The 144,179-nt window shown below is 42.6% G+C and overlaps 1 protein-coding gene across 2 annotated transcripts; it reads left to right on the forward strand.

Annotated features, from left to right (window-relative positions):
• Positions 1 to 20,547: 20,547 nt before the first annotated feature.
• On the forward strand, positions 20,548 to 103,821 carry SFSWAP (splicing factor SWAP). 2 transcript variants are annotated; one of them, XM_069961009.1, is made up of 19 exons: positions 20,724 to 20,813; positions 26,889 to 27,025; positions 27,428 to 27,597; positions 28,109 to 28,249; positions 34,317 to 34,393; positions 35,796 to 36,021; positions 37,569 to 37,693; positions 37,919 to 38,051; positions 48,240 to 48,441; positions 51,445 to 51,576; positions 51,694 to 51,787; positions 61,600 to 61,753; positions 62,447 to 62,686; positions 71,753 to 71,940; positions 84,801 to 85,051; positions 86,445 to 86,573; positions 98,121 to 98,282; positions 100,050 to 100,122; positions 103,369 to 103,821. In XM_069961009.1, exons 2-19 carry the CDS (start codon positions 26,970 to 26,972, stop codon positions 103,432 to 103,434), a joined length of 2,619 nt encoding a protein of 872 aa, XP_069817110.1. In that variant the 5' UTR covers positions 20,724 to 20,813; positions 26,889 to 26,969; the 3' UTR covers positions 103,435 to 103,821. The 2 variants fall into 2 exon arrangements, with proteins under 2 accessions (XP_069817109.1, XP_069817110.1); XM_069961008.1 differs by lacking the exon at positions 26,889 to 27,025 and having other exon boundaries at positions 20,548 to 20,813.
• Positions 103,822 to 144,179: the final 40,358 nt, after the last annotated feature.

A 144,179-nucleotide genomic window follows, 5' to 3' on the forward strand; every position in this document is an offset into this window, starting at 1 on the left:
CCGCACAGCTCTGGGAGTCGGGTCGTGACATCACCATTTTATCCAGAAAGTGACATTACCATGTTATCCAGGAAGTGACATCACCATTTTATCCAGGAAGTGACATCACCATGCTATCCAGGAAGTGACATCACCATGCTTTCCAGGAAGTGACATCACCATGTTATCCAGGAAGTCACATCATCATGTTATCCAGGAAGTGAAGTCTCAATGCAGTGGTAAGTGCAGGGAAAAAAAGCAATGTGCAATTCCCGTAATAAGTGTATATTGGTAATTTGTATACCTTTTCTGGGGCAATACAATACTGTAATAACATTTTTTGCCAGACTTTTCCTTTAAGAGTCAAAATGATATCCACACGGATGTGTTCATGCATGTGACTTGCAGCTCCTTTTATTATCTATAGTGCTGCTGGAGAGAGTAGCACTCGGCAACCTCTGGTTGTTTATAGAGAATGTCAGGAGTTGGCTGTCACGTTCAGCAGCCAGCACTGCCAGAGTGACCGGCCTCCTGTAAGTGTTGGCGTGTCCACTGGCCCAGTGGGTTGCTAGGGGTGTGTCACCATTGTATGTTCCTGCGGCCAGGGCTTCACCACCCCCAGCCAGTCGGCTCAGGTGTTCCTCATTGTATAATGCTGTCAGCTGGCTCCCCCAGTCAGGTCTGTTAAACCGGGAGGGGGATGGCGTCTCTGCCCGTATCATGCCTGGGGCTGGGACTGCAGCCTCCATAAAACTACTCCCCTCATGATGCTCATTGCCTATGATACAGCCTCTTTAGAGTGTGACTAAGCTAGCGTTATTTCCTGATTGCTATCCCCTGGTTTTCTCAATTTTTGGCTTGACATTTGACTATTCTCCCGACTACTGATTTTGTACTGCATCAGCTGATTGTTACCAACCGGCTTGTTTACCCTGAGTTTATTATGTTTGTTTGTTCAGTCTTCGTCTCAGTGTGACCAATCCAGGTCAGGGACTGTCGCCCAGTTACCTGCTGCCGCCTAGGGCAGATTGCTATAAGTAGGCAGTGAGATCAGGGCAGGTGCCAGAGCAGGGCCTCACCTGTCCTGTGTCGTAGCATCCCAGCCTGACAGAGAATGAGTGGAGCTGCTCCACTGAAAACAAAAGAGCAGGGGCACCTCTCTAGAGATCAACAGAGGGCCTAGGGATCGGACTCCGCACAATCTATGTATAGGGGACAAGTAATAATAAATCTGAAAACCCCTTTAAGAAAATGTATCATATTAGAAATATTTTCCAATGAGATGGGTTTTTATAAGGAGGATTTAAACAGATTTACCTTGTTGTTTACCATGTGTTTAGCAATATTTTATATAACATATAAAATCATGCTCTGAGGGTTTAATGGAACTGAATACACCAGCTTGTTCTGTTTTCCCTAGCACTGACCTAACCCGACCTCTACATTGACAACCACAACTCACTTACTCTGATTAGGTTAGCTTTCCGGGGAGTATTCCCTGCGATGCTGTTATAATCCTGCACGCTCAGTAGATAGAACACAGGCAAGCACTTGCTGAATCAATGACCTTATTAGAGGGATGATCCACTTGTATTTGCTGATATTAATCTAATACTCAAAGAAAACACTGCTAAACATTTGACAAGATGATATGTATACAGAAGCAAGAAGCTGCAGAGGCTGACATGGATTATACTATGTTGCTGTTCACAAGATATGTGCTGGATAAAATACCCATTGTTCAAATATCCTGCTTTAAATACAATGTACAGATTACTGGAGTTCTGTGCTTCAATGTTATATGATAAGTCATGTTGTTACTGTATTTAGCATTTTCTATTTATTCTTTTAATAAACCAAAAAGGCATATAACATGGGTCTCATGGCCTCATTCACACGTTGTATATTTTCAGTAAATAACGACCGTTGTTGCAGATTGCAACACCTGTTGCTATTTATTGAAAGGGCAAATTCACATTGTTTGCTATGGAATCCCGACCGGAATCTGTATACACACTGTATACGCTCCAGGCGGGATTCCATGCGGCAGCACTGAAAACTGACATGTCAATTTCGTGCGGCGGCCATTCATTGTGCAGCCGCACTAAATTGTCTGTGCAGACAATGTAAAGTTCGGCTCCGGACGTATTTTACATTGTCTGCTATGGTTAATTCCAAAGAAGTTATGTTCATCCGGCTGGTACTGCAGTACCAGCCGGGGTGAACTTCACAGACAGCGGCCATTCTTTGACATGGCCGTGTCAAAGAACGGCTGCTGTCTTACAGCGTCTGAACATGAGTCTGGGCCTTATTGTTCTTTATCTTGAAAATGGCATTTGTGATGTACCGGTACGCCAAAAGGTCCAGAAAGCTGCAGGCTGGGAGCTGAGTTTGCTTTATAGAGAGTGAGGACTGGCTGTTACTAGCAGCCGAGTCCACACCGTAAATGAAGGGCTGCAAAGACCCTCTCAAATGCTGCTGATTGTGGCATTTAAGTGTCGGTGACAGGAGCTGTCATTGTCTAACCGGGACCCCTGTAATGTGACAATCATTTTCCCTGACTGCCGGAGAAGTAACACTTACCTCTGTGCAGTCAGCTTGATGATCTTCACATAAAGTCTTCCTCAGGCAGACTCTATGTGAAGGCTGATCAAGGCTATGCAATGTCATAGCATTGACTAGGTTATGCAGTCTAATGATCGCATGTAATAGTCCCTCCCCCAATAAAACTTTAAAGGGAACCTGTCACCCCCCGTGCCGGGGCTAGCCGCCCCCCGCTAGACACCCTTATACTTTCCCAGTGCGCGAAGTCCCGCTCCTGGAGATGCTCCCGTTGCCGAGATATCGCCGTCTAAAGCCTGGCGCGCGCATCAGAGATGAGTCCGACGCTCATAGAGAATGATGTATATAAAAGACATAAAATTAAATAAACATATTATATATTGTAATTGTCCGATCTATTAAAATACAACAATGTTGTTTCAGCACGGAAACAGAAAAAAGCAAAAAAGCTCCAGGATTTTAAAAAAATAAACACAGAACGATCAAAACGTCTACCCAAATATGGTACCAATAAAAAAAAAAACTAGAGAAAAAAGAGTGGTGGGAAAAAAAAATAACAAGCCAAACAGCCCTGTGGGTTGAAAAATAAAAGTGAAAAAAATAAAAAAATAAAAACTCTTTTGCGTTTATGTTTTTTCCTCCTTGTGCTTAAAAGGCCATAGCATTTGCATTTATTCACTTAGAGACCCGCATGAGCCCTTATTTTTTGCACCACTAATTGTACTTTGCAATGACAGGCTTAATTTTTGCATAAAGTACGCTGTGAAACCAAAAAAAATTTAAATGTGTGGTGAAATTGAAAAAAAAAAAAAGCAATTTTTTTATTTGGGGAGGTTTCGTGTTTACACTGTTTGCCCTGGGGTAAAACTGTCTTGTTATGCATGTTCCTGTTGCAGCCGAGAGCAATAGATTGCCCAGCCGAGATCAGCGTGGCCCCCTTCTCCCCTAACGATGCCAACGACACCATGTATTGTTAAGGTGTTAAAAGGTGAGAAGGAAAAAGAAAAAATGAAAATTTGCTCCTTGTCATTAAGGTAAAAATCCATTGTGTCCTTAAGGAGTTAAAATACAGATTACTGTGAAAACATTTTATTACATCTAGTTTATCTATTATCTAGTTTATACCTCAACATAGAAAACAATTCGGCATCCTCCTTTAATTTGTTGTAAGTGGTCTAATAGCATTAGGAAACAGTTGGAGAGGGAAGAGGTGGGCAGAGACAGAAATAAATCACATTAACATTTTTAATCAAATCTAAAGGATGTATCCCCTGCTTGCATTATACATATTGATGCTGAAAAAAGCAAAACTTTTTGGATCCATAGTCAACAAATGCTGGAGCTTATAGTGCTAAGTTACTTGTAATAATTTTATCTAAGACAAACAAAAACCAAAGACTAACATCCAATATAATAATATAATAAACTTTCGGGTTTTGCAACGGTTGTATGAACTTGAACACTTGGCATCTGACTCTTGGTGGACGGAGAAGTTGGATGCCACCCTAGTGCTACCAGGAAAACATGGATACAGCCTATCGCCTATGGCTGTATCCATGTTTTCCAGGACTCCCTAAGGCAGCTTCCAACTTCTCCAGCCAACGGGAGTCAAGAGCCAAATGCTGGGTTCACACAAACGTTGCCTAACCTGAGCGTTAGACAAGTTCTCTCATCTCTAGTGGTTTACCCTTAAAGGGAATCTGTCAGCACCTGGACCGGACTCAAGGCGCTGACAGTGTAGTGTAGACCTCTGTCTCCTCTTGAGCATACTTCCTGTATTAAATCCATTGGTGCTGTAGATTTGATACAGTAATGCCAAACACACTATAACCAAGTGTCACAGAGGAGTAGCGGCTTGGTGTTCGTGCCGCACTTCGGCACACCTCACCACTACTTCTTTCTCCCTAATTTTCTCTGTCTCCCCCTCCTCCCTCCTCCCTCCTCCCTTCTAAGACGGCTCATTAATACATTATCTCTGACCGGCTGTCTCTGCACTCTGTAATGCCGGGAGGGTTAATCTGAGGTCAAGTTGCTGGTGATTTCACTGTGATTAACCCATATGGGCATTCCAGAGTGCAGAGATGGCCAGGGACACTGTTTACATTAGCCAACTCAAAAAGCAAGGGGGAGGAGGGGGAGAACAAAGCAAAGACAAACAGCTCACACACAGTTTTCTGTGTCTTCAGCAGAAAGCAGCAGCTCAGAACTGGGGGAAGGAGACTGATAAGATAATAAGTATAGAAAAAATTGTTGGTCTACAGCAGAGAAGGGGGGGGGAGGGTGATTAAACATATACCCCTTTAAGTCTCCATCTCAAATAGTTCCCAATTAAAGCCACTGCTCATATTTCAATTCGCCAGCGTATTTTTAAAAGTGACTCCAAGGTGGAACTTCACTTTAAATTATGTAATGTGTCAAATATTGCAGTTAAGATTTTCTTAACAGAGCGGTTTTGTCAACCAGGCGATTGTAATTTCGTCTCATTTATAGAACATAGTTACGATGCTGGGGCCATAAAAGAAAGCAGGAGTGTTTTGTGTATGTTCTGAAAAAAATAATTTTAAACCTAACAGCAAAACAATAAAGTTGTTCTTGAGTAGTTAACACTAGGGGACACTGAGATCTCCATTAATTAGTCTGTGCATTAGTGACACGCTTTTTATGTTCCAGAACCTTCCCAGCTGTGTTGACAAGCAATTAATATTTCTGTATGCAGCATTTTAAAGCTAAAATGCAAATAACACTTGAGCCGAGCTCTCTGTAGTCTTTAACCATTCAGTGCCGGAAGGCGGCAACAAAACACCGGCAAGAAATAGCGGAGAAGCCATTTGCATGGTTGGGAAATTAGCCCAGTGGAAAGTTGTAATGCTAGTTTATTGATGTTGTACTTACTTTATGTTGACAGTTTATGAGAGTTACATGCATTAAAGTGGCATGGCACATTAGCCTCTATTCCGAACCCAGAGGATACATTTCCAAACTGCAAGGACGAGATTGACTGGATGGAGCAGGAAAGGCAATTAACAGGACAAATAATAACCATAGCGATGGAACAAGGTGCTTAGGCATCGGAGACAAGGGTTTAAAGCTACACTCTCTCCATCATTTCACACTTTAGTTGACAGCAAAAAAAAAATAGACCCAGATTTACTGGGCAGAGATGAATAAATATGGCAATGAAAAATCTTGATTGTATCTTACATCTACCTTAGCAAGAAAGAACCAGTTATAAAAAAAAAAAAATATATATATATATATATATATATATATATAATATATATTCAATCCAGTACACACATTAGTAAATTTTTATTTAGGGTTAAAGGGAATGATCTAACCTGGATAAAATAGTGATGTCACTTCCTGGATAACATGGTGATGTCACTTCCTGGATAACATGGTGATGTCACGACCCGACTCCCAGAGCTGTGCGGGCTGTGGCTGCTGGAGAGGATGATGACAGGGGGACACTGAGGGACACAGGGCACTGAAGGGACACTGACCATCCCTCTGCCATCATCCTCTCCAGCAGCCACAGCCCGCACAGCTCTGGGAGTCGGGTCGTGACATCACCATGTTATCCAGGAAGTGACATCACCATGTTATCCAGAAAGTGACCTCACCATGTTATCCAGGAAGTGACATCACCATGTTATCCAGGAAGTGACATCACCATGTTATCCAGAAAGTGACCTCACCATGTTATCCAGGAAGTGACATCACCATGTTATCCAGGAAGTGACATCACCATGTTATCCAGGAAGTGAAGCCTTGATGCAGTAGTAAGTGCAGGGAAAAATTCTTTAATAATAATTTTCACCGGACTTCTCCTATAAGGTTCTCAGTGCGATAAAACAGTTAATATCTTAACAGTTAACTTGAGGTAGAGAGAAAGTAGAAGTTGAGTACAGAAGTTGGAGGAATAGATAGGGGCCCTTGTCTAAATAATGCAGTACTCTGCTGGGATGTGAATTAAGTGTATGAAGAAATCCCCATACTCACCTTTGTTACCTGTGTTATCTGACCACCTTCTGCCTGCACAATCTTGGAGACCACCCTTTTAGGTAGTACGAGCTAACTAGTGAAAGTTTTCCCATGTAGTCGAATATTTTCAGTAGACAGCGCCAAACTTGCAATCTGAGCTCTACTGCGGATCAGTCCTTCTTCCTCTCTTCTTAGTTATCTGGTTACCCCAGGTCTAAGTCTAACAGTGCATAGCTGCTGTTGGTCTCTCTTGAAGAACAAATGTTGTCTCTTTCTTGGCTAACCACAACCACCTACAGACAGGACTAGAGCCAGGCTACAACTAACTACACAGGAGAGTGTAAAACAGGTTAAACCTTCCTACATGAAGAGCAGCTGGAGTGGCTGGAGTAGGGCACAACAACTAACTGCACTAGCTGTGGCACCTGAGTGAACTAGTTTTACCTGAGTGTATAAAGACAAGAAGAACCACCCATAGTGGTAAATTACACTAATATGTCCCTATAGTGCACATAGCACAAGGATGACAAGGATCCTCAGTAGAGTTGATCGAACCTGGGGAAATCCTACGTTCGATCGAACTCGAACATTCACGAACCTGCCGCATTTGATTCCCGATGCCTTCCCGGTCCATGGGGAAGGAGGACAGTGCCCGGGTACCGCTTGGAATTCCGACATTCAGCCTAAGTAATAGGCTGAATCCCGGAATTCCAGGCGGTACCTTGTAAATTTGCGCATCCCTACTGTCAGCATGATACATATAAGGCATATACATGGCAGCCCTGGGAGCCAGAGGACTTCTGCTGATGGATCCGATACATGCCGCTGTCATATCAAGTAATGGGTTACACTACCCGGAGCACAGATTCTCTGTTCCAGGTACTTACAGCAGGATCACGGCTGTCAAACCGACAGCTGATCTCCCAAGATGGCGGTGTATCGGAACAAGGCCCTTTAGTGACCACCCTAAAAAGGGATTAACAAAGTAAATGAAAAGCAGGCATTGTAAGGCTGGTCATAAGTAGTCATGATCATATATCAAAACCATTATTTTTAGAGTACACAGCTTTTTTTTTTTCTTTGCTTTTTTTTTACCGTTAATGGGGGTGAGAATTATTGCTTTTTCCTACCCAATATCATTTACAAACCATTTAATTGGCCACAGCTTTACAGAGAGAAAACAATGCTGACCTTGGCAGGGTTGGAACTTTGTCACTTGTAAAAGGTTCCCATCCTCAGGATGCATGCTGACGGCAATGCTTTTCATGTGTCTGATCTGTCACTTATCCAAATAATGAAAGCTCTGCCTGTGTCAGTTCTGGGCAATGAAAACGTCTTTCATGCAGCTTTTCCAATTTTAAAACACAACCTGTGTTAAAATTAACAAAGAATTCCACTGTGACTCAAACCGCTTCCTAAAAGACTTTTTCATGTGAAGGTTGAGTAGATAAGTGATATATTTTCTTTGACATGAATCTGCGAGTCATAATATTGTCATCCGGTATCACCAATGTTCAAAATGGTTAGACAAGCTCTTGTTATACATCCTAATAGCATATAAATTATGGATGTGTGATACAAGTCAGGGAGGCGTAATATATATCCATGTAGGAAAGCTGCTCATCACCTTCTGCGATGCAATAGAAATCGTATATAGTCATCATAATGTGCAGGAAAGAGAATAAAGGTCATACTCACCTCTCCAGTCGCTTCCATTCCAGCGATTTTCAGTCCTCTGCTCATCACTTCCAAGACTAGTCTTCTCAGCAGGATAGGCCCACTCCACCAATCACTGGCTTCAGTGGTGTCCTGCCTTAGTCAGTCATTGGCTTAGTAGGCAGGTCCAGCTGAGAAGTCACATCTAAGAAGTAGCAACAAGTGGTGATGAGCCGGGGCAGATTAAATATATCAGGAGCTCCAGGCCCCCCACCTCAGTGCGCAGATGCATTGACAAAGGACCCTAGAGCGCTCGAACCCCTCAATAGAAGTTAGCCCCCTATGTAGGTTTCCCTATAGTAGATAGCCCCCCTGTGTAATCCCCCTATGATAGATGGCCCCCTGTGTGGGTCCCCCTATAGTAGATAGCCCCCTGTGTAATCCCCTATAGTAGATGGCCCCCCTGTGTAGGTCCCCCTATAGTAGATAGCCCCCTGTGTAATCCCCCTTTAGAAGATGGCCCCAGTGTAGTCTTCCTACAATAGATGGCTCCAAGTCCAGTCCACCTTTAGCAGATGGCCCCCTGTGTAGTCCCCTTATAGAAGATTTCCTCCTGTGTAGGCCCCCTGACACAATGTAGAGTGCTGCTCCAGCCATACTTTACATTGTTGACTATGGGTAATTGGAATGCGGGCGTACACGGATGTGCCCGCATCCCAATTCTAAAGAAATTAAGTTCATCCGGCTGGTCCCGCAGTACCGGCCAATATAAATTTTACCGACACCAGCCATTCTGTGACTCTGAGCCGGGTCACAGAATGGCCGGTGTCATACTGTGTATGAACCCGACCTAATTTTGTAACTAACACAAACAAGAGACTGAAAGAACCGTCCACACTATGATTTAATGTTTCAAACATCTGCTCTTCACCTGAGGGGATTCATTAAAACCAGCATTTCCTGTGTCGGTGTTAAAAATTGGTAGCGCACAGTCTCACAGGATTTACGTAGAGGCGCAGTGCTCTTTCTGTGTGCACGCTCAATTTTTTTCCTTCAAAAGGATCATTTGCTATCATCTTGGCAGAGGACCAAGATGCGAATAACATATCAGCGATACAAGAGTTTGCGCATTGATTTATTCCCATCTTCGCCCTGTGTGCCAGGAAATGTTCCCTCTGCCCAATGACAAATATCCCCCATAGAGCATTGTAGAAAATTTGTTTTAGGCATATGTCAAATTTTTTCACATCTGTGCTGGGCAGTTTAGAGTGTTGGGGGTACCACATTGTTTAGGGTTCATTTGTAATGTTTGGCAGGAGGAAACAGAAAAGGAAGAGGGACAATGAGTTGCTGAGTATTATTGGCATTTAGGCCTGTGTTTGGCTATGTTCACACATTTTTCAGCTATGTTTAAAATGGCGTCCCTCCCCTGTATGACGCGTCTCCGTTAGAATCAAAGGAGCCGTGTCATAGAGGGGAGGGAATTCCCTCCCACTGGGGCCGGCCGGCCTACATCCAGTGCTTGAGCACCGGCCACTAACTGTGCAAAGAACGGCGCCATACAGGGGAACCGGGCCACGGTTTGAAAAACGGACCGCGGCACTGGCTTCCCTGTCACAGCGTCGCTCTATCCCTGTTTCAGGTTAAAGAGGACGTACCTGGTGGTACATCCTCTTTAAACTCAGTCTGTCGTCCGCCCAAGGATTTCACATGTCAATTCTTTGGGCGGACGGCGGAATAATCTTGAGAATATCATTGAATCAAGGGGACAGGCAGAAATTTCTGTGCGTGTTCAGTAGTGGGAAAAGACCCTAACAGTTGAGATACTGTGCAGCTGTATAAAACAATAAAGACTATGGGGGAGATTTATCAAACATGGTGTAAAGTGAAACTGGCTCAGTTGCGCCTAGCAACCAATCAGATTCCACTTTTCATTTTCCAAAGAGTCTGTGAGGAATGAAAGGTGGAATCTGATTGGTTGCTAGGGGCAACTGAGCCAGTTTCACTTTACACCATGTTTGATAAATCTCCCCCTAAGTTTACATCTCCATGCCCTCTGGTGCCATCTCCAGGTCCCCAGCTCAGTGACAGCCTGCTCAGCCAGTCACTGGCTGTGATGGAACTGTGCAGTGATTGGCTGAGTCGGCCGTTACTGAGCTGGTGACCCAGAGAAGCAAGTGGGAGGGTGCTGGAGCACAGACAGGTAAGCATGGTCTCTTTACGTTTTTTAACATCACAGCTTTTTAATAACATAAGTTTTACTAGGTTATGGCACTATATATTCTCACAGTGGAATTAAAATTCGCTGTGAGAGTGGAGTGCCATAGACTTTAATATGAATCAGTCTGACAGCGGATTTTACCACGAAAATCGCAGCATAAAATCTGCTCCGATACGTTACATGTAAATGGACACTTAGGCCAGGTTCACACAATTTATTTTTTTATTAAACAACGGCCATTGTTTAATTACAGCAGCCGATCGCATTAACCCCCATGGAATCACGGCCAAAGTGTATACACACTGTATACACTGCGGGCAGGATTCCATGTGGCGGCACAGAAAACTCACATTTCTATTTTGTGCGGCCGCTATTCAGTGGACAGCAGCAGCACAAAACAGACTGTGCACACAATGTAAAGTACGGCTCCCGGCCGTACTTTACATGCTGTGCTATGGCTAAATAGAGTGTGGGCACACCAAAATATGCCCACATTCCAATTAAGTTGAAGTGATGTTTTTGAACATCTCAGACAGCGGCCGTACTGTGAAACGGCCGTGTCACAGAACGGCTGCTGTTTTGCCATGTGTGAACATGGCCTAAAGGGGTATTCTAGAAGTAAAAAATAATTCAAATCAGCTAGTGGCAGATTTGTAAATTACTTTTTGTTCCAACACAGTGCACTCTGCTGCCACCTCTGTCCATGTCAGGAACTGTCCAGAGCAGTAGCAAATCCCCATAGAAAACATCTCCTTCTCTGGACAGTTCCTGACATGGACAGAGGTGGCAGCAGAGAGCAAAGAATATTCTTGCCAGAAGGGAAGCTTTTATGTAGAATATTAGTAACATTCTATGACACTTGCATACTTTAACTATTGTAAGGGGGAAAAGCATCACAAGTTTAACACATAAACCAGGGCTGCTGGCAAACATGTAATCTGTGTGGTAATTTAATATTTTTATTCAATGATACTGCAGAATATTGGAAAATAACTTACAACATCCAGTGATTACATTGGGTAATATAAGCCAGTAAGTACACACATGAGCGGGGATTTACACTGCAGAAAAATATTACTTGTCATACCCTATGGCATAACAAGAGCAATAGTCCTGGCCTAGGGCAGTAAATAACAAGATAGGCACAGCAACATAAAAAATCATACGAGATTTCTTTCTCTTTTATCAAGGCCTGAAGCATGGTAATTCTAAGAGAACTTCCAGCCTGTGCTATGAGAGCTGGAAAATGGTTATTGTTTCACTTAGGAATGGGGATTTAATACTTGTTATTGAGTTTTTCTTTCTGGTTTTCATATTAAGATCGGATATACAAAGACTTGGGAGAAAAAGAAGGATTAAAATGGTTTTATCTGACACTGGTAACATATCTGGACAGATTTCTCTGCTGCCCCCTCTGTCCATGTCAGGAACTGTTCAGAGCAGTAACAAATTATGATAGAAAACCTCTCCTGCTCTGGACAGTTCCTGACATGGACAGAGGTGGCAGCAGAGAGCAGTGTTTCAGACTGGAGAGAATACATCACTTCCTGCAGGACATATAGCAGCTGATAAATATTGGAACATGTCAGATTTTTAAATAGATTAAATTACAAATCTGTATAACTATCTGACACCAGTTGATTTGACAGAAAAAAAAGATTGTGCCGGAGAACCCCTTTTAGGCAATGTTCCCACACAGTAATTTTGCTAAGTATTTTGGTCAGTATTTTTCAACCAAAACCAGGAGTCGTCTGAAAACACTGAAAGGCTATGTTCACACACTGTTGAAATTGAGAGGATGGCCGCCATTTAACGGCAAATAGCGCCCGTTGTTTTAAAATTACGATACTTATTTGTCATTAAATGGCGACCATCCTTTCAATTTCAACAGTGTGTGAACATAGCCTTATGTAAAACGTAAAAATAAGGGCAAAATATGGCTGTATTTGGATAAATACAGCCAGAAATAAACAACGTGATCATTATATTTGGCTGTATTTATCCAAATACAGCTGTATTTTGCCCTGGCAACTTTTTGTCCTTGGTTTGTTCTGTTAAACCCTGTGAGAAGTGGGATTCTACTGGTTATTATGGTGTCCTGATGTAGTGGCAAATCCACAGCGACACCCGCTGCGGATCCCTGCCCAGTACACTCATGGCCATGTCCATCCCGCTGTGAGTATGTCCGCAGCCCGCCTCATTAACCCCCCGGCTGCTGGAGCGTATACTTCACCTGGTCGGCTCTGGCTTGCTTCGGGGCTCCCGGCAGGTCCCGCTTGGCCAATCAGTGCGCTGCCCTGCCGCAGTGCACTGATTGGCTGAGCAGGACGTGAAGACAGCAGGAGTTCCGAAGCAAGCCAGAGCCGGACCAGGTGATGTATACGCCCTGGTGGCCAGCGGGTTAATGAGGCGGGCTGCGGACATACTCACAGCGGGATGGACATGGCCATGAGTGTACTGGGCAGAGATCCGCAGCAGAAACTCGCAGGGAAACTTGCTGCGGATCCGCCCAGTGTGTTTGTACCTTTAACGTGTGTATTATAAATAACAGTGTATTAAAGGGGAAGTCCGGGCAAAATAATTTTAAGATATGTTATTGCCCAACAAAAGTTATGAAAATTACTGATATGGGAAACGCTCCTATAGTACATTTTCCCTGCACTTACCACAGCATGGTGTGTTCATTTGTCTGTAAAGTTGGTGATGTCACGTCACATAAACTGCCGACTCCTGCTGCTCCAGTCTGTCCCACCGATGCAGCAGGAGTCGGCAGTTTATGTGACGTGACATCACCAACTTTACAGAGAGCTGAACCCGCCATGCTGTAGTAAGTGCAGAAAATATGCATTATAAGTGCGTCTCCCATAATAAGTGTCTATAAGTAATTTTTATAACTTTTGTTGGGCAATAACATATCAAAAAAATAATTTTGCCCTGACTTCCCCTTTAAGGTTAATTCAGGGGGAAAAGTATGTATTATAATGGGTTTTAGGCAATGTCGGACTGGCCCACCAGAGGACCGGAGGAGCTTTAAAACCTGCACTAACACTGACTGACATGTCTTTTCTCACTGATTTTTTATTGGTGGGCCCCCAGGATAATTTACTTTGGAGGGCCCCAGATACCCCAGTCCGACACTGGTTTTAGGGCACACAGTACTGTTGTCTTCAGGGAAGGCAGTGTGTGGCAATAGTCAGGGGGCACACTGTGTATAGTTGTAGGGGGTACTCTATGTGGAAGCATAAGAAGGTTGTCTAAGAGATTTATCTGACATATTTTTTAAACCAAAGCCAGAGCAGACTATGAACAGAGAACAGATCATTAAGGAAAGACTGAGATTTCTCCTTTTTTCAAATTCATTACTGACTTTGGCTTCAAAAATCTGTCAGATAAATCTTTCTGTGTAAAGGCAGCTTAAGTGTAAAAAATGGGGATCTGCTCCAAAAGTGCAAACTGTATTGAGGAGATGTATGTGGAAGACGTGATGGAGGTCTGGACCAGATGGAGAAGAAAAAAATCCAGAATAAGGGGCCTATTCCACAGAGCGATAATTGACCAAATCGACCCGATTCGGCCAATTATTGCTCTGTGCAATAGAGACAAGGATCAGCCGATGATTGCGTCATCGGCTGATTGTTTATTTAGGTTCAAACCTAAAATCATCAGGCACCGACCATTCATCGCTGTGTGGAATAGCGATGGGCGGCAGGCGACCGACGATTTAACAAGCACCATACATTACCTAAGCATGTTACAGGGCTTCTCCTGCGCTCCTTCTTCCTCCCGGTCCCGCAGCCAATCACTAGCCAGGACCGCCGTGGCCAGTGATTGGCTGAGCGGTCTGTTAGCTCAGACAGGCCGCACCGAAGCTGCTGCTGCGCGCGGGACCAGGAGGTAGAAGGAGCGCAGGAGAAGACCTGCAACATGTTTAAGTAAAGTATGGTGTTTAAATAAGGGCTGCAAGGACATTGGTAACGATGTCCCTGCAGCCCTCCCTAAATGATTATCGGGCCGCGTAATAGGCCCAGTAAACGAGCACCGATCTAGCAGATCAGCACTAGTTTAAATTATTGATCAGGCGCCATCGGCCCATAGAATAGGACCTTAAGTCATTTAGTTATTGTAAGGGCCCTATTACAATAATAATAATAAGAGCGATAATCAGTGATATTCTTCCGTGTAATAGAGAGAACGATCAGCCGATGTTACGATCATCGGCTGATCATTTCTTTAGGTCCAGACCTAAAATCGTCGGACGCACATTGTTATGTGTAATATCCATGCGTGGCCGATGATTGTAGTATAAAATAATAAAGTATTTACTTTACCACATTCACAGGTGTCCTTGGGCCTTCCCTGGTCTCTGCAGCTGCAGCTCGGCCTTCTGCTCCCTTCTGGTTCAGTCTCTACACTGACAGGCCGCTCAATCGCTGGCCGAGACAGGACCACAGCAGATCGGTGCCTTTTACACTTTATGATCGGCCTGTGTAATAGGATCCTTGGTGTTGAGCGGATTAGTCAAAATGTTTGGGTTTGGCAACATTATGCGAACCCAATTCCCTGTGGGGGCTATATACTACTGGAGGAGCACACAGCAGGGGGCTATATACTACTGGAGGAGCACACAGCAGGGGGCTATATACTACTGGAGGAGCACACAGCAGGGGGCTATATACTACTGGAGGAGCGCAACACATTTACTAAAGATGTTTAGCTCGGACCTTCACCTGACAATAGACCCCAGTAAGTGGAGCTAAAAGTTGTTGAGTACCCTTGCTATAGAGAACTGGCTCAATTGCTTTCGAGTTGAATCCCAAAAAAGGAAATTTAGGCTTCACATAACACTTTCTTTCGGAATCCTTTTCTAATCCACAAATAATACATTTTTAATGGGATCTGATGAGTATGATCTGATCGATATCCTGTTTCCATACGTCTGTCTGCAATGACTTCGATGGGATGCTGTTAAAATGAAGAATCTGTTTATTCTACAAGAACAAAACACATGAGCTACTCAGACGTAATTTTTAAAATATCTATGGGCCATTAGATTTCTATCATTCAATCCATCATAATTTGCAGGATGGGATTTTATCTCCTCCAATTATCCATGTAATGGATGGTAATTATAAATCCATCAGACCGGTGGACTCCACTGTTTGCTTTCTAGAACTTCTCTGAATCCTGAATAATGTTTTACAAATCTCTTTGGTGATAGGTTTTTATTCTTTATAAATTGTGCAGTGTCTCAGGCTCCAATTAGTCTAGTGGAAGAGCCTGGGTTATACTGACATCCATTAAACTGTTCCATTCACAAGAACAGTAATAGAGATGTTATAAAGTTAAAAAGTTTGCTGTGTTAGGGCCAGTTCACACTGAGCAACAGGCGAGGGATTTCCTTGCCGAATCCACGCTTAAAATTCTGCCTGCAAAAATCGTTCTTCTTCAATTCCTCACCTATTGCTTAGTGTGAATGGGCCCTTAATGTTGTTGTCCAGGATCTTTCAATAAAAAGACAATAATAAATATGCTTACAAAAACAAACATTTTTTGTTGTTCGTAATGCTTTTCATAAAGGGTTTGTCCTGGGGTGTAAAAATATACTACCATACTAGAGTTCTTTTACATGGCCCAATATGGGGCCGTGCGAGGACACAAACAAGCGCCTATGAGCGAGATCAGCGCCTGCTTGCTGTGCCTTTACATGGTACAATTAATTGAATGATCCTTGTATTGTTCTTGCGGTCATGGAAACTGACAACAGATATGTATAAATAGATATGTATATAGCCAGGCTGTCAGTTTCCAGATCACAAGCGGTGCATACTTACATTCTGCTTGTGATCCGGCCTCCTGCTCTACCATCCCTCCCGTCCAGCTCAGCAGCAGCCGTAGGATAGGAAATTGGGATACCGAATCCCAGCAGCAGCGTGCTAGGTAAGTATGCACTGCTTAAGATCTGAAAAATGACAGCACAGATAGAACAGATATCTATCTATAGATAGATAGATAGATAGATAGATAGATATCTGTGCTGTCAACAGCATATCCTTTGCTTATACAGGAAGATGTGCGCCCAATAACAATACATTTTGAAGCCCAAAAGATGCAATTAGCTGAGAATAGAACATTTTTCATGCGACATGGCCGATTATTTGCTGAAGGAGTGTTTCTAGCAACGCTCTATGCCGATAATCTTCTCCTTTAATTCCCCGGTGCTTCACTGCTTGAGGCCACAACATAGTGTAGACACCAGATGCTGCATACTGTCCGTGCATGAGCCTGGGGACAGCTATTCGGATGGTGGAGAAAACCTTGTAGAAAGTATGTTTAAGGCTATGTTCCCATGTTCTTTTCGTGTTCTGATGCGGGTGCATCAGCGGGCACATCAGCGCGCGCCCGCATCAGAACTCCTCACAGCACAAAATGAAGCAAGCGGTTGGAGCCCCTCGGTCTATTGTGTGAACAGACAGGTGTTTCTGCGGCCGCAATTCACTGCAATTGCGGCCGCAGAAAACTGACATGTCAGTTCTTTGCGGCACCGTATGGGATCCCGGCCGTAGTGTATACTATGTGTATACGCTCCGGCTGGGATCCCATAGCAATAAAGGCAGTGTTCCACACCGTACAAAGTACGGCCGTTGTTGCCTTTACGTAGTGTGAACATAGCCTAAGGGTGCATTCACACCTACCGGATCCGCAGCGGAGATCTGATGCGGATCCAGTCCCATTCATTCCTATAGAGCACATACTTGCAGAGTATGCACGACAGCACTCATTGACCGAGCGGGACCGGAGCTGGGTGCCTGACATGCAGCCGCGTCGACAGAGCAGGTAATGTATGCTCTTGGTGGCGGGCTGCCGGGCTGCAGGCGACAGGGGGTTAAAGCACATACTCTATAGGAATGAATGGGACTGAATCAGCAGCGGAATGGTTCGGGTAAGACCTTCAGGATATATTGGATGGTAGCCAAATTGAAGGGACAACTCGATCGAGATGGATGCAACCAACACGAGACTAAATGAATCTGAGCAGAAGCATCCATCTCGAGTTGTCCCTTCAATTTGGCTACCATCCAATATATCCTGAAGGTCTTACCCACATTTGGCATCCCTGGGTCCCTGTTGAAATTGAGTGGATGGCCGTCATTTCACGGCAAATAACGGCCATTATTTAGAGACAATGGCCGTTGTTTTAAAATAATGGTAATTATTTGTTTTTAAATGACGGCCATCCACTTAGTTTCAACTATGTTAAACATCGTCCGTTGCATAGTGGAGCGCAGTTGCATAAGGGGGCAGTGTTTATATAACTGCACCGGGAAGAAAATTACGCTGCAAGTATGTTTCAGACAGACAGTACAGGAATGGCAGCTTTATAAAAACTCGTAGTGTTAAATCCGCTGCGATTCTGTTATGTGTGAACCCACCCTAAAAAAAAAAAAAAAAAAAAAAAAAAAATTAAAATGTTTTTTTTTTTTTTTAACGTACACAAAAATTTGATTGACCACATTTTTGTGTACGTTACATAAAAAGGATGTGTTTTGGTCCGTTTCCTTTTATAATGTAAGTCAATGAAAAAACGGATCAAAACGGACGCACACAACTGCATCTGTGGGCAAAAATGGATGAAAAAAAAATGTAGTGTGAACGCAGCCTAACATGGCCCACATTTATCAACATGTGCAAAATATACACTGCTGTAAAATGCTCACAGCAGCCAATCACAGCTCAGCTTTCATTTTACCACAGCTGAAAAGTGAGCTGTGATTGTTTGCTATAAGTGGCGGAACTACCGCCGTAGCAGCCGTAGCCGCTACTACGGGGCCCGGTGCCCGATCCTGTAATGGACCGAGCCCCCTGAGAAGACACTCGCAAGCACCCGCCCGCCCCCGTCCTCAGCGTCCCCAGCGGCACCCGCCCCCTCCTTCCCCTGTCCTGCGACTCCCGCCCCCGACCTCAGCGTCCCCTGCGTCTCCCACCCTGTCCTGTGTGCCCCTGCGGCCCCCGTCCCCATTCTGTGTCCCCCTGCGGCCTTCGTCTCCCTCTCGTATCCCCCTGCGGCTCCCGACCCCTTCCTGTGTGCCCCTGCAATCCCCCATCCCTATTAGCCCCCGTCCCCCAGTTTCCGGGGGCCAATCCCCCCACCCCCTCAGTGTGCCAGGGCCACCCTCCCCAATATCCAAGAGGACCCTGTGCAGCCCCCCCCGCAGGTCCCTGTCCCCTACCATCACCATCAGTGACTCCACAGACAAGAGAAAAGAGGAAGGCGGGCACAGAAGCCACACAGGACCGAGGACAGAGCAGAAACCAGGACAGATGAGATTACCCCCAGAGAACTACAACCCCCACTATGTCCTGCTAACAGTTCATGATGGGAGATGTAGTTTTACAGCCTGTGGACATTCAAGTTGCAGAACTACAACCCTCATGATTTCCTATTGACAGTTCATAGTGGGGATTGAAGTTCTGCAAGGGATTAGAGGTTGACATAGTATAGGAGGGGGGAGGCAGTGGCACAGTAGAACTACTTCTCCCAGCATGCTGTGTGGTAATATGCAGGACTACATCCCCCAGCTTGGTGTATAGGGTGGGCTGTAGAACTACATCTCCCATCATGGTGTGTGGTAACATACAGGACTACATCTCCCAGCATAGTGTGGGGAAATATACAGGACTACATCTCCCAGCATGGTGTGTGGTAACATACAGGACTACATCTCCCAGCATGCTGTGTGTGGTAATATACAGGACTACATCTCCCAGCATGCTGTGTGTGGTAACATACAGGACTACATCTCCCAGCATGCTGTGTGTGGTAATATACAGGACTACATCCCCCAGCATGCTGTGTGTGGTAATATACAGGACTACATCTCCCAGCATGCTGTGTGGTAACATACAGGACTACATCTCCCAGCATGCTGTGTGTGGTAATATACAGGACTACATCTCCCAGCATGCTGTGTGTGGTAACATACAGGACTACATCTCCCAGCATAGTGTGGGGAAATATACAGGACTACATCTCCCAGCATGGTGTGTGTGGTAATATACAGGACTACATCTCCCAGCATGGTGTGTGGTAACATACAGGACTACATCTCCCAGCATAGTGTGTGGTAATATACAGGACTACATCTCCCAGCATGCTGTGTGTGGTAATATACAGGACTACATCTCCCAGCATGCTGTGTGTGGTAATATACAGGACTACATCTCCCAGCATGCTGTGTGTGGTAATATACAGGACTACATCTCCCAGCATGCTGTGTGGTAATATACAGGACTACATCTCCCAGCATGCTGTGTGTGGTAATATACAGGACTACATCTCCCAGCATGCTGTGTGTGGTAATATACAGGACTACATCTCCCAGCATGCTGTGTGGTAATATGCAGGACTATTTCACATAATAGGAGTTGTAGTTTTGCAACAGATAAGACGATGACAGGGTACACGAGGGGGAGATGGTGGCACAGTAGACTAGCGGCTATGTGGGGGCATGTGTATATGTAGGGCTCGCAACACATTGCCAGAGGCAGCGTTCCTTCCAGGAGTATGCTGAGGAGGGGGGCCCCATACAGTCTTTTGCTATGGGGCCCCATGAATCCTAGTTACGCCCCTGGTTGCTATGGGCAGTTTATCCAAACACTAATATCTAGCTGAATAAGAGAAGAGATTTAAAACACAAATTTAAAAAAAAAAGGGGGGGGGGATTAATTGTTAAAAAAAACGCAGTGTGACCTTGGGCTAGAATCACACCTGCGGTTCCTGAGGCAGCTTTAGATTTTTGAAGCAAGTTCAGAACCAAATACTGAAGAAGGGAAAGTAAAAGTTAAGACTGATATCTAAAGATGTAAGAGAAGCCGCCGCTGAGACGCCCAGTGTGATCGCAGCCTATATACACAGCAGTAGGATCAGCCACCTGAGCCCCAGCAGCAGCCGAGACTCGAACTGTGGTTACGGTGAAGCACTTTCGCGCTTGCTTAAAAAAAAATAAAATAATAATAATAACAGATGCGTATTTACACTAGAGAAAGCCGCAGCAGATAATATATATTCTACACAAATGTATTTTTTTTTTAATAAAAGGGAAGGGAAAGCTGTGAGGAGAATGTCGAATCTGCGGGCAGTCAGAAGCGGAAGTGCTCGGCTCTCCATCTTGTGTGGGGCGCTGCAGTGACGGAGGCCTGAATCCCCTCTGTAGGCCGCGAGCCCGGACGGTCTGGTCATGTTCTCCGGTACCGTACGGAAGAAGAGCAGCGGGAAGAGCCCGGCGGCGGTGGCGGAGCTCCTGGTGTTCGGCTATGCCTGCAAGGTGTTCCGGGACGATGAGAAGGCCATGTACCACGAGCAGGGGAGGCACCTTATCCCGTGGATGGGAGATCCGCACCTCCTCATCGATAGGTCGGTTGGACGCTTATGACCATTGTCTAATGTAACCTAATCTGAATGGGGATTGTGTTTTCAGTGGCCGCTGTGACTCCTCCGCTGCTAGACTGGCCTGCAGAACCGCATGCTGTGTGAATGGCGCCCTGCGTCTCTGGCTGTCATACCGGACTGACACCGGAGTGTGCGGGTGCAGCCAGTCTGTATGTCCCCATGTTGTAGGCTGCCATAGTGATATGCCCGGGGCATGGAAATAGATGGGGAAATAGGGAGTCAGACAAGACAGCCATTCCCTTATACCATAGGGGAACCTATAGATACACAGGGGTGGAGGACCCCATAGCCTATCAATATACCATAGATACACAGGGGCGGAGGACCCCATAGCTTATCAATATACCATAGTTATATACAGGGGCGGAGGACCCCATAGCCTATCAATATACCATAGATACACAGGGGCGGAGGACCCCATAGCCTATCAATATACCATAGATACACAGGGGCGGAGGACCCCATAGCTTATCAATATACCATAGATATACAGGGGCGGAGAACCCCATAGCTTATCAATATACCATAGATATATACAGGGCTGAGGACCCCATAGCCTATCAATATACCATAGGGGAACCTATAGATACACAGGGGCGGAGGACCCCATAGCGTATCAATATACCATAGATACACAGGGGCGGAGGACCCCATAGCTTATCAATATACCATAGATACACAGGGGCGGAGGACCCCATAGCGTATCAATATACCATAGATACACAGGGGCGGAGGACCCCATAGCTTATCAATATGTCATAGATATACAGGGGCGGAGGACCCCATAGCTTATCAATATGTCATAGATATACAGGGGCGGAGGACCCCATAGCTTATCAATATGTCATAGATATACAGGGGCGGAGGACCCCATAGCTTATCAATATGTCATAGATATACAGGGGCGGAGGACCCCATAGCTTATCAATATGTCATAGATATACAGGGGCGGAGGACCCCATAGCTTATCAATATACCATAGATATACAGGGGATGAGGACCCCATAGCTTATCAATATACCATAAATATATACAGGGGCGGAGGACCCCATAGCCTATCAATATACCATAAATATATACAGGGGCGGAGGACCCTATAGCCTATCAATATACCATAAATATATACAGGGGCGGAGGACCCCATAGCCTATCAATATGTCATAGATATACAGGGCGGAGGACCCCATAGCCTATCAATATGTCATAGATATACAGTGGATGAGGACCACATAGCTTATCAATATGTCAAAGATATATACAGGGACGGAGGACCCCATAGCTTATCAATATACCATAGATATATACAGGGTCGGAGGACCCCATAGCTTATCAATATACCATAGATATATACAGGGGCGGAGGACCCCATAGCTTATCAATATGTCATAGATATACAGTGGATGAGGACCACATAGCTTATCAATATGTCAAAGATATATACAGGGGCGGAGGACCCCATAGCTTATCAATATGTCATAGATATACAGGGCGGAGGACCCCATAGCTTATCAATATGTCATAGATATACAGGGTGGAGGACCCCATAGCTTATCAATATACCATAGATATATACAGGGGCTGAGGACCCCATAGCTTATCAATATGTCATAGATATACAGGGTGGAGGACCCCATAGCTTATCGATATACCATAGATATACAGGGCTGAGGACCCCATGGCTTATCAATATACAGGGGATAATGACCCTATAACTTATCAATGTACCATAGATATCTATAGGCTGATGACCCTATAGTTAGAATACGGCTTGTGTACTTTCCAGGCATAGGACATTACATTGCTATCTGTAATGGTGCGTTTACACAGAGAGATTTATATGACAGATTTTTGAAGCCAAAGCCAGGAATGGATTTGGAAAGAGGATAGATCCCAGTCTTTCCTTTATGACATGTTCCCTGTTTATAGTCTGTTCCTGGCTTTGGCTTCAAAGATCTGTCAGATAAATCTCTGTGTAAACGCACCATAACTGTGTGTGGGAGAGGACCCTGTGCACACTGACAGATCCTTGAGATCTGTTACATAACCTCTATAAATAAGCTATAGGGGGCTCATCCTTTAAAGAGGCTTTCCAGGATAAAACAATTGATAGCCTATCCTCATGGTTACAGGTTCACTTTACACTGTGCTAGATCTTTGCTCCAGAATTCCGGTAGATTTCTGTGTAATGGTGTTGCATCCTAAGCCACACCCCTTTACCAGAAGCCACACCTTTTTGTCAGACATTGTGGAAAAGTGTTTGAACATCATAGTAAATGTGATGCAGCGTTGGGCACATTATTCCAGACTTCTGGCCTATTTGCAGTTGTAAATCTGGGCAGGTGTGTGACCCAATATCTCTTCCAGTTCGGCCAGGTGGTCGGCCTTGGCACAGCACACGTTATTGTGAATTTTTGGCCTTTCTATTGGTATGAGATCAGTGCATGTACTTATACTGTCTGGCGTTAGTGTACTGGCAGCTATGTGGGTGTCTTTTCCCCTTATTCTGTTGTCTTTAGAGCCCCTTGTAATGGTGTGCGTGTGTTTAAGATGGTGCAGGCCTTTCTACTAGTGAACTGGGTCAACAGCAGAGTCCAGTATAGGAGGAGTCTTGCTGTGAAACGGATACGGAACTTATAGTAAATGTTGGGTGCTACAGATGTACATGTTCCATTAGGTGTCATGCTAAGTATTTCTGAAGTTTTCCCAAAATTGGGCCTGAAGAAGGTATTGCTTGTGTACATTACATTAGTGACCATAGTATAACCTGACTATTGCAGGGTCGGGCCACCGCCTGATCTAATATTTTGGGGGTGACCAATAGGCTGAATAGGTGCACTGCATATAACCGTGTGACTAGCAACCCCTAGAATCCTTGTGTCTGATATATTGAGGTGCCACTTCCCCGAACTACTTATTATGTGCAATAACCCTGGTGCAGTATGGGTACAGGACACTATGGATGCAGTATTTCATTTTTAACCCAAAAATGTTGAAATCTGCTTGAAAGATCTGTATGATTTCAGATTTTATGTCTGATTTCTCATGTATTGATATCCGCCATCTCCGTAGGAGGCATGTACTGGCATCTGTTAGTGATGGGCTTTGCTAAACCACTCCCAGGAGCTATAACTATAGAATAACTACAAAGACTCCAGAAAAAAACAATTTTCTATATACTTTATTACTATACTGTACTTGTTATGTCAACACCTGGATTATGCTCTGTTCATATTATCTTAGAGCTAGAGCCTTCTGTCGCCAGTATACAGTGAGGGTCAGCGGGGCCCTATGGATACACTCTCCATATACACCTGGAGTTTTTCCAACACATACACGCAAAATAAATGTGAAGCCTGGTGGTGGTGGTGGTGCTATATGTTATCACTAGAGATGAGCACAACCCCAACATGCTCCAGTCTGATTGTATGGATACTGGAGGCTCTAGTCCAGTGCTTCTCAAACTTTTTCTATTGGAGCCTCACCCAACAGGCCAAGGCAATGCCTGGGCCTCACCAGACTGACCAAGAGGGTGCCTGGGCCTCACTATCTGTGGTGAAAGTCCATTTAAAAGCTGAAAACAATGCTAGGGCTATGTTTCACCCACCTCCCAAGCCCTATATACTAATAAAGCAAGTACAAAATAAATTAATAATGTTGTTAAAATGGAGATTTCTGCAAACAGAAAAAGGACTGTGAAGATTATAGTTACTGGCTCCCCAGCTGGGCCTCACCAACAACTAGGGCCCGCCTCACAGTTTGAGAAGCACTGCTCTAGAAGATGGATTCAGACCTAGGGATTCCTTAAAAACATGTTTTCCTACAATCCCCAGGGCGGCATCCAACAAGTTCAGTCACTGGTATCCCAATGCAGAATGATTGGACTCGAGCATCCGGGAGGTGCGCTCATCTCTAGTTATCACCTGCCGCCCTGAACTGTCTCTGGGATGCAGCAACCTCCCTTCTCATTCTAGATTAGCTGAGAGCGTATCCTGACACAGGACCCTTCGCCTCCTCCCACCCATTTTAGTTAAAGGGGTTCTCTGGGGAAAACCCTTCTCTTTTAAAAGGGTTATCCAGCGCTACAAAAACATGGCCACTTTTCCACCTCTCTTGTCTCCAGTTCAGGTGTGGTTTGCAATTAAGCTCCATTTACTTCAATGGAACTGAATTTGAAACCCCACCCAATCTGGAGACAAGAGAGGGGGAAAAGTGGCCATGTTTTTGTAGCGCTGGATAACCCCTTCAAATCAACTGGTTTCAGCAAGTTAAATAGATTTTAATTTACAAATCTCAAGTCCTCCCATACTTACCAGCTGCTGTATGTCTTGCAGAAAGTGGTGTATTCTCCTTAGTCTGACACAGTGCTCTCTGCTGCCACCTCTGTCCATTTTTGCTGGTGTACTACTTTAACGGCACCTGATGTCCTGCTGGAAGTGGTGTATTCTCTCCTGGCTGACACAGTGCTCTCTGCTGCCACCTCTGTCCATGTCAGGAACTGTCCAGAACAGTAGCAAATCCCCATAGAAAACTTCTCCTACTCTGGACAGTTCCTGACATGGACAGAAGTGGCAGCAGAGAGCACTGTGTCAGCCAGGAGAGAATACACCACTTCCTGCAGGACATAAGGTGCAGTTAAAGTGGTACTCCAGCAAAAATCAGCTGATGTCAGAAAGTTAGGTTTGTAATTTACTTTATTTAAAGGGGTTGTCAAGCAAAAATCTTTTTCTTTCAAACCAACTGAGGTCAGAAAGTTTATATAGATTTGTAATTTACTAAAAATCTCATGTCTGTGTTATTCCCTACTACTTTGGATTGGGCAGTATATTTCTTCCCATGGTGGATTAGCAGGGCAGTCTGAACAGTGGTTAAGTAGGAAAGGACTATGTGCAGCAGTCTGATGCTTAGAAATAGGCAGCCTCACTTGGCATGGGGGAATTTCCTGAGTTTTTGGATCTGCTGTAGGTTTTCTTTATCCTTTTCAATGTGGGACTCCTTACTATACTGAGCTCAGTGTTACACTTATAGACTGCCTTTACTTTCAGTACTTTGAAGGAGGAAGTTTTCCATCGATGGACTCTCCCATAGTGTCCCGGGAGCGACACCTGTTTCTGTCTTTACTTGGGTGGAGGGGTCACAATGACGAAATCTTTTTTCCTATGAAAATCTCTTTACACTTGAGAGATGCTTATTTCTTACAAAAATACATTTTTTTTAGAACTTTGTTTTTCATTTGGAAAAAGATTCGGGTGCTTAGTTAAAGGAGACCTGTATACTGCATATATACCTGAAGTGTGCTGCCTTTGTGTTCACTTTCCTCTTCAGGCAGATGTTTCCTGGCTTGGCAAGTCTAATATATATATATTATGTGTGTGTGTGTGAATCTCCAATAGCCGAGACACATGGAGTCCTAGATCAAGAGACTGCAGAAATCCTAAGAGCTGCTTCAGCGTCTCTGCGGAGTCGGCACTTGGCGTGCATCTTACTTTTATGGCGCCTCTTCAGGTTAACAGATGTCTGTGGCAGGCGGAGTATATAGGGAATACTTACTAGATGTGAGGATAGGGAAGAAGCTCTAAGGATTTCTCAAGTGCATCTCTGCCGCTTAATACACAGAGGTTAGCACTGACTGGAGTGTGTACGGAATAGTTATACGGGCTCACCTGCTTAGGTTACATCTACTGGAGCGAAAAGGTTAACATAAACGCTAAGTGCACTTTAAATGTGTTATTTACATGGTATAAGCACTATTAAGTGGTAAAGCCTACTTAATAGTTGTATGGCATGTTTTAGTGACCCCACTAAAGCAAGCCTCCAATTGAGCTAATCACTTTGTAAGTTAAGGAGGCTTTTTCTGAGCTTTTCTTGATCATTTTTATTGCGATCTGTGTCTATTATTGCTCCTGTAATACAGTGAAGCTCTTAGACTTACTTTTTTGGTGTATATCTATTTTTTTTAAGCCTCCTTAAACTACATCTGTATGTTCTGTTGCCATGTATGTGTGTGTCTCTCTACTACATAACAAGAACTTATTTCCTCAGCCATTTGGCTAAGGGTCGAGCCTAGCCATGATTTTACCACCAAGAGATCCACGCTTCTGCGGCGAAGATTTCTGCTGAGAGATGCGGACTAGCAGAAAGAAGCGAGAAAATGTCCAGCCTTTGGTTCTTACGGATAGGTATTTATGTGTTCGGGTTCGTGTGAATGTAAACTAGAAGTTTCCAGATTACCCCCCCAGAAAAATTTAAGTAAGAAGTATATATTATATTACAAAAAAACATACGGTAAGAGTTATTCATAGATTGCCAGCTGGCATTTTGGTATTCTGATCTGATTTATAAAGAAGCCAGACTTCTACAAGTTAGACGTGTTAAGTTTTACATTGAAAGAGCAATCTACACAATGTACAGCTGAATGTCCAGACTAAAGAGTTAAGCTGGAGAAACGTATCTCCAGAATAATTGTGAGACCCCCCCCTGTAGGGTGGACTTAATGACAGGGCAGATTAGACAGGTAAGTTCTTCTACTGAAGTATTAAAGTCTCAGGTACATCGTGGTGACCATCTCCTTCACGTTGCAGGTACGATGGACGCGGTCACCTGCATGACCTTTCTGAATATGACGCGGAGCACAACTCATGGAACAGAAACTATAATTTATCGGAGGAAGAAGCTCGAATAGAGGCTTTATGTGATGAAGAGAGGTATTTAGCGTTGCATACGGACTTGCTTGAAGTGGAAGCGAGGCAAGGTACATCCTCATTCACTAACCCACCCTGTAAATAACGCCAACCCTTTCTTTTGAGTTACATTAAACCGTGTATAAATTTGACTGGAATCTTGATGATTTTTATACTCACTCTTTCTGATATTATCTATTTGACAGTACCCATTGGAATGGAAAACAGCTCTCTGAATGTGGACCGCAGGATAGTTTTATTTGTAGAGACTGCCTTTTCCCTGTGCACTGGAATATTCTCACTTTTACTTAATTATTATAGAAACAAAAAGCAACAAGTCGCAGACAAATCTTCAGAAACCTGAACTTTGTCATGCATGTGTGCTACCACATACTCTTTGTCAGAGAAAGTAGTTTGCCTTTTTTTTTTTTCTTTTTCCCTCTTTCATTAATGTGAATATATTCATAAATGACAATTGACATAACTTGGCGGGATAATGGCTTTCACACAGGGCGGCTGAAGCATGGCTTTTTATTGTATTATTTCATGTCTATTAATATATTATTGGTATTTTCCTTCAAGAGGAAGAATATAAGCGGCTGAGTGAAGCCCTGGCAGAAGATGGGATGTACAACTCTGTGGGTTTCCAATACAAAAGTGATTATTATGATCCCTCACAACCCACAGAGGAAGAGGAGCCACAAAAAGACAAAGACGACAAAGGTATTTATAAGTGTAGCCATACAGTAATATCTGCTGAATCCATTAAAGGGGTATTCCCATTTCTAATCGTTATCCTCTATCAATAGAACGTTTTAATTTTTGAGGGGGGTCCAACCTCTGAAACCACCCAAACAGCATATTATCCCCATATTGTATTGAGATAACAGTTTAGGATAGGAATAACCCCTTAAATATACCCAAGCTCGTTTATTAACTTGGTTAAATTGGTACTCTGGTTTTTGTTTGTGCCTTTTTTTTCTAAATCAACTGGTTTCAGAAAGTCATGAGATTTGTAAACAGCAGTAAATTACAAATCTACAAGTCTTCCAGTACTTGTCAGATGCTGTGTGTCCTGCAAGAAGTGGTGTATTCTTTCCAGTCTGACACAGTGGATAGTTCCTGTCACGGACAGAGGTGGCAGCAGAGAGCATTGTGTCAGACAGGAAAGAATGCACCACTTCCTGTAGGACATACAGCGGTTGATAAGTATTGTAAGACTGGAGATTTTTACGTAGAAGTAAATTACAAATCTGTGTAACGTTCTGATACCAGTTGATTTGAATTTTTTTTCCCGCCAGAGTTCCCCTTTAAATAGAGGATTTTTGGTTATTGTTGGACACATGGTCTGTCACCTGTGGGTCCCCTTACTGATCACTAGTACAGTGAGCCAAAGTCTCCCATTGTTCCTCATAGACATTGTGTATACCTGCTGCTGCTTCATTGGTTGTACACAATGGCTGAGCACTTGTTGTGGGCCTCTGTTGCAGATTTTTCCTTTTTTTTTAATGAAAGGTTTATAGCCTGAAAACTTCACTGTAAAATTGAAGCTGAATAAAAGTTTGATATTTTAGTGTGTTATAAAGGAGGATGTATGTGTGTAGGAATAATATAATGCTCTGTAAATGAAATCTATCTGTCATTGAAGGTATCTTGGTGTCCCCCAGATTTGGAGCCTAGTTTTGGCACAGGATATCTTGAAAGCTGGCTAGGTACACGAGGAATGTTACAGCTAATATTAGAGTATTCCCATCTAATGAAGTAATAAAATATTCCTAGGATATGCTGTCATTTTATGATTGGTATGGGTCCTTCACCAATGGCCACAGTCACTGACGTTCAGTACGCGGCCAGATACAGTTCTGGTAATGCCGCTGTTTGGGAGCTGCAGTGGTTAGCCCACCACCGATCATATCCGTATCATATACACTTTTATTATTTATATTTTAGCTCCACTCCTCATGTGAGCATTCGCATGAGTCAGGTTCAGTATCTGTTTCCTGTTCCTTCCACTGAGCATGAGCACAGGTGGAGTCATCAGGTGGGTGGGGCAGGGGTCCTTCCCATTGGCTGGCTGAAATTCCACATTGATTTTAGCCCTGCCCCCCTGTGGGCGGAGCTAATAGACCTCAGTAGAAGCTGTAGCGGAAAGAAGCAGCATTACATGGGAGAGAGCAGGGGCTGATGGCTACCTTGTGGGTGGCACAGTGGTTAGCCATGTTATCTTGTAGTGTTAGACTCTGACAAGGAAGCTATTCCCCCCCCCCCCCCTCCGTGTCATGCTGCTCTTTCTTCTACAGCTTCAATAGGCTTTGAGTTCCGCCTACAGGGTTGTGGCTAAAATCAATGTGGATTTCCAGCCAGCCATTGGGAAGGACACTTGCCTCACCCACCGGATGACTCCACTTGTGATAATGTTCAGTGGAAGGAACAGGACACAGTTACTGAACGCAATATTACAGGAAGCAAAGAAATTACAGGCAGACTGGTCATGTGACTGAGCCTGAGAACCTAAGAAGAGCTGAGGGAAGTATAATAAAAGTGTAGAACATACAACACCCACAGAAGTCACTGCAATGCTAGTTTATTGAAAAGCCCCAGACAGCCCCTTTAAAAGGTGTCCATTTTTGAACACCATTTCACAAATTAAAGGAGAAGTCCTAGAAAAGCTTTTTTTTTTTTTAAACAAGTGCTGGGGAGGGGGAAGGTAAATAACATGCTCTTACCTCACCAGCTCCAGCACTGGTAGCCGCATAACGCGTCTCCGGACGTATCCTGGTCAGAACCGGACCTGAGTTGTGGCGTGTGCGGTCTGCTCAGCAAGTCAGCAGCCAGAGTGGGACCCTGCTATGGCAGCTGACAGGCTGAGCTGACCTCACATGTCACAACCCGGGTCCCCGCTCCACCTCCCCAGCACTTGCTAAAAAAAAAACAACTTTGCCTGGACTTCTCCTTTTAATGTAATTTGCATAAAAAGTATGTTTTGTCAATCCATTGTAATAATTATCTTGTAACAATCCTAAACTACAACCTGCATCTGTCTGTCTATCTATCTAAAAGCTGCAGTTATGATTCACCATTGGAAACAATCGGCTTGTTTAGCTTGGTTTGGCACTAATGCAGATGGATAATAGTTAGTTTTTTTGCATTGGAGCTCAGTGTCTGGTGTAAGGGAGATCCCTAGGGCGAGCTTTGTACAGGCCTCAGCTGTGAGACATGTCATTTTGTGCAGCTCCATGGTCATAGCTCTGGATCAGTATGAGGTAGGTAGTGTAATATACCATATTTATATAGAATAGTTGTAGATGGGACCTGTATAATGCTTTCCAAAGGTGAAAGTTCACTTTAAACAATTGATTTAGTCCAAATGAACATTAAACTGATCCTAAGAAGCTTTTGCGTTTTCTATCTTGCCTCTGAAATAATGGATGTCCTTTCGCTGTAAAATGCCGTTATAAATGGGCCGAACGATTTCTTTTTATCTTGTCTTATTAGTATTCATTGGGAACAATTGTTGTATTGACCCTGGGTAAATGTATTTTCCTCTGGTCTCGTACTTTTTTTTTTTTTTTTTTTTGCAAAGATTTTATATTGCAAATTGCCCAAATGTAAGCATTTTTGATAAGTAATAAGGCAGAAAGGGGAGAATAAATGAAATGATTGGCAATTTCTCATATGGTTGAATCAGTAGCGGCTCATTCTGCCTCTTCGAGCTGCATTATTCATGTTAATAAATACTTTTCCAAATTCGATTTTGACATTTACGGAGGATTGTAAACAAAGCGCACCCCCCCCCCCCCCCCCCCCCCCCCCAAAAAAAAAAAAAAAAAACTGCAACATTGCTTGATATGGGTTTTAAGGCCTGCAGTCTCTGTTGCCTCCTGTAAAGGCCCGCGTCTCCTATCACATCTCATTGTAAATGTCACGTCTTTGTACTGCAGTCACTTTCACTGTCCAATTAGTCATTGTTTAGAACAAAACAAATTTGGCCTCAGATGACATACAGAGACGTCTACCGTGTCGGGTGCGATAATGAGTGTCTCTGGTGCTCAGGATTTCATCTAGGTGGGACATAGGCAATACTGGGAAGTAGGATTAGTTCTCTTTCCTTCGTTCATGCATACAGCACAGTATTTATGCATATTCTCATTACTTTAATTAACAGTAATAAAGCTATTATTACCCATTATAATCATTTTGTGATTATATCGACCTGCCGTGAGTTCAGTCCTCATTGCCTCTTTATTATAGAACATTATTATATTGGATGTCCTCTAATGGTCATTAGGAATGGGCATTTTTGCTGAAAATGATTAAATGTTAATGTTTGCCTGTCATGATATAAAAAAAAAAATATTTAGTTAATGCTTGCCTAATGTATGCTGTTGGTTTTTGAAAGGAAGTTCAGCGAAATGTTTTATTAAAATAATGTATTGCCCTCCAAATATCACCGATATACACTTATCACAGGAAATGCTTATAAAGTGCATTTTTTTTCCCTGCACTTACTACTGCATCAAGGCTTCACTTCCTGAATAACAGTGATGTCACTTCCTGGATAACCTGGTGATGTCACGTCCTGACTCCCAGAGCTGTGCGGGCTGTGGCTGCTGAAGAGGATGATGGCAGAGGGATGCTCAGTGTCCCAGTGTCCCTCAGTGTCCCCCTGCCATCATCCTCTCCAGCAGCCACAGCCCGCACAGCTCTGGGAGTCAGGACGTGACATCACCAGGTTATCCAGGAAGTGACATCACTATGTTATCCAGGAAGGGACATCACAATGTTATTCAGGAAGTGAAGCCTTGATGCAGTAGTAAGTGCAGGGAAAAAAGCACTTTATGTGGATTTCCCGTAATAAGTGTATATTGGTGATTTGTATAACTTTTGGGCAACAATACAATAATATAATAAAGATTTCCGCCAGACTTCTCCTTAAATCTCACAGTTCCAGGGTCCAGTTAGTGCCCCAGTTCTCTTTTTTTTTTTTTTTTAAAACCTCTGAAAAAACTGCATCTAAAAATCTGATAACAGGAATACATCCTGAGGTGGTGTGGCCCAGTGCCAAGGGGGTTTACCTTGGCTAAGGCATTCTGTTTGCCAGCTGGGTCACCTTTCACGCCCCCACCCCTCCAGATGCTGTTGTGGTTGCTACATCTATTCGGGGGAATTGCCAAAAAACTATGACTACAAGTGGCCAATGTATGAAAATGTCTACTAAGAAACTCATGTTCACTTATATAAGTTCTGCTTGGCAGCAGTAACAGCAGTGTGTGATATGTGGCTGTGCAGTCATCTGGCACCTTCTGCAGTACCAGGACTGTGAACCCACACTGTGTCTAGCCTATGTCCTGTACTCTCTATTAAGTGGGTGGGAATTGAATGTCATTGTTGCATACAAGTAACCCTGTTTGGTGACAAGTGATGGGTGTGAAGCTGGGTTGTGTAAGTGACCTTGCAAACTGCATTGTAGTCCTTTATTTCTGTGGAGTAGTAGTGTGCTGGCAAATTGCGGCATGAACATCCCCAAAGTTCATCTGCCTACAGTGATGAATGTAAACCACTGCAGTCATTACAAGCATAGGGCAAGTTAGTGTCCTTTATTTATTTATTTGTGTGTGTGTGTTTTTTTTTTTTTTTTTTTTTTCAAATGCCAGAGGTAAATTTAGTACCAGAGGCAATTTTTTATTTTATACTTAAGGGTCAAGGGCCAAGATTCCATGCGGAACCCCCATAGTGTTAACGGACCTTTGGTCCATCCTTTAATAACTGCTTGAATCACTATTGACATTTGTAACGCAGCCAGCACCCCTTGTGTATGTATGTCAGGAGGGGGTTACCTGTTTTAGGATGTCACTCGGTGCTCTGTTAGACAATTTTTGAAGACCTAGCCCCTCTCGCTGACGATGTAAGGGGACCTCTCTACAATCAATGTTTTTTTGGTAATTGCTAACATGCCGGCTTCAGTTATTATTCAGGGGAAGGAATGAATACTTAGCCACTAGAGAACATGTCTGTGAATGGCATTTTTAGTGTGTGCTGCATGTATAAAAACTACACTAGTACTTGGCCCATTGACTTCTATGAGAAGCAGACTCAATCCTTTTACATGGAGTGCTTTTAAAATTTAACCTGCTTATACGTCCCTTTTGTGCATGGGGCACTAAGGATGACTGCAAGTCTTTTGCCTTTATCCTCTGCCCTGTTTCTGTGTGGTTTGCAGTTATGTCTTTAGGTTATTCAGATGGTTTGGAGCACTGGAGGGCAGAATTACCGCCCGCGGAGCACTGATCCGACCTGCTCTGTTGATATACATTGGAAGGAGTGTGCCAGGCAGGGGGGGGGCAGATTGGTGCTCTGGGAGTGGTAGTCCCGCCCTCAAGGCTCCAAACCGCGCGATTATCGTAAGGGCATAGCTACAAACTACATGGAAACAGCGCTAAGGATGAAGGTAAGAAACTTACCTTCATCCTCAGCTCCCTGTGTACTAAAGAGACATATCAGCAGCTTAGGTTTGTCTAATCTGCTGATAGTTTCCCTTTAAACGCATTGCTTAAAAAATTGCTTAGCTGTATGTTGCCAGTATACATGGAAATACTAGCAAAAATTTATAGTGGCGTATACTGCAGCGGATTAATTGTCCGTTTATTTTTTATTTCCTAAAATACATACAGTGCAATACAAGGTCTGCTAAGTTGTCCATAGCCTTTTTAATATTTCACAGATGGTTTTGTAGAGTTGTATGTACGTGTAAATGGCCCGAAGCTGTAACTTCACTTCTTTTCGCTTTCAGATTCAAGTGATGTTGAAGATAATGAAGAACCTTTTATTGCACCAGAAGGGTTAAATGTTCCACCTGATGTTGAGCTGGTAAGCAGAAAATCATGATATATATGCAGTGGTAGCTTGGTTCTTAAACTGCTCAGAACTCAACCAGTATTTTCAAGGAAAGTTTGGTTCTCAAACACTTTTTGGGCCCCCAGTCTTGAAGTACAGTAATACCGCAGTATTCGAATGAAAATTTACCTGGAAGCAACGTTCAGAATTCAAACTTTGCTCGGTATCTGAACGTTTTTGCTAGCGTGCATCGTGGGTTGTAAGTGGTGAGTTTAGCATTGGTGAGGCTTCACATACAGTACATTACTGTATAACACTGCTGGAGTGCATATACAGTACAGTAGTACAGTCAGTGCACCACTATCTCCCATCCTGTACCTTTATAAGACTGCTGGAGTGCATATACAGTACAGTCAGTGCACCACTATCTCCCATCCTGTACCTTTATAAGACTGCTGGAGTGCATATACAGCACAGTAGTAGTACAGTCAGTGCACCACTATCTCCAATCCTGTACAGTACTGTATAAGACTGCTGGAGTGCCTATACAGTACAGTAGTAGTACAGTCAGTGCACCACCATCTCCCATCCTGTACTGTATAAGATTGCTGGAGTGCATATATAGTACAGTCAGTGCACCACCATCTCCCATCCTGTACAGTACTGTATAAGATTGCTGGAGTGCATATACAGTACAGTAGTAGTACAGTCAGTGCACCACCATCTCCCATCCTGTACTGTATAAGATTGCTGGAGTGCATATACAGTACAGTAGTAGTACAGTCAGTGCACCACCATCTCCCATCCTGTACAGCACTGTATAAGACTGCAGTAACGATCGTAACTAACGACCATCGTTCTGTGTAATGTGGTGAATGATTTCAGGTTAACTATAAACAATCTCGTTTGCTGTCGTTAGTTGTTGATCGTTAAAAATGGTAATAGTACCCTAACAATATCCTCCTCCACTCCAAGGCGGGTAAAACAGGCGCAGGTCCAAGGGGTATCAGTGATATAAAATAAAACATTTATTAAAAGAATTATGCCAGTGAAACAACGTGTTTCGAGACCAGTCCATTCTCTTTATTAAGTGTCATTTTTTTTTATTTTATCTTCTCTCTGTAATATCGCTACAAAAAATGGCACTGTGTCTTTAAAATCTAAAACTTTGACACATGTGAATAGTGAACTTTTATCTTTTAGCCCTCGATGGTCAGTAAATTTATTTGGCAGCCCGATTGCTTTTTGTGGTCCATTAGCCTGGAGATCAGTGAGGTGAAGCAATTTATACTGCAATATTCAGCCATTTGGACCTGTAAATGCATGCCGCTTGTAACCATAAGATATTTTACAGTGAACTTTGTAAAATACTTTTGTTGGATCATGTGATTTAAGAAATAACCCTCTTCCTTTTTTTTCTTCTCATTTATATCAGCCACCCACTGCAAAAATGCACGCTATTATAGAACGCACAGCAAATTTTGTCTGCAAACAAGGTGCTCAGTTTGAGATCATGTTAAAAGCCAAGCAAGCCAGAAACTCGCAGTTTGACTTTTTACGTTTTGATCACTACCTCAACCCTTATTACAAGCACATCCAGAAAGCTATGAAGGAGGGACGATATATCACACACGCTGAGAAACAGAAGGAGGAGCAAAAAAGTATGACCACTTTTTTTTTTTTTTTTTTTTTTTTCTTTTTTCTATTTTGTGCTCTTCTCCTTTCCCTTTTTTAGTATTTGAGCATCCTATTTTGATCTAAAAAATTTAGAGGGGTCATCCAGCGCTACAAAAACATGCCCACTTTTGAAACTCCTTTCTATTAAAGTAAATGGAGCTTAATTGCAAACCACACCTGAACTGGAGACGAGAGGGGCAAAAGTGGCCATGTTTTTGTAGCGCTGGATAACCCCTTTAAGAAATCTTTCATGGGAGTAGTCAGAGACTGTGTAGCTTAGGTCTTTACTGCCATTTGCATAGTTCCACAGCAGGCAGGACGGGGAACATAATCATTGTTTATTTAGATGATGTCATGACTTGGGGGGGGATGCCTATCCTGGCTGATGGAATTCAGGCTCAGCTAATCATTGACTGCAGCGGCGTCCTGTCCCAGTCACTGACTGGCTGAGCGGGCTGTCCATCAACCGGGTTGGGACGTCTGCTCTGTAGGAGATCCTGGAACCCCGAAGGGGGGTCCCAATGCAGCAATCCAATGCTGGGGAGGCATGGGGGGAGCTGAGTTGAGATAGTTTGTGTCTTTCCCCCCCTTGAAAATATTTTTACATGACCGGACTTCTTCTTTAAAGTAAAGGAATATTGGGGTTTGGTGTAAGCATTGAGTCACCCATTTTAAAGTCACTGTCATTAATTTTTTTTTTTTTTTTTTTTTGCAGAAATCAATAGTACAGGTGATTTTAAGAACCTTTGTAATTGGGTTTATTTGCCGAAAAATGCATTTTTATAATAAAAAAGCGGTTCAAAGCTCTTCCCCGTCTTCATTGTTCTCTATGGAGAGGGATGGAGGGACATGAGGCACCAAAACAGGACAACAAAGAGTTAATTTACAGCTACATCACCGGGCTATCTCCTCTGAAGTCAGCACTGACCTCTCTGACCCCTGAATACCGGCTTTCACACAGCTCCCACTGTGTAATCCTTTGTTCTCTGACTAATCTCCATCCTCCCCCCTCCCCATAGGTTACATAGGGCTCGACTGATGTAAAATATTTGAGATTTCCTGATAATGAGCAGTGGGGGGGGACCTGGGGAAAGTATTTTTGAATGCAGATAATGGCATATTTGCCTAATAAACCCAATAACAAAGTTTCTTAAAATCGCCTGGACTATTGATTTCTGCAAAAAAAAAAAAAAAAAAAGACAGTGACACTCTAAGTGAAGCAGTCAGCTGCCGTTGATTATTTCAACTTCAATTTTGGCACACTTGCTGTGAATTGGCACCATTTATGCGGTATTTTTTTTTTCCTTATCTGTACAAGGTTCTGCATCTTTTCACAATGTTGATTAATTTTCTCCAGTTTCATTCCTTTATGTGACTACTACAGCATCAGTATAGGGCAGCCTAATTCTAGGCTAAATGCCACGTGTCCCGTTAATTTTACAACTAAGCTGTGCCTATGATATGATCCTGAATTGTGCGCATAGTTTGCATTTCCTTCCTCGAGTTTAATAGTTATTTTATTAACTTCTAGAATCTTTGGCCAACGCGAACCAAGACAGCGATGATGAAGATGACGACGATGATGAAGACGGTGATTACCTCCATCCCAGTCTTTTTGCTTCAAAGCGTTGTAGTAGACTGGAAGAGCTTACCAAGGTACACGGGCGCCATGCGTGCGCTCACTGATTATTTGTGAGAAATGCTTGTGTGAATTCTGGATGTTAGGACTTGTGCACATCGGCTTTGTGGCATCTGATTCTTGCATTAGTTTCCATTTCTTTTCTTTTGTTGTTTTCTTGTATTGCTACATTTAAGATTTTTCTTTTTTTTTTAAATGGTAAAATTTTTACTTTTATTTTTTTCTTTTTCTCGTTTTCACAGCCCCTAAAGGTGATCGATCCTGACCACCCCCTTGCAGCTCTTGTCAGAAAGGCGCAGAGTGAGAAGATGGCCTCTCAGCTGGCTGTGAATGCTGCACCTGCTCCCACTGTAGAGACAGAAAGCACAACAGACAGTAAGTGAGATATTTAGTCTATTTCCAGTCCTTGGAGACTTCTCTTGAAAGCTGCTCTCTTCTCATTTGTCTCCTTATCTGTCTGGCCCATACAGGGGTGTAATCTTTTATTTGCAACCTTATCTAAACGAAAGATTTCTTGGATTGTTAACCCCTTAAGGACCCATGATACTGGTACTTCATGGGAGCCTCTCTCTCATGGACCCATGATGTACCAGTACGCCAGTAGGTTCTATGAAGCAAACTGGGCAGCTGAGCTCTCCTCATGAGGACTGGCTGCTGTTAGCATCTGGGTCCTTACCGTTAATCACGGGCTGTCATTAACCTTTTCAATGCCGCAGGAAGGCTCTATGCAGGGATCGCAGATAACACCAATCAATGGTATGCTATGGTATAGCATTAATCAGTGTTTATAATATAATAAATGAATGTAATAGTTCCCTAGGAGAACTTAAAGTGAATCAGGTACCAGATACCCTGAAACAGCTGTCTGTGGATGGATGCCTGCCTTGGTACCCTTGTCATGTCGCAATACTCGCAACAGAGTTAGACTTTGACACAAAAAGGGGCCACCCTGATGTTTCCCTATTTATGTTCCAATACTCACAACCGAGTGGGACTTTAGGGGCTTCGTATCAGGGTGTGTGGTGCTCTACCCATCTGGAGGCATCTTTTTGGCAACTGTCTAGGGATATCTGGCACTTCCTCTGTTTTGAGACTCGCAACTGAGGCTCCACGGACACCTTTTTTGCATATCTGTATTTATAAGATCGAAAGATACACTGGGGTGCTGTCACATTTTTCTTTTCTTAGTAGGGTTAGAACACCCCTTTAAATCTTTCATCAGGTTAAAGGTTGAATACTTTTTTTAAAGTGAGTCTTGCTGTTCAGTCCTCTCTGCTCTCTGCTGCATCCTTGGATGTGTTGACCCTGCAGGAATTGGGCGCTCATGTAATAACTGGTCACAGCAGTGTTCCGTCTTATCCAGTTGACTGACTTTGCAGGGTTAACACTTCAGAGGAAGCAGTAGGGATTTGGTGAGGTGAGTGTGTATTTTTTAAGTTAGATTTATATTTAATGCACCATGGTTTGCTTTTGAGAAGTTCCCAGTGCTGGAAAACTGATTTTAGAAATTCTGCACTTCGATCACACTATATATTTTAACGCCTGTATGTAATGTCCTTAGACTGTCTTGTATGGGTAAGTCTGTGTTCTTAAGCAGAGTGTTGATGATGCATACTGTAGGTCTTTCTGCACCAGTTAAGAGGTTATCTGAGACAGACTCTCCAGCAATCCCTCCACGCCAGCATGCAGTGGCCGACAGGCCTCATTACTCTGAGCTCATTTTCTCTGCTACTTTCTCTTCAGTGATTTATTAAATGTGTTTCATTCAGAGTACTCCCAAAGAAATCGCACACTTTTTGTTTCTGGAGAAGTTTTACTCTGTAGATAGACAACTACTCAGTAAGGAACCGTTATTGGAGCAGAACCTGCACTTTATTACTTGGCAGCAAAAGTAGACTATCTTTAAAGGAATATTCCTGTGAAAATATCGTATTCCAGTACTTGTCAGCTGCTGTATGTAAATCAGGAAGTGGTGTATTCTTTACAGTCTGACACAGTGCTCTCTGCTGCCACCTCTGTCCATGTCAGGAATTGTCCAGAGCAGGAGCAAATTCCTGTAGAAGACCTCTCCTGCTCTGGGCAGTTCCTGTGACACAGTGCTCTCTGCTGCTACTTGTCTGACTGGAAAGAATACACCACTTTCTGCAGGACATACAACAGCTGATAAATACTGGAAGACTTGAGAATTTAAACAGACGTAAATTACAAAATCTATTTCTGTTGCCAGTTCATTTAAAGTGAATCTGTGCTGAGAGTGTGCTGTAGGTGCCAGTCCCTTAGTGAATAATGGTGCCTCTTGGTAATTTGTCCGTGGAGGGGATCATGTGCAATCTCTGGTCTCCTACTGTAATAAGGAGTCAAAGAAGAGTTGACTCTTTATGGCACACCTCACCACTCCTTCCTCCTGCCCCTTCTTCAATGCTGCCCGCCCTCCTCCTCACACTATCAGCCAGTATCTGCCAACAGAGGACTAATCTGCAATCAGCTAGCAGAATCTCTGAGCCTGTGTTGAAGCTGTGGTCTTGGGGGTTAAATTGCCTATCTAGACACTGACAGCAGGTTTTTCTTTGGTTCGATTCTCATGATGGAAATAAATAATTATATAAATAGTTTTTAAAAATGCAAAGAATTCCCAAACGGGTCCAAATTAGTTATACTTTTTTTAGTTTTTTTTACTAATGAGGAGAAAAAAAAAAATCTGGATTTAACTTTTATCATGGGATTTGTCTCTAGACAGGCGATTTTACTCCCCCCTAGACCACAGCTCCAACAGAGATATATTCAACTATATCTGATTGCAGATCAGTCCTCTGTTGGCAAATACTGACTGACAGCTGAGTGAGCAGGAGGCCAGGCAACATTGATTATTCAAAGGAAGTGAAAGAACTTGAAGGTGTTGTCCAAGAGGGTCCCAGCTGTGTTGTCTGGTCTTGACTGCAGCAGCTAATCACTGACTTATGGTCCTTTTACACGGAACGATTTATCGTTCGAATTTGCACGTTAACTATCGAATTTGAACGAGCGAGAAATCGTTCATTTTGATCTTTCAACATGTTCTCAAATCATCGTTGATCGTTCGCAAAAAAATTTGCAGATCGTTCGCAAAAAATTCGCAGATCGTTCAGTGTAAACAGTCTTTCAACGATTTCACCTATGTGTGAGAGGCTTAAGCGATCGCAAAACGATTTTTCCGTACGATGTATCGTTCCGTCTAAACGCTGATCGTTATAAAAAAGAAAATCGTTAATCGCGCGATTGGGCGAATTATCGCACCATGTAAAAGTACCATTAATCAGCAGTACTAGCGCTTCGGAATCTGTTGACTCTGTACAAATAAATAATAATAATTATTAATAATAATGATAATAATCATAAATATTAGTAGTAATATTATTTAATTATTTGATTTCTATTTATTAATAATGATAATCAATAATTTTTTAAATCATTATTTACGACTTGTCCACTCAGCTCAGAGTTTGGCTGCTGCAGCCATGTGAATGGTCTCTGCAGGAAAAATAAACCTAGAGCCCCAGTGACCCCCGGAGTGTTGGCACTGGAGCCATGATACATTTGGTTAATTATTTTATTCATTTCTTATACTCTTTTGCGGACTTGATATATCCTGATTTCAGAAACCCCAGAGCGTCCCTGCCTTTATATTCATTCTTGGGTAGTGGCGACATTTTAGCCTCCTCTCTTCACATTACTTTACTACGGCACTGCATAGGGGGTAATAATGATGGATTCTTTCAGGTATGCACAGAAATCCGCCCATTATGACCTGAAAGGGACAATTTCTTAACGTTTCTAGTGGTTAACTGTATGGTTTGTGCTGCTGACAAACAGAGGTAATGGTATAGAGGCCTGATTTCCCCTGCCTGCTGCGATGGCTTTTAGTCTTTGTTCTGAGCAGCGCCCACCCCTAATCCCTTTTATTTAGCCGGTAATGTCACACTGGCAGTCTCCCGCTCCCTCCTAATAGTCTTTCACCAGGCGAAAAAATAAATGGCCATTTCCCAGACATCTTATTTGTGTTTGTGGCATACAGACTGCCTTTGATTTTTATTACGCCTCAGGAGTGGTACAGATGTTTGTCTGTAATGAATAGTACAGATTTTATTGTGTTTTTTTACATGTTTTACGCTACATGCTTTAACTATACATCTGCATCATTGTAAAAGCTGGTTTGTTTTTTTTTCCTGTTAGACAATACCATTCATCCGAATGAATATCATGTAAATAGTCGGTGACATTTACAGCTGTACCGAGATGATTCTCCACTCCAGCTCTAAATGAAATGCCAATAGCAGATACATAGTTACATACTGGGTGAAAGCGGATTCCTGCGAAGGAAGGAGAATTAAGTGAAGCTCTTTGAAACGAAGAGTATACACTTTTAAAGGGGTACGCAGGCAAACAATCTTTTTCTTTCAAATTTAATGGCTTCAGAAAGTTATATAGATTTGTAATTTACTTTTATTAAAAAAAGGTCTTTCAGTACTTATCAGCTGCTGTATGTCCTGCAGGAAGTGGTGTATTCTTTCCAGTCTGACATAGTGCTCTCTCTGTCCAAGACGGGAACTGTCAAGAGCAAGGGGAGGTTTTCTATGGGGATTTGCTACTACCCTGGACAGTTCCTGACATGGACAGAGGTGGCAGCAGAGAGCACTGTGCCAGATTGGAAAAAATACACCACTTCCTGCCGGACATACAGCAGCTAATAAGTACTGTAAGACTTGAGATTTTTAAATAGAAGTAAATTACAAATCTGTGTAACTTTCTGAAACCAGTTGATTTGAATGAAAACTGAGTACCCCTTTAATAGTATGGCATGCCATGTATATCCAATTGGATGGAAGCCTGTCTTTGCTGCTCTTTAGTTCTTTAGTCATATACACGCGTGGAACTATGTTGTTTCTTTAAAACGCAGTCTGGGGTCATGTGGTGTTCTGCTGTGTGATGCTTCAGTGGAGAGCAGTAAGGATTGGATGCCCATTGGTGTTAGTAGGGGCAGTAATAGCACCTATAGCTCCAGATCCTTTTACTAGAGGAGTATGTGAAGTGTCTATAAGTATCTAAAGCCTGTGTATGACAAGGTGCCGTGACTGGTGTTAGTGTACAATATGGGTCTCCAAACTGCGGCCCTCCAGCTGTTGCAAAACCACAACTCCCATCATGCCTGGCCAGCTAAAGCATTGGATTTGGCTGTCCAGGCATGATGGGAAATGTAGTTTTACAACAGTTGGAGGGCTGCAGTTTGGAGACCAATGATGGAGCAATGATGCTTGCCATGGTTGCCACAATTCTTGTTTGTGGCCTTTAGCATCTGGCTGGCTTCTACATTGTAAATGACATATGCTGTTGGCATTATGTATTGTGCCTACACTGCACCGTACAGAACTTCCTGACCTTCCTGCATCTTGCCAGAATCCCTGGAAACTGCTTAGTCTGCGGACGTCCTCTTCTTCCCTGACGTTCTCTTGTGTAACTGTAACAATTAAAACTGAGAAGTATATAAAGAGATGTGTCCCAGGAGATGGGCCGTGTCACTCCTCCTCACCGTCCTGTCTGGCTGGGTTCACACACAGTGTTTTTTACTTGGAATAATCCGTTATGAAATCCAAAGCAGAAATATCGTAGCGGTGTGCAGCAAAACTCATAGTGTGGATATTGGTTATCATCTGTGAGCATAAACTGCTTCCGGGCTCCCTGATGCAGAACCACATGAGTTCAAAAGGCAGAATATGAATATTAAAGTCCCATTGTCGTTTTTTTTTTTTTTTTTTTTTTTTTGCAGAAATCAATTGTAGAGGTGATTTTAAGAAACTTTTTAAATGGGTTTTTTCCTTTCTTCATGGTTCTCTTTGGGGAGGGGTGGAGGGAGATGAGTCACCAAAAAAGGACAAAGAGTTAATTTACAGCTGCATCACTGGCTATCTCCTCTGAAGTCAGCACTGACCTCTCTGACCTCTGAATACGCTTTCACACAGGTCCCACTGTGTAATCCTTTAGTCACCAACAGAGAGCAGAGAACAATCTCCCTCCTCCCCCCTCCTCTCTTCATAGGTTAATGAGCAGTGGATGAGAGAGAGAAGGGGGAGGGGGACCTGGGGAAAGTCTTTTTGAATGCAGATAATGGCATTTTTGCCTAATAAACCCAATTACAAACCCAATCACCTGTACTATTGATTTCTGCAAAAAAAAACTGACAGTGACACTTTAAAAAAAAAAAAAAAGACTGTCTCTTTAAGAAATCAACAGGGGTTGTGATTGCAGGCAGTTTTGCAATATATTCTTATTTACTTATTTTTTTCAGTTTTCAATCAACATATTGCATGTGGCCACTAGGTGGTTTTCTTTCTGTCTGACTGTGGTCCATGCTCCCTCCGCTTTAGATATTTGCTCTTTTCTCTGGTCAAAAAAAGAGGCCAACCACAGGAAGCCCCAGTCCTTCTGCGCATTGACAGCCATTCCTGACTGAGAACAGAGTGGGACAAGTCTTCTCTGCGTATGTGTACAGCTCCTGTGTGTCCACAATCCGTAGCAGAAAATCTTGGTGTTGCTTGCATTGTATGGTCAGCTCTCCTGTCACATAGCACAAAATCTTCTGTAGCCACACAGAGACATTATACTGACTGATTTGTTACTTAAAAGAGCATTGTTTCTTGGTAAGTGTGTAGGGTGGATAATATGATTGGCAAAAGTTTATGATAAAGTTAAAAAACGAATATAAACTAAGTTAATTGCCCTTTGTTGATATACAACCTGTATGATAAACAGGTGCCTTTCCTTGTTAGACTCAATAGAGCTGCCTTACAGAGGTAAGGGGATATCGCCACACTGAGGGGTGATGGGCCTGCCCCCAGTGCCCCAGGAAGGAACGGTGTTTTGGAAAAGACTGGTGCCGAGCGCAGGAACCAGGCGGTGTCTCATTAAAAAAAAAAAAAAAAAAAAACCACACCAGGATACCCGTGCTGATGTACTGACGCTGTTGGGGCAAAGGAACACATGGGCCCCTTCATATATCTGTCTGTGGTTCCAGAATATAGGGAAATGTGTCATAGGCTTTCCCAAGCTTCTGAATTGCTGTAAGCAGGAACACCACCTTGCTCCCCCTACCATCTCTATTGCTTCTTAAAGGAGTGCTCTGGGTTGTTAGTTTTTGCATGTTGCATAGAAAATAGTAAGCACCTAAGAGTGCTCCCTGAGGATTCTCCTCTCACTTCTTCAGCCGCTACTTCCGACATGAACCTGTCTCGCCAGTGACAGCGCTGTCCCACCTCAGTCAGTACTTGGCAGAGTGGGCTATCACTGTCCCTCTCAGATGTAGCAGCCAGAGACCTGAAGACATGACGGTAGGACCCCAGAGAGCATCATAAGGTGAGAATAGTTTTTCTATGCAACACTAGTAATATCAAAAAATATAAATGCCCGTATGAGTACCCCTTTAAATGCCAGGGAGAAAAAAAATGAGCTCCAAGCAGGGCTAGGGATGGGAGGGTGAGAAATTGTCTATGCTCTAGACCGTGGATCTCCAAACGGCATGATGGGAAATGTAGTATTGCAACAGCTGGAGGGCCTCAGTTTGGAGACCCATGCTGTAGACCAATACTTCTTAATTCCAGTCCTCAGGCCTCATCAACAGGTCATGTTTTTGGATTTCCTTTGTATTTCACAGGTGATCTACTTATACCCAGTGCATCAGGTATAATCACAGCTGTTCTGTGTATGGGATATCCTCAAAATGTGACTGGTTTGTGGTCCATGAGGACTGGAATTGAGAAGCACTGCTATAGACGACACCCATGTGTCTCCTTGACCTAACAGTGCCTATGAATTGCAGCTGATATTCACTTTAAAGGGGTTGTCCCATCTGCTGACATTTTGTCATTGCTTCGTCCCGCTCACTTCCTGGTTTAGGGCTGCAGCGGGTTCAGCTCTGCTTTGCTGCATCTCTCCCATTAAGTGGTCTGGAAAAGCAATTTTGCACATGCAATGCAAATTTAACAATTTCTATCCTCTAGCAAAAGGTTTGACAGTGGGATTACCCCTTTAAATATTACAGTGGTCCCTCAATATACGATATTAATTGGTTCTGGGACGACCATTGTATGTTGAGTCCATACCTCTATGGAAAACTGGTAATTGGTCCTGAAGCTGCAAAATATCACCCCAATAGATAAAGCAAGTCCTTACATACAACAGTCACAAAGAACTACTGGAAGCAGTAATTACTAATTCCCATGTAGAACACTGGACTGTTTTCATGGTCCTGTACAGATCCATCAGGGTCCCTGAAAAATAAAATGAAGTCACCCTTAACTGGTGTTTAAAGGAGAAACTCATCCTGGCACAGGTAAAAAGCAGCACAGGACATGTAGTATCACACTGTACTGTAGAGAGGAGTAGACACACACAGCAGTACAGGACATGTAGTATCACACTGTACTGTAGAGAGGAGTAGACACACACAGCAGTACAGGACATGTAGTATCGCACTGTACTGTAGAGAGGAGTAGACACACACAGCAGTACAGGACATGTAGTATCACACTGTACTATAGAGAGAATATACTAGACACACACGGCAGTACAGGACATGTAGTATCACACTGTACTGTAGAGAGGAGTAGACACACACAGCAGTACAGGACATGTAGTATCACACTGTACTGTAGAGAGGAGTAGACACACAGCAGTACAGGACATGTAGTATCACACTGTACTGTAGAGAGGAGTAGACACACACAGCAGTACAGGACATGTAGTATCACACTATACTATAGAGAGAAGATACTAGACACACACAGCAGTACAGGACATGTAGTATCACACTATACTATAGAGAGAAGATACTAGACACACACAGCAGTACAGGACATGTAGTATCACACTATACTATAGAGAGAAGATACTAGACACACACAGCAGTACAGGACATGTAGTATCACACTATACTATAGAGAGGAGATACTAGACACACACAGCAGTACAGGACATGTAGTATTACACTATACTATAGAGAGGAGATACTAGACCGCCAATCACTGCCTGTACTTCTCTAACACTGTGGTTTTATCTGTAAAATGGCAACTTTTATTGATGAGTCATATACTTATTCACATGTCCTGCAGCTCCTGACGTTAGCATTTTATGTTGAGTTTGCTCTCAAGTTACGATGGTCCAAAAAGGAACATTGTATGTTGAAAGTATTGTATCCTGAGGCCATTGTAAGTTGAGGGACCACTGTACTTTCAAGTCAGTCAGCTGGTTGTGTCTTTCCAGAGAGGCATTAGGTGTCTGTATCAGATGGGTTTCTCCAGCCTTTTCTCATCCAGAGCCTCAGATCTGTTAAATTCAGCTGAAATCTGCAAAGACATATTGGATACTTTTCTTCTGTGTTTCTAGTCTGGCGCACTTTGCAGAACTTGTGTTTGTATCGTATTTTATTTGCACTTTGCAGCCCTTCTTTTTTTTTTTTTTTTTTTTTACCAGAAGTACTTTTAGCTGAAAAGCTTCAGATGTAATCGCTCGGCTAAAGTAACCACCTCCTCATGTTGGTGGTAAAGATTAAACTATCCCAGTAAGGGGAAAATTACAACGTGTGTATATGTGAGTGTAATTTTGACTTGGAGTGCCACAGCATTTATTTTTTTTTTTAACTATATTTTCTATACCCTGGACACAGGTTTTTTTTGAGTGCTGCAAGAACTTTTTGATTGTGTGATATATATATAATTTATATTTATAGATGGCTGGTTACAGTATTTGGTATTTATACACAGTGTTTGCAGTGCCCATTTATCCTGTGGACTGAGATGCTCTCGGTGTATACAGATGATGCATCCATGAACTCCTGTTACCCAGTGGGGGATGGGAATAGTGTCCCTGCACTTCAACCTTCATTAAATATTCTTTAACATCTCATTTTACATCAATGAATCGCTATATAATGAAAATGAATGCCGCTTTCTGATATTCTTTATCTCCGTTCTGCTGTTTCCTCGCCAAATACTTCCCACAGCTGATAGCTTGCTAAAGTTTGCCCTCCAGCTGTCGCAAAACTACAATTACCATCATACCTGGACCGCCTTCGGGTGCCCGGCATGATGGGAATTGTAGTTTTGCAACAGCTGGAAGGCCAAAGGTTCCCCATCTCTGCTTAAAATCTTGTATCCTCAATATTGGAACTTTTTTTTTTTTTTTTTTTTTTTTGCTTTCATGTTGGATCAATGAAGCTGGTGTGTGGTAGAAGTTACAAGCTGCACCTAAGCATACCATTAGGAATTGGCGTCAGACAGATCAAGGAAATCTTTGTGCTTCAAATAATAAAAAATGTTAAATTAATCCAAAAACTTAGGATTGGCTGGGGATATAGTGACTCCAGTGATTGGTTACATTAATTCCGCACCAGTCCTGTCCCACCTATGCCGCATACCAAATCTGCCTCTGTATACTTCATTTGGATTCAGATCTCAAAATTTTTAATGAATTTCTCTCAGTAATGTTTATAAATCAGATTATTACATAACCCTTTTCCCTTTCTTTTTTATTTAATAGCTTCTGTGACTTCTACGTATTACAACTATTACATGTTGCCGGATGGAACCTACTGTCTGGCACCTCCACCACCAGGAGTGGATGCTAACGCTTACAACTCAGTGTCGGCAGGAGACATTGCCACAACTTCACAATCCAACGTTCCCCCGCCTCTAAACAGTGGGGAACCCCACAGGATCACCCAGGAAATGTCTGCACCGAGGTAATGTTAGGACACCGCCAAATAGATTTTGCTTGAATGTATTTCTTAGTTTGTGCTGTCCTGTGCACTTGTGCAGTCAGCACATTTACTGGTAACTCGGATGTGTCTTGCAAAACATCATTTTCGTACAGCTATACCTATTTGAGTATTAAAGGAGAACTTCCTGGTCCCCTATATAAAAGCTCTATTCAGGTACCCCATAAGCATTTCAGGCTAATTTGGTTGGGCGAATAATGCTGCATGCAGTGACAAAACCTGACAGTCTCCATTAAAGGGGTTGTCCAGCGAAAATCTTTTTCTTTCAGATCACCTGGTGTCAGAAAGTTTTATATAGATTTGTAATTTACTTCTATAAAAAAATCTCAAGTCTTCCCATACTTATCAGCTGCTTTATGTCCTGCAGGAAGTGGTGTATTCTTTCCAGTCTGACACAATGCTCTCTGCTGACATCTCTGGCCGAGACAGGAACTGTCCAGAGAAAGAGAGGCTTTCCATTGGAAACCGCATAGAAAACCTCTCCTGCTCTGCACAGTTCCTGTCTCGACCAGAGATGTCAGCAGAGAGCACTGTGTCAGACTGAAAATAAAACATCATTTCCTCATGATATACAGCAGCTGATAAGTACGGGAAGACTTGAGATTTTTTAGTAGAAGTAAATTACAAATCTATATAACTTTCTGACACCAGTTGATTTGAAAGAAAAAGGTTTTCACTGGACAACCCCTTTAAGGTTCCTATTACTTGGGCCAATCAATAACATAAACGAACACTGGCCTTCTAGTTTACTGAACCTATTACATGGCTCGATAATCCTTTAACAAGAGCTGCACGGACATTGTTAGTGATGTCTGTGTAGCCCTTACCCTAAACTGTTCATACATTACCTTTTCACGCTCCCGGTCTTCTCCTACCCTCTGTTTGTTTCCCGGAACCGCTCTCTGCTGCTTCTCTGAGCTGACAGGCCACTCAGCCAATCACTGGCCGTGGTGGTCCCGGGCAGTGATTGGCAAAGTGGCCTATCAGCTCAGAGCCGTGTTGCCGGGAGTGAAAGCAGAGGGCAGGAGAAACCTGGGATTGTGGAGAACAGTTGATTCAATCGTAAACAGTCAGCCGCGGAATCGGAATTGTCCGCCGCGGAATGCCGTTAGCCTCCCGCTCATAATGGGAGTCTATGGGAGGCGCGCGCTGCTGCTCTGTACACGCTGAAGAATGAACATGTTCATTCTTCAGCGCGTACAGAGCAGGAGCGCGCGCCTCTCATAGACTCCCATTATGAGCGGGAGGCTAACGGCATTCTGCGGCGGACAATTCCGTTGCGGAATTCCGCTAGCTTTGTTCAGTGGGAACGGGGCCTTACATGTAGTGATGCGCGCTCTGCGACTGATGATTTTGGTAAGGGACCTAAAGAAACGATCAGGCGATGACCGCTGTTGGCTGATCGATGTCTCTATTACACAGAACAAAAATTGGCCGACTAGGCCGCATTCGGCTAATTATTGCTCTGTATCATAGGGCCCTAAGGGTCATTGGGGGACTGTTAGATGTTGGTGATATGCATTGAGTAATGCTAGCAATACATAACAGAAGTGTGAACACAGGCCACAACATCTGCAAGTATTACATTGGGAGACCGTAATATAACTTTGGTGCCATCTTTCATGTAGGGCATAAAGAGGTTAAAATGAACAACCGTGCTACTTTGAAGGCAACCAATGTCTATATGTCCTATATCCTCCTCTCTATGGTTTAAATATCCAAAAAATCCAATCACACCTTCAGTTTTTGCAGCCACTGTTTTTCTTGCAGGCTGAAAAGCTTGCTATTCAGGGTTTTTTAATTAAATTTTCAATTTTTTCCTCAAGTTTTCCCTTGTCAGTAGCGCATCAAGTAGGTTACTATGACTTAATGCTGCTTTTTCTGCTGACCTGCCTGGTACAGATAGTGTGCTGACACTCAGAAGTTTTATTCAGTAGTGTATATACACAGAGGATCCTCCTTTTGCCATTGTGCGCTGCACATAAAACACAGTAACGTTTTTATTAGTTTTCAAAGTGAACGCAGACATTTTATTAAGTGAACGCAGACATTTTATTAAAGTACAGTCTGTTATGTCTTCTAACCTGGATAAATTAAATTCTGTTTTAAAGGTGTTTTCTGACTTAAGCTTACTTGTATGAGATTGCAGGGGAGAAGGGGGTTCCAACCTCCACCGTGGATCTCTAGATCAGTGCTCCTTTGTTTTGATAAAGCTGTGGGTCAGAGAGTGACCTGCAGCTCCATTCATTCTCTATGAACCAAGAACACATTGCCTGAGAACCAAGAACACATTACCTGCGGTTCCTTTCAAAACAAAATAGCCGGGTAACTGATGCGGCAATCCCCAGGAGGCATAGAGGTCAGACCCCCACGATCTCATAGTTGTCCCCTATCCTGTGGATTATGGACAACTACATTGAAATCAGGAAAACCCCTTTAAGCAAATCCAGTAGGTAGAACAGCATGTAAGATACAGCTGAATTAAATATTTGCTATTAAACACCTATAGAATAAATGTAAAATTATATGCACTAAATCCTTGTCATGATCTTTTAGCAGACAGTCATCACTATTTATTCCACATTTTAAGAAAGACAAAAGGAACATGACTAGTAATATCCGCATCCCCATGAGAATATAGTTAAAGCAAAGACCTAAAAATCTGAGGTCTGGATCAAGAGAGATGCCCCAGATTCCAAATATGCTAAGGATGAGGTCAAGGGGACCACTGCTTTCCCAGTTTAGAACAGATTGATGGTAACAACCCAGGCGCTAGTCTATTCACTCAGCACGTTGGGCGTTGAGTGTATAGACTATATATTTATAGACTAAATATATATATATATATATACACTAAATATTTATATATACTAAATATTTATATTAAATTAAATTATGACAATGAGCCTGTGTGAAAATGATGAGTTATTTATGGTGTTCTAATTTGCCATTTATATTCTGTTTCAGCACGTTAGCCCCGGTGGTTGCCATTATTCCTCCACCACCTGATATTCAGCCGGTCATTGATAAACTAGCTCAGTATGTGGCTCGCAATGGGCTTAAATTTGAGACCAGTGTCCGGGCAAAGAATGATTCCAGGTTAGTAATACCGTCTCTAAGGTGTTTGTGACAAGGCATTGTCCATATTGTGGAGCTTTGATGAACCTTATTTTGTTGTAGCAATTTGCACTAATTTGTTTTTTGTTTTTTCTTTAGGTTTGACTTTCTCCAGCCTTGGCATCAGTATAATCCTTACTATGAATTTAAGAAGAACTTTTTCATGCAAAAAGAAGGCACTTTTATGCCTCAGGTATGGATAGAACTAAATTTTATTGTCTAATTATATTACTTTCTGTTCAAAGTTGTAAAAAAAAAATAATACAGAAAAAGCAAATGCTGCATATATGTACAGGGGCTATTTGATTGAAAAATCCATTAATAGCTGAATAGTCTCATAACAAGCACCTCTGAACTCGTCTTTTTGAAGCCCCTTGTGAAGACTTGTCCTTTATGTGGAAGGCAGACTACTTTTCATCTCTGAATTTTGGAATTAGCAATCATCCTACAATGCAATTTGATAAATGAAAATTGCCGTCATTGAGGTTATGCGAAATCAGCATCTTTCACTTTTACATTGGCTATGCTTGAAGTAATTTTATGCAACAGATCATTTAGTTTAATTTCCAGAATTGATATTTATTTAAATTGGCCATTGAAATCGAGACCTTTCCCAACCCTTCCACTCTTAGCTGAGTGCATAGCATGCCGTACAGATATATACTCGTGTGCAGATTTCTCAGATACCACGGTTAACCCACTCATGTCAACATGAGCAGATGGTAAGGTACATTTTATTTATTTCCCTGCTGTTAAAAGATACCGTATTTTTCAGAGTATAAGACAACCCTCAACTTTTCCAGTTGAAATATAGAGTTTGGGATATACTCGCAGTATAAGACTTCCCCTGTTCCAATGCACCCCAAATAAAAATTAATAAAAAACATCAGACAGCAGCGCGATCTGAGAGGCAAAGAAGGAGGTACATTAATACCGGTAGGATACAAGGACGGCCAGACGGGTGAAAGAGGGTGTGTTTTTCTGGGCACAGTGTCGCTCTACCATATCTCGTTTTTCCATTCCCTGGACGCCTGCAGCTTGCTCTGCCCTTCATACCGTTGCCGAACACAGAGGTGATGCAGCCGTTTTTGAGCTCCCCCCCCCCCCCCACTGTATGTGGTGAACGCAGATTCTCCAGTCCAGTTTAGAAATTTTTCAACATCCGGCGTATTGGATGACCCCACTTTTGAGAAGATATTCCTAGGTTAAAAAGTCTTATATGCAGGAAAGTACAGTATATATTTCTTTGACATGTGATTGTTTCACAAAGCATAAGGAAAGCAAGAAAGAGTGTGCGTGTGTTTGTTTCTCTAGCCTCCCAAGGAGACCATAGGGGGTTTGCGTTCCCTGATTTTAGGCTATACTATCTTGCCTCATAGTTGTCCCTCATGATGTGTTGGGAACAGGTAGAGCTGTATAGCTACTTGGTTAGAGCAATAGAAGGAACATATAATAACATAATGGAAGTATTAGAAACAGGTCAACTAGAGAAGGGCAATAAGAATCATGGCAATGGTAAAAAGTTGGAGGAAAGGGGAAGAGTTGCATTTAGATGCATCCCTTGAATTTACTTATTTATAGAATAACAGCGACCTAATAAAGACAATCAATGTATTAAAAAAATAAAAAGATAAATGTGGGTCTAAACCGTGTACACGATGTATTTTTGGACGGGGAACATACAATGTAGCAGAACTTTAAAATGGAATTTGGTCTCTTGGCTGAAGAATGGTATGAATATAGAAGACTACATCATGCATACTGTAAAACCGAAGATAAGAGGGCGTTTAGAATTAGGCCAACACCAGGCTTGATTCATCTAATTGGTACAGAAAAGGCACTTCAAAAATGTACAACAAATTGGCAGAGAGAGAGCAAGGAGAACAGTAAGGCTGCGTTCACACGGAGCAAAACTGGCAGAATCATAATGAGTCTATGGGAGGCTCGCGCACCTCCTCTCTCTGCACTGAACAATGGATATGTTCATTCTTCAGCGCGGAGACAGGAGACGGGCGAGCCTCCCATAGACTCATTATGACTTGGAGGCTGGCGGGATTCCGCCAGTTTTTCTCTGTGTTAACGGAGCCTTAGGAGTCAGGGAAAGTGGGAAAAGGACTTCTGCCCAATAACGGATAACCAATAGGAGAGGATATTGGGTAACACAAAATGGGTATCTATTGGTCAAAACTATTGTGTAGTCCAGTTTAATATTGTGCATAGAATCTTCTGTACCCCCTTGTTTCCTACAAAAGATAAGGAAAAGGGATACAGCAGCGTGTATAAGATGTGGGAGGAAGAAGCAGATTGGGGGCAGATGTCCTGGGATTGCTCAGTGTTGTAAGTATTTTGGAGAGGAGTGTTGGAGGAGAGCAATAAAGAGCTGGAGATGTGGTGGGGCGGTGTTATAGAAAACCATAGAATATCACATTGTAAGATAGGTATTTGTGGAAGTAATGCAAAATAGACCTGTCATCATATAATAGGACATTATATTTTATGTTTTAATTAATTGTTGATTTAAGAAAATCTCCTTTTGTCTCTGAGGCCTCAGTTACCCAGGCATGAGGTAATCTGTAAATGGGGAAACTATAGTAAACACAAAACATTAAAAGGCTGTGTTCCCATAACCTTATTTTTATTTTTAAGGGGGAAAAAAACTAAAAAAAAAGGCACAGTTAATAATGCTAATGGCCATTAGTTTACCCCCCCCCCCCAGAAATACCTGCGACTTTGAACACATTAAAATTGACGTATATAAAAAGTAGACCATTAGCACTTGGCAGGAAAAGAAACCAGTTCCAGTTCACTATGGTAAATAAATGTGACCCTCTATCTGCTAAAATAGAAGCATGCAAGATATAAAAAAATAGATATAATAGATATAAAAGAAGCAAGTAAGATATAGCACACTGCATATGACACGTGTGGATGTGCTTGTCCAGACAGTCACAGCAGGGAGTACATAACATCCATGTATATTCTAGGAGCCAATAGAAAAAAGTATCTAGCTATTGGACCACTTGCACAAACAAACGGCACTCCTCACCAGATCATATACTAAAAACAATCAATAAAGAACAATTGCTATCAAAAACGTAGAAAAGTAAATGAACAATGAGTCCCATTACCTGGCGTATGTTTCACTGCTAATAGCTTCTTCCTGACTTAGCTTATGGACATGTTATAAACTACAAGGATATCAACAAATAGACATAGTGGGGGAGATTTATCAAACATGGTGTAAAGTAGAATTGGCTTAGCAGGAATTTCTGTGACTTAAGCAGTTCCATCCACCCAAATGAGACCATTTCTGCAGAATGCACATGAATTCTCACAAACCTAATTTATGATTTTAACTGCATGTACAGTGCCACCCAGTAGAGGTAGGTTCTCTAAGTTAGAAATTGACTCAATGAATATCTACCTATAGGTGGCACTAGAGACAAGTAATTTGCATAAGTATTCCCATGGGCCATTGCCTTTAAGACCCCATACACAGCCAGATCTCTTCATTAAATTGGTTATCCAGCGTCGGAAACTTTTTATATGTTGTTGCAAGCATGTAAAAAATACTATAGAGCCTATACTTACTCTTCACGCTCCCCCTGTGTCCTCCTGCATTATCTCCAGTGTCCCCCACTGACCGCAGCCGACCCCAGTTGAGAGACAAACTCATCTCAGCAGTAACGGCCCACTCAACCAATCACTTTTTCTGTCCTGTCTCAGTCAGTCATTGGCTGAAGTTGAGGCAGCTGTGGTCAGCGGGGGACACTGGAGACACGGGGATCATGGAGAGTTAAGCATACAACTTATTATCTGTATACTTGCAACAACATATGAAAAATTTTTGAACAAAAATTCAGCATTCACCGCATCAACCAAAAATGATATGCTATGAGATAATTCACATGCAAACCTGTTCTGGTCGTTTTCCACTGGTATCCTGGGAGGTGCACTCTACACCTAGGAGCTTGCTAGGTCAGCATCAGCAATCCAAACAAAGTCCATGTGAGGCACTCCGTCCCATTAAAATCATATACCTTTATTTACTGCACACAAGTATAAAAATCCACATAAATTGTGTATAAAGCAATGCGGTTTCGACGCAACAAGTCTTTATCACAGCATAAAAATATGAAAATTTTTCCCATGCCGAATAACCCTTTTAAAGTGACACTATCCCCCCTTTTTGCATTCTGACTTCTCTACACAGGTGTAAAAGGTCAATTCAGCAGTTTTCATACCTTATTTTATATCATACGTCATGGTGCTTGTTCAAGTAAAAAGTGATCTTTTGTCAACTGCAGATTGCACTAAGTGGGTGGGGCTTCACGGCAACAGCGCTACTTAGTCCTGCCCACAGTGCCACTGTTGGCCCCACCCCTCCATGATGTTATAGGCACATCAGCCCTGCCCCCTCGCCAACCATTGGAACAGGCTGGCCTAAAGGTCTAGGCCCCACCCCCTTTAGGTCTGCCCATACCAATGGTTGTTGAGGGGACGGGGCCTATGTGCCGATGACGTTATGGAGGACGCCCACTTAGCACAATCTGCAGTTGATAAAAGATCACTTTTCACTTGAACAAGCACCATGACGTATGGTATAAAATAAGGTATGAAAACGTCAAAATTTACCCATTACACCTGTGTAGAGAAGTTAGAATGCAAAAAGGAGGGGGGGGGGCAGTGTCCCTTTAAGTACCAGTCAAATAGAGGTTAGCTTCCTCCAATAGGTGGCACTAGAGTGTTTTCCTTCTCCTAATAGAGTTAATTTGCATACCCTTTTCCCGTTGAGCTAGTTATAATTAGATACATAGTTAATGGGCTGAAGAGAATCGTGCATCTTTTGAGTTCAAGACCTGAATCTATTTAGTTCAATCTTTTTTACATTTACAATTCACAGTTGACCCAGGAAGGCAAAAACAACCTTGAATGGCATGGACTGATTTACCATAAAGGGGGAAATTCCTTCTCAGCCCAGTGCTGTCAGTCATACAGATCCCTGAATTACCATATTAAATTGTTAGTACTAATAGACATAGGAATATGTCTGTCCACTTTTTAATGAGTTCATGCCAATATTCAGTACCGGCGTCTGGAAATTGCTGAACTTTTAACAAGACGTGTACATGGTTATAATAATAAATCCTATCCCGTAAATAAAGTTTGGATTATTAACCTTTCCCCATTTCTTGCATGCACCTTATCAATATTCAAAAAAATTTATAATTTCATAGCACCAACACATTCCGCAGGGGCCCAAAGGTCTCCCTATACTTTAGTTGGACATACCTGCTGGTTGCGGCAGGTTTGGTTGTCAGTATAAGGTGTATGGGGCTCTCTTGACAGTCTGGCAGACGATGATGATTGAGAAAGTCGCCAGGCATGAATGGAAAATCACTGCCCTGCCCCTTTGTTCTTGAAGAGAGCAGTCTGACTGCCATTTTAACCCCATCCCCCAATCCCCCAAGTGTATATTGGGGATTTGTATAACTCTTGGGGGACAATACAATACTGTAATAAATAGTTTCACCGGACTTCTCCTTTAACAGTGGGACATGAGAATATGGTGGCTATCTACTGTATAGAGTGGGGCTACAATGTAGGGGCATAAGACCTACACTGAAAATAAGCCCTAGTCCTTTTTTTCAGTGAAAAAACAAAAGACCCTTCTGAAAAACACTGTCACTTTAGGACCTGAGAACGGTTCTGATGCAAGTGCTGGTATATTCTAGCATGGCTTTCACCCTCTTGGTGCCATCACTCCCCATCACCAGCCTCCGGATGCTATGTGACGTTTGTTTTTGTACTTTTAGAGGAACAGTTTTAGCAATGTGCTGTTGTCCTCTGCTCAACCTCCATAGACCGAATCTGCTAAGCATTGGGCCATCACTGTAATGGCAGATGCGGGAGCACATCTGTGGTTTTTCAGACTGATTGAACATTTGTGCAGTAAACCTTTCTGCCGTTACACTTCCAGGTTATATGTTGGCTTCCTATATGGGTCAGTAAGCTTCACCGTCTTATCTGGAGCTGATAAAACCTTTGTATGTAGGGCTCGGGAGCTTTAGTTACTTGTCCGGTCTATTCACATCTGGAGGAGGGGCGTCCATCAACAGTGATACGAGATGTCCAAAAATCAGTGGTGAAATGACTACATCCCATCATGTGTAAGCCGGTTTCCTTTTGCTTAGTTTCGCGTGCCTCGGAGCGCGTCTCTGCCGCCTTGTCATCCCTCCGCAATCGTAAACATTCCTGGCTGCCGATTCTAAAATCTACTGTCAGCAAATTTATGCAACCCTTTAAAAATGTCAGCTGTACTTTGTTTACTCTTTTAATCTTCCAGTCAGCTGTCTAGTAAAGTCTTTATTATGTCGCCGTCCTGGCATGATCGGATATACAGAAATCCTGTTAATGAGGAGAGTGTAATTGGATGTGAAGCCGACTAGTTAAAATGTCCTGGACTTTATCTGTGTTTGTCTTGTGCTGAATAATTTATTTCACTGATATATGAACCCAGTCGCCTTGTTTAGACAACAGTCAGATTTCATGATACAGTTTTAGAAAGTATTGAAAAACAGGCAGATTTAGTATCCCTCTGACAGTCTAATTTTTTTTTTTTTAAAGGGGTACTCCAGCGAAAATCTTTTTCTTTCAAATCAACTAATTTCAGAAAGTTTATATAGATTTGTAATTTACTTCTATTTGAAAATCTCAAGTCTTCCCATACTTATCAGCTGCTGTATGTCCTGCTAAAAATGTTGTGTTTTTTTTCAGTCTGACACAGTGCTCTCTGCTACCACCTCTATCCGAGACAGGAACTGTCTGTAGAAGGAGAGGTTTTCCATGGAGATTTGCTCCTGCTCTGGACAGTTCCTGTCTCGGACAGAGGTGTCAGCAGAAAGCACTGTGTCAGACTGAAAAAAAAACAACAAAATTTCTTGCAGGACATACAGCAGTTGATAAGCGTAGGATATTTAAATAGAAGTAAATTACAACTCTATATATCTTTCTGAAACCAGTTGATAAATGAAAAAAAGTCGCTGAATAATCCCGTTTAAAGGGGTAGTGTGGTCTAAAAAAAAATTTCACTAAATAACACACAAAGTTATACAACATTGTAATGTGTGTTATTTAAGTCAATGGCCCCCTTCCCTGTGAGCACTGTTATGCTCAGCCAATCGCGGCTGAGCAGCTGATGACGTGCCAGAGGAAGGCCGGCGAAGTATACTGCGTCACACTTCTGGGTCCGCGACCGGGGGGAGGGGGGGGGGGGGGGACATGGGAAAGGGGGCCATTCACTTAAGTAACACACACTACAATGTTGTATAACTTTTTGTAATTTGTGTTCAGTGAAAAAAAAAAAAGTTTTAGACCGCACTTACCGCTTTATTTTTTTTTTTATTTTGTGTACAGCTTAATATACTTTTGGTGAAACCAGTCACACGTGGGACATCAAACTTGACTGTCTTAGTTAAAACAAAGTCTGAGGTGGTATGAAATACCAAGCCCCAAAACTAGCATTGAAATTCAGTGTGTTCACCTACTTATCGGCTTAACTTCTTCTCCCAGTATACATTATGGGCCATAGTCAATGTCCAAGTCAAGCCTCCTAAGTGCTATAACTTATGTTTTTCTATTAATATCACCATATGAGGACTTTTGTTGTTGTTGTGTTTTTTTTTGTTTTTTTGTTTTTTTTTTGCAGGTTTGACTTTTTGATAAAATGTTATTATTCAAGTAGTTACAGACATGGTGATACCTAATATGTCTTCTTGCACGCAATACATATATTGTCTATAGGGATTTATCTGCGCATTGCTCAGTATGTAACCATGCACTAACATGATACCCCAGTAGTTAGGCCCAAAGACCAGACTTCTCGCTGGCCCCCATCGGTGGCAGAGACAGATTTGGTTGACGTCCATCCATGTAGAGCATTGTGGAACATTGTAGCACTACCTAAATGAACGCAATAAAGGAAACCTGTAACCGTAGCTATCATCGCTATTTGTCTGCACCTGCACTAGGTAAATTGCAGTTTAGCCGTCTCATGGGTGGTAATAAAAACAAAAATCACTTCATTCATAATGCATTGCCTAGAAGATCACCACATTTGTTAAAATATCTCAGTGAAGCTTGGTTACAAAAACATGGCTGTACATTACGCAGTATAAATGATCTGTGCTGAGGATAAAGGACAGATATTTGGTAGTCTGGCGCACCTGACTCCGTTTAGCTTGCTGGCGAGCAGGAGACATTTTTCACAGGATAACCTCCTTTTTTCCAGTGCAGTAGCTTTTGAACATATGCATTTGTTCTGTTCTCAGATGTTGGGTTATACTGCTGAGTCCTTTGTCTGAAACTGGTCAAGAGGAAGCTCATTTTACGCTATGGCTAGTCAAAAGTTAAGGCTGTGCAATAAACTATTTTGAAAAGTTTAAAGGTTGTTACCTTTCTGGTAAAGAATAAAAAAATTACAATGTAATCGTTCATCGTGCTTCTCCAGGGTTGTTCATTCTGTTACCAAATTTCCAACGTCTGGGGTTATTCACATGTCCATAGAATTCAGTTCATACAGGCATGCGGCTGTGTCAGTACACTAGTGCAAACTTTTAAACTGTTTAGGAGCTCCTGACATTATAATCATGATGCTGGGACCTCCCAGGTCCAGTCCACAGAACACCGCCTGTGTATGGATGGAATTCTACAGATGTGTGAATGACCCCTCTAAGATATTCAATTATTGCAGAGTTATTTTTTATTAAAGGAGAAGTCCACAAAAATTTTTTATTGAAGTATTGCCCCCCAAAAAGTATACAAATTACCAATATACACTTATTAAAAGTGCTATTTTCCCTGCACTAACTACTGCATCAAGGCTGCACTTCCTGGATAACATGGTGATGTCACTTCCTGGATAACATGGTGATGTCACTTCCTGGATAACATGGTGATGTCACGACCCGACTCCCAGAGCTGTGCAGGCTGTGGCTGCCGGAGAGGATGATGGCAAAGGGATGCTCAGTGTCCCTCCAGTGCCCTGTGTCCCTCAGTGTACCCCTTCTATCATCCTCTCCAGCAGCCATAGCCTGCACAGCTTTGGGAGGCGGGTCGTGATATCACCATGTTATCCAGGAAGTGACATCACCATTAGAGATGAGCGAATCAGCCGGATTTCTGGTTCGTATGAATCGGAAATCTTGGCGGCTGACTCCCGCTGTCTGTTCCCTCCGTGCAGCGGGTGGATACATCGTAAGGAACGCCTGGAAAACTGGGATACAGCCAAACCGGAAATCCGGCTGATTCGCTCATCTCTAATCACCATGTTATCCAGGAAGTGACATCACCATGTTATCCAGGAAGTGACATCACCATGTTATCCAGGAAGTGACATCGCCATGTTATCCAGGAAGTGACATCGCCATGTTATCCAGGAAGTGAAGCCTTGATGCAGTAGTAAGTGCAGGGATAAAAGCACTTTATAAGCATTTCCTTTAATAAGTGTATATTGGTGATTTGTATAACTTTTAGGGGGCAATACAATACTATAATAAACTTTTTCGCCGTACTTTTTCTTTTACCTATCTTTGTGTTTGTCATGCTGCAGTCCTTTTACATTTTGGCTGGTAGGCTGCACACTATACAGAATTTATCATGTGATCCAAAGGATCTAAAATATTTGAAATTGGGCTAACTACCATTTATTTAACAGGTTTTGTAAGCCTCATTAAACTATTATAAGGTCATTCAGGCTAAAGAGAATTTTTAAAGCAGTTAAATAAAATTTAAAAAAATTGATAGTTGAATTGGCATTTGTTCAGTTTTACATTTCCGTCATTGCATATGTATCTTTTTCTGGTTGGTTTTAGAACATTGGCGTTCAACTCCTTCAGCTGGAAGATTTTGATCTATTGCATGAAAAAGGGGAGTTAAAGCACATTAGATACACTGCATAGTTTAACTTTTATATGTTTTTTTTTTTTTTTGGTGTTTTTAAACCAGCCTTCTACAACATCAGACGCCAACTATGTATCCCCAAATGACGATGTGATGTCTAATAATACAGCTACAAATGATGGAAGCAGCATTGGTGCCACTGATGCCAAAACGGACGATGCTGGCAGTAAGCCTGCCAATGATGGGAAGCTCATGAAAGGTATGCTTACAGGCTGCGTCATATAGACAGCAGCTGCTGGGGTTCTCCCTTTTTATATGTGAATAGATAAAGCTTTGTAATCTGTTAGAGAAAAGGGACTTAATACTAATATTTCAGTAAGATACAGCTTTGTCTGAAAACCAATAACATGATTAATAATAAGAATTAATAATAGTAGTAAAAATTATTTATTTTATTATATATTTTATTTGGGCGGTGGAGGGGAAACAAAGTATTTCTAGTTATTTCTAAGTTGCCAAATTTAAAGGAGAAGTCAAGCGAAAATTTTTATTAAAGTATTGTATTTCCTCCCTAAAGTTATACAAATCCCCAATATACACTTATCATGGGAAATACTTATGAAGTGCTTTGTTTCCCTGCACTTACTGCTGCATCAAAGCTTCACTTCCTGGGTAAAATGGTGATGTCACGACCCGACTCCCAGACCTGTGCGAGCTGAGGATGATGGCAGAGGGATGCTCAGTGTCCCTTCAGTGCCCTGTGTCCCTCATTGTCCCCCTGCCATCATCCTCTCCAGCAGTCACAGCCCGCACAGACCCCCATCAATTGCTAAGACAAAATGACAGAAGGGCTCAGCTGAACGTTGTGCCTTTTTTTTTTTTTTTTTGCTGCGTTTAGGTAGCCATATCTGTTATCTTAATTAGTATTTTTTTTTTTTCATTGTATATTTAGTTTCCTTTGCTCCTATAAGCTTCGCGATAAAGGTTAAAGAAACGGACCTTTTGCCTCTTGAGAAAAACCGAGTAAAATTGTATGATGACAGCGAGGAGGAGGAGGATGGGGAAAGCAAAGATGGCCAGCAAAGCAAGACCAGTAGCTGCTCTAATAATAGCCAATTAGTTAATGCTGGGAACACTACCGTGGAGGAGAAGAGGCCGCAGTTAACTCCAGAGGAACTGGAAGCTAAACAAGGTATCTATAGATTTTCATCTCTGTAGAGAAGATGTTTGTGGTGTTTTGTATGTTTTCTTACCCCATGTTTCCTCATACAAACTTTTCTTGCACATTTCTAGAGGGAATAAATACTGTAGGTTACCCCTTCAGCTCAGTTGTCTGTTCTGTTTTTGGGTCCTGGATAAGGAAGCGTTTTCCAGTAATAAGCTTACAGATTTTTATGCATTCACTTGGACTATTGATTTACTCTCATTTGTAATCACAGTTACTTTGAAGGTGTTATCCACTTACATTAGTTTGATAAATTTTCCCTGAATAAATGTACTTACTATATATACTAAGCCTGGCTTCACACTGCCTTAAAGGAGAAGTCCCGTTAAAACAATTTTTTAATATGTTATTACTTACGGAAAGTTAGACAAATTTCTAATGTACATTAATTATGGGAAATGCACATATAGGGCTATTTCCCTTAATTTAGTAGATCAGGGAGACTTCAGATTCTCTAAAAAAAAAAATGTCACAAACGGGGGGTGTAATTACAATGGATCGCCAGCAGGGGCACACTATATATAGGTCAATGAGTACCATTGACTTCTATATATAGTGCGCCCCTGCTGAACACTCCATTATAATTACAATGGATGTGTATGTAAATGTAATACAGTATACAGTGTTTTTGATTGAATACATTTATGGAATACTTTGGGGAGCAAGTATGGGGAGCCGCTCATCACTGTGCTGCAGCTATCATCCCCCTCCGCTCCCCCCTCTTCCTCCGGCCAAACTTTACACTGACTATGTGATGGCTGACTCCCCGGCCGGCCACCACTGTCCTATAACACATGACGGCTCCTGGTGCTTCCTGGTGTCCCCGGCCGGCATGTGTTATCGGAGAGCGGTGGCCGGCGGGGGAGTCAGCCATCACATAGTCAGTGTAGAGTTTGGCCGGAGGAGGAGGGGGGAGCGGAGGGGGATGATAGCTGCTGCACAGTGATGAGCGACTCCCCCTGCGCCCATCAGCAGCAGCGGCGGCGGCAATATAACCCAGCTACTACTCTCCCATCACCATGAGAGTAGTAGTTGAGTCTAGTCCAGAGCGGCGCGCATTCGGTAATGGTGGCGGTTCGGCGGGCAGCGGTTCGGCGGGTTACTGTACTGATTGTACTGATTGATTACATTTATGGAATACTTTGGGAAGCAAGGACACTTGCTCCCCAAAGTATTACATAAATGTATTCAATCAAAAACACTGTATACTGTATTACATTTACATACACATCCATTGTAATTACAATGGAGTGTCCAGCAGGGACACACTATATATAGAAGTCAATAGTACTCATTGACTTCTATATATATATATATATATATATATATATATATATATATATATATATATATATATAGTGCGCCCCTGCTGGACACTCCATTGTATTTACACCCCCTGTTCGTGACATCATCTCTTTTTAGAGAATCTGAAGTCTCCCTGATCTACTAAATTAAGGGAAATGGCCCTATATGTGCATTTCCCATAATTAATGTACATTAGAAATTTGTCTAACTTTCCGTAAGTAATAACATATTAAAAAATAGTTTAGGCCGGAGTTGTCCTTTAAAGTCTACCTGTCATTTATTTTTATTTTTTTGCAGAAATCAATAGTACAGGCGATTTTAAGAAACTTTGTAATTAGGTTTATTAGCCGAAAAATGCATTTTTATCATGAAAAAGCAGTTTTATTTCTCGCCCCTGTCTTCATTGTTCTCTATGAAAAGGGGAGGGGTGGAGGGAGATGAGACACCAAAACAGGACAACAAAGAGTTAATTTACAGCTACATCACTGGGCTATCTCCTCTGAAGTCAGCACTGACCTTTCTGACCTCTGAATAGAGGCTTTCACACAGTTCAGCCGTGTAATCCTTTGTTCTCTGCTGCCGCCTCATTTCCCTCTTCCCCCCCCCCTCCCCTCTCCATAGAACAGACAGGGGCATGTCTGATGCAACAAGACCTGATAATTTCCTGATAATTAGTGAAGAAGAGAGGGGGGGGGCAGGGGGAAGTCTTTTTGAATGCAGATAATGGCATATTTGCCCAATGTTTTCTGGTGTTTTTAAAGCTCTGTGGCAATTTTTCCAAAATGCAGCATGCTGAGGGTGTGCGTTTTTTTCAGCAAACATTGCTGTTTTTTCAACCATAGACTTCAATGGGATTGTTCTGGTTGTCTCAAAAATGCTGTTGCTGTGCAGATAGTGTTTTTTTTTTTTTTTTTTTTTTGTTCTTTCTGGCATTTTTGTCATCTTTTGTGGTCCAGTAATTAGGTCCTGTGGTAGCAGAGGAAAAAAAAAAAAAAGTTCAGCACATAAAAACGCCTAAATCACAAACAAGATCATTTTCACATAACTCGGTCAGAACTGCTGCCGCAAAAAATGCAAACGCTTGAATAAAACGTCTAGTGCTGCATTGGCGTTTTCTGGATCCTCTAATTTTTATCCGCAAAAAATTGTCCATGTTACATCTGTAGTGTCCTCCGTATTGTAATGTTTTTTTGTGGAACCACCAAAAAGGTGTAGTGAAGGGGAATGGCAAAAATTATATCATTAGCTGTCCCAATGCCCTGAAAAAAGGTCACATGGTCATCTGGGGGCCATTTTACAGTCATTTCTATCCAGTTAGCAGGAGGAGCTTGATGATGTCACAAAAAACGGACCCCTCATACGGATTGTTTTGCGGATTGCAATGTACTCTCTCTAAAAAAAAAAAATTGCACCCTCTGTAGACTTCTGTTGGGGTGTCCTTTCCACAATTACGGACCTATTACTAGAAGTCCTATTTTTTTTTCATTGCGGATCTGCAAATTACTGGATGGATGAATAACACAATTGAAAATAATAGGTTGTAATGAACTTTGTATTTCCTAGTCCCTACAAACGGATGAAAAATACTGATGTGTGAATAAGGCTTAAATACTCAATTTTCTTATAGAGCGTAAACATACAATTGTATCCTGGCAGCGAAGAGACTGATATGTCATAGAGGTGTGGCCAGGGCACTTCAGCTCCATGGTCACGCTTCTGACTCTCCAGAGGAGCAATAAAAAACCTTTTCTTAACTGATTGTAGTCTTGCTGACAGTTTAACACATTGGGGTTGTCTTGTTCTTTTAATCAGCCATAGCACAAACAGCATGAAACTCATTATAAAGTATAGTGGAGAGCTGTAGGCTGAGCCACCGATAAAACAATGTGTTTTGTTACAGGCTTTCTTTATAGGCTCGATTTACACCCATCATTTTAGTGCATATTTTTATATTGTTTTTCATTTTTATTTCAGATATTCTCTGCCAGACATTGTTTTAATGTCTATGGTAAAAAGTTAAGCCTGTTTTTTTGGGTCTTTTTTTTAATATAATATATCTGCTCTATAGAACTTTACAAATGCTGGGGGGGGGAATGCTTGTTCAAAATATTCTAAACTAAAAAGGCATCAAAATGGTTGAAATGCAGGGCTTATTTTACGAGCTTTTCAAAATGCAGAAAATGCCCTAACAGCTTAAAATACCATGCAGTTAAGCTGAAGTTACTGATCATAGCTGTATCACAATGGAGCAGAGCCAAAAAGAAGGCAACAGCAGGAAATCATCAGCCCTGAGCTGCTGGGGGAAAGATCTTTTTTACACATCAACCGAAATACATCGAGTCGCATAAACCCACTTGCTTTGCCATTTACCATTAAAATTGCAGAAGTCCCCACCTGTTCAGGTATTTTTTAAAGCGACTCTGCACCCACAATTTGACCTCCCCCCCCAAACCGCTTGTACCTTCGGATAGCTGCTTTTAATCCAAGATCTGTCCTGGGGTCCGTTCGGAAGGTGATGCAGTTATTGTCCCGGGACTTAGATTGTGTATGCATTAGGCTGGCACACCCTCTCTGTCCCTCCTCCCCGCCCTCCTCATCATTAGGAATGCTCCAGGCAGATTGTCTCCTATTCCCCACCTGTGTGGGGGGCACATGGGCTGGATTGTTAAGGCACCTGTGCAATGTTCAGACAGGAGAAAATGTTCCAGTGACATTCCTAATGATGAAGAGGGTGGGAAGGAGGGACGGAGAGGTGGGGCAAAGTTAGGGCACAGATACTCCAAGCCACGCCCATTGGCCATGGGGCTACAACTTTAAAAGTTGTCTCTTAGGACAATAACCGCATCACCTGCCGAACGGACCCCAGGACAGATATTGGATTAAAATCGGCTATCCGAAGGTACAAGTGGTTTGGGGGGTCAGATTGTGGGGACAGAGTCGGTTTAAGGGTTCTGTTCTTTATCCATTTTTGCCAACCTACCTATTTTTTCCCTTCGAAAAATTTTAGAGGCTATAGCTAATTTAACAGCTTGGAGTTTATAACCATCTACTTAAAGGAGGATTTGTTGTTTTGATTTTTATTTTTTTCCCAAATCAACTGATACCAGAAATTTATATAGATCTTTTACTTAAAAATATCCAGTCTTTCAGTACTTACCAGCTGCTGTATGTCCTGCAGGAAGTGGTGTACTCTTTCCGGTCTGACACAGTGCTCTCTGCTGCCACCTTTGTCCATGTCAGGAACTGTCATGAGAAGTAGCAAATACCAATAGAAAGCCTCTACTGCTCTGGACAGTTCCTGACATGGACAGAGGTGACAGCAGAGAGCACTGTGTCTGACTGGAAAGAATACATTACTTCCTGCTGGACATACAGCAGCTGATAAGTACCGGAAGAATGGAGATTTTTAAATAGAATAAATTACAAATCTCTGGCACTTGCTGGGACCAGTTGATCTGAAAGAAAAAAAAATGGTGAACTACCTCTTTAACCCCTTAGCGACCCATGACGTATCTGATACGTCATGGTGCCGCTCGGGGTGATCAGAGCGGGGTCCCGGCTGACACGTGCAGCCGGGCAGTGCCTCTATTAGCCGGCGTGGGTCCCGTTGCCGCGCCGGCTAATTAAGCCTCTAAGTGCAGCTGTCAAACCTGACAGCTGCACTTAGAGGCACTGCGCCGCACGTCCCTGGTGTCTAGTGGGTCGGATCTCCCCCCCACGATGTGATCGCGGGGGGGAGATCCGTTCTTCTGCCCGTGCCGGGCCTCAGCGTCAGAATGACGCTGATCCCGGCTCGGCAATAGATTGCTATGGCCTGCAGCAGGCCATAGTAATCTATGACCGATCTAATCGATCTTTGCTGTGTATATACACAGCATTGATCTCTATGAGAGATCAGTGCTGTCTATATACAAGTCCCCCAGGGGGGCTTCTAGTTACAGTAAAAAAAAAAAGTAAAAAAGTGTTTTTATTAATAAAAAATCCCCTCCCCTAATAAAAGTCCAAATCACCCCCCTTTTCCCATTTTATAAATATAAATTAATAAATAAATAAACATATTTAGTATCGCCGCGCGCGTAATCGCCCGAACTATTAATTAATCACATTCCTGATCTCGCACGGTAAACGGCGTCAGCGTAAAAAAATTCCAAAGTGCAAAATTGCGCATTTTTGGTCGCATCAAATCCAGAAAAAATGTAATAAAAAACGATCAAAAAGTCGCATATGCGCAATCAAGGTACCGATAGAACGCATCATGGCGCAAAAAATGACACCTCACACAGCCCCATAGACCAAAGGATAAAAGCGCTATAAGCCTGGGAATGGAGCGATTTTAAGGAACGTATATTTGTTAACAATGGTTTGAATTTTTTACAGGCCATCAGATACAATATAAGTTATACATGTTATACATCATAGTAATCGTAACGACTTGAGGAACATGCATAACAAGTCAGTTTTACCATAGGACGGACGGCGTAAATGCAAAACTCCCCGAAATCAAAACAAATTCGTTTTTTTTTTCAATTTGACAGCGCAAATGATTTTTTTTCCAGTTTCGCAGCATATGTTATGGAAAAATAATGCCCGTCATTGCAAAGTACAATTGATTTCGCAAAAAATAAGCGCTCATATACGTCTCTAGGTGAAAAAATGCAAGCGCTATGGACTTTTAAACTTAAAATGGAATAAGCAAAAGCGCAAAAACGAAAATAGGCTTTGACCTTAAGGGGTTAAGCAAACATTTTTTTTGCATGTATAGTAGTAAAAAAAAGCTATTTGAACCTAAAATTGTTCATTTGGACATCATACATGGGTCCCCCATATGTGTGCGCTGTACAAGTAGCTCCCATTCTTCCTGTAGCCATTTACCACGATGTAACACTACACTGTGAGGGAGATTTATCCAGACTCTTTGGAAAATGAAAGGTGGAATCTGGTTGGTTGCTATGTTGCCATGTTGGATAAATCTCCACCTACATTTCTCCTGCTTGGCTGTCCAGCTCTCCCTGGCAGAATCAGCGGCTCACAGAGATACACCTCGGCTTGATTGTTACTTCCCTGGCCCCCTTAGTTTCCCTTCACACGATACATGTTGGCCGTGATTCTCTAGTACAACACTAATACACAAGGGCAGGATTAGACTAGACATAGGGATTGCTTGATAGAGACGGCACTAAGTAGGGTCATGGCTCCACATGACATACAAGACTCCCTTGTTGGTAAACATCTCTCTCTCTCCTCATATAAAAAAACATGATGAGTTGCAATTTCCGATCATTTCAGAACACATCAAGGGAATCAAATCATGTATTCTAAATTCACTTAGTGTTGTCTGTCCAGGACTATTCCCGCATGCCATCATAAAGAATGACTTACCACTACGTAGAAGGTTTAGAAGATATTCTTTTCCAGTGACAAGCAGTGAGTGTATTCAGTGTATGCAGTGTACAGAAATATATATATATATATATATATATATATATATATATATATATATATATATATATATATATAAAAAAAAAAATTTTTGTCTTGTCTTTACAAGCCCGTTCAGATTGGGCTTCCTGATTGGAGAAACTGCGCCGACTGAATGTCAGGCTTGAATTAGCATGTAGCATGTCAGGACTTGTTGTCCCAGATGTTGGGGAAGGTTGATTTGTATGCAAATGTGACGAGCTCTCAAGTACGCAGCCAGATATTAGTCGTATTAAATTTCTCTCACGTAGCTTAGATGAACATTGTCTGTCTTTAACACGATTAGTGTAATAACCAAATTAACATGGCTCATCTTTCTGCACAAAAAGTAAGATCGAAAATATCATTTAGTGAGTGCAAATAAGCCCATATGTCCAGACTGACTGCACGACATAGTATATATCACCCTACACATTGCAATCCAGCTCCTGGCTTTAAGCATTTTTATTTTTCTGTATAGCAAATCCACAAGTTTTGCAGGCCACTAGCTTTTATATTTAGATCGCCTCTAAGAAACTTTTTAGATCGCCTCTAAGAAACCCCCCCCCCCCCCCCCCAAAAAAAAAAAAAAAACACAGATGCGTTTGTGTGCATCCAGTTCGAAAAGGATAAAACTGATCCTTTTTTTTTCTGTACACAACACGAACTTGACCTCCATTTTTGTCTGTTAAAAAAAACTGATTCGTTTTGATCCTTTTTTTTTTTTTTTTTTTTTTTTTTTTATTATTATTATTATAATTGAAGTTAATGGAAAAACTGCTCAAAACAGATGCACACAAATAAATGCATCCATTTTTTTTTTACTTTTTTTTTTTTTTTTTTTTTTTTTTTTTTTTTTTGCAAAATAGCAGTATTAACCCAGCCTAACTCTGTATAGTGCACACTCATTAGCAGAAGCTGCATTAATGAACATTATAGAGCAATACTGAGCAATGTAAGCTGTGAACGAAACTTTGGGGTGTGATACAACACTTATTGCAGACTACTACACTACAGCAAATTCCTCTCCTCCTCCTCTCTCCTCTCTCTCTCTCCCCTCTCTCGCTCTTTCTCCTTTCTCTCTCTTTCTCACTTTCTCTTCATTCCCTCCCTCCCTGCATAGCCTCACTCCCTCCATACCCTTCCTCCCACCTCCCCTCCCCCTAGTCATTTGTAGGCAGCATTTAACCTGGTCTTTCAATGAGAAAACAAATTCAAGTTTAAAGGAAAAGTCTATCCAAAATAAAAATAAAAAATATGTAAGAGGCAGCAGTGTGTGAGAACATAATAGAGTTAATACCTACCTCTTCCTCGTACCCTGGCACCGCTACATTACCACTCCTGGGCCCCCGCTGGCTGCCTACAACTCCTTGATTCGTCATGACTCAACTCAGGAATAACCGCTCAGCCAGTCAGTGACTGGGACAGGACACCACTGAAGTCACAGGCTGAGGGGGCCCTTCCTGCCTGGTCGTGACGACACCAGAACATGAGAGGAACTGGAGGGTGACGGCGGTCAGACACCTAGTAATACCGTGCCCCGGGGGAAGGGTATTGATTCTTAGGTTTCTGCACCCCTGTATGTATTTTGTGTTTTAGCCGGACTTCTCCTTTGAGATGAATAATTAAGGAGCGAAGGAACCCATTTTTCTAGAATGAGATGCAGTAAAGTTTCTTCTTCTCTCTTCTCCCGAGTTCTCCCTTGTTCTACATGAATAGCCTTTCATCTTGACTTGACTTGTAAGACTACATTTTCCTTGCAACACTACTTTGCCGGCTGCAGCTTTCCCTGGCAAAAAGCCTGCCCAATGGGTATTCCAATGGGGTGGCAGATAGAAAAGAATATGACTGCAGGATCAGGCTACGGAGCTTATTTGTGATTTTTTTTTTTATTTTATCCATGAGAGACATAAATTTGCATTGAGAAATGATATATATATTTTTTTTAATGACCATTGGCAGAGATGGTTTGTTATGATTTGTAAAGATGTATTTTTGTTACTCTTTGTAGCAATAAAAATGAATGTGGTTGCAATGACACACGTAGCCTTTAGTGTATACGCCTTTCATCTCCTGCAGCTGTTTACAGAGAAAATGATGGATACAAACTGCAAATTTATAAAAGATTCTATGTAGCAATTATTACTTGGGATTATTTGTCAGTGGGGAAAATGACTCCTCGCCCTCGTGTACACAGGAAATAACACAAGTTTTGTTTCATTTTCCAAACTGTCGTAAGTGAATCATGTTGTTTTTTTTTTTTTCTTTAAGCAAAGCAAAAGCTTGAGGATAGACTGGCAGCAGCTGCAAGGGAGAAACTGGCACAGGCGGCCAAGGAATCCAAAGAGAAACAACTGCAAGCAGAACGCAAACGCAAGGCTGCTCTCTTCCTGCAGACACTAAAGAACCCACTGGAAATGGAGATGGGAAGGATGGAGGAGAGCACCTTTAATTCCGAGGTTAGTTTCACCTGATTGTTTTACTTGCAGATTTTGCTGCAGCTCTGCATGCCGCCTGCAGCAGATTTCATAATAAGATTTACTTGCAGATTGCATTTTCCATGACTGAAACTGACATACTATTGAGTTCTAGGTTCATTTTCATGTCATAATTGAGTAAATGTGATACTTGTTCACACATGCAGTAACGCAAATCGAATGTATCATTTAATTGCAATAATTGATCACTTTAGTGCAGTAATTAATCCTTTTAATCCCGTCAAGCTGCCCTTGCGTTCTGGCAGTAAAACTTCCAAAAGTGTGCGAGTATACCCTCAAAGAGTAGACAAAGTAAGCGGAGGGTGTGAGTTTTCATATTCTGATTATATATTATAATATACAGTGGCGCCTTGGATTAAGAGCATAATTCATTCCGGGGCCATGCTTGTAATCCAAATCCACTCTTAAAGCAAGATATAATTGAAATGCAGACAATTGGTTCCACACCCCAAAAATGTTGTTTTTTTTATTCTGAATAACATGTAAAACAAATGAAACAAACATTTAGAAACAGCAGAATGTGATATTATAAGTTACTGTACAGTAATGGAGAGGATGGGAAACACAAGGACTGACAGACTGCAGGGAGCATGAAGGTATGAGCAGGGCAGATGTGGGCACATACATGCAGCACTCTGTCCGGGGAGAGAGGGGTTACAGCTATGAAGAGATTACCTCCAAAGTCCTGTCCCCTGATGTAAGCCCCAGCCTGAAGTGGATCTGCAATGATGTGTAAGGTGAGGGAGACTTCCTCAGTCAGAGTACAGTGCTGTAGACCCCGCTATGCAGAACATGCCCCCCCCCTACATTCCCCCTCCCACCCAGTACAGGGAGCTCTTAAACCAAAGCAATGCTCTTAAACCAAGTCACAGTTTTGAAAAACTGTGAGCTATTCTTGGAAAAAGGCTCTCAATCCAAGTTACTCTTAAACCAAGGTACCAGTGTGTATATGTATGTATGTGTATATATATATATATATATATATATGTGTGTGCGTATGTATATTTGTGTGTGTGTATATATATATATATATATATATATATATATATATATATAATATATATTTTTTTTTTTTTTTTTTTATTATATATATATATATATATATATATATATATATATATATATATATATATATATATATATATATAAATAAAAAAAAAATAAAAAAAAATAAAAAAATATATATATATATATATATATATAAATAAAAAAAAAATAAAAAAAAAATATATATATATATATATATATATATATATATATATATTTTTTTTTTTTTTTTTTTTCCCCTCACGTCTTCCAGTACCAAGTGGTGTATTCTTTCCAGTCTGGAGAGCAGGAGAGGTTTTCTATGGGGATTTGCTCCTGCTCTGACAGTTCCTGACATGGACAGAGGTGGCAGCAGAGAGCACTGTGTCAGACTGGAGAGAATATACCACTTCCTACAGGGCATACAGCAGCTGATAAGTACTGGAAGACTAGACATTTTTTAATAGACGTAAGTTAGAAACCTCTGGCACTCCCTGACAGTTGATTTTGAAAGAAAAAAATTTGTTGAACAACCACCCATCCATAAGGTGAATGGTAACACCCAGATGTCAATATATTCATACTTTCTAGAAGAAATAACACAAGAATGGCACAATGTAGAGATCTGTGAAAATAGTAGAATTTAGGTATTTACAGAAAAGAGATCCTCGTCGAGAGGAGACGTTCTTCAATGGATGACCTTTTCATTGACGTACCCATTACATGTTATTTTTTCCCCTAATACCCAGATGTTTGATTTTTTTTTTTCTCCTCGTTTTAAGTGATAGAACTGTCACCGGTGTTGATGTGAGAGTCTTTGTACTGCTTCACTGTGCACACAGCAGAGACCTTTCTGCTAATATGGCTATCATGGTTTATTATGAAATGTCAAGCATATGCGGTAAATAGATTATGCACATGCTCATTTATGGAAATCAGAGTGCATGCTCATTCCGCTTAATTAATCTCTGCTAATAATGTTCCTGATTTCATTAGCACCAATCAAAGAGGGAACCCAAACACCTCTAGAACCAGCAGCCTGAGAGGGGATAATGGGGTTTTTCTAATTGCACAATGAAATTCTCATTTTCACTGGCCGTACGTGGCGGCAGCAAGGTCCGGAGTCTTCAGGAACGGGGCAGGTGTAATGTATTGCACAATCTTGTAGAAAACAAACAAATGTGTTCTTTTCAGTTCGGTGTGTAAGGGGTACTATTACACCAAGCGATTTTTTGACAACTAACGGTAAACGATCTTAAACGACCGATACGGCAAACAATCCGAAATCGTTCACCCAATTACACGGAACGAGGATAGTTATTTATGATCGTTCTTGGGATTGTTTAGACAGATTAAAACAGCTTAAACTCTAGTAGCTACAATACGAAGACTATTACAGAAGGAGGAATTTGGTAAAGCATGTTGTTGTAAAAGTGTCAAAAAATGAAAAATCACTATTTACAAAAACTGTCAATAATCCAATTTCCGCCATTCCTCTCCTCTATCGCCTCTCCTATATCGCTCTGTTAGTCTCTCCCTGCTCTGCTCTAACTGCCTGCTGCCATCCTGCTCTCTCCTCCACACACAGCCGACTGGCCGCCTCCGTTGCTGACATCACAGAGGGTCCTGCAGCTGATTTGACGGGCGCTAGGGATTATGGTTAATCTTTCTTCCGTCCAGTGACATTCGTGACAGCATGTGCAGCCGCCATTTTGTTGTTTTGCAGATTTCCCTAACGAATTGTCGGGAATTCGCTTTGCAGACCCAAGCGAACTGACCGCGTGATTCACAGCAAATCTCGATTCGCCTCATCCGCTCTAATTGTAATCTCTCTTATACAAATGTATGTTACAGTTTACATCAGTATCTGTTTTTACACTTTTATAGTTTTGGCTTCAGAGTCAGGATGTGCTGCAGAGAAATGGACCAATTCATGTAATAGAAACCTATTACAAACAAATGATTTTTCATTTGTTGCCTGCAATCACACTGAACGATTATTGTTTGAATTCGAACGATTTAACGATTTTTCGCAAGATAATCGTCCCGTGTAATAGGGCCCATAGTGTAGAGAGGTTGTTCTTTTTGCTCTCAAAATAATTCGATCAGATTTAAGAGCACTCTTGAAGGAGGCAATGTTTTATTCTGCCGACTACCAGGGGTTCCAGACTATAATCGTTTTGTATAATAGGCTCATGCAGAAAGGCAACAATCAACCAATACCCACAATGTCAGCTGAGCGTTCCCTTTCTACACGAACCATTTTCCAGATAACGATAACAAGGGTCTTCTTTTAGTCACTCGGTGCAATAGGAGCAGTGGCAGCAGGCCGCCACTATCTTCTATGGGCCATCCGGACAATCTAAATATCATCTGGGCAGCCCCTCCCGGCGCTTGCTTGCTCCTAAATATTGGGCTGTGTAAAACTTATAATGGCGCCACCTAATTGGAGATTGCTGCTGTGAGTGACATGCGCTACGACATGCGTCCACTGCTTCTCCGATCTTGTTTCCCTGGTTTGTGTAAGTCTCAGTGTTTAAAAGTTTGTCCCGATTTAAATGCATCTGTTAGCGCTGATGACTTGTCGGTTTTCTCTTTCATTTTTCTGTCGTTTCCAGAATGATCTTTTCTTCCTAATTACTTTATCTCTCTGAATTCAAGCTATTCAGCTGAGAGGAGGATTCATGCTGTTTGTGTTGTGCGATTTGCTCATCAATTAGCTCCTGGCAATGAAAAGCACTCCGCACAATTGTAGCATATTTTCTTCAGTAATTTTGTGGATGAGGGCGTCCTAACTTGGGAGAAGTAATGTTTATTTTATTTTTATAATTTTTTTTTTTTTTTTTCATAGAAGCCTGATGTAGGGTCATTTATAATTTTTTTTTACTTTCTTTGAACACCCTTGCTAGTAAGTAAATTGTGTACCTATAATAGCTAGACACGAATTCCAAAGGACCTTTCCATTGAGTAGTTTGTTTTCTAAGAAGAAACTTTTTACATCTACCTTTTGTTATGTTTGTAACTGCAAAGAGACAATAGCATTGGTAACATCTGTGCATTAAATTTAAAGCGGTACTCCGGTAAAAAAAAAAAATTTTTTAATCAATTAGTGTCAGTCATACAGATTTCTATTTAAAGTGACACTGTTTCCCTTTTTGCATTCTGACTCCTCGACACAGATGTAATTGGTACATTTAGCAGTTTTCATACCCTATTTTACATCATACGTCATGATGCTTGTTCACGTAAAAAGTGATCTTTTGTGCTAAATGGGCGGGGCTTCACGGTAACTGTCACTTAATTCCCCCACAGTGTTATGTCTTCCATGATGTCATTGGCACATAGGACTCGCCCCCTCAACGCCCATTAGTATGGGCCAATCTAGAGGGGGTGTGGCCTAGACCTTTTAGACCAGCCTGTTCCAATAGTTGGCGAGGGGGCGGGGCCAGGGTTCCAATGACTTCACGGAGCAGCGACCTATAGTGACGCTGTGGGCGGGGCTAAGTGGCACAGTTGTTGAGAAGTCCCGCTCTCTTAACACAATCACCAGGTGATAAAATATCACTTTTTATTTGAACAAGCACCACGACGTATGATGTAAAACAAGGTGTGAAAACTGCTGAATTTACCCTTTACATCTATGAAGAGAAGTCAAAATGCAAAAAGGGGTTGACAATGTCACCTTAAATATCTCAAGTCTTCAAGAACTTATCAGCTGCTGTATGTCCAAAGGAAATGATGTATTTTTACCAGTCTGACACAGTGCTCTCTGCTGCCACCTTTATTCATGTCAGAGCAGTAGTAAATCTCCATAGAAACCCTTTCCTGCCCTGGACAATTTCTGACATGGACAGAGGTGGCAGCAGTGAGCACTGTGTCAGACGGGAAAGAATACACCACTTCTTGCAGGACATACAGGAGCTGATAAGTACTGGAAGGCTTTGAATTTTTAAATAGAAGTAATTTACAAATCTGTATAACTTTGTGACACCAGTGGATTTCCCCCCTCCAGCCAGCAGTTACCTGCCCCCGTATGTTCTGCTGAGGTGCTGTATCTAATCACACAGTGTTATACTATCTGCTAAGGTGCTGGACAGGAGGAGGCCACGCCCATTTTCAGGCAGCCAGGAGAAAATTTTATTTAGAAAGGTATCCGTGCCCAATAGAACCTTATGGGTTCTATTGGTTCCTAATCTGTTGGGGATCATTATATGTGAACATCTTTTCCCCACATCATACCTTCTCTTTCTGTATAGTTCACCATAGTACATAGGTCCCAACTTTATCAATCCTGAGCTTTATTTTAGTTGATTTCTTCTACCTAACAAGACTTCAGTGAATAACATTTCCAAAAGTTTTAAAATGCCTAATAAAATATTTTGTTTTTATATACTACGGCAATAAAACAAGACATAAATCTTGGGATTGCACTCCGCCGGAGCAAAAGGCTGTTCATGTTGGTTTTTAATGTAGACTATAACAGGTTTACAATAATTAGCTTGGTTTTTGGCAAGTGTGTAAGTTCATAAAGAGTTTTCGTGTCCTCGGCTGCCTCATCACAATCATTGATACAAAAGCAATTAGAAACGCCTGCGACAACCCTCTAAAACATACTCTGCCTACTATTGATTTTGTGTGTGCAGCTCGGAAAAAACTGATGGATGAGGTGGAAAGCGAGCCAATTCTTACGGGAAAAGCAACTTAAAACGGCATTTTAACCATTTTGACTTTGAGAATCTGGTGTTTATGCAGGCAAATCTATTCACATATTGTATATTGTTTTTTAAATTGCTACAACGATTCTATAGATCGGTGTTCCTGTTGGACGTTTTGAAATTTGTTCTGAATAGTAACCGAAAGACGTTTTAATTTACTTCCCGCTTTTGTTCTTGGCTTTGGTGTGTGTGTGTGTGTGGTTAGCTTGTTTATTATTGAAATGCGTTTTTTAGCTAATATATAAGAAATAGAACAGATCCAGGGATGCACTGCAAAAATGGCAGATGGTCTGAAGGTACTATTGCACGGAACGATAATCGGCCCGATTCGGCCCATTATCGCTCCGTGGAATAAATACAATGATCAGCCGATGACTATGTTCATTGGCTGATCATTGATATAGGTTTGAACCTATAAATGTCGGGCGCCGACCGCTCATCGCTACAGGTGTGCGGCTGTGACTGACGATTTACCTTACCTATCCAGGCTGCAGTGCTTCTCTTGCGGTTTTCTCCCTGGGTCCCGCGCGTAGCAGCTTCAGAGCGGCCTATCAGCTGACAGGCCGCTTAGCCAATCACTGGCTAGGACCGCCGCACCCAGTGATCGGCTGAGCGGCCTGTGAGCTGATACAGGCCGCTCTGAAGCTGCTGCGGGGAGAAGCAGAGCGCAGGAGGAGCCCTGCAGCCTGGATAGGTAATGTATAACGTTTAAGCAAGGGCTGCAAGGACATCGGTAACGATGTCCATGCAGCCCTTGTTAAACGATAATCGGGCTCCGTATAATCTGGCTCTGGAATAAGGCTCAGTAAACGAGCGCTGATCTAGCAGACTGGCGCTCGTTTAGTTATCGGGATTTTTTAGAAACTTTGTAATTGGGTTTATTAGGCAAATATGCCATTATCTTCATTCAAAAAGACTTTCCCCAGGTCACCCCCCCCTCTCATTCACTGCTCATTATCAGCAAATCTCGACTTGTTTACATCAGTCGGGCCCTGTGTAATCTATGGAGAGGGGTGGGGGGAGGAGGGAGATCAGTCGCCAGCAGAGAACAAAGGATTACACAGTGGGATCTGTATGAAAGCTGGTTTCAGAGGAGATAGCCTGGTGATGTAGCTGTAAATTAACTCTGTTGTCCTGTTTTGGTGCCTCATCGCCCTCCACCCCTCCCCTCTCCATAGAGAACCATGAAGATGTGGGGAGAGCTTCAAACTGCTTTCTCATTATAAAAATGCATTTTTTGGCTAATAAACCCAATTACTAAGTTTCTTAAAATCGCCTGCACTATTGATTTCAGCAAAACAAAATGAAACGACACTGACACTTTAAAATCAACTTCCCACTTTTTCTTGCGGAGCCGCCAAAAATACTGGTGCACTACAGACATTTTTTTTTTATTTCATGGATTGCGGAAAGATATTGGTCCTGAAAAACTACTGAACATGTAAATGAGGCCTTAGGACTTATTCCCACGTTCTGTATTTTACAGATTAAGCCCTGTAGTGGATTGTTTCCCCGACATGATGTATCAATATCACGCAGGGAGACGGAAATTGTTTAAATCTCTGTGGCCCTATAGTGACTGAGACGCGGGGCTGTGTCATTACACTGGCTCATGTATTCATACGTCTTCTGGCATAATATTGTTTCATTATGCTGGACGGGGAAACACTAAACTACAGGGCTTCCCTTTACGTTCCATTGTAAAATACGGAACGTGTAGAAGCCCTTACACAGTAATTTATACATATCTGTAATGTGTGCTGAGGGAGGTATCCTTTATAAATCATATTCCTGTGTTCATGGAGACTACCCAACAGCAGATTTAAAGTTTGATTGGCTTTTATCCTATTAGATCCTTGACCCGTATATAAAGCTGGTCTTTCTAAGTAGTAACACAACTGAGAATACAATGGTTTGAGCCATTACAGAGCAGTCCCTCCTGCCACAGGACGTGTATAACACAGGGGACTTCTAAGAGGAAAGGGGTTGGGTTTAGGTTTTAGAACAAAGCAGCCAGGGCACTTCCCTGCCTATCAGACAATTTGGATCTCACTTGTTTGTTACATGGGGGATTAAACATGTTATTTTCACAATTCTGCACCTACTGAAGTCAGTACAGTGGTACCTTGGTTTAAGAGTAACTTGGTTTAAGAGCTCAGTTTTTCAAAATTGTGACTTGGTTTAAGAGCATTGCTTTGGTTTAAGAGCTCCCTGTACTGGGTGGGAGGGGGAGTGTAGGGGGGCATAGCGGGGTCTACAGCACTGTACTCTGACCCAGGAAGTCTCCCTCGCCTTCCAAATCTTAGCAGATTCAGTTCAGGCTGGGGCTTACATCAGGGGACAGGACTGTGGAGGTAATCTCTTAATAGCTGTAACCCCTCTCTCCCCGGACAGAGTGCTGCTATACTGTGCCCACATCTGTCCTGCTCATTCCTTCATGCCCGCTGCAGTCTCTGTCAGCCCTTGTGTTTCCCATCCTCTCCATTACTGTACAGTAACTTATAATATCACATATTCTGCTGTTTCTGAATGTTTGTTTAATCTGTTTTGCATGTTATTCAGAATAATCATTATTTTTGGGGTGTGGAACCAATTTTCTGCATATCAGTGATTTCTTATGGAAAAATTTGCTTTGGTTTAAGAGTGAATTATGCTCGCAATCCAAGACACCACTGTACTTGTGTTTAATCTGCTTACCATGTCACCTGCATAATGGTGTCACCACTTTTAGGGTATTTTGCGACTGAGGAATTGAAGAGGACAGTTTTCTGTTTGAAATTTCCTCCTCTTCGGCTCTGGCAAAAATGTTAGCGGAAATTTAAAGCCCCTATGACTTCTCTGTGATTTCTCTTGTGGATCCGCGGTGGAACATTTTTGAGCATAAATTCCACCGTGTGAACACGAGAGCGGAAATCCCAATGAACACAATGGGACATTGCTCTGTGCATATTTTACGGACGAAATTTCAAGCAGTATACACATAAAATTAAGCGCGGATCCCGTTTGAACTTCTTGCCTATTCCTAAGTGTGAACTTCCCCTTAGGAATAGCAAAAGTGATTACGGTAAAAAATGTATATTTTTTACTGTTACTGAAATAACATGCTCTTTTTGGTCCAAAGTCTTTATACCAAAGCACTGTTGTGGAACAAATGAAACTATAAAATACTTAGGCGTAAAAAAATTTATATTTTAGTAATTTCAAAAAAGACTAAGGGTGTACTTTTTAATTAGATACAGTTTAAATTCTTCATTTATTATCTTTGGGAATAGCCTACTGTCCTGCTGAGCCACCGCTTATTACCATAACATTTAATTCTGAACAGTTTCGTTACAGATTAGTAAAGATCTGTAGTTTATGCTTTAGCAGTCACTGGAGCTTTGGCCCCCGTTCACACTGTTTGCTGGAAATTAGCTGGATGCTGGTTTTGGTCATCAAGCTCATGTCCAGGAATAGACTAGCACTTAGATGAAAAATTATATATCTAGGACTATGTAAATGCCGCAAAGTTTAATAAAGAAAATTAAAAAAAACGAATTACCTCTCCTGAATTATGGCTTCATTTAACCTGAAAAAAGTTTTACCAACATAACCAGTTTTTCAGTTTAATGCAAGGACCCTTAGGCTATGTGCATCTCTAGTAATAGCTATATCAAGACAGCACTAGCTAAGCCCCGCCCCCACTTGTGTTCTATGTGCCAAAACTCTGTGAATGTAAGCCGAGCCCATCTGCACTGCAACTTTGGCATTGTGCACCTGCATATTTATGTAATTTTGTTTGTTGGAGGTGCCGACCTCTGTGTGTGTGTGTGTGTGTGTGTGTATACACACAAGAGAAGAAAAGGAAAGAAGAAAAAAATAATAATAATAAAAAATATATATATATATATATATATATATATATATATATAAATATATATATATATAAATATATATATATATAAAAAATTTTTTAACTCCATTCCATTGAAGTGTATAAATTGTGATTCCCCACACGTGTTTTTTTTTTTTTTTTTTTTTTTTTTTTTCTCTCTCTCTCTGGATATCCCAATTATATTAAAGCAGAGTATAGCACCAGGAGAGGCGTTTCTGTTAGTGTAGGATCCTAGCTAGTGCCAACCAAAACAAAAGGAAAGGCCTTTCCTATATACTCACTGGCACACCGAACAAATAAAGAAGAAAATATAAAATCTAAAATCTCTATTTCACATAAATCAAAGTAAACTAACATCACACTGGTACATAAACAGTTAAAAACATCTAAGAAAACACACAAAATACATCAAGGGGGCCCACTACATATGTGTGTTTTCCCTATATGTAGTGGGCCCCCTTAATGTATTTTTTTTTGTTTAATTTTTTTTAACTGTTTATGTACCAGTGTGGTGTTTGTTACTTTGATTTATGTGAAATAAAGATACATATTTTCTCCTTTGTTTGGGGTGCCAGTAAGTAAATATGACAGGCTTTTCCTTTCATTTTGGTTGCTGCTATTCATATTCCTGTCATCTGCTAAGGCTAGGTCCACACTACGTTCTTGCAATCTTTTTTTTTTTTTTTTTTTTTTTAAATCCATTTTAATTCCATTATAAAAAAAAAAAAAGAAAGATCAAAACGCATCCGTTTTGTTTTTTTTTAATGTATACAAATGTAAGGTCAGCTACGTTTTGTGTATGTTTGTGATCCGTTTTTCCTTTGACTTCCATTAAAAAAAACATAGTCCATATATTTTTGTCAGGATCCCAGCTAGTGGTTGCGCGCAGCATTACATAGTGTTAGGTGTTTTGCTTTTTTTTTTTTAAGCCTTTTGTAGACACTTTTTAAATAATAAAAATAAATCACCAGACAACCCTTTTAAATCTAACATTGTAAATTGTGGCAGGCCGCTGATATAATCATTGTTTTTCTTCAGTAATGTTGAAGACCAATTTGCATTTTTAAGGTAAGAAACTAAAATGTTTTGACAGCAAAGTATTCCTTTATGCCGTACTGTAATTGCGTAAAGAAATCAAAATGAAGAGCAAAGGGAAGTTAATTGTAAAGGGCACACCAATAAACACATCATTCCCGAGGTGGCAAAGACTCCACATCTTGTGGGTATGACGGTTTTAGTGCCCGCTGCATCCTTTCTACAGTATTCCCATAACGTGGGATCCATCAGAAAAGAATAAGATGATAAAGAATAGGGATAAGAGTGATGAATACAGCTAGTAAGCTCTGTAATGGATTACTCAGCTAAACTTATTTTCATTATATTTAGGATGTAAAGTTCCCTTTTAATCCAGTGATAGTATTGCTGTGACTCAATAAGGGGTTTCCAGTATATTGTACAAAACCTGACTCCAATTGAAAGTCAAATCCACAAGGAACAGTTATTAAATATTTTTAGTAGTTTTCTACATGTAATCCCTCACCAAGTACTCACCCACGGTGAGGGAATTTAGGGGAGGACGACAGCCTAAAAGGGTTATCTAGCATTAGAAAACATGGCCACTTTCTTTGAGACAGCACCTCTCTTGTCTCCAGTTCAGGTGCGGTTTCCAATTAAGCTCCATTCACTTCAATGGAAATGAGTTACAAAATCTGCACCCAAACTAGAGACGAGAGGGGTGCTGTCTCTGGAAGAAAGCGGACATGTTTTTCTAACAACGTTGGATAATCCATTTAAAGTTCATGTCAGACGTGGATTATGGGAACTGTAGTCTGTTACGTGCGCCTGCAGCAAAGCCTAAAAACAGCAGTGTGACAAAAAGGTAATAAAACATGTTTTAGGATGTAAGTAGGATAAGTGTCACTAGAAAGGGGAGAAAACAGAGCTGCCCCATAGTTTTGTTTGCCATCTGCTCTGGTGTAGAGAGAACAAGTGCAGTTGGAATTGGTCAAATTTCAGTAGTGATTCAGCACGAGGGGGAACTTAGTATCCATACTTTTCTTTATTTCATTAAAACATACACCTGTATTAGCTTCCTCTGACATTTACGTGCTTCAAGTCCTGCCTGTGGGCTCTTTTGAGAAGCACTGATTATATATATATATATATATATATATTATATATAGTGTTGTGTGTGTGTGTGTATATATATATGTGTCTTACCCCTTGGTATGTTGGAACACATTCTGTTGGTTTCTTTGTTCTTTTTTCCCACTTGCCCCTCCTTCCCTACCCCTTTTCCTTCTAATCCCCCCCCCCCTGTCTATCTCTCCACCCTTTGACCCCCTTGTCGGTAAGCTACTGTTTTTGAGATTCAGGCCCTTGGGGGCGCCATAAAATGTTGTTGTTTTTTTTGTTTTTGTTTTTTTTTTTTGCAGTAATCAATAGTACAGGCAATTTTAAGAAACTTTGGGTTTATTAGGCAAATGTGCCATTATCTGCATTCAAAAATACTTTCCCTAGGTCCCCCGCCGCCCCCACTCTCTCATTTACTGCTCATTATCAGGAAATCTCAACTCTTTTACATCAATCTAGCCCTGTGTAACCTATGGGAAGGGGAGGAGGGAGAAGATTAGTCGCCAGCAGAGAACAAAGGATTACACAGTGGGAGCTGTGAGAAAGCCAGTATTCAGAGTTTAGAGAAGTCAGTGCTGACTACAGAGGAGATAGCCCAGTGATGTAGCTGTAAAATAACTTTGTTCTGTTTTGGTGCCTCATCTCCCTCCACCCCTCCCCTCTCCATAGAGACCCATGAAGACGGGGGGAGAGCTTCAAACTGCTTTTTCATGATAAAAATGCATTTTTCGGCTAATAAACCCAGTTACAAAGTTTCTTAAAATTGCCTGTACTATTGGTTTTTGCAATAAAAATTTAAACGACAGTGACACGTGAACATATTTTGTTGGACTTATACAATGCCTCATATGCCAGCTGTACCATCCTGTGCCTACTAATGTACCCAATGTTTGTTACTCTGTTTTGAAAAATTGAAAACAAAAAAAAAAGGCTAGTTACCCAAATTGCTTAGCTCTTACGCTTCAGCAGTCTTTTTCTCCCCGACCACCCTCGGAGGCCGCAAACAGACTGGAAATCGATTGTTCCAAATTGGGACACCCTACTAATACGTAGACATGTCTCTTCTGTCTCAGGTTGTGAACAGTATGAATTGTGATTTCCTCCCAGAGGACATAATTGTACCTACCACAGAGTACCCTGTCACGGCAAGGTCCCCAATTCGTGAATTCCCACATGATGAAAGGGATAAAAAGAAAAAGAAAAGGAAGAAACGGTCCAGGTCAAGATCTCGATCTCCAAGGCTCCATTATGAATCCAAATCACGATCTCATTCAAAAGTGAAGCATTCTCTTCCCACAGCTTACAGAAAAGTCAGACATTCTAGGTGTGTTAATGCCTTATGTATAGGAATATCATTTATGGCTGTGTTTTTGTTTTTTTTCTTTAAGGTTGACTTATTCAAATGTTTTCTATTATTAGACATAGAAGCTTTTTTTAAACGTGTATTTTGTCTACGCAGTCTCCTAACCCCCTCCCGCAGCTGCACAGTTAATTAACATTGCTGCAGCAACTTTAATTAATGTTTCCAGGATGACACGGGCACTAAAGCAGTTCCTGTGTCATCAGCGGTGGTTCCTGGCTGTCACTGATAGCCGCAACTGTCAGCAGCGGAGACCGCAGATGTTGCCATTGGAAACCACTGTGATCCCATGATAAAGCCAGGGGGAGTTAGTTGCAGCACGCTTCTGATTGAGTCTGATTTCCCTGTCGGCAGGGAAGTGAGACCCAGTGAGATCAACAATTTTTGTGAGGTTCCCCCCCTCCCCCTAATTTTCTATTTTAATGTCTATAGTTTAAAATAAAATGGAAATTTAGCAGTTTTCAGCTTCTTGTCAGCGAAATCTCCCTGAACGCCCTATTTTATAGTAATTAATAGTTGTTTTATGTTTGCCATCTGTGTCGGTAACTGTAGTCTTCATCATGTTATATGTTATATAACCTTTTATATAGTATTTTAACAGTGATTCCCCTCAGCTGTCTGTCTCTGTACTTTTTTTTTGCCTTCTATTTCAATCCAATGTTGCTTTTATTTGACTGTATCTAAAATGCTTTTCATCTAGGCAAGGTTAGTCATTACCAGCACTCTGCCTACACAGCCTTCATGGTGTAATAAATGAATGAACCTTGCTTTGGATTAAACACATGCAGAATGCACTACATTGGCACTTGGCTTTTACACAGAATAGCTGCAATGTTATTACACGCTTCTAATGTGTGGAGATTAGTCTGAAAGCAAATGCCTGACTATTGTTAGTTTAGCTTTTCCCTAACCCTTGGATAGGACACATTTTGTTTTGGAGGCCAACCTGTAATGTGGATCCCAGGATTAACCCCTTAAGGACCCATGATGTACCGGTATGCCATTGAAGGAGTTAACCAGCATTTGAAAAACATGGCCATTTTCTTCCAGAGACAGCACCACTCTTTTCTCCAGTTTGGGTGCAGGTTTTGCATCTGTTTTGTTGAAGTGAATGGAGCCTATATGTAAACCACACCTGAATGGGAGACAAGAGTGGTGCTGTCTCTGGAACATGGCTGGATAACCCTTCAAGTCTAGGGGCTCTATTGAGCTTAAAAGCTCCCTTCATACTGTCAGTACAATCGTGCTGCCTGTCATAAACCCTATAAATGCCACGATTGTGTTGTTTGAGTGTCAGTGGTCTTGCTCATGAAGATGCACGTGTTAGGACACAGTTTAACGTCATTCTTTGTTTTAGATCACGTTCAAGATCGCCCAGGAAACCACCTCCGTCTACAGAAAGGAGAAGAGAGGACGACCGAGAGAGGGATTTCTCATGTTCTTACCGCGTCGGGCACAACCCTGGAAACAGCAGGAAGCGGTCACGGTATGAAAATTCTAGTGAAAGCTATACAGCAATCCTAAATCATTGTCAGCTCTTTAATTACTTAGACACCAGCATTGTGACAGTATCCTATAACTTTTATTAATTGAAAAAAATGGCGGTAAATTACCCTAGCGATCATGCAGCCCCATCTGCATGGTAAATAAGCCATGTAAAGACTCCTTAACCAAATGGCAATCTAGTAGAACGGCGCACCGTTACAGGCACAGGTTTTCCAATCTAATGGTAGCTTCACACGTAGCGAATCCGCAGTGGATTTCACGCTGCCAGTTTTCAGCGAAATCAGCGTGTATGGGACCCGGCCCCTCTAACCAACCCGGCGCCCGCAGCCCCGGCCCTGATCATACATTACCTGCTCGGCACCGCGGCTGTGTGTGACGCTCCTGTCTCTCCTCGCTCCTCATCAGCCAGTTAGGCAGCACTGTAATACAAACTTTTAATACGAGCAATCTGCATTATAATGGGAGCCTATAGAACTTCTGTCACATCTGCATCGTCACGTCTGTGCTCAGCAAACAAGCCCAATGTGAGGCGGAAGTCACTTGGTCTTCTGCGGAGAGGAGCAGGAGACAGAATAAAGCAGAGTATAGAGACATCTATGTAACTTTTAATAGCACCCCCTTAAGCTCTAGTTTCCTTATAGTTTGCCAATTTTACGTTGGACGTTGATTTTCCTTTATAAAGACAATGGTTAAAATAATATGATGTTGCTGTAAGTAATTGATAAAAATGAAAGCTGACAGGTCTTTGTTTCAGTATTTCTTAAGGACATGGCTTTACAATGAAATAGCCATTCCTCAGCCTGTATACATATATTTCTTTTTTGTTCATTCATTTTTTGGAAAACCTCAAGTCTAATTTATCATCCTCTTCTCTGGGATAGCTTCCCAACCGTGAGCACGAAGCCCTAGGGACTGCCCGCGCCGCCTCTTCTCGGGGATACAATGTAATGATGTCTTTGCTCACTGTTATTCTGATTGTGATGTAGTATTGAGTGGACAACAGTAAATGTTTCTTTTGATGCTTTTTATTTTCAGTTAATGCGACTTGAATTTTTTTGTATGCTACAACACTCAGGGAAGAGACAGCTCTTCTTTGTGCTCGTTATATAGTTATGTTTTTGTTGTTATGTGAGAGTATCAGCCACAGATGTGATAATGATTATCGTCTGCAGACCTGGTGATCTTGCTGTGCTTTGTAGTACTTTTCCGCAGCTTCTGTGCCAGCAAAGTTCAGTCTCGCGCTGCGTCTGTAAGAAGAGCTTTGTGCTTTTGCCACAGTTATGTCTCGCTTTCCTTCGGCTCTTGACTATTGTCCAGATTCCTAGTGATTTTGTGTACTTTTAACGCAATACTGCTGAAGGCAATACATCTGAGCCAGTGTTTTATGTAAATGCACAGGTAGACGTCGCTTCCTGATAACTTTTATGGAATTAAGAATCCTCCGGGCTTATCTTGAGACGGTGGAGACTCTCCATCTTCTACAGAATAATAATAATTAGCTGAGGCGGTAGTTAGAATGATAGTGTGACATGTAATACTTTGCTTAATACTTGTACAGTAAAGCACCTTTAGTCTAGCATTAATGAGATCTGCATTATGCCAGCTGATGCCGTTTTCTGGATTAGTGGATGTATATATGCTTTTTAATGTGTTTTATGGCTGTTTTTGTAGACGTTAAAGGGGAACTCCAGTGCTCCCATAAACAAAAAAAAAATGCACAGAAAGCATATAGGTGCACTCACCGATCCCCCACCCATTTGTTTGACACCTTTTCCACCTGTCTACATTGCTCCTAGCCCAAGGTCCAAACTTTTACAAATCAGCCCAGTTTTATATCATGGCCCAGCCAGGAAACTACATCTCCCAGCATGCACTGCACCTCAAAACCGAGTGCTGGCTTTCAACCCTTTTCTTGTAGTATCTGCCCAACACTGGCTTCATCTCTCTTTGCTTTGTACAGTACCGTAGCAAGCACGTTTGTATTCATTTACATAGAATACAGAGAGATGAAATAACATTGCCTCCTTTTCCCTATACTACTCAGGAGAGGCTGTTATTTCCCCGTGACGGTCTTCTGCTTGTCGCTCTGTGCTGGATCCTCTACTGGTGCACTTGCTGTCTGTGCTTGTGATAGCGGAGGGTATGAGAGGGAAGTGGGCACTGACCTGACAGGTTGGCACTCGTTTTCCCCTTAGTATCGCGCCGTGTATTACGGCCTTAAAGTGTAACTGTAAATTTTTATTTTATTTTTTTTTAGCAGAAATCGATAGTACAAGTGATTTTAAGAAACTCAGTAATAGGTTTTATTAAGCAAAAGATTTTCCTTCTGTACTCAAAAATCTGTTTTGCTGCCTCCCCCCACTTATCTTTGTCCATTATGGCAAGGGTCAAGGGGATGGGAGAGCATGGAGAGGAGACAAACAGCCCCTGTATAGCAGCATCCTGCAGTCTTTTATCACCAGGTTCCCAGATAAGCTTTATGACTACAGAAGGAAGCTTTGTTGCCTAATAAAACCTTTATTACAGAGTTTCTTAAAATCGCTTGTACTATTGATTTCTGCAAAGAAAAAAAAAAAGTCTCCTTTGCATTTGCCTGCAGCATCCTTCCAGTTTAATGCCCTTTATTGATACTGCAAGTGATATCATAAGAAAGATGACATTTGTGCTGGAGATGGCTGGTGAGTTTGGCTAACAACTACGCTACGTTTGTGAGGAGCTCTTGTCCGCGCTCTTCCTGGTCTCGCAATGATTCACCATCATACTGTGTAATAAGTGAGACAAATTAGGGCAATTTAGCTCATAGATATTCTGCTATTCTCCGAGGGTCATTTCTGAAGTCGGCTCTTAACATTTGTCCCGTTGAATGATGACGCCGTTCACATTTTTTAGAACATGGGGCTTCTATAGATTTAGATGTTAATACCCAATCTTTAATTTGTAGCTTTTCAGATTGCAGCCTGTACATAGATTTTTTTTTTTTTTCGCTGTATGATTTATTTGTTGTACATGCCTGGTTTTAGTAGGATTTAGGATTTAGTATTGCATAACTTGTCTCATGTAGTTAAAATAAATAGAAGCCTTTCCGTGTAAAAGTTTAATGAGAATTTTTGCATTTGTTGTGTCGCAGGAACGACCGCTCCGACAGATAAAGATGAAGATGTCCCTCATACAATATGTATTTTGCAACAAATTATAAAAGCTCTTCATTATTTTACTGGCTTCTGCAGGACTTTGGCACGTTGCAAGCGCTCCGCTGCCGTAATCTGTAGAAGTCACCGGGAGGATAGATAGGGCAGGCATTTCCTCCTGTCCACCGATAGGCTATGTTCACACTTAGTATGAGGTCACGGCTGGGTCACGGAACGGCCGGTCTCAGAAAAGATCATCCTGGCTGGTACTGCAGTACTGGCCAAATGATCTTTAGTACCGCAGAGTTCTAATGCGGGCGCATGAGAACTCCCCACTGCACACTATGGCGCGTGCAGCCGCTCGCTCCATAGTGTGCACTGACAGGGTTTTCTGCGGCCGCTATTCAATGAATAGCGGCCACAGAAAACTGACATGTCAGTTTTCTACGACACCACTAGGGATCCCGGCCGGAGCGTATACCCTGTGTACTCTCCGTCCGGGATTCCCTCGGCCTGCAGCACAACGTAGGTTCCGTACCAATCACGGCCGTTGCAATAATGGCTGTGATTAGTACGGAACTTAAGTTGTGTGAACATGGCCATAGAGTGGATCATTCCTGTAGAATCCCTCAGCTTCCAGTGGGTAATCCTATCTCCCAGTGACAGCATAGTGGGAAAGTTACGCTCATATGCCGTTTTTTATTAATCACAATGGCGACTTTGTATTGTGCCTCTATTTTCCTCACCTCTGTCCACCCATAGATTTGTCATTTAAAGGGACTTTCCACCAACACACTGCTGCTATAGTGTTTAACTATGCAGTATATGTGTAGACATTAGTTTAGTAAATATATAAGGTTGTACAAGAAATATGACAACTGCAGACATAGAATAATTTCCTAACAATGGGCACACATGTTACTTTCCCAACAATGTCTGGGTATCATTCCAAACTTCGTCGTAGTGTGAGCTATTTCTTAAAGACGAACTCTGATTTAAAAAAAGAGAACATTTTTCGCCAACTTGTGTCAGAAAGTGTTATAGATTTGTTAATAACTTCCATTTTTAAAATCTCACGTCTGCCAGTACTTATCAGCTGCTGTAGGTCCTGCAGGCAGTGGTGTATTCTCTGTCTGGCAAACTCTGCTCTCTGCTGCCACCTCTGTCCGAAACAGGAACTGTCCAGAGCAGGAGAGGTTTTCTGTTGGGATTTTCTACTGCTCTGGACAGTTCCTGACATGGACAGAGGTGGCAGCAGAGAGCACTGTGTCAGACTGCAAAGAATACACCACTTCCTGCAGGACATACAGCAGCTGAAGTACTGGACGACTGGAGATTTTTAAATAGAAGAAAATTACAAATCTATTTAACTTTCTGGTGCCAGTTATAAACATAGGAACCAGTCAGTAAAAAAAAAAAAGCCTTTAAGGGTATGTTCACACTGAGTAAATCAGGCGAAATTTCGCCTGTCTGTGTGCCATAGCCTGTCCATGGGAGAGCATGCGCTCCTCCGCTGCCGCCGCTCTCCGCTCAGTAGTGACATGTTCTACTGGAGAGCTGCGGCTGTGGAGGAGCGTGCGCTCTCCCATAAAGAAGCAGTGTCACACTGAGACAGGCGTAATTTACTCAGTGTGAACATACCCTAACACTAGGGAAATGTGCCAATGCTTCACCAAGCATACTTCCCAAACATGTTTCTATACCCTTCCTATACTGATTTGTTCCTTTTTAACGTTGAAGTCGTCAGAAACATTAGAATTGAGATGCAGTACCAAATACAACCCAAAGATGGCGCTCTTTATAGAGGGAAAATATAACCCCATTAAGAGAAACCTTGCAGAAGTAAAATACACACATTATCTTGCATGTAATCCATGCGTATATGTAGCCATCCGCTCTTACTATAATGGGTTTTATTTAGACCTGTATAGCTGGCTCTTATGGCAAACCCTGGCATCTCATCCTCTGCTTCTGAAACAGCTGCAGTAATTCAGTGCGGACACTTCCTGGGGAGTGTACAAGCACGTTCCTTGTTTCCATGTGCTTCTGGTGACCCTGAGTGAACAAGGGTCGTCCTCGTGCTGGATCCCCTGCCTCTTCCATGCTCTGACCTTTGTCATGTATGGGGAGCAGGGAATTGGCTGTGCAGCTGCTTTGCTTTATTTGCTATCCCTGTCTTCGAGGAATCGTTCTATTTTTTGTTGCATTTTTCATCCTTGTATCCGAGCCCAGGTAGAAAGCTACAACAGCTCTCGGGTTGCCCGTAAATCTTATAAGTTACACTCGCTTATTTTACTGTTCAGATTGTAGTGAAAAATCTGAAGCGCGTTTGGTATTAGCTGTCACATCTGAACTGTGAGTGATTTCATATACAGAACTTTAGAGAAAGCAATGTTTTTATAATATGCTGTGTCCAAACCCCAAATTGTAGGCGCCCGCGTCAGTGCTGTACTCAGGTGAGGCGAGATCCCGTGAATAAACATGTCATCTCTGGCCGTATAAATCACAATGGAACAATACATAGCGTCACTCAATCACTTTGATATGCTAACTCCTCAGCATGAGCATTCCCGGCAAGAAAGGTGACCTTAGGAATATCCCTTCCCCTGATAATTATGGTTCCCCAGGTGCATCTTACTATTTGAGATGTAATAGTCGCTCCAGGCTGTAGCTTGTTACACAGTAGCCATCTTTTGATCATAAGGGCTAATACACTTATCTGTACTCGAACGGTGTTCTGTGGACTGGACCTGGGAACTCCCAGCATCATGAATAATTATGACCTCAAGAGCGCTGATACTTTTTGAAAGTGTGCGATAGTGTACTGACACAGCCGCTCGTCCGCACATGGGCCATAGGGCGGAAGAGCCTCGCTCACGCTAAGGGCTTGAAGTCAAATGCCCTCAGCTGGAAAGTTCGACGCGCATGCGCCCGTCTACAACGCATGTGCGAACGGCGTTACCAGGAGTGCGCCCCCAAAAGGAATCATGGCTGCAGGTGCGAACTGTCAAGTCCTTGCCTGCAACGGCGCATGCATTCAACTACATTACTGCAACAGGGAGCAAGAGCCAGGCTAATGGGTAGTGAGGGGGAAGTAGTGGTGGGGCACAAAAGCCAAGTCACTACTCCTCTTTGACACTTGGTTGTAACAAATCTACTGCACTGAGGCTATGTAGACAGGGACCATGCACACACACCTATACTACAGTGTACAGATTCCCATTAATCATGGAGCTGGGAGCTCTGAACACATTCATGTATGGATGTGTGTCTTAGTGGGTAGGATTGCATTTTTTTTTCTCCTTCCTGGCAGAAAACAATGTAGTGATGGAATACATAATCACAGGGGATAAAAGCCCTGCAGTCTATGTAATGTCATTGTGTGTATTATACAGGTGTAGAGACATAGCTGACTTCTTCTATGTAGGTTATTAGCCTGTAATACCCTTTCCCTACTTCTGATATGAAGTGCTGAGCTGAAATGCTTGTTCGCAGTCTGCAGCCGCTGTCTACGACTCTTCATTTCAGTTCGCTATTATGGGGAATTATACTATTAAATGAAGAATATTTGTCACTGCACATGGAACACAATACACACAATGTTTTGTCTGCTTAGACATGTTAGACCCATTAATGTAGATCTGCAGTGCAGCGTTGGTTCATAGAATGGGAAAGTACATGGCCTTACAGAAGATGTCTATAAGATTACAGCTCATAAGCTGAAAGAACAAGAGCGAAAACCCGACTGTGGACTGTGCCTCCTGTTTCAGTTCTGAAAATAGTGAAAGTCTTTCCTCTTATGTGTCAATTCTGCCTCTAAGTAAAGACGCGAGTTGAGCGGTTGCTATGGATATGCCGTGTGTAACACAACCAGTCTTTTCGTTTTAGCTATGAGCGTGGTTTGTGGGCGCACACTGGAGCGGCACCGGTGCCAGATGCAGATCAGCAGAACGTCGTCTTGGTAGATGTTGGGCACCTAAATCCCACTTGTGTAGAAGGTCCTGCACCTGATGTCCTTTCTCTGAGGGGGAACATTGCATGATTCACAATATATGTCATTGTCTTCATTCATTAAACCTCTTGGCTCTAAACTTTAGATGTCACCATTAGTGTTTCAGGGCTTTTTGACTTCATTTAAAGGGGTATCCAGGCCAGGACCACTTTTATCTCAATTGCCGGGTAGGGGGTGGATGAAAACAATTACACATACCTTCCTGTTTTCAGCGCCGGGCCCCGTATCCAGCTGCTTCAGCCACCAGCCGCTTCCTGGTATGAGACGAGACTTAAAATGTGACGTCTTAGGCCCGCTCAGCCATTCAGCTGCAGAGGTGGGACACAGCCACAGCCCCTGGATAGCTGAGCGGGCCTTAGATGTCATGTTTAAAGTCCCAGGAAGCGGCCAGGGACTGGAGGAGCTAGGTGCAGGCGGCATCGCTGGAGCTATGGGGGTAAGGGACTGTTATTGTTTTCATCCACCCCCTCCCTGGTGATTGTGAAGGAACAGGTCCTAGCCAGGGTGCCCCTTTAAGACAGATTCTAAATAGCTCCTCCTGAACTCCACATCATTTGAGTCCAGCCTCCAGTGCAGACATTCTGCAGCTGTGAACCAAGAAAGTTTGTCGTAAACGCACTGAGCTAGATTGCTCTATTTTGAAAATTACCTTCTCAAGCAAACTGTCAGAGGAGAGCAGAACTTCAATCTATAGTTTACTAAAAGTTAAAGTGGTCTCCACTCTAACAGTATCAAGTTTTATAGCCTTAGCCAGGTAGGCAAGACAAGAATCTATACTCATAAATCATATTAGAATGCTTGCCAAAGAGAAATGAAGACTTCTCCAAGTACATTACAGGCCTAAGGAAGATAGATGTAGCTATGTCTGTATAGGTATGGATCTTATTGATAGGCCGTGCTGTCGCAGTCTATAACACAGGTGTCATGTTGTGAAAAGACTACAATTCCCATGATGCCTTGACCGCTACATATTTGGCTTTCACTGTCCAGGCATGATGGGAATTGTAGTTTTGCAACAGCTGGAGGGCCACAACTTTGACACACCTGGTCTGTAAGAACGTCACAGGAAGGCCAGCCTTACAGCCATGTGTCTCCAGCCTGTTCAGGTGTCTACTGATCTGAATCCAGAGCATAAAAGATACCTACAGTGTGAGTTCAGGTCCATCAGCCTCCGGTCAAGCCGGGAGAGACTTTGCTTCTAATACAATGTTTGTTTGTCTTTTTTTTTTTTGGGGGGGGGGGGGGGGGATGGGGGCGCGACAGGGGGGGGTTATCTGTAAGCCACACTGACTTCTGCTTCAAAAACATGCAGTTTACAAAAAAAAAAAAAAAAAAACTTGATTTCGGTATGAGGAAGTGGGAGAAATGACATCTCACTTTTTTTCAACACTGTTTTACTATGAAGCTCCCGTTAGGCGCCGTTCACACTACGGAATCGGCCCCAAAAATTCTTGACGGAACTCCTCTGCGCGTGCCAAATCCTGATTCCGCTCTCTGCGCCTCTCCGCTCAAAGAATTGGCATTCAATAATATAATACGATAAAACCTTTAGCCGGTCCTAAGTCACAGACAACACTGTACACCCCCTGTGCCATGCAGCACCTGTAGGATACAGATGGCTCCCTTCTGATTTAGTAGGATAAGCCGCAGCCTTTGGCTTCCACGCATGATGGGAATTGTAGTTTTGCAATATCTGGAGGGCCGAAGGTTTCCCATCTCTGCTCTATCAATGGCTTACTCCCAGGATTACAAGAAGTGTACTGAGGCACCATCATAGCCTATTGAGCACAAGGAGGAGCAGAGGGAGAAGGGATAGATTTAGCACTATATTGGGTTGTATAGGAGCTGCAATGGGTGTTATTCACCAGCCTGATATTAGTGTTCTGAAGGCTAAGCTTGCAGCCATAGCATACAATAGTAACCATAAAGGGGTACTCCAGTTGGGAGGCCGGGGAAGGGGTAGATGAATACAATGGCATCCACTTACCTTCCTGGCTTCAGCCCTGGGGCCTACATCAAACCACTCCGGTCCCCGGTTCTCCCATTGAAGAAAGGTTATGCCATTTGCCTTGTTACTTGGTTAACCTTTATTTTAATCTTTAACGTAAAACAATCCTTACTTTTCAGCTTTGGCTCCTCATTATTGAAGGGTATTACAGGATAGATGTCAGTTTACCACTTTTATGCTCTGATCTAGGCGCCGTCCCATCTTATATGTTTACATTTAATTATTGATGGGCAGATGTGCCCAGAAGACGCTCCAGTTCTCTCCCCCCCTCTTACAGTGTGTAATCTGCGGTTAATATGATCCAACAGACTAGAGGTTGTTTGTTTTTGGCATGTAAAACCCTCAATAAATAATTTCCTACATGCACAGCATAAAACCGGCAATGTAAAACGACTTAATTTATTTCTCTTGAAAACACGATAAATGAAATCTCCCTCGCGAACCACATCTCCAAATGTTAAACAGCCACTGACTAGGCCATCCAGCAGTAGACTATTAAGCACACAGTTTGAGCTGCTTCTCCAAGTGGTTTAGTAGTTTTATGTTTTTACGATCAGCAGCGCTCCAGTCCCTAAACTTGTGTAGCCGTGTGTGTAGTACAAACTAAGGCAGGCATGTGTTGTAAGGGCCCGTTTAACACCTCAATAACACTATGCTGCATCTTATGGAGTCATTTAAAGGAGAAGTCCAGCGAAAAAATTAGAGTATTGTAATGCCTCGCAAAAGCTATTCAAATTACCAATAAACACCTATTACGGGAAATGCTTATAAAGTGCTTTTTTCCTTGTACTTATTACTGCATCAAGGCTTCACTTCCTGGATAACATGGTGATGTCACTTCCTGGATAACATGGTGATTAGAGATGAGCGAACCGGGTTCGAGACGATCCGAACCCGAACGGTCGGTATTTGATTAGCGGTGGCTGCTGAACTTGGATAAAGCTCTATGGTTGTCTGGAAAACGTGGATACAGCCAATGACTATATCCATGATTTCCACATAGCCTTAGGGCTTTATCCAAGTTCAGCAGCCACCGCTAATCAAATGCCGAAAGTTCGGGTTCGGATCGACTCAAGCATGCTTGAGGTTCGCTCATCTCTAATGGTGATGTCACTTCCTGGATAACATGGTGATGTCACGACCCGACTCCCAGAGCTGTGCAGGCTGTGGCTGCTGGAGAGCAGCCACAGCCCGCACAGCTCTGGGAGTCTGGTCGTGACATCACCATGTTATCCAGGAAGTGATATCACCATGTTATCCAGGAAGTGAAGCCTTGATGCAGTAGTAAGTGCAGGGAAAAAACACTTGATAAGGATTTCCTGTAATGAGTGTATATTGTATAACTATTGGGAGGCAATACAATACTTTAATAAAAAATTTTGCTGGACTTCTCCTTTAAAGGGCTGTCTTTTTTTTTTTTTTTTTTTAATGTAAAAAAAAAAACAAAAAACTTTATTTTCAACAACTAACATTTTATTAAAGTCCTGCCAAATTAATATTAACACTGCAGGTGGGGGGAACATAATAAAGAACCTATACTTACTGGTCCTCGTACCTCCGCAGCGACACATCACAGGGCTCTCAGACCCCGCTGGATGTCGTCTTCTCCCCATTTCATAGTACATCACGATCCAGCAGAAAAGGATGAAAGATGGCTTGCTCAGCTACTCAGTGACTACAGCAGTGTCCTGGCCCAGTCACTGACTAGCTGAGCGGGGCATCCATCAGACGAGTCGTGAAGTAGCATGGGGGAGAGATTGAGTATCTTGGCGGGGGTACAGGAGCAGGACGTGACACTGCAGAGGCACAGGGACTGGTAAGTATAGTTTTTTTTCATTTTTTTATTGTTCCCCCCCCCCCCCCCCCCCCCCCCCCCCCGTCTCCCCTTCCCGTTCTTCCGAATAATTTTTTTTTTATTTTATTTGCTCGGACGACTTCTTTTACCAATATTTTCCTAGATCAATCATTGTGTCTTGTAAGATGTTTGACTTACTGCATTATTTGCCTGTTTAGTATGTATTCAGTATTGCTCTAGGTGATCTTCACCTTATAACTAGAGATAAGTGCAACTTGAGGATGCCTGAGTACGATCATTCAGCCATACCGGTGGTCGAGGCTGGAAACACAAGCGGCAGTTTTTTGGGGGAAAAAACGCCAGTGCCAAAACCAGAAATGGATTCAGATGGGATGAAAAATATAAAGGGAGGACATTTACTTCTCTTTTCTGTAGGATTCACTTATGTGTCAGTTCCGGCTGTATTTGCTAATCTTAGTGTAATATAACGTTTGATGACGGTGATCTGTATAAAAAAAAAAAATCTTCCATTCATCCATGTACAAATGTGTTGTATTTATAGTCTGCAATGTGTCTTCTCACAGGAGCCCACATGGACCTACAAGGAGTAGACACCCCAGATCAGAAGCCAAGTCCAAACCAAGGTCACGTTCCCGCTCACCCAGCAGACAAGGGGCACAGAGTTCTGTACGCTCAACCAATATCTCTCCTGTGGAGAGCAGAGCATCTAGTCAGGATCATTACAGGTAACTTGGTTCATTTGTCCGTTTTCTGAATTTATTGACTGTCTGACCTGCGTGTTCCCTTAGAATCCTGTTATTTCTAGTTATTAGATGACGTACCAGAAGTATGTTTATATTATTGACGTTTTAAAGGATATCCGATTATTTGCTTGTGTCCAGTGGTGGGCAGTACTACATGCACTTCATCTGCTTTTCTTTTATATTGGTATAAAGAGATTTCAGTCTTGTATAAGTCATGTAAGTGTGAGATTGGCATTGCGTTGACCCTATTTATGCCAGTTTTGGCAGTCACACAGCTGTCCCAGACAAGCTTTAAAATAATATAAATACATTTTTAACTATTAAAAGAAACTGACCCATGGAATTTGTATATAACTGATTTGTTGTTTCTTCCATATGTTGTGTGTTATTAAAGGGCTATCTAGGTAGTGGAAACATTTTTGTTATGAGATCAGGGGTGGTGGGGGTTACCATATAGTGCTCAAAGCATGCCGACAAAACCACACACAATATCGGGCACATCATGCAGGGTGGAATTCAAAGTGTAACTGTCATTTAAATGTCATTCTTCAGGAATCAATACAAACAGCTGGCCCCCCCTCCCCCCCCCCCCCCCCCCCCCCCCCCCCCCCCCCCCCCCCCCCCCCCCCCCACTTCAGAAGAATCAGGATTTCTGAATCCATTATGCTCTATGGAGAGGGGAGGAGCCAAGAGGGATGAGAGAGCATGGAGAGGAGAAAAGCACGTCCTGCAATCTTCTCTCACCAAGCTCCCACATAAGCAGTGACCTTTGCTGACCTCTGAATCCAGCGTTTAATGTGCCCAACTGCACAGCTGCTTGTCTCCTCTTCCTGCTCACTTATCCCCCATGACCCTTCCCCCTTTCATTATATAATGTTATAATGGACTCAGCAAATCCGTCCTCACTTTGCCTCTCTCATGAAGACAGATTTGCCTGATAATGAACAGATAAGAAATGAGGGTGCTGTAAAACTGTATGTTGAGTACAGAAAGAGGCTTTTTTTGCCTAATAAAACAGATTACAGAGTTTCCTAAAATCGCTTGTACGAAATAAAAAATTTAAATGACATTTACACTTTAAAGGTTTTTTATTTTTTGCAGAAATCAATAGTACAGGCGATTTTAAGAAACTTTGTAATTTTGTTTATTAGGCAAATATGCCATTATCTGCAGCCAAAAAGACTTTCCCCAGGTCCCCCCCCCCCCCCCCCCCCTCTCTCTCATTCACTGCTCATTATCAGGAAATCTCAACTCTTTTACATCAGTCGAGCCCTGTGTAATCTATGGAGAGGGGAGGGGCGAGGAGAGAAATTAGTCGTCAGCAGAGAACAAAGGATTACACAGTGGGAGCTGTGTGAAAGCCAGTGTTCAAAGGTCAGAGGTCAATGCTGACTTCAGAGGAGATAGCCGGTGATGTAGCTGTAAATTAACTTTGTTGTCCTGTTTTGGTGCCTCTTCTCCCTCCACCCCTCCCCTCTCCATAAGAGAGCCATGAAGACAGGGGGGAGAGCTTCAAACTGCTTTTTCATGATAAAAATGCATTTTTCGCTAACAAACCCAATTACAAAGTTTCTTAAAATCGCCTGTACTATTGATTTCTGCAAAAAAAATTGAAATGACAGTGACTTTTTAAGTGTCGAGAGTTTAGGAAAAGAGTTATTTTCCCCTCCTCCCGGATATCCACTTTTACTCTAAATGGCTGATCTAAAAAAAAAAGTCCTAATTTAATCTAATGCTTTGTGCTTGCAGGGCGAGGTCACAGGACAAAGATGGCCACATTGCATCGGAAATTGTCTCTTCTGTACAGACCAAAATAACTCAGGTAATTTATCATGAATGCACTTGAATTCTTTGTATAGTAAAAAACCTTTTTTTTTTCTTTTTTTTTTCTTCTTCATTGTGGCACATTTTATTAACCTGTATAGATACAGTCTGCAAGAGATGTAAGAGCTTTTTTTTAAAAGGGGTTGTCCAGTGCTACAAAAACACGACTTTCTTTCAGAGACAACACGACTCTTGTCCCCAGTTCAGGTGCAGTTTGCAATTAAGCTCCATTCACTTCAATGGAACTGCGCAGCAAAACCTGCACCCAAGCTGGAGACAAGAGTGGTGCTGTCTCTGGAGGAAAGTGGCCATGTTTTTGTAGTGCTGGATAACCCTTTTAAAGTCTTTAAAGGGGTTATCCAGCGCTACAAAAACATGGCCACTTTCCCCCTAGTGTTGTCTCCAGTTTGGGTGGGGTTTTGAAACTCAGTTCCATTGAAGTTAATGGAGCTTAATTGCAAACCTCACCTGAACTGGAGACAACAGTAGGGGGAAAAGTGGTCATGTTTTTGTAGCACTGGATAACCCCTTTAATTCTGGAGATATACCCATGCACCATAGGAGCAGTATATTTTGAGAAGAGTGCCGCTGCTGACCGTGATAAGCCGATGTCTGGCCGAGCAAGTTGTGTGGTCAGAATAGGATACAGTAAATGTTTTAGGAAAAGAAAATCTTGAATCGTCCTCGCGTGTCACAGCCGAGAACTAGTAAAGGAAGGGTTAATCTCTCAGGTTCACATTTCACTTGTTGGTAATGAGCGGTAATTGCTGTGTGAAATCTCTTTAATTATGCGAATCTACCAAGCTGCCTTTCCATTGTTGGGTTCACTAGAACAAATCAGACCCTAATTGGTAATGTCAGCGCCGGCCAGAGGTTAAACGAAAGAAGTAATTAAACATCAGCAAGCCGTGCCGATATATGCCGTACAACGAAGAAGAGGAGGCTCATGGGAATCTGAGCTTTACATGACTACACTCATCAACCACAAAGTGTAATACTCCCAGATATTAGTTCTGACCCTTAGTATATATTATAGTGCAGGGGTGTACAAAACTTAGGCTGTCCGGGCATGATAGATATGGAAGTTGTGAAACAGCTGGAGGGTCACATGTTATGGAGCATGATCAGTGTCTAGAGCAGGGATGGGGAACCTTCGGCTGTCCAGGCATGATGGGAGTTGTAGTTTTACAATAGCTGGAGGGCTGAAGGTTCCCCATCCTTGATTTAGAGCATAATCTAGTGTAGTCCTCTGCAGTTTTAGGTTTCCGGCAATACTGATTCTCCTAGTGGAGACCACCATCTGGCAGAGTGAATCTTGGGCAGACCTCCCTAAAAAAAAAAAAAAAAAAAAAAGTGCATGTACATTAGCTATCCTAGAGTAGGAAGTAACCAACCTCTCTGATATCACCTTTTCTTGGTAGCTTTCCTGTATGTGTGTATGACTCCATATAAAAATGTAGCGAATAGGATAAACACAGTACTACTTGGTTCTGTTGTTCAGATTTTCTCACCCAATAGAAGTGTAAGAAACTTGGCACACCTACGTGATGGGACTTTTTACATACCCGACCTCTAGGTACCAATCTCTGGACAGACTTGATAGCATAAGTGGTGTTTATTTGCATTTTCTTACCATTCTCTTTTCTTTACTCTCTGGTTTTGTCCCCTGCACACATTGCCCTGTACGTACACATGTTCAGACTTGTGAACTGGCCCATTGGAATCTATTGGCCCTATGTTCTGTCTGCAGTTAAAGGGGTTATTAAGTTCTACAAAAACATTGCTACTTTCTTCCAGAGACAGCACCACTCTGGTTTCTACTTTGGCCAGGTTTTGCTGCTCAGTTCCATTGAACTGAATGGAGCTTAAAGGGGTTATCCAGCGCTACAAAAACATGGCCACTTTTCCCCCCTCTCTTGTCTCCAGTTCAGGTGTAGTTTGCAATTAAGCTCCATTTACGTCAATGGAACTGAGTTTTAAACCCCACCCAATCTGCAGACAAGAGAGGGGGAAAAGTGGCCATATTTTTGTAGCGCTGGGTAACCCCTTTAATTGCAAACCGCACCGGAACTGGAGACAAGAGTCGTGTTGTCTCTGAAAGAAAGTGGCCATGTTTTTATAGCACTGGATAACCCCTTTAAAGGTCCATAACTGCGGACAGAACCATGAACGTGTGAATAGGACCTAAGAGTTTATTTGCTTTTGCAGCAGCTGCCTGACTCCGGCCACTGGACATGTTGGATGTAGATACTGCAAAAGTATTTCATACTGTGTCACTAAAAAGGTTTGTAAATAAGAATATTAGGACAAGTGCAAGAAAGAGAGAGAGAATCTTTTATATCTTCTATCGACCTAATTACACAGAGGGTGGTTGTTAAAGGGGTCATTTTTAAATAATTATATTTTAAGATTTAGAAATTCTATTAAAAAAAAAAAAGCCCCTCAAACCTTCCAGTACTTGTCAGCCTCAGTTCGCTTTACAAGATGTTTTCATTCCAGTCTGACACTGATCTCTGCTGCCGTATTTATTTTTAAATGGCTGTATAGATATGTAAATTACTCTCCAGAGTACCCCTTTAATAGGCCATAGGCAATCAGCAGTAGAAGCTTATGAAACCCATTTAACCTTCTTTTATATACCGTATTTTCACCCGCCCTATACCAGCACCCGCCTTATAAGACGACCCCTGACTTTTGAGAAGATTTTCCTGGGTTAAAAAGGAGCATAAATATACTGTGCTACTTTGTTTTTAGTTCTAAAATGTAGATCTTTTCTACACTAAGTTGTCATGATTGATAATTCACACTGTATGTACTCTGCTCCCCAGTATGCACTTATAACAGATAATTCTATAGCAAAGGTTTCTGTGTTTATGATGGTGCATACCCTGACTGCTTTACAGTTTTGTTTTGTTTGGTTTTTTTGTGTTTTTTTTTCCTGGCATTCATTCAGAAACATAAAGAACAAGCTGGCAGACACAATATAACAAATGTAATAACCTAAAATAGAACACAATGTAAAGTAGCTGCCTGGGTCATTTGACACCCGGATTATGCTGTTAAATTATATTAGCAGTTTAAGTAGAAGTGTAAAACATTGTTTGTCAATTGCCGCATGGGGATTTGTTCAGAGTCTGATTGTTTCAAGTAATGCGCCGTGTACATCTGTACGGAAATGTCCTTTCTGTAGTTCAGTGATGCGATTCATAATGCTTCATATTCATTATGTTTATTTTCTTTCCAGGACCTAATGGCTAAAGTAAGAGCAATGCTGGCAGCATCGAAAAACATGCGCACAGGTGCTTCCTGATACACGAGGACCTCTAAAAAGAAACAAGACCCTTATTCTACAGGCAGAGATCCAAGATGATCGGTTTTCCATCTGTAGGCCGTAATTCCACACGATTTCCATGTGAAATCAGGTTTTCAAATGGTCAATTTTTCATTGACCTTTTCCATTAATTTGTTGTTGAATTACATTTCCCATGATGCTCAGCAGTCTATTAGATAACGTCCCAAGATCTTGAATTGACATCATTGACTGTCCTATCGGGTGGACTTCCAGTGGTGCTTCCTTAGGATATGTAGATCAGCAACATTTTGTAGTTTTGAAGGATACTCTGTAAATGAACCAGCAGCCGACCTTGTGTACATTTGTATATATTACGTTTGTGTATTAAAGTGCTACAAAATAAAACACTGACTTTTTTCCTTTTAATAAAAATGAGAATACTTTTGTATTTTTCAGCTTATGTGTTTAGTGAACCTTTAGGTATTTGAAGGATACTATGATTTTTTTTTTTATAGACTTTTGACAGATCACCGCTCAGCTGAGCACTTTGCCGTTTCTTTTCTGAGCGGCTCGTTTTAGAGAGGAGAGCCCTCCATGTACAGATTCATAGAATGTCTGAGTCTCTCTGTGAATCTCAAAGCCGCACTTTTAGGGTATATTCACACGAACGGACTGGCAGCGAGATTCTCGCTGCGAGTCCGGCAGGTCCTGGCAGTTCCCACACACTACATACTCGCTGTGGTCTGAACAACTGCAGCGAGTATGTAATTCTGCCGCCCTTAACCCCTTCTGCTCCCGGCCGGCTCCCCCACTGTAAGCATACATTACCTCTCCTACATATGTAGTATGTAATGTGCATATGTAGTGTGTGGGACCTGCCAGACTCGCAGCGAGAATCTCGCTGCCAGTCCGTTCGTGTGAATATACCCTTAACTCTGCAGAAAGCTGATCGGGAGCGAAGGGACCCAGAGTTCAGCTTCTGCACCTTTTTGTTTTAGTGAGCAGTGGAGGTCTGCGCACAAGGACCCACACCGATCATGACATGCCACTAAATGATTAGTATCCTTAAAGGGAAACAAATTCATATGCACAAATCTGCTGGTATTTTCCAGTAGCCACCTACCTTTTCTTTCTGGTGCTGCTCTTATATCTGTCCCGCCCACTGCACTGTTCCGCCCGTTACCTCCAATGCCCACCCCTTAATATGCGTATGCAAGAATGAAAAGGCAGGCTGGTCTTTCTTTTTAAACATCGCATGGCTGGTAACAGTAAACATGTGCGAGGAAGACCCACCGTCATGCTTATGCATAAGTAGGTGTGATATGCAAAAAAAAAGTCCATGAATCCTTGTTTAAGAGTCTCGAAACAGGACTAGCTCGATATCCCTCTGGGAAGGGCTGACCAAGATGTGACTCCTGTAGGGAAACCACCATATTAAGTGGCCCTATAAGTCAATGTAATGACAAGGGAAAAGCCAAGGCCAAGTATCCATCCACATACAGCTGTTTCGGGATGTTGCCCCTCATCAGTGTTGAACAGGATTCTGGCAAGGTAGGAGCAATGTCTAGTAGAGGCAGACAGATTAGTGATCTGTTTTCTAAAGAGACTCGCCAAAGATAACACTGTCTGCTGCTGGTCACCCCTTCGCTGGGGCCTTATCTGGCTAGTCCCGTGTTTCGTGTTGAAAATATTTGTCCCGTGGTTTTTTGCATATTTGTATTCCCCAGGGAGCAATGGACCAAGGATTTTACTGTATTGAGCACTTTAACCTGCAGCTGGCAGTGTTATCTTTGTCTGGTCTCCCTGAGATCAGTGATCTGTTTCCCATAAGTAAGCGTGAGCACCTGAGAAGGCGGGCAGGTGGAACGGTGCACTGGGGGGAGCCAGGGAGCTAATTTGCTTATTTCAGCAAGGCAGAGTTTCTCAAAAACAGATAATCTTTCTGGGATTACCAGGAGAATATTCTTGGAGCACTCAGATTGTGAATTTACACAACTATATCAGTTTGCTAAAACAATCGCTCATTGTTGAGTTTCATTTGACGGACAATCACTGGAAGTGTGGAGGTGAGACTAGGTGGGTATATATATACACTATATACACACCCCTTTCATCTGTAGGGTTTTGAACCACAGTAAGTCCAGGCTTTGTGTCCATAATAAGGCAACCAAAATCAGGACTGAATTAAGAATACAGAAAGGCTATGTTAACACACTTGAAATTGAGTGGATGGCCACCATTTAGTAGCAAATAACGACCATTGTTTTAAAAAAACAGCAATTTGCCAATGGCGGCCATCCACTCAATTTTAACAGTGTGCGAACATAGTCTTTCTGTGTTTTTAATCCACTCCCGGTTTTGGTTGCAAAATACAGTGTGGGAACATAGCCTTACGCTGCAAAATAGCACCTGTATTTTAGCCATCTGAACACAGCCTTGCCTAACAAGCATTAGGCTTCATTCACACGTTTAGTAGTTTTTCAGGACTGTATAATATGTCTGCAATCTGCAAGAACGTTTTCAGATCTACAAAAAATTTGGGAAGGTGTGAGCGGAGCACTCACAATTTTTGCAGATCCATTATTTTTACAGAACACACACCTGTAATGTCCGGAAAAAAAAAAAAATGCACTGCCTTAATTTAACTAACACCTTCCCAACTTTTGTGGATCCAAAAATGTTTTTGCAGATTGAAGACATATTATACAGTCCTGAAAAACTATAGATTGCTATGGGGGGGAATAACATGGTTTTTTACATGTAATTTCTACATATACTGAAATTGAACCCTGCCTGATCTACTACTAAATTGAGGGAAATAGCACTTTATGTGCATTTGCCATAGTGTATGTTAGGAATTTGTCTAACTTTCCTTATGTAATAACATATTAAAAAAATTACATTTTGGAAGCAGTTATCCTTTAACCCTTTGAGGACCATGCCCAAAATGACCCAGTGGACCGCGCAAATTTTGATCTTAGTGTTTTCGTTTTTCCCTCCTCCCCTTCTAAGAGCTTTAGCACTCTGTTTTCTATCTACAGGCCATGTAAGTGCTTGTTTTTTACAGGAATAGTTGTACTGTGTAATGGCGTCATTCATTTTACCATAACATGTATGATGGAATCCCAAATATAATATTTATGAAGATATAAATAGGTGAAATCGTAAAAAAGAATGCAATATGGTAAGGTTTGGGGGGTTCCTGTGTCTACGTAATGCACTATATGGTAACAGCGACATGACACTATTACTCTATAGGTCAGTACGAACACAACCATATGCAGGTTACACAGATTCTCTGTTATATATTTTTTTTATTAAATCCTTTTTTTTGGCAATTAAATATTAATAAAATGGGCCTATTGTGACGCTTATAACGGTTTTATTTTTTCACCTACGGGGCTGGATGGGGTGTCATTTTTTCCGCCATGATCTCTAGTTTTTATTAATACCATATTTGTGAAGATCGGACGTTTTGATCACTTTTTATTGATTTTTTAAAATATATAATGTAACATAAAATCGGTAATCCGTGCACTTTTTTCCCTCTTTCCGTGTACGCCGTTTACCGTTCGCAATGACGCTTGTTATATTTTAATAGATCGGACAATTACGCACGCTACAGTATATTATATGTTTATTTATTTTTATATGTTTTATTTATATAATAGGAAAGGGGGGTGATTTCAACTTTTATTGGGGGAGGGGTTTTGGGGTAGTGTTAGTGTTTTTAACTTTTTTTTTTTTTTTACACATTTGAAGTCCCTTTGGGGCACTTTTACATACAGTACTTGGATTTTTACACTGATGATTGCTATGCCATAGGCATAGCATTGATCAGTGTTATCGGCGATCTGCTCATTGAGCCTGCCTGTGCAGGCTTAGTGTAGCAGATCGCCGATTGGACCGCACGGAGGCAGGTGAGAGACCTCCGGCGGTCCTTTTCAACGATCGGGACCCCCGCTGTCACACTGCTGGGGTCCTGATCGGTAAGTGACAGGGGACTTCCCCGGTCACTTACACTTAAACGCCATCTAAGGGTTTAATGACACGCGGCAGCGCGATCGCTGCAGAGTGTCATTACCGGTGAGGTCCCGGCTGCTCACTGCGGCCGGTCCCCACCTCCTATGAAGTGCGCTCCGCTCTGGAGCGCGCTTCATAGCGGGAGAAACACACAGGACGTAGAGTTACGTCATGGGTCGTCTGGGGACAGACTTCCATGACTTAACCCTACGTCCAGGGTCGTCTAGGGGTTAATGAAGACTGTTTACAATGTCTAGTAGGTAGGGGTAAAACCGATCTAAGGTTGTGTAATTTTGATGGAAACTCTGTTGTGGGATTTTCCTCTCACGCCCGCTCGCGGACTGCCAAAGGGCATGCGCGTCTCCGCCCATGTCATAGACTCTATTCTACGCACGGGCGGATTCTTTCATCCATTCAAAGAATGATCAAGTTCATTCTTTGGATGGAGGGTGGAATCCGTTCGTGCATAGAATGGAGTCTACGACCTGGGCGGAGACGCGCATGCCCTTTGGCAGTCCGCGAGCGGGCGTGAGCTGAGAATCCCGCAACAGAGTTTCCATCAGAATTACTTAGTGTGCACATACCCTTACCCTGTGAATACTAGAGGAAGGGGCAGTGGCACTTTGCTGTTTTGTCTGCTGCTTTTTCTTAGTTTTTTTTTTTTCTCTAAAGAGTAAAGGCTACTACAGAACAGAATGTTATAAAATATATGTATAAGTAACAGTTGTGTGACAAAAGGGACATACATATGGTGGACGACTGAGAGGTAACAGTCTGGATACTGTACATCCTCATTTTTACATAAAAAAATATGAATAAAGAATGACCCATCCGGCAAATAGCAGCTTCATTGTAACATTCCATTTGCATTATCCTGTTTTTTTTAGCTCACACTTCCAGTGAACTTCTACTGATGCCTTTGAGCCCTGATCCTTCCAAACCATTGTGCAGCTCTGGAATAAAATCACTGGTGACGTTTTGTGTGAATACTGGCTGCAGGTTTAAGGAATCAGACTGCAATTTCAGACACTTTTAGTTTTTGAAATTTAATCTGAATGTCAGGCTAGAAATGCATATTCCTAACACGAGAAGCTTCTTGTTATTCTGGTGTGAATATATACAAGTGATTCTTATGCATAAAGTCGAAAGTGTTTCCCAGGTGCGTGGGAGATCTGACAAAAAGTCTTCTGTAAATTAAAGTAAAATACATTGGGGCACATCTATAAAAAGTTGTGTTGGTTATCAGCAAAAAAAATGGTGTATTTTAGCAAGCTTGTGTCATGTTAAAGGGGTATTCCACTCAAACATAACTTTTTTATATGTTGCTGCCCATGGTGAGACTAACAATTCCTTCTATACTTGTTATCTTATCAATCTCCTTCCCCCAATTCTTAGCTGCTGCTTTCTGCTGAAGACACAAAAAACTGTGTGAGCTTTTCTCTCCGTCTCCTCCTACTGGCCCTCCATTCTCAGATGGATGTTTAAAATAAGTCCCTATCTGCAACTTTGTAATGCTGGGAGGTTTAATCACAGTGAGTTCATGAGCAACTTGACCTCAGATTAACCCTCCTGGTATAACAAAGAAGCTACAAAGTTGCAGATAAAGCCAGCCATGGAACATGTTATGTAAGATGAATGGTATATAAACCCAACATAATGGCAGCCCAGATTTACTATTGTAAACATAATATTTGTACCAAAAACGACCTAATCGCCACAACACTTTTTTTTTCTTTGCCCATTCGACATACATTTTTTGAACGGCCATCATTGCAGACAAATAGCAAAAATTATGTTTATTTTAGTAAGCTTGTGCCATATTAAAAGGGTATTCCACTTAAACATAACTTTTGATATGTTGCTGGCCATGGTGAGACTAATAATTCCAGTCAAAAATGTGCGTGAGCCTTTCTGTCTCTACTCACCCACTTCTGAGACGGCTGATGTAAACAAGTCCCTGACTGACATTATATGCAGCATTATTGCTTCTATGTAATGCACAGTGAGTTCATTAGCAACTTGCCCTCAGAATAACCCTACCAGCATTACAAAGGAGTTGCCAAGTTGCAGATACAGCCTGCCAGGGACTTGTTTACATCAGCTGTCTCGGGAGGGAGGGGGAGACAGAGAGAAAAGCTCACACACAAATTTTTGTGTTTTCAGCAGAAAGCAGCAGTTTAGAACTGGGGGTGGGGGACTGAATAGATAATAGCAAATATGAAATTAATTGTGAGTCTCAGCATGGGCAGCAACATTTCAAAAAATATGTTTGAGTGGAATACCCCATTAACCAGAACCACTGCTTTGGGTCCACCACCTAGCATGCACTGCGGTGGAGGTTCTTAAAAATATAACACTTGAAAGTATATCTGTCGCTACAAGAAACTTTAGACATGGCAAAAGTTTGGATTGATGAGTGTCTGGGTGTTCGGACCTCCCACCGGTCGCTAGAACAAGGGGGAGCATTTAACCAAGTGTTGCTTCTCCCCTCTCTGTATTGTTGACAGGAAATGGTCCCATGGACTTGCTATAGAAGTCTAAACACCCATGTCTAGCAACAAAACTGACATGAAAAGTTTTTTAAAAGACCGTGCCCATTTAAAGGTTGTTAATTCTTTAATTCTGATTATATATATATATATATATATATATATATATATATATATATATATATATATAATTTTTTATTTATTTTTTATTTACAACACAGACAAAAAAAACCTTTCTTAACTCTCCTCTAACACCATTGGCACTAAGCAGGGGCACAAACACAAAAAAAAAATCAGCTTGCTGCTAATGGCAAGACACAAACCAAATACAGATATAAAAATCACTAAAAGCAGCCCCCCAACTAAAAAAAAATCGGCATAAAAATGAGGCTCATGGCATACAGTTTACAAACAGTGTGTACAATCCCACCACAGTAAGGTGGCCTCATACACGGGATGGAACCTACACTAACTCTGGTCTCTGCCTATACTCTGGGCATGCAGGATCCGACTAATGCTGGCCAAAATAACCCCCAGGTTTTTGTCTGTGTTGCAGATGGGGAGTTCTGCACTCCACCCATCCAACCCTAGGGGTTATTTTGGCCAATATTAGTGGGATTCTGCATGCCCAGCGTATAGGCAGAGACAAGAGTTAGTGTAGGTTCCATCCCGTGTATGAGGCCACCTTATTGTGGTGGGATGCCAAGGCCTTATTATGTTTATAAGGATTTTCTTTAGCAGTTGGGGGGTCTGTCTACTTTCATCAGTGATATTAAAGGGTCCAGTCCTCACCTTGTGCACTAAGGAGAAGCGTATCCTGGCCCAGGTAAAGAACAGTGCTGGACATGTAGTATCACACTATACTGTAGAGAGAGACGCTAGTAATCACATGCACTTCACTAATACAGGGGGTTTACAAGTAAAATGGCCACTTTTATTGGTTGATCATTTAGTTATTCACATGTGCCGGCAATCCTGTCTGTAGCATTGTATGTTAAGTTTGGTTTCAAGTTACAATGGTCCAGAAAGGTCCATCGTATGTTGAAGATATTGTAACTAGAGATGACTGAAAAGCGCTGATGTTCAGGTTCGTACAAACTCGAACCATCGGTATTTGACTCCTGCAGTCTTCCCGTTCCGTGGGGAAGGTGGAGACAGCCTGAGTCCCGCCTGGAAAACAGGAATATAATCTATGGCCCAGGCTGTATTCCTGTTTTCCAGGCGAGACTCGGGCTGTCTCCACCTTCCCCACAGAACGGGAAGACTGCGGGAGTCAAATACCGATGGTTCGAGTTCGTATGAGCCTGAACATCAGCGCTGTTCGATCATCTCTAATTGTAACATGAGGCCATTGTAAATTGAGGGACCACTGTAAACATAGTTGGTATTGCCATGTGCAGCATTGTCCGAATCATTAAAATCTAATGTTCATAATCCTGCAAATCGCCTTAACTGCAAAAAATGCTGAATGCCAAAAATTACTGATTTTTGGTCATGTTATATCTCAGAAAAAAAAAAATTAATTAAAAAATTACAATTTGTCCCTCAAACACTAAGCCCTCATGTAGCTCCGTAGATTGGAAAATAAGAGTTATAACTCTTAGAAAGCGAGGAGTTAAAATTGAAAATGCAAACATGAATATTAGCATGAAAGGGTTAAGGATGGCTTTCCCAATGACCCCATGTGTATATAGGAATGGAATGCCTCTATTATTATAGACCGAAACAGAGTGAGTTACTTTGAAGCATTGATACCTGTATTCTTCTAATAAATAATTCTTCTGATAATAATAAATTCTTCTAATATATTCTCTGATTTCGTTCAGATTTTTTTTTTTTTTTTTTTCTGAATAGAATAGAATACTTCATTGTGTTTTACCTGCTGTGGTTAATAACCTCCCTTTCCTTTCCGGATGCTTTCGCCCGTGCATTTTCATTGTAGTTTCTTTATGCAGAGAGAAGCAGAATCTTGTCTATATATTTCCTGTCCGTTTATGCATTGACATTAAAATTGGCTTATATGTACTGTTGGCCTCATGCTAGTTGAAAATCTGCTGACATTACTTTTCAAAGTGGAATTTAAAGTGACTCTGTACCCACAATCTGACCCACCCAAACCGCTTGTACCGTCAAATAGCTGCTTTTAATCCAAGATCTGTCCTGGGGTCCGTTTGGCAGGTGATGCAGTTATTGTCCTAAAAAACAACTTTTAAACTGGCAGCCCCGTGCCCAACGGACGTGGCCTAGATTGTGTATGCATTAGGCTGGCACAACCTCTCTATCCCTCCTCCCCGTCTTCCTCATCATTAGGAATGCTCCAGGCTGATTGTCTCCTATTCATAAGCTGTGTCAGCACGGCACATGGGCTGGATGGTTAAGGCACCTGTGTAATGTTCAGACAGGATAAAATGTTCTAGGGGCATTCCTAATGATGAAGAGGGTGGGGAAGAGGGACGGAGAAGGTGTGCCAGCCTAATACATACACAATCTAGGCCACGGCCGTTGGGCACGGGGCTGCAAGTTTGAAAGTTGTTTTTTAGGACAATAATTGCATCATCTGCCGAACGGACCCCAGGACAGGTCTTGGATTAAAAGAGAGTATGGGTCCGGCACTCCAAAAATAAGTTAAAAATCGTAAATTTTATTGATCCATATTAAAAAACAGCAGAGCAACTTGTGCTGTGTGGCCCAGTGGATTGACGCGTTTCGCGCATGCGCGCTTAGTCATAATCATGGATTAAAAGCAGCTATCTGAAGGTACAAGTGATTTTGGGGGTCAAATTGTGGGTACAGAGTTGCTTTAAAGCGAATGTACCACTAGGTACATGGCTTCATGTTTTTTACATGACCAGGCCAGCGTGGGGATGCCGGGGCCCGACTCCCACACACAGCACTAGTCTATTACTGAGCACTGCCCCGGCATGAAGCACTGGGGGCTGGGCCCCCCGGCATCCAGTGTGATGATCTCCCCTACCCTCTGTGACATGGCTCCATTGATTTTAATGGAGCCACGTCACAGAGGGGAGTGGGTTTTTGTCATACTAGGGGCTGCACGGTAGACTCTGCTTGAAGTTGTACCTGTCCCATTGACTCAATGATATTCTCAAGTTCAATCCACCGATCACCGTTGTTCCGAAATGGGAATATACCCTTAGGGAATGTGCACACTACAAAATCCAGATGGAACACCCGTCACGCGGTTCCTCAGCTCGTGGCGGCGCGCATCTCCGCTGCTCCCATAGGCTTAATTTTGGTTTGCCAGATTCCACCATCCGCCTGAAAAATGAGCAGGTTCATTCTTTGGGTGGATGGCGGAATTTGGCAAACCATAGAAGGGAGTCTATGGGAGCAGCGGAGATGCGGAATCCGCAACGGGTGCTCCGTCGGGATTCCATAGTGTGCACATTCCTTTAGACTGGAATCACACAGACTGTTTTTGATGCTGTTTTTTTAAATCAAGCACAGGCGATAAAATCAGGGGCATAACTAGAAATGGCTGGGTGCCATAGCAAACTTTTGATTGGGTTACACCCCCACCCTGACTAAACACAAACCTGTCAAGTGTAGTCATAACATTTAACTGCTGACAGGTAAAGAGACACTTGCTCGGAGGGCCCAGTGTATGAAAGGAGTGGGCCCCCTGATGTGGCGGGCCCCGTCGCAGCTGCTATGGTGGTAGTGATGCTTAATAAATAAATATACACTCACCAGCCACTTTATTAGGTACACCTGTCCAACTGCACGTTACCACTTAATTTCTAATCAGCCAATCACATGGCGGCAACTTAGTGCATTTAGGCATGTAGACATGGTCAAGACAATCTCCTGCAGTTCAAACCGAGCATCAGTATGGGGAAGAAAGGTGATTTGAGTGCCTTTGAACGTGGCATGGTTGTTGGTGCCAGAAGGGCTGGTCTGAGTATTTCAGAAACTGCTGATCTACTGGGATTTTCACGCACAACCATCTTTAGGGTTTACAGAGAATGGTCCGAAAAAGAAAAAACATCCAGTGAGCGGCAGTTCTGTGGGCGGAAATGCCTTGTTGATGCCAGAGGTCAGAGGAGAATGGGCAGACTTGTTCGAGCTGATAGAAAGGCAACAGTGACTCAAATAGCCAACCGTTACAACCAAGGTAGGCAGAAGAGCATCTCTGAACGCACAGTACGTCCAACTTTGAGGCAGATGGGCTACAGCAGCAGAAGACCACACCGGGTGCCACTCCTTTCAGCTAAGAACAGGAAACTGAGGCTACAATTTGCACAAGCTCATCGAAATTGGACGGTAGAAGATTGGAAAAACGTTGCCTGGTCTGATGAGTCTCAATTTCTGCTGCGACATTCGGATGTTAGGGTCAGAATTTGGCGTCAACAACATGAAAGCATGGATCCATCCTGCCTTGTATCAACGGTTCAGGCTGGTGGTGGTGGTGTCATGGTGTGGGGAATATTTTCTTGGCACTCTTTGGGCCCCTTGGTACCAATTGAGCATCGTTGCAACGCCACAGCCTACCTGAGTATTGTTGCTGACCATGTCCATCCCTTTATGACCACAATATACCCAACATCTGATGGCTACTTTCAGCAGGATAATGCGCCATGTCATAAAGCTACAATCATCTCAGACCGGTTTCTTGAACATGACAATGAGGTCACTGTACTCCAATGGCCTCCACAGTCACCAGATCTCAATCCAATAGAGCATCTTTGGGATGTGGTGGAACGGGAGATTCGCATCATGGATGTGCAGCCGACAAATCTGCGGCAACTGTGTGATGCCATCATGTCAATATGGACCAAAATCTCTGAGGAAGCTTCCAGCACCTTGTTGTATCTATGCCACGAAGAACTGAGGCAGTTCTGAAGGCAAAAGGGGGTCCAACCCGTTACTAGCATGGTGTACCTAATAAAGTGGCCGGTGAGTGTATATATACAGTATATATACACACATACTCTTTTAAATTTACTTCTTGCTTTGGCTCAACAACATATACAAGTAAACAGAAGCTTCTATCAATTTTTTTCTAGGCATGTCGCCCATTTCGGTCTGGAGGCTTAGTAATGATCTAGCTGTTGATTTTATATTGACATCCAGTCCTTGAGGACAGCTATGCAGTAAACTTTTTAATTTGTCTTATAAATATGCCAAAGTGCTGTTATTTTCATGCCGGCTGCTCTAACATGATACACATCATAATGCAAAGTGCTTGGTCCTGGGCCAGTCAGGAGCGGCTCGCACTCGTTTTGTCACTCTGTAATGGTCCTCGTTTCTTAGCTTCCTTGAGCCATAGGATTTATACAAGGGACAAAAGGGGAAAAGCCTTACTCCATAAAAGCACCTAGTATCTGAGAGAACAATAAAGCCGCCTAAGTGGACTTGGCTTTCAGCTCTCTTGAGTTTTGGCAACAGAAAAAGCGTCACGCACCAGGACTGTAATTTGATTAAAGAGCTCTAATTTAATGGTGATCTGTAGGATAGTCAGTGCCTACAAATGCTCATCTGTCTGCAAATAGAGCTTTGTGAGCATCAGATATCAGATTGTCACCACTTCTTAGCCAGTCGGAGTGAAGTGTCCGCATATTCTAGAATTTCTAGAACAAGTCAGAATTATAAGTTTGTGCCCCTGTGTTATTTAAAGGGGTACTCCACTTAAGAACATTTAACACTGTTGAACCCTATCCTACCCATAATCTAAGCTTGTGTGTCTTAGGTTTCTATTACATGAATTGGGCCGTTTGTCTGCAGCACATCCCGACTCTGAAGCTGCCAAAAATCCTCACTGCCTGGTTCGCATGGTCCACTTGCTGGTATCCAATCCTCTGTCCTCTCCCTCCCTTCTGAGACCTCTCCCTCTTCTGTTGCCAGGCAAGCAATAACACTTCATCTGTAACTCCGCCCACTACTGACATTACGCCTGTCAGAGAACACCTGGCCAAGAGAGGGGAAACAAAAAAAAACTGTAAGTCTCCTGAGCAGTATAGGGGAAAAGGAAACACAGTTGTTTCATCTATCGCTCTCTATCTATGTAGATGCATAGATTAGATAGATACATAGATAGATAGATATTTTTGTTTACAGTGTAAAGCAGAAGCAGATTAAGCCAGCAATGGGCAGATACCCCCGCGCCCCCCCTGGCTCTTACACTCTCGCTGCTGGCCCGTGTAATGGCACCAGCAGCAAGCGGGGAACGAGGAGCAAGCGAGGGGCGACCTCACTCTCGTTGCCCTGTGTAATAGGGGCTTAATACAGCGCTACACTATTCTCCATACAGCTCACTCTCCAGACAGATGTGTACTTCAATCCCATTGGGGGAAATTCTCTCGGGAGATAAACTAAAGTGCCACAGATGATCATACAAGGGTAAATAATAGTGTAAATGGGGTCAATGGCACATATGGTGCAAAACACGTGTATTGGTTCATTGTTTCGCTTTGTTTCGCTGGTAAGAAAGATGTTATTTTTGGTTCTATTTATTGTTGGTTTTGAACTATTAATCTTCATTCTTAAAGGAAATATTAATAGTTATTATTCAGTGATTTATTGTGATTATACTTGGAGCTAGATTATATTGGTGCATTATTATTTGTAAGACATATTACTTCAATAAAGCAATATCTTACTGTAGCGAAGCTGATGGAAAAAAAAATACTTACACCTATTAAAAAAAAAATCAGCCAGAAAATAAAAAGCTAGGCTAAATAACATCCTCACTGTCATAATTTGTATTGATATTTATTGGTAAGATTAAGCCTTACTGAATAACCTTCTCGCATATATTTAGAAGACGGTTTCAGACAAATTGGTTCACATGGTTGGGACATACGTCGAAATAAAAGACATTGCAGCAGATGTGCTGTAATTTACGCCCACTCAAAGTTCTCTGCCCTCACACTGAATCTTTTTTTTTTTTTGTCAAGAAACCAATCAGAAAGACAGGTTGCATCAGAGCCAGTATATGAAATACGTCTGTACTATCCGTGCTACTTATTCCTCCTGCTTTGCACTTGAGAAAATGTATGTGTCACCGATGAGATGGAACCAGCGCCGGTGCACACTTCATACTTCTGTACACTAAGAATATTCTTTGGCTATCATCAAAATTGCATCCTTATGTCAAAAATTCATGATCCATACGGTGATGTTTTTGTGCATGCTCGAGAAGGAGCCAGTCTTTATAAGGGGTCAAAAGTCGCCGCTTCTTGTGTGTTGTTGGATCAATAAAGAAGCTTAATGGATGATGGACGCTGTAGCACCTTTTGCCTTTTGAACCAAATAAATGTTGTGCGTTCCTAGTATATAGGCTTCGAAACATCTACGATACTGAAAGCAATTAGTTCTGACAAATGGGAATCTGCTCTATCTTTTAACGGCCATATTTCAACGTTTTTATTAGCCGCAGTGGTACGTTTTTGTATCTAAAGCCAGTATCACCATCAGTCTACATAACAATGTTGTTTGTGTGATGCCCAGTCTTGTACATGTGTCAGTACAGTAGCAGGAAAATTTGAACAGGTTCGGAGCTCCCGACATCATGCTGGGCCACAGCTTAACGCTCCATACCATCCATGGGTATGTGTACACTACGGAATCTGCACATAGAACTTCAAGTGGGTTCCACCGCGCACCCCCGTCCCATACACTCCATTCTATGGTCAGACAGATTATACCGTTCGCCCAAAGAATTGACATGTCCACGCGCTGATTCTGTGGTTTGGACATACCAAAACAGAGCAGAGAGTGAATTCAACAGGCGCTGACACCTTACCAGTAACCGGACCCTTATCCAGTAACCAATAATCTTGACAGCACAGGACTACTGGGGAAGAAATGGGAGCATGGTTTTGGCCACATGCAATTCTCTACATGGGGAAACATTGTCTGAATTGCTATTTTCATGGTTTTTAACTGCTTAAAACATGAACAAATTTCCACATTAAATCAATGATTAGAGCCGTCTGCATATTGTCTGAAGGAATTCTCACCACAGGATTGGTAGATTAGTAGGATATAGCTCCAGGCGCCACATTTCGACCGCTACACCAGACCTGACCAATACCACCATACTGTGACTGGATAACACCCCCACACCAGACTGTAATGGAGAGCTGATAAAAAGCAATGCATTCTGGGAAATGTAGTACTGAGCTACTGCCCATCCAGGAAGAACAGAACTAAGACCCACAAGCCACTGCTATAAGCTTCTCCAGCTTGTTTTTTTTTTTTACCTGATGTCAGAGGACCCTTTTTTCCTTGCTCCCCTGTGGCTCACTTCTGGCTTTTCAGCCTTTTCTCCTTGGAATTTGCCTAGGCAAATTCCGCCAACCACCCAAAGAATGAACCTGTTCATTCTTTGGGCGGACAACAGAATATATGCCTGACCATAAAATAAAGTCTATGGAATAGGCAAAGAGTGAAGCGAGTGTGCGCGGGGACGAGCGTCGCAATCTGCCGCAAGTCCTCCACATATTTTCCACAGTGTACACATACCCTAACTCTAAAGGTCCCCATACACCTTAGGTGGCCAAAACAGCGGCTGACAGCAGATTCGGCTGTCAATCTTAAGGGCCGATTATCATGATAAAAAACATTAAAGTGTTCAAATTTAGGTGATAATTTTTTGGTGTAAACGCAGCCACGATGAAACTACAAACAAAAATGTGTTCGTATGTCGTTCATCAGACCATGTCCAATAGCTGCTATTTAGAAAGTTCCTTCATTTTGCAACTAGAAAACAAATTATCAATAATAATAATAAAATAAACTACAATGCTCCTAATGCTGTGCATCAAATGGAAAAAAAAAAAACTTTTTTTTTTTTTTTTTTTGATCGTTTTAAGTTCTAAGGAGTCAAATGGCCTGGATGTTATATTAATGGTTCCCATAAATAAAGATCTAGCATTGTAAAGATGTGGCCATCTCTCTTATGAATGTGTACTACTCTAGCGTGGACGTCAGTGATTTTTACCAGTATGAAAAATGACTTCATCTGTGAAATGACACAGATAGCACTTGATAGGGCAACAAATCTCGCTGCATAGAAAATGTGCCTCTCCTTTTATTGCGCACAGAAAAATGCATCGAATTTAAAGGTCTCAATCCTTCACTTTCATTCCATTCATTCTGCCTCGAAATTACCTTCAGGCCTGACCAATAGCATGCGCCTGTCAATGCGATACCGTTCAGCCCTGCAGCACTGTCCACCCACGTTCCCTCTAATAGGTCTATTACTTCGGAGGCAAAGCTGCGCTAACATTTTATTTTTTTTATGATGTTTTCAGCGAATGATAAATGTTCTTATGTTTTTCTTACTACTTTTGCCCACATCTTTTTCTAGGAAAAAACATTAGAGAACAAAGTGAGATGTTGAAGAAAATGGTGACAATATTATTTTGCCTATCATGTAGTAATGCTCAGACTAGAAACACACATGCAGTTTTTTTTTTTTTTTAAAAGAAACTATCAGCGAGTTAGACGAATCTTACCTGCTGATATGTCCCTATTGAACAGGAGCCGCCGAGGAGGAAGGTACGTCTCTAAGAGTGCTATTACACCTATTACACGAAGCGATTTCAACGATTAACGATAAACGAACTCAAACGACGGCTATGGTGAACGACTTGAAATTGTTCACCCAATTTCACGAAACGATGATCGTTACTTATGATTGTTATTGCGTTTGTCCTGTCGTCGCCACTGCGTTCGCCGCTACTGCGAACAACATCTTATTACATGCAAACGATTTGCAAACGATCAACGATAAAAATTGGTCCAAATTCTATTAAACGACCAACAATTTCTTGTCGGTCCTTTAATCGTTGTCTGCTATTACACTAAACGATTATCGTTCAAATCCGAACAATTTAACGATTTTTCGAATGATCGTTCCGTGTAATACCACCCTTATAGTATGTCTCCTTCCGTAGTATGTTACCTTCCTTTGCTGTGCTGTTTTGGTGCAGTTAGTCCGGTGAGACCATTAGGAGCAGTGTCCGCCCCCATGCCGCTGATCTGGCCACCCCTGGCTGACCGCTTCATTCATTATCATTAGGAAGAGGTGGATTTGCACTATGGGGGTGGACAGTGCTCCTAATGGTCTCACGAGACTGTGGAGCAAACTACTAACTGCACCGGAACAGCACTAAGGAGGAAGGTAAGAAACATACCTGCATCCTCTGCGTCTCCTGTGCAAAAGGGGACAATCAACAGGTCAAATTCATCTAACCTGCCGATAGTTCCCCTTTAAGCTGTTTCTTCTGAAAAAAATAAAATAAAATCTATTTTAAACAAAATAATTTTGCTCATGTTCACACACGGCAGCATTAAGTTTATCCATCGTAATAAAACTAATGAAAATGTCCTTGTATACTAAGGGGTAAATACTTTAGCAAGCTGATGCATGGACGACCCATGACACAACAGTCGTCCTTAATCAGCTTGTAATTTCCAATACAATTTGTTAGTTGACACAACCATTGATACTAATGACAAACTAATGTGCTCCTCCATTAGACGTCCGGGAGAGATTTACCGTTATCATCATTTCTACAGAATACTAAATAGCATTATTTGGAATTATCGTCATGTCTTACCCAAATCCCTTGTTCAGCATCGCACACCTGCACAGTGTTTCTCTATGAGCGGATTACTTCGGCCGCTGTCAGTTTGCTCCTATACACTGAGCTAAATCAGCCTTTCCTGGGAGCCCAGCGTTTAGTTAATGACCATTGAGGTGCTGAGTCAGCACAGTGGGAAAACGGCAGCCGATACCTAGCAGACCAGCACAGCTTCAAAAAACTACTAAGCACGTTGCCTGCCAAGTCTATCCGCAATTATACAAAAAACATCATTAAAGCTGACCTGGCATAATTGCTTTCACCATCCAAGACTCCATTCGTATTAGGGAAAGAATACCAGAGCATGGATCTTTAGACCGAAAATTTGCAAATACTCATTAGAACAAACAATCCTATCGACGCGCCTGAACTTTTAAACCCTTTTAACTTTTTGCCGCTTTGTAATCACAAGACACGGTAACAATGTTTCTGTACTCGTGCCAACAGCATTGTATATCATTGGGCATGCCAAAAACTGGGCATGCCATACCCTACCCTCACCTACATGATATATACTCCTATTGTGGAGTAAATTCGGGGCGGGTGCTAAACCAATGGGACGTAAGCTCTTTGTCAGGGTTCTGTTTTTTTGTGTAATAGGTTTTTTAAGGACAGACGTTAATGGCATGTCACTTAGATGTGCGGCTGGCGCCTGATTGGCAGGGTGTAGATTGCACCTTGCCATTATAGACCTGCAGGCTCCACTCATCTTGAGAAAGCCACAGGGCATATATAGCAATCACACATTGCTGATCAGATACAGATAGCATATCCTAACAATATGCCATCCCAACTGCGGGGAGAAAATGCATTGAAGGGCTTAAAGGGAATAAGTGAGCACGAAATGAAGCACGTTTTTAGCTTTTGTAATTTTTTTATTTTTTTAAATTTTCCATTATACCAGCTATATTATAAAATAACCCTGAAATCTGTCAGTCTGGCCACTAAGCCTAATACTTAGCTGACACTTCTTATAACTTTCACTTTCCAGCAGTTTTCTCTTTATTATGACAGACAGGATTACAGAAATAGGTGACATCAATAGATAGATGAGACAGGATCACAATAGATGTTGTTCAGCGCTCAGCCTCCCCCTCCCTGTTGAGTGATATCGGCACAGGTCACAGAGCATGCATAGAAAATTGAATAGGGTCTGCTCTAGAATACGGTGTCTATGTTGTCGAGGCTTGCTGTAAAGCATATCTCTAAATGCTGTTTAAAACATCTCTGGCAAGATGGTTGCCCCCATAATAATTTTCTAAAATGAATGTAAAAAAAAATCATCAAAAAATAAAAATTATGTTAGAAGAAACTCTAAGCAGTATCGTTCTTTATTTCGTAAAAAAAAAAAAAAACCATTTTTTTTAACCTTATAAGAAACACCTGACTATATTTAGACAACTAAAAAACAGGGGGGAAAATATTTAATGCTTATTACATTTCCCTGATGGTCTAAGGCAGTGAAGGAGTCAAAGATTATTGAAAATAAAAGGCCACTTTACCACTCTCTATAACAGTACATTGTACCCACACATTCACAGCTTTGCAGTATGTACAATACACACCCAGTCTCTACATTAAAACACACCCAGAGCTCTGAAGCATGCACAATACTCACCCAGCTCTCCTACATCATACACACCCTGCTCTGCTACATGAAGACACACACACACTCAGCTCTGCAGCATACACAATACTCACCCAGCTCTGCTACATCATACACATCCACAGGCACATACAGTGCTGTATCAGTATACAGGCACACTCTCTGCTACATCACCATACACAAACAGCTATGCTACATACAGACAAACACACGCACACAAACACATTTTAATACAGATTATCCGTACCTATAGCATTTGTAGTGCGCATTGTCGGGCCGTCCTGTCTCCTGAATATAAGACCCGGGCACTTTTTAGCAAGATATTTTCTGGCTAAATAACTTTATAAAATTAAAAATATGATAGGTTGTACATTGTATTTTTTCAAAGACTCTAAATCATATTTATACAGAAACTTCACATGTTGTTATTAAGAGACGAGGAGACATCATGTAGATTGTACGTTTGCTCTGCAGAACAATATTTTTCTTTTCCCAGTAAGTGACATAGGAATGCTAGATCACAATGACCTTATATTCAGAAGCAATTTAAGAGCCAAATCCCCCACAGATAGAAAGGCTTAGGTGTTTCCCTGCCCCCGTAATGAAGTAATCTGTATTTCTTCTTTCTCAAGAACCATCAATAAGCCTCGGACTGGCCACCAGTGGGAGAGCGATCCCCTGGAGGTGCTAGACTTTGACATGCAGATAGTAGAGCTGGATATTATCTCTCATTGCTAGAATTATTTTGGGGGGTTATTTTGCAAAGAAATTATGGATTCTATTGTTCTTTGTTTATACAATACTTACAGACATTTATGAGATTAAAATGTTACTTGCAATTGTACTTAGGGCTCCATATTTCACTACGTAACAATAGAAGTCATATAGACAACCCCCCCCATTGGGTTTTTCCAATTGAATATAACTTTTCAAAAGTTAATGTTGCTGCCCATGTTGAGGCTAACAATTCCTTCCATAAATATCTCTTCAGTGTCCTTCCCCCAGTTCTGAGCTGCTGTTTTCTGCTGAAGATGCAAAAAACTGTGTGTGAGCTTTTCCCTCTGTCTCCCCCTCCCCCCTTCAGAGACGACTGATGTAAACAAGTCCCTATCTGCAACTTTATAATGCCGGTATAATCACAGTGAGTTCATCAGCAACTTGACCTCAGATTAACCCTCTCAGCATTACAAAGAAGCAGGCCATGGAACATAGCCTGAAAGGTTATGTTAGGTGGGTGGTTTATAAACCCAACATAATGGCAGCCCAGATTTACTGTTTGTAACATAATATTTGCACCAAAAACTGCCTTATCACTACAACCACATAACGTCTTTTTTGCCCATTTGACACTGGTTTTTTGGACGGCTGTCATTTTGCGGCCAAATAACGTCTTTACGTCAATAAGTGTTTCCCGGTCGTGCCTTTTAAAATGCACCCAGTGCCTTGGTTATGGTAGAAAATGATCTTTTAATCTGCAGCAGCCAAGTCAACGAGGTGGGGCACTGTTTAGACAAGTGATGAATAGGAGAAATCCTGCCAGGGGCGTTCCTAATGATAAGGGGGCTGTGAAGAAAGAATGGAGAGGATGGAAGGCATTGGCACAGATACTCTAGGCCACACCTCATTGACTCAGCTGCTGCAGATTAAAAGATCATTTTTTTACCCTAACCCAGGCACAGCTCTCGGGCTGTCAGCATCTAGAGCATGGGTCTCCAAACTGTGGCCCTCCAGCTGTTGCAAAACTACATTTCCCATCATGCCTGGACAGTCAAATCCAAAGCTTTGGCTGTCCAGGCATGATGGGAGTTGTAGTTTCGCAACAGCTGGAGGGCCGCAGTTTGGAGACCCATGATCTAGAGCAAGCATGATTGACTGGCAGAGAGGCCACTAACTGGTCTCTCTGCCTGTTAATCATTAGCGCAGAGCATAGAGCCATACCTAGTCATAGGCAGCTCCCTGCCCAGATGACTAGTTACCGCCCCTCTTCTGGCCTCACACAGTCTAATAACATCTTTCTCCCCGATGTAAGGCTACTGCTGCAGCCATGGCTGGTATGCTCTGCAGGCTGCACATTAGATCTATACTGTGCTGCTGGGAACCATATTAGCACAATTGTGCTGATTGGTTCTCTTTAAGGACTTGACCTGTTTTGAGACTTTAGAACATAACATTTTGTTTGGTTTTCCCAATGCCACACTATGAGAGACGTAACAGTTTGCTTCATTCCCCCTAGGAGAAATTTACTATTGTATTTTGGGATATTTTTTTATTCAGTCACCATGCGCTGTAAATACTAAGGTTATTCTTCAAGTCTATGTGAATAAGGCGATACCAGAGAACTATAGAGCTTTAATGGGTACATTAGAGGTTGTAAGCAAAGGACTCAGTGGAAACACGTCAACCAATTGCGTTGTTCTCTGCACCATTGTTATTCGGAGAATAAAGATGCAGAATTTTACTGCACCCTGGGAGCCTGGACTCTCCCTTGTTTCCTATGCTGCCCTATTCCGTGGCTGGGAGTTGTGTGAGGGGGGTGAGCTGACCGATCTTGTATTTGTTTAATGGATACATGGTACACGTACGCTTATTTATTGTCTGTAGATATGTTAACAGTTTGTACAGAATTCTTAAAGGGGTTGTCCATCGTGGGGGCTATTTTTTCATATGGCCGGGGAGGAGGTGGCTGAAAGAAAACACGTCCACGCACCTCCCCGGTTCCAGTGGCGGGTCCCGCATCGCGTCGCTCTGGTCCCCGGTTCCCGGCTGCTTCCTGGTGTCTGACGCCGCCCGAGACGATACGTCTCAGGTCCGCTCAGCCAGTCAGTGACAGAGGCGGGATCTGAGCGGACTTGAAACGAATCCCACCTCCGTCACTGACTGGCTGAGCGGACCTGAGATGTCACGTCTCGGGCCCGCGTCAGACACCCGGAAGCGGCCGGGAACCGGGCACCAGAGCGACACGATGCGGGACCCGCTGCTGGAACCGGGGAGGTGAGTGGACGTCTTTTCTTTCAGCCACCTCCTCCCCGGCCATATGAAAAAATAGCCCCCACGCTGGACAAACCCTTTAAGGCTGGCTTCACACTACCTTAAAATCTTGGAAAAACGGCAAGAATAACGCCATTGATATTTATTTAAAAAACGCCTGCGACCAGGTGTTATCTGGAAGTCAATGGAAGTTTATGATCGGCCTTACACACATGGCGTTTTTTTGGGGTGCCATTTCTCTCTCCTCTTTGGCGTTTTTTGAGGCTCTTTGACTGTTTTTTCAAAATACAGCGTGCTGAAGGAGTGGTGTTTTGTGGCAAACTCTGGCATTTTTTTCTTTCTTCCATAGCCTTTAATGGGTTTGTTCTGGTTGTCTCAAAAATGCCATTGCTGTATATATATTTTCTGGTGTTTGTCACCTTCTGTGGTCCAGCAGCCAGGTCATGTGATGGCAAAGGGAAAAAAAAATCCAGCACACAAAAACGCCTCAACCACAAAAAAGATTTTTCACACACAAAGTCAAGGAAAAATACATATGCATTAAAAAAAAACATGCACTGCACCTGTTTTTTTTTTTGCCTGAAAAACGCCAAACAAATAGTGTGTGTTCCCACACACTATTTTTGCTTAGTATCTTCCAACCAAAACCAGGAGTGGATAGAAAACACAGAAAGGCTATGTTCACACACTGTTAAAAATTGTGTGGATGTCCGTCATTTAACGGAAAATAACAGCCGTTATTTCAAAACAACGGCCGTCATTTTAAAATAATGGCAATTATTTGCCTTTAAATGGCGGCCATCCACCCAATTTCAACAGTGTGTGAGCATAGCCTTTCTGTGTTTTCAATTCATTCCTGGTTTTGGTTGCAAACTGCTGGTCAAAAATACTGTGTGGGAACATAACCTAATACTGTCATATATTTAAGTAATCCGACTACTATATCCCCTGACATATTTATGCAGTTCTTGTGTATTGCAGCTCTTCATCCATGACCTTTATCATATTAATGACATATGAATCTCGGCCGTTAACTACAAGTGATCCTTATAAACGCTTGAACAACAGCTGCTCCTTCCTATAATGGCAGTCGGTGAATTATGAATTCTTCGAGATTCCATTTATCATATGGGGTCATTGGTAAGGAATAGGACCTTCCTCCCAACTATCATTCTTTAAGAAAGACAGGTTTTTTTTTTTCTTTCCTTCAATCAAGTCCCTTCTGTTTTTCTCTTTTCTCAAAAATCCAAATCCTGGAACTCATGAATAGCATTAGATTTAAGAATTGTCGGCATGTGTCTGTCTTTGCCTCCCAGGGCCTCCTACTTTATTATTTTATGGTTATAGGAGCTGCGATGTTCGGAATTTTCCAACATTTTCTAGTTAATAACAGAAATGCGGCTGAAGGACAGATAGGTTATCGAACTGCCTTTAAAAGTGTCTCTTTTGTGCACTGAACCTTAAAGATCATTTTCCTCTAATCAAAACATCCTTGAGTCGTCCTCTTCTGTCAAAATGTTTAAGATTCTATTCTGCCATTTCTTCCTTACATTTACTTCCATGAAAGCAGAGTGACCATTATGGCCATTTCACAACTCCCTCGTGGGTGGTACCTAGCTTTTTTAGGTTTAGCTAGAAGCTTTAGTGACAGGTGGGTAACAATCTATTCTTCTTTTGATGACATAATTGTCCTTGTTGGTCACTTCCTCAATATTAAAGTGCTGCAGAATATGCTAGTGCTGTATAAAGATTACATTTCATATTTTCATGCTGCCCATGTATTGTCCATAATATATGTGATGTTATGTAATATATAGGTAAGATAAGAGGCATGAGTTCCTTGCACTTAATTTAAATTGCAAAACGACAATGAAATAGTTACAGACTAGTCACACCTAGACATGTCTGGACGCCGCTGCAGAGGCTATAAAATCTGCTTGCAAAGATTCTGCAAATTGATGACTCTCTTCCAGTACCAAAACAGCAAGAGACATGGAGCCTAGATGATGCAGCCAGTGACGATGTTGCAGTCCATGGATCAGAGATGGGACATATCTATACATTTCAGGTGACCCTCATCTCATAACACAGCCAGAACTGAATGACTTGGTCAGGGACTTATGTTTGTCAAAAGCAAATTCAGAGTTACTGGTAGTGAAATAGTTACTGTTCAGTGGAATAGTTACAGACTAGTCACACCTAGACATGTCTGTACGCCACTGCAGAGACTTTAAAATTTGATTGCAAAGATTCTGCAAATTGATGACACTCTTCCGGTACCCAAACCACCAGAGACTTTGAGCCTAGATGATGCATCCAGTGATGATGTTGCAGTCCATGTGTCAGAGATGGGACATGTCTAGGCATTTCAGTTGAGCCTCATCTTATAACACAGCCAGAACTGAATGACTTGGTCAGGGACTTATGTTTGTCAAAAGCAAATGCAGAGTTACTGGCAGTGAAATAGTTACTGTTTAGTGGAATAGTTACAGACTAGGCACACCTAGACATGTATGGACGCTGCTGCAGAGGCTATAAAAATTTGATTGCAAAGATTCTGCAAGATATTTCAAATCTAAGCAGCTGATGTTGGTAATGTTTCTGTTCTTATTCAGCTGCTGCATGTCCTGCAGGAAGTGTTGTATTTTTTCCAGTCTGACACAGTGCTCTCTAATGCCACCTCTGTCCGAGACAGGAACTGTCAAGAGCAGTAGCAAATCCTCACAGAAAACCTCTCCTGCACTGGACAGTTCCTGACATGGACAGAGGTGGCAGCAGAGAGCACTGTGTCAGACTGGAAATAATACACCACTTCCTGCAGGATGTACAGTAGCTGATAAGTACTGGAAGATTAGAAATATTTAAACAGAAGTAATTTACAAATCTTTCTGAAACCAGTTGATTTGTAAGGAAAACATTTTCGCCGGAGTACCCCTTTAACTGTTCTGGTCTCTGTTTTATTACATATGCAGAACCACTCAGTATGTTGTATAGATCTGTAGTGACATATCATGATGACAATGAGGTGCTCATATTTACAGGACCCTGTGACTTTTATGGTGTTTCATGTAATCGTTTCTTAGATTGATTCCATACTTATTAATATTGCCCTTTAGAGTAGGAGATTCTGTGAGCTTTGGAGCTTTTGTTTCACAAACTTCATTGACACTAACCTTTGGGAAAACATAACATTTACTTACTATTATTGGGCACTGCTGTATACTTCCTTATGCACAGACAATTTCTTAGCTAGTAAAAAGGAGCTTTAAGTGCATCAGTATGCAGAACTGCAGGGAAAGTTAAAGGGGTCCATTGGAGAGTAACAATTTATTTTACACATTGCATTAATATAGTTATATAACTTTATTTAAATAAATGTCTAATTTTTATTATTGTCCAAGCCCTGACCGCCCTCCTCTGCTCTGTTCCAGTGATGCCACATACACAGTGCTATTAATACAGGGCATCCCCCAGTGTACTTTGTATTCTTATTATGATATACAGTACATGGGGGGAGTTTGGCTGTCAGTGGTGCTATGTGCATGGCAGCAAGTAGATCAAGCAGCTTCTTCTCCATCATCCAGACACCTTCATTACACAACCCTGTCTGCACCTGGACAATTTCCAGGTGTCATGGCACCCATTAAGTGTCCATTGACAGCATGTACGTTGCTGCTCCATTCACTCTCTATGGGAGTGTTAGGACTGTTATGCCAACGACTGCTGCTAGAAAACCAGGAGGAAGGGGGAGACAAGGACAATGGGTCCTTATGCTAGACCCACATGGCTGTCCCTACCTACTTACCTTAACTACCCTAAAGGGTAGAGTAGAACATGGTGATACACAAAACGTGGACATGACATACAAACAAATAGGTGTAGTAAACAACCCAAGTGTCAGAACAAGTCAGGCAGGGAAGTACAGATTCAGAACCAGAAGAATAGTCAAGTAGCAATAGCAGAGAGTCAGAATATACAACATGTAAGGAGACATAGCGTTCAAACAAGACTAATAGCCAGCACCGGAGTCTGGGCTAGTAAACTTTATGAGATGTCAGGAACCTGCCACATGCGTGTTTGGACTGGTCCCTGACATCTTAGCCACACACAGAAAAGGATAGAAGGAATTAGAGTGGCAAGGAAGGATGTCAATCACAAAAGCAAAACACAAGTTAACTGTTAGAATGCCAAAGGAAACTCAGCAGGGGAAGAGATGGGTGTGGTGGACATTCAGTTACCACAGCAGTAGGAGTAGAGCTGTGTTCAGACAAGTGTACAGCAAGAAACCAAAAAGGCACAAGATGATAGCTGAACCTGCCTCTTCCATACCTTACGGCTGGAAGATGGCGCAGAAGTGGCATTTAGCTATTTCCGCAGCTCCTATATAGAATGAATGGAGTAGCGATGCGGACATGCATCCCACCTCCCCATTCTGACAAGAAACTCCAGCCCATATTCTTGAGATAATAGGGGATACCAACAGTTAGACTAACTGCTATCAGATAGGCATCCCCTTTTTTGATTATAATAATCATGAGACAAGACCTTTAAAGGGAAACTATCAGCAGGTTAGACGAATCTAACCTGCTGATAGCTCCCCATATCACCTGGGACACTGAAGAGGAAAGTATGTGTCTTACCTTCCTCCTCAGCACTGGTCCCACACTATTAGACTGCTTCGGAGCACCCTTAGGAGCACTGCCATGCCAACCAGCCGGCCCCCTTCATTGATTATCTTTAGAAGGGGTGGGCCGGATGACGCGACAATGCTCCCAATGGTGTTCTGAAGCATAATTTACCCTGACTAACAGCGCAGGACCAGCCCTGAGGAGAAAGATAAGACATATACCTTCCTCCTCAGTGAACACAGTTCTATAGGGGGCTATCAGCAGGTTAGACAAATCTAACCTGCTAATATGTCCCTATTGCACAGGAGATACTGAGGAGGAAGGTATGTCTCTTACCTTCCTCCTTGGGGCTGTTCCAGTGCAGTTAGTCATGTGCTCCACGGTCTGGTAAGACCATAAGCATTGATCTGGCCTGTCCTTATCATCAGAAAGGGGCGGGCTGGCAGGGGGGCAGATCGGCCCAGTGCTCCTGATGGTCTTACTGGACCATGGAGCACACAACTAACTGCCCCAGAACGGTGCCAAGGTGGGAGGTAAGAGACATATCAGCAGGTTAGATTTGTCAAATCTGCTGATAGTTCCCCTTTAATATACTGCTCAATCTTCTGGTGAAAAGTTTACACCTACATACTGCTCCTTCTTGCAACATTTCTTATAATCTATCCATAGTATGATCCTCCTACTATATACTGTAAATGTTGACGGCATGGTCTTAAAGTGATACAGTCACCCCCCCTTACTCTCACTTCATTTCATTGGTGCACAGTGTCACCAAGGCGGGGCTTCATCGCAGTTGGGTGCAATCTCCCTCCTGGGGAAAGGGGGCCCAACTGCTGTTAAGCCCCGCCTAGGTGACACTTGAGATCCCCTGTGATCTCAAGAACAGGGACCAGATTTTCTTGTCAGAATGGAGAGGTAGGATGACCATACATATTGCTACTCCATTCACTGATGAAAAAGTGATTTTAGAGCAGAAAGAAAACCCAGACAAGTATATACGGGTATATATATATATATATATATATATATATATATATATATATATATATATATATATATATATATTGTAGGGATCTTCCCGGGGGATGGTGTGTTTGGACACAGTTCAGGCAGCAAACTTGGGCTCATAAAACAGCTTTGGGTGTTTATTTGTAGCATAAACGGTCCAGCAACATAAATACAGCAACACCGTGCAGTGAGAATAAACAAACAAAAAGTCCTGCCCGTCTGGGCGCTTACTAATACAGCAGGTTACCTCTCTGACACTTCACTTGGCAGGTAATATTGCAGGGTGTGCATAAGCCCCAGCTCCCAGCGAACACACCATGCAGGCTGTTCACTCCTGTCTGAGAGCAAACCAAGGATCCTCTGCAGGGCTTTTCTCTGTCAGGCTTGATTAGGGCCAGAGACACCTGACCCCAAAACCTGACCTGGATCGGGGGGGGGGAGGGAATGGCAAATCCCACTACCAAAACCTACCTGCCATTCCATGTAAGTCCAGGCCCGGCAATAATAAATAATAGCTCAGCAGCATAACACTGCTGAGCACAGATGCCTCCTGGACTTACCATCTCACACTCCGTATTAACCTGGGTGAGATGTACACCCCCTCGAGCACTTTTCCCGTGACATGTCCACATATCCCCCCCCTCTTTTTCAGACCGGAGGGCTGAGCGTTTTGTCCCCACAGACAGTGTACCCTTGATAGGGCGTCCGCATTTGCCTGTAATTTCCCTGGCCTGTGTTCCACCGTAAAATTAAAGTTTTGTAGGGACAAAAACCACCTAGTCACCCTTGCGTTTTTCTCCTTGTTTAGCTTCATCCATGTTAGGGGGGCATGGTCTGTCACTAACCTGAATTTCCTGCCTAGCAAGTAGTACCTCAGGGACTCTAGGGCCCACTTCACTGCCAGACACTCTCGCTCCACAATGGCGTAGTTTTTCTCGGCCGGGGATAGCTTCCTACTCAAGTACATCACCGGGTGCTCCTCGCCATTCACGACCTGTGAGAGGACGGCACCTAACCCTGTGTTAGAGGCGTCTGTCTGTACCAAAAACTCTCGCCTAAAGTCAGGGGTAACTAGCACAGGCTGTTGGCACAGGGCAGACTTAAGGCTTTGAAAAGCCTTCTCGGCCTCTGGAGTCCATGTCACCATTGCGGACTTTGTACCCTTTGTCAGGTCAGTTAGTGGGGCTGCAACTGAAGCAAAATTCGGCACAAACCTCCGGTAATAGCCCGTAATACCCAGGAAAGCTCTGACCTGTTTCTTTGTGAGGGGTTGAGGCCAATTCTGTATTGCCTCGATTTTATTTAGTTGTGGTTTCACTAACCCCCTCCCAATAACGTAGCCCAAGTATTTGGCCTCCTCTAAGGCTAGTGCACACTTCTCTGCATTGATGGTTAACCCCGCATCACTTATGGCATTTAACACCACCTGGACCTTACAGAGGTGACTTTCCCAATCCGGGCTAAAAATGACCACATCATCGAGGTAGGCAGCAGAGTAGTCCCGATGTGGTCGCAGAATCAAGTCCATCAACCTCTGAAAAGTGGCAGGGGCTCCATGTAACCCGAATGGCATCACTACGTATTGGAAGAGCCCCATCAGGGGTGGAGAATGCGGTCTTCTCTCTAGCCTTAGGAGTGAGTGGGATCTGCCAGTAGCCCTTAGTGAGATCGAGGGTGGTTATGTACCTGGCATTACCCATCCTTTCTATCAACTCATCTACCCTGGGCATGGGGTAGGCATCGAACTTGGAGATCTCATTTAACTTTCTAAAGTCATTACAGAACCTCCAAGTTCCATTGGGCTTTGGGATTAACACAATCGGGCTGGACCACTCGCTCTGGGACACCTCAATGACTCCTAGGTCAAGCATACGTTTTACCTCGGATGATACCGCCTCCCTCCGTGCTTCTGGTATCCTGTAGGGCTTCAGGTTTACTCTGCTTCTAGGCTCAGTTTCAATATGATGACTAATTAAATGCGTACGCCCTGGTAGGTCAGAAAACTTGTCTTTATTTCTCTGCAGGAACTCCTTAGCTTCCTGCTTCTGGGACACTGATAGGGTGTCACCAATCCTGACCGGAGGGATTGGTGGTGACAGATGACCAACAGGCTTTGTCGCCACCAAGGATTCCCTGTCTTTCCTGGGCTTGATCAAGTTTATGTGATAAACTTGGAAAGGCTTCCTTCTACCTGGTTGGTGTACCTTGTAGTTGACCTCACTGATCTTCTCTAAAATTTCATAGGGACCCTGCCACTTTGCTAAGAATTTGCTTTCTACCGTGGGAACAAGAATGAGTACCCGGTCACCTGGGCTAAATGTCCTGATTCTTGCAGAACGATTGTAAATTCTGCTTTGGCCCTCTTGCGCCCTCTGGAGGTGTTCCCTTACTAGGGGCATTACAGTGGCTATACGGTCCTGCATTTGTGCTACATGCTCTATAACACTCTTGTATGGGGTGGACTCACTTTCCCATGTCTCTTTCGCTATATCCAACAAACCCCTAGGGTGACGACCATAGACTAATTCGAAGGGAGAGAACCCTGTGGACGCTTGGGGTACTTCCCTAATAGAAAACATCAGATAAGGTAGTAAGTGATCCCAATCACGACCATCCTTTTCCACCACTTTTTTTAACATATGTTTCAGGGTTTTATTAAACCTCTCCACTAACCCGTCTGTCTGTGGGTGATATACAGAGGTACGTAGGTGTGAGATTTTAAACAGTTTGCATAGCTCTTTCATTACCTTTGACACAAATGGGGTACCTTGGTCGGTCAAGATTTCCTTGGGGATCCCCACCCTGGAAAACATATAAAACAATTCCCGTACAATTGTTTTAGAGGCAGTGTTTCTTAGGGGTACAGCCTCAGGATAGCGGGTCGCGTAGTCCAACACAACTAGAATGTACTGGTGTCCCCTAGCCGACTTTACAATGGGACCCACCAAGTCCATTGCGATCCGGTCAAAAGGTACCTCTATGATGGGGAGGGGGACCAAAGGACTGCGAAAATGCGACACTGGAGCGCTAAGCTGACATGTGGGGCACGACTCACAGTAATTTTTTATGTCAGCATAAATCGCAGGCCAATAAAACCTCTGGAGGACTCTCTCCTGTGTTTTATCTGTCCCCAAGTGTCCCCCAAGGACATGATTATGGGCCATGTCGAGTACCTGACGCCGGTACGACTTAGGCACCAGAAGCTGTTCCACCACCTCATCATTAATCCTAGTGACTCTATATAAGAGATCATTAGTCATAGAAAATTGTGGAAATTTTTTCTCAGCTTCTGGCTCCTGAGGTACCCCATTCATAACAGTGACCTGCTCTCTAGCATTTTTGAGAGTGGGGTCCTGTAATTGTGCAGTACCAAAATTATCCCTAGACACCTCTAAGTCTGGAACATTTTGCGCAGTGGGAGGAGCCTCTTCCTCACCAGCCAGGACCTGCAAAGGAAAAGCATCATATTCCTCCTGTACATTTTTATCATTTACCGTGGGTAATGCAATAGACTTAGGGGTCTCCTCACTCCTTTCAGGGGATTGTTGTTTTCCCCATAGAGCCCAGAACAAAGGAAAATCACGCCCCAATATCACATTATGCATAAGGTTTTTAACCACACCCACTTCATATTGTACCGTGCCTAGTTCAGTCCCGACATTAGCCAGTACTATAGGGTAAACCTTTGTATCACCATGTATGCATACCACACTCATATGTCTTTCTGGCACAAAGTCCCCAGTCACCAGGCTGGCATGCACCAAGGTGACAAGGCTTCCTGAGTCCAGCAACGCCTTAACAGGGAAGTCATTTACAGTAATGTTGCAGACTTGTGGTTCAGTCTCTAGTCCAGTGACCGCAACAAAAGACGGCTCCGCAAATAGCGACTGACGCCGGCTAGCGTCACATTCCATGGGCTCAGTGGTAAGAGGGCAATGGGCAGACATATGTCCCGTCTCATGGCATCTCCAGCACTGGATAGGGCCTGGTCTCCTTGGCAGGGAGTCCTTTTTAGGGCCACTTAGCCACCGGGGACCATCACCAGTCTTTTGCCCCTGAGTTACCTCCTGAGCGCTCCTCCCTCTATCAGCACCCCTCCACACTCCCCCAATAGATGGAAGTCTCTTACCAGATGATGGCACAGATCTGGCACTCCGGGGAGGTGACGGTGCTGCAGGAACATCACGGAGGTAGTCCTCGGTCGCCTGGAACCTCTCCACAAGGCTGACGAGTTCGTCGGCACTCCTAGGGTCGCCTTGTCCCACCCAGCGTTGTAGATCAGCAGGAAGGGCACGGAGGTAGCGATCCATCACGACCCTCTCTAGGATCTGGGCAGGAGTAGAGGTGTCTGGCTCCAACCACTTTCTTGGCAAATGGATCAGGTCGTACATCTGGGACCTCGCTGACTTGTCCAGACTGTAGCTCCAGTTGCGGACCCTCCGGGCACGGACAGCAGCAGTAACTCCTAGTCGGGCGAGTATCTCTGCTTTTAGCCGAGGATAGTCTTTGACCTCTTGCTCACTGAGGTCATAATAGGCCTTTTGAGGTTCGCCTGTTAAATAAGGCGCAATCACTTCTGCCCACTCAGTGGAGGGTAACTTCTCTCGCTCAGCCACACGCTCAAAGACAGTTAAGTAGGCCTCAATATCATCATCAGCAGTCATCTTTTGCAGCGCACGCTGCACGGCTCTTCTCACAGACAAAGTCTCTGGCGCGGCTGCTGCCACCAGCTGGGGATTAGCACCTGCAGACGCCTCCTGCTTTGCTATCAGGTGCTCAATAAGTCTCTGTTGTGCAGCCATTGTCTGTTCATGGCGCAGGTTAGCGTCTGTCAGAGCCTGTTGTTGCTGCAAACTCACTTGCATTAACTGCTTCATCATCTCCTCCATGTTGCTTGGCTGTTTTTGGAGTGAAGCCGCAGCCTTCACCCAGGACATAAGCAGCTGTAGCCAAGTTGATGCACACCGTTGCCCCTAGCAACCGTTTTGCCCGCTCCGCAGCACCAATTGTAGGGATCTTCCCGGGGGATGGTGTGTTTGGACACAGTTCAGGCAGCAAACTTGGGCTCATAAAACAGCTTTGGGTGTTTATTTGTAGCATAAACGGTCCAGCAACATAAATACAGCAACACCGTGCAGTGAGAATAAACAAACAAAAAGTCCTGCCCGTCTGGGCGCTTACTAATACAGCAGGTTACCTCTCTGACACTTCACTTGGCAGGTAATATTGCAGGGTGTGCATAAGCCCCAGCTCCCAGCGAACACACCATGCAGGCTGTTCACTCCTGTCTGAGAGCAAACCAAGGATCCTCTGCAGGGCTTTTCTCTGTCAGGCTTGATTAGGGCCAGAGACACCTGACCCCAAAACCTGACCTGGATCGGGGGGGGGAGGGAATGGCAAATCCCACTACCAAAACCTACCTGCCATTCCATGTAAGTCCAGGCCCGGCAATAATAAATAATAGCTCAGCAGCATAACACTGCTGAGCACAGATGCCTCCTGGACTCACCATCTCACACTCCGTATTAACCTGGGTGAGATGTACATCCCCTCGAGCACTTTTCCCGTGACATGTCCACAATATATATATATATATATATATATATATATATATATATATATATATATATATAATGTGCAGTATCTAAGCTTGTGAATGCTGCAGAGAACCGCACATAGAGGGGGGTGATGGTATCATTTTAACATGGATATTGGCTGGGCATGTTTTTAATATGCTATTCAATAAGCCCTTTTCCATTCATAGAGGATTTGGGAAAAATCCATATTTTCAATGAATTCTAATTTACACCTCCCTCCCTAGAGACAATGCAGCATATTAATAACAGTTACTATAGTCAGAGTGGTGTGCGATGCAACGTGTTACTTTAATTAGGAACGCACGGGAGAAAGCGCATTACTTCTGGGGTGCTGGTGAAGCTATTATTCTGTGCTGTGAGATGTGCCATCGCTTAACATGAACCTCATTAAGGCTGTGCTATGCTATTCATCAGGATGGAGAAATGCTGGGAACTTAGCGAGAAGACACATGACGCCGCCTGTCCAGCTCACTAAATCCAGTGTTTGTAGTGACAGGTTTGTCAGTAGACGTTGTAGCCTTATAATAAAGTACATGGAGGGATTGCCGCTAAAAACATGGAGCAGGCGGCACATACAAGCTCTTTAATGATTTTGTTGTGCGTAATGTGGAGCTACAGAACCGGCATTGCTAAATGGCCAAACATATGTCGGCTGTCTTGGTAAATCAGCTGAGAGACAGGTACTTGTAGGGAACAGTTTTTCTGCTGTAAGAATTCAAAGTGTTCTGAAAATGTCTCCAGCGACTACCTCCCCCCTTACACAGGAATCTTAAAGACTCGAATATATTTTTCTTCTCTTATTTCTATAATAGGAACTGATTCAAAGGAGAAAATATCAGCCTATTCCAAGTATTCGTGTATAGATTTGCTTATAGACCATCAAAACATGAAAATGATTATGACTGACTCCAATAAACACATGTGTATGGTTGAATGTGGTGAGACGGCTGTTAGCTGAACAAATATTTGGCCAACACATATTGAAGGTGTATGGGCGTATCCTAAGGATGTGCCTAATTTATTGTGCCCAAGTTTTTTGGCACCATCTTAGCACAAATTTGGTGCATTTTACTGCGTTTTAACGTTTCCCCTTAAATCACTTCCCTGTAAGGGGCCGTGGAGATGTACGGTCAGGAAAGTGACGGGAAAGATACAAACAATGAATCCTGCTCTTGTCCCCGTCCATTGTCCCTGCCTACTTGCCTCAAACAGCCCTAAACGGCTGCAGACAACCACGATGACAGTCCCTAACTTAAATAGGTAACACGGACAAGATGAACAAACGTGAAAAAAGAACGGTCAACAGTCTGAGGTCACAATGGCGTCAGCAAAGGTACAAAATCAGAATCCTATAAGCCAAATCACAGGTCAGGCGAAAGGTCAGGGCTGGCAGCAAACAAGGATAGTCAGAGAATAGCAATAGCAAGTAATAAGCTATAACAAGACACAGTAGCAGGCAGAGACAAGCTCAATAACCAGCAATGGAAGACTGGTCAGGGACACACTATGAAGGAAACCAGAGATCCGGCCTAAGGATGATTGGACTGGACTGGACCTCTGATCATCTCCAATACACCTGGGTTACAAGCAAACTGACTGACAGGAATATCTGCCAGTCAGACTAATAAAGCAGCAGCACAGCTGCTGCCTATACAACTGGCAGTTCAGTGACGCAGCCCACAGAGTTCCTGGTAACCAGGGACACCGTCGGGTCTCCGTGACATCACATGGCAGGTGGGGAACGCTGTGACAGTGGAATGCTTCCCGGGTGGACCTCTGAAAGTCCAGGGCGGCACCTCAGCCGCCAAGAAGGATGGCACTGGGTTCTTAACATTCCCATTGTACATTTTATAGCAAGGTCTACAGCAGGGTCGACCCAAATAAAAGTGGTGCATACTGTTTGATAAACGTAGTAAATTTTTAGACATCTCTAATTTTTCGACACCATCTTCCACACTATGAAGGAAACTAGAGATCCGGCCTAAGGATGATTGAACCGGACCTCTGGTCATCTCCAATACACCTGGGTTACAAGCAAACTTACTGGCAGGGAGATCTGCCAGTCAACCTAATACAGGTAACCAGGGACGCAGTCGGGTCTCCGTGACATCACATGGCAGATGGGGAACGCTGTGACAGTGGAACGCTTCCCGGGTGGACCTCTGACAGTCTGGGGCGGCAGCTCAGCTGTCAAGGAGGATGGCCCTGGGTTCTTAACATTCCCATTGTACATTTTACAGCAAGGTCTACAGCAGGGTCGACCCAAATTGAGTGTCGGCATCATCCCACGTTGGAGAATTTCTGTCAGATATTAACCTAGTTGCGCTCCAGCGTTGTCCACGCCTGAAGCTACGCCCCGACCTCCAGAGCCACGCTCCAGCAGCCTGCAGGAACATTCTCCAGATTTGCTTTGCCCCACTCCCGGCCAGGTGACGTCAGGCATACCCGATGACGTCCCTAGTTACCTGGGGCACTGCGGGCCTTTGTCACTTGGCAGGAGATTTGATTTCCTGCTGCTCTGTTGTTCTATGCGTGTAAATGGCAGGTCTCCTCAACAGTCAGTAAAGTGCATTGCAGGTGCTTGTGGTTGTAATCAGGGGGCTGGTCCAACCACATCCTGGATCAGACCCCTGATCTCCTATATAACATCCCATTAGGCTTTTAACCCTTGCTGGCTATTAGTCTTTCTTGAAAGCGGGCTAGTGTACCTCCTGGTCCTTCTTTTCTATCTTGCTATATCTGGTTACCTGACTTTGGTACTTTTGTACCTTCTGACCTCACTGTTTGGATCTTGCTTTTGTACCCTGTTCCTTGTTTGGTTTTGACCTTGGACCGTACGACTACCCTTGGTGTTTGTTCATCCTGTCTTTGGTTTGTGTTTCACCTTGTTAGGGGTAATGGACTGTCGCCCAGTTGCCCACAGATGCCTAGGACTGTCTGAGGCATGTAGGCAGGCACAGCAGGTGGGGGCGAGTTCAGGACTCAACATCTGTGCCCACCCTGTCACTTGCCTGGCTGAACCCTACCTGTGGATCTGTCCTCTGCTCTTGCCAATTGATAGTGATTCAGAGACTGTTCACACACTGTTTTTCAGCAGTCTTTGTACATTTTATAGCCAATATCTTACCTTATTACAGATTTTTTTTTTTAAATTGGGCCATTTCACCCACTTACAGCCAAAAATGAGCACTTTTTTAAAAAAAAAAAAAAACATCATTAAGGTTTTTCCGATATAACAGTACAGGCTTTGATAGTGTAGTATGCAATAAATTACAAGTATGCCTATAAAATAAGTACAGAGACATGTCACATCACATGGCTGGGTAGTAACACTTAAGCTATTACAACATAAAAAGTCAAATATAAAACAAGTGACACATTTTTTTTTTACTGTCAGATGTTCAAGTGTTCAGATTAACACTGTGTCATGATCCAGGGAAGTGTTATAGTAGTGTTAAGGTGGAGTAGTTTGGGGGTGTTGAGAGTGGTGGTGTAAAGACCAAGGAGACCATATATTATATATACCATATATTTGTGAATTTTGTTCCCAGTGGAAGAGCTCCTCCAACCTCTAAATCCGGTCTACTTTAATAAACCCTTTATTTTAATGTCCGTAGGAATTATGAACGTTATTTCAAACCACATGTACAACAATGGACGCTTTTCCATAGACTTTAATAAAACACATTAACAGATCAAACACAGACTATTTTTACAGCTGTTTTACTGTCAAAAAATGGCTGATATTTTACAACGTGTGAACATATTTATCCCCGTCTTTTCCCCTTACAGTCACAGGCACAGCTCTCATACAGTATAACACATAAAACACGCCAAAATAATTTATTACTTTTCCATTCAAATATTATATGTAATTAAGATTATATTTATGCAAAAAAAAAAAAAGTCAATGTGGAATTCTTGTGCGTACTCTGATGAAGGTCTACGCCATTGAAGAAAGTGACAGGTTGATGATGTTTTGCAACTCCTGCTGGTCGGGTGACTAGAATAAATATCAGTCATTTTACAATGGTTTACAAGCCGTTCCTGAGAGTATATTGCCGAGATGATGAGATCCAAATTATCTCTCGCTTTATCAACAGTGTGTCAGCTTTCTCGGGTTCGCGCTCTCCTTTCAGCATAATCTCATTACTTATCAGAGCTTCTTCATACTCCGATTCCCTCCAATCAGACAGACATCCGGGAAATTAATTATCGGGCTGATGGGCCGAGCTCTCCATTTACTCACATCCATTACATTGCAGCAATACGGAGCCTTGCCAATTCCCCTAATGGGTTATCACCCTCTACATTCTTCTCAGGGGGAATCTATAGGCAGGTTACATGATCGGCTCTGATAGGTCTGAGTATTGCTCTTTGTACATAGTGATTATTAGAATTTGGATCACTCTTATTTGTAAATCTGCAGCCTTCCAGTACTTATCAGCTGATGTATGTTCAGCAGGATGTGGTGTATTTTTTCCAGTCTGACACAGTGCTCTCTGCTGCCACCTCTGTCACAGGTCAGGAACTGTCCTCATAGAAAACCTCTCCTGCTCTGGACAGTTCCTGACATGGACAGAGGTGGCACTGTGTCAGACAGGAAAGAGTACACCACTTCCTACAGGGCATACAGCAGCTGATATCAGTTGCTGCACAGTTCACTCAGAAGTCGTGCACAGCGCAGAATTAGTGATTTGCCTGAACATTAGGAAAGCAGTCAGGACAGTCTCTGGCAGTGTCGGGCCACCCTGTTTGCGGAATATAAGGCCCTAAAAAGATATTTTCTTGGTAAAAAGTGCATTGCATAAAACTAAAAATACCGTACAACACTGCCTAAGAGCCCCAAAACCCTGTATAACACTGTAAGGGCCATTTCACACAGAGGAATCAGCGAGGAAAGTGTTCCGCCCAAAATCACCTCTAGTGGAATTCTGCACAAATTAATTTTTTATTTGATCAAATGTATTCATTTTTTCCATTTCCGCACAAATTCTGCGCCGAATTTCTATCAGTATTCCGCGCTAATTCAGCGCAGCAAAAATTTCCGAACAGAAACTCACTGTTCAATTCAATGGGATTCCGCCAGCAGAATTGACATGTCAATTCCTTTGGCGGAAAGCGGATTCACCACGGAAAATTCAGCGCGGAAATTCCGCTGCGTGAATTTGAACAAATGCAATTTGGCTCTGCACTTTATTTTCAGGCCGAATTTTCAGTGAGAAAGCAGCGCTGGATTCCTCAGTGTGAACTGGAACTAGAAGTGTACCTAAGTACTAAGTTAATGGCTGTGAGTAAATGGATTTATAGGAAGAAACAATGACTTTTTCCAAGTAATCTAAATACTTTCTCTTTTTGGGAGTAGCATCAGGTTTTGTGCCTGGAAAGAGAAAGGTGTAAGGACTGGGATCAGGGATCCACTGAACCACCGCTAGCAATGGTGTAAGCCACACCAGGGAGCGGAGTCTAAGGGGCCGCTGGTCTTCACCAGAGCCCGCCGCAAGATGGGATGGATTTGCTGTTGCAGGTGACCCCAAGGTCACTACCCCTAGTGGTGGGGGGTGAGGTGCAACTGGAGACACGTAGGCAGGGCAGCAGGCAAGTACACAGCAGGAATCTCAGGAACCAAGAGTCACAGGCAGGAGTCACGGACAGGAGAGCTGGGACCACAATGCATAGGGCTTTAATAGGGGAGTATTTGTGCACAATAACCAATTAAGGGCTTATTGCCGCTTTAAATTTCAGTGCCCCTTAAAATCTTAGTGCCCCCCCCCAATGTTTCAGCAGTGGCCGGTCTGAGGACTCTGCATCATTGTGTGTACAGGCTCCCCTGCAGTAATCCATGACACTGACAGCTCCCAACACGGTGGGGCAGTCAGAGTTTGTGTAGCTGAGCTCAGCACAGAACAGCAGAGCACAGTCCAGCAGCCATGATGCCAGTCCTAGTGCTGCTTGTGATGAAGAGGACCAATCACAGTGAAGGAGTACGCCCACCGAGGAAGCCAAGAGGTGGAGCAATTTTCAAGCAGGTTGTAATAAAGCTTAAGGGTGCCTTCACACCTACCGGATCCGCAGCGGATCTCACTTCTGCGGATTCGCAGCGAGATCAGCTGCGGATCCAGTATCATTCACCCCTATGATAGCACATACTCGCAGCGGGATTGACATCCTGCTGTGAATATGTGCTTTAACCCCCCGCTGTCCGCAGCCCCGCCGCATCCCCCCATCCCCTGCCGTATCCTGCAGCCCGCCGCCGAGAGCATAGAGTACCTGCTCGGCGGCACGGCTGCAGTGAGGCTCCGGTCCCGCTCAGATCAGCTCTCTCAGCGGCGGGCTGCAGGATGCAGCCGGGGATGGGGGGATGCGGCGATGGGGCTGCGGACAGCGGGGGGTTAAAGCATGTATTCACTGTGGGATGCCAATCATAGGAGTGAATGGTACCGGATCCGCAGCGGTTCTCGCTTTAAATCCGAAGAAGTGAGATCCGCTGCGGATCCGGTAGGTGTGAAGGCACCCTAAACTACAATTATAGTTTTTTTTGTAGTCCTATTCCTATCTGTCTTGTTCACTGATCGTCTTCAATGGAGAACTTGTCGTAACCCCTGCCATCTCTAAAGTAGCTGCTGAAGCTACAGTATGTGTGTAGGCTTTTATAGTGGCTCTGACATTACCCTTATGCTGCCTTCTGATTGACTCGGCCGGTTCGCTCATCTCTAGTGGTGTCCTGTCCCAGTCACTGATTGGCTGAGCCAGCAATCACTCAGCCGGGTACATGAAGCTGCAGCTGGAAGAGCTACAAGACACCATATGCTGTCAAATGGACCTGGGAGTGGCACTATGGGGCACCAGGATGGGTATGTTTCCTTGTTTATTCTCTCCCCCCCCCCAACACACACACACACTTTCCTTTTACTTGACTTCTCCTTTAAGCCCTGCCTTGAGATCATATGATTCTTCCTTCCCTTTTTTGCCAGGTTACGCTGAAATGAACTGACCGAGGTTCAAGCTCAAGCCGGACTGATCTCAAATTCGCTGGGTTCGCTCATCGCTGATTGACCCATAGCAGGAGTAAATCAGTGGACAGTTTATAACCGACTAAGTTAGAGTCCTTACTTAGTCACATCACTGTGCAGTCCACTCCACCACAAGACTCACATCGATGGTCATGAATTTCTATAAAACAGTGGATCTTTCTTTAATTCCCCTACGGAACAGAAGAGTTTACTGCTAAGCAGCTGTTTGAGAAGTGAAATGTTTCTTGTAGTACACAGCACTTTCTTCAGTGACCTGAGTGCGCTTCTCCAGCCATCTGTAATCATATGGTCGGTTGATTTTTTTGGTACTAAAGCCACGAGCAATAAACCTTCCAGGATCTTAGACTTTTTTTTCCCCTGCATAAGTGGATTCTCTGAAGCAGAACTCTCCTGTGCAAACTCATGCGGGAAACAACTCTAAATGATTAAACAACGTTCATTTGCTTATGAAACTAATCTTCCCTCTAGACAGATCCCATCCACGCCATGAGGACTATCATGCTTATAGCTGCCTCTGAGCCACTACCTAAGTATCTCATATCACGGAAAGTTTGGAAACTTAAAGCAGATTGCGTTCTCCCAGTGGTGCATGTTTCTGTTCAGCCAGTAAACCGAACATGAAAAGGGGTCTCCTGTAATTGTAGCGGGGCTTTATACACACATCAATGCCATTGCAAAGGACAGACTGCCTATAGGTCTAAATACACTCCTTGCGGAAACAGCGGTACTTCCAACAAGATGCACGGACCTCTACTAGGTCAGCTTGTACCTGGTCCTCGA

The sequence above is a fragment of the Dendropsophus ebraccatus genome, chromosome 3 (genome assembly GCF_027789765.1).
Source record: "Dendropsophus ebraccatus isolate aDenEbr1 chromosome 3, aDenEbr1.pat, whole genome shotgun sequence".
NCBI lineage: Eukaryota > Metazoa > Chordata > Amphibia > Anura > Hylidae > Dendropsophus > Dendropsophus ebraccatus.

Bases quoted from the DNA above. Each gene is read 5' to 3' on its own strand.
- SFSWAP (XM_069961008.1), top strand. From the start codon at position 20,638: ATGTTCTCCGGTACCGTACGGAAGAAGAGCAGCGGGAAGAGCCCGGCG. The intron at 51,577-51,693 runs GTTAGTAATACC...TTTTTTCTTTAG, and splicing joins CGGGCAAAGAATGATTCCAG to GTTTGACTTTCTCCAGCCTT. The intron at 86,574-98,120 runs GTATGAAAATTC...GTCTTCTCACAG, and splicing joins AACAGCAGGAAGCGGTCACG to GAGCCCACATGGACCTACAA.